Source organism: Pteronotus mesoamericanus, unplaced genomic scaffold, assembly GCF_021234165.1.
Source record: "Pteronotus mesoamericanus isolate MK-2021 breed Mesoamerican mustached bat unplaced genomic scaffold, CSHL_Meso_final scaffold_1186, whole genome shotgun sequence".
NCBI classification, from domain to species: Eukaryota; Metazoa; Chordata; class Mammalia; order Chiroptera; family Mormoopidae; genus Pteronotus; species Pteronotus mesoamericanus.
The window spans coordinates 10,041,684-10,167,281 of NW_026555302.1; the positions used below are offsets into that span (position 1 = coordinate 10,041,684).

The 125,598-nt window shown below is 54.8% G+C and overlaps 1 protein-coding gene across 1 annotated transcript; it reads left to right on the forward strand.

The window, feature by feature from the left end:
• Positions 1 to 9,391: 9,391 nt before the first annotated feature.
• TNR (tenascin R) lies at positions 9,392 to 73,255 on the forward strand. The gene is made up of 21 exons (XM_054587553.1): positions 9,392 to 9,887; positions 12,284 to 12,760; positions 19,144 to 19,407; positions 22,544 to 22,659; positions 24,829 to 24,979; positions 29,919 to 30,188; positions 35,758 to 35,943; positions 46,665 to 46,754; positions 47,605 to 47,868; positions 48,411 to 48,680; positions 49,864 to 49,983; positions 50,672 to 50,818; positions 53,264 to 53,383; positions 56,221 to 56,364; positions 57,065 to 57,195; positions 58,055 to 58,187; positions 65,966 to 66,117; positions 67,389 to 67,485; positions 70,552 to 70,713; positions 72,141 to 72,304; positions 73,136 to 73,255. The coding sequence occupies exons 1-21, from the start codon at positions 9,392 to 9,394 to the stop codon at positions 73,253 to 73,255; spliced, it is 4,074 nt and encodes a 1,357-aa protein (XP_054443528.1).
• The last annotated feature ends 52,343 nt before the right edge of the window (positions 73,256 to 125,598 follow it).

Consider the following 125,598-nt stretch of genomic DNA (forward strand, 5'->3'; position numbering starts at 1 on the left):
ATCTTCAGTCTTTCAGGAAGAGCCCAGAAATCACGTTATTTTGGAGAAAGGCAATTCCTATTCATTGTTGACTGAATACTGTGAACTCCTCTTGAAGATCAAACATTTAAATCATTCTGGACACATTCCTGGGTCTCAACTAATGAAGGTAGAATATCCCAGCACAGTAGAAGAACATGCTGCCCACCTCCTAATGACCTTCCAGCACAGCCTCCAATGGAGAAGGCAGCAGACGTCCTCAGAGGCCGCTGGGGAAGCAGTTCCCGGCCCAGGGCCTCCCAAGAATCCGCCAGGCGGTGTCTCCTCCGCAGAGGGACCCTTTTACAGTGAGTTCCCTGCAGGAACCGCTTGATAACAAACTAGGATCAGAGGAACACGTTTTCCCCTTGTGAACTCCAAAAAAAGGATTCAGTTTTGAGTTGTTGCTAGAGAAACCTGAGAGCCTCAGGCTACCCCCTGCCCTTGACCCCTCAAGGAGGAGAGCTGTTGAGTGAACCCGCAGAGGGAAGCAGGAAGCTTTGCCTGCCCTGGCCAGCGCGGGCTCCTGCGCCCCTCTCTTCCCCGCCCACCCCCCCGCCCCCGTCCAGCCCTGGGCTCCGGTCGAGGGTGGTGAGCCGCCTCTCCCCCACCCCAGGCAGTGCTCAGGAGAGCACCTGTGAAGAGTAGCGAAGGTAAAATTACGGCTGGAACTTCTGGCTTGCTGTTTGCGCAGTGGGCCTCAGCGCACTCCTCCGCGGAGTCCGGCAACAAACCCGCCTTCCATTCCTGACGACACCCGTAGGAAGCTCAGCTGAGATGAAGTGCAGGGAAGCATCCTGAACCTGCAACAAGTCTGCAAATGTCAGGAGCCTGTCACTCTGCCTCGTTGTGGGGCTTCTCTAAAGGGGAAAGGTAGAAAGATCAATGCAGGGGAAAGTGTGGAATGTTTTCGCGGGCAATGAATCTTCTTTTCTGCGACAGCATGAAATCACACTGAACCATGTCCACTGTTAGGTTAGCTGAAGGCTGTTGTTAAAATGAAAATGTCACTGTTATTTATGGCTTGAGGCCTACCTGTTTCCAAATAGGTTTTCAGAAGGTCTTAATTTATTGCCAATACTGTTATCTTGTGTTGCTCTGGCATTTGATGCTCAGGGAATGAGGCACAGGGGACAGGTGAGTTTTAGGCAGAGTAGGGGGCAGGAGGAAGGCCTGGGTAAGTAGCCCCTCCAGGAAGCGAGGTCCCCAGTGCACCAACAGGGATGGCACTGGACACCCCGGTCCATCAGTAAGCACACAGGACCCAGGCCGTCTGAGCTCTTATTGTCCCCGTGCCCCAAAGGAGGTGAGGGGAGTTGGCAGAGAGTCAGCCGTGCAGAGAAGGTCATCTTGAGGGAGCAGGGCCCTTCCACAGAGGGACACGGCCGGCCCTGGGCACCCCCCTGCAGGGGGAAGCCCGGGCTCCATTGTCCTGCAGGCTGGAGCTTCAGCTCTGGATTGCTCAGTGGGAAGCTCCAGGGTAAGAGAGCCCCTGGGGAGAGAGATTGGGAGGAGAAGGGTAGAAAGAGAGCCTGGGGGGCAGAAGGAAGAACTCCAGAGGTTTGTGTGCAGAGAGGGAAGTCGGCAGAGCAGTGCACATGGGGGCTGGGGGAGGAAGGAGGTTGGGGAGGGGCCAGTTCCCATCAGAGAGCAGGGCCCTGCACACAGGTTACTTCACGTATAAGCCCAGCCCACCCAAGGCGTTCTGCAGTCCCCAGTGGGTTGCTTCACACCCTGTATGAACCGCAGCGGGGCTTCGGGGACCCGTGGGGCGTGCTTGGCTTACCAGAGCCTCGGCGACCGGCTCTGCTCGGAGACTGTCTTCTTCGTGTTTCAGAAAGACAGCTGCTTGTAACTAAAGAGTCAATTCTTGTCTTTATTCAGATTGAAAACATTTAAACGTCCAATATTTTACAACACATCTCCTGGATTTCGCAGTTAATAAAACCACATTTGAATTTCACTGGAGCCCCCTCTAAACAATAATGAACAAAGATGATGCTGTATAACTTAATGGAGAGCAAAATGCATTTTGTCAAGACAGAAAGGGAGAGAGTGAATTTAACAAATTATGTATGCTGGTAAAATCACTCTCTAAAGTCATGAGGAAGACTAATCTGGGCCTTAGCGACGACATCACTGCAAAATAAGATTAATGACAAGCAAAACCAACTTTTACATTTCTCGGATGAGAATTCATCTTTGGGGCCGATCGCAGCCACAGATGTCAAAGGGCTTCCTAATCCCAATGCCGTGCGCTGCTTTAAAAACCCTGGTGGTCCAAGCAGCCACAGAACCCAGGGCCCATTTCTAAAGAGGCCAGCAAAGCCTCTCGGACATCTCGGTGCCTGTCACCTGTGAACACGACGTGGACACCCCCAGGCCACCCTTTCCACAGAGCTGCCTCTCGAGAGTCTTCGAGTTGAAATACTTCCTTCCGCACGGCTCCCAGAATTTGCCCACACCCCTGACCCGGGGCTCCTCCCGGCCTGCTGTGTGTTCTCCTTATGGGACGCCTGCCTCCAGATGGTCCTGGGAGCGACCTGGGAGTCCCCGTGCCCGCCCCGATGTCTCCATGAGACCCGGCCCAGGTCCTGGCATGCTGTCAGCGTGCGACTGAATTTAATGAAGCAAGTTGTGCTCTTTGCAGCAGGACTCTCAGAGGGTCCTCACATTTCAGGCAGAAGATAATTATGTTTCTTGCACCTGTGTGGAGTCTTCAGGTCAGGGGGGTGCTATTTCATGCTCTAAAAGACATAATTTATACGATGAAGTAAGTAACTCCTTTAGACCTCTAGAGCTGAACGTTCATAAGCTGTCACCTCCAACATACGAGCCCTCAGAAGAAATGAATGGATATCCAATATGAAAGCAATTATTCTGTTTCTGCTGGAAGGATCAACTCCAATAGAGTTATGTCATGTAATTGAAAACAGCATGAATCTGATATTTGAATCTGTCATTAGGTATTTTTAGAGCAGATGAATTAGCTGGTGTTCTCTGTGTGGGCGAGTATAATTTTTAAAGGTGACTATTCCTGAGATGTGTTTGTTTCCAAAGGGTTTCAATACCCTGGAAATCAAGAAAAACAATTTCTACATTGAAAAGTACAATTAATTAGATGTTCTGAGCCCACGTTTCTAAATTGGCACGGTCCCACGTTGTCCTCCGAGATCCCACTGGTCCAAGGACATCCAGCCCTAGGGGCACTGAAAATACACAGCCACCTCCCTTATGCACAGGCACACACTGGGCACGCAAGTATGACTTTCATAATCTAGTTTTAATTGATTTTGAGCCTTTGCAAAGACTGAAGATGGTTTCTTCAGAGGCAGAACTTGCCTGCATTTGGCCTTGGGGCTCCAATTAACTCTGTTCATGCGGTGCCCTTTGCCCCGCTCCCCACCTGCACCCCACAGCCCTGCCCACCCTTCCGACTCCACCCCTTCATCTGGGCAGAGCCCTGCCTCTCCAGTTTCTGCTCCCACTCTCACTCTGCTTCACAGTCAGGCACTCCTCTTAAACCTAAAATGAATGATCGTCCGTGTAATGATGAAAGTGGACCGCCTTGCTTTCTCCTTGGGTCTTAGGTGTAGGAGTCTGGTTTTCTCAGCCAGAGTATAAGGCCCATGAGGGCGGAGGCCACTTATGTTCTGAACCAATTTCCCCTTCTGTTTTCAAGAGCGTCTCGGGCAGGAGATGGAAACCATTGATTCGAGCCGCAGCCTGGCGGGCGATCTTTCTTAAAGGGGAATGTTTTTTTGCAGTTTTAGTCAATGTACAGAAGAGAAAGATGAAAAGTAATATGATGGCTCTTCAAGAAGAATAACTGAACAGCAAATGGGGACGTGCTGTTCTCAAGAAACAGAGATGAAAAATAGGTATTCATGACAGTGAACGTCAGACTCTGGGAAGAATCCCTGGCCGAAATGCTGGAGACTAATTAGGAATTCATTATTTATATCCCACCTCCTTGCTAAGGACGGAAACCGGGAACCGCTGCGGGAGGGAGGCTGAGGCATCCGCGACAGAACTGAGAGTCCGGGATGCGCGCGACTCGGGGCGCAGCTTGCCTCTCACTCGCTGTGTGTGCCTGGGCGAGTCGTTCCCACACCTTGAGCCTCATCCGTGAAATGGGAGCGATCCCACCGACAGGTCTCAGGATTAAATGGAGTATAGATTTTTAATTATATCTACTCAAACGCTCTACAGAGGATAAGAATTCTCTGGCATCGATAAAAAGTGGGTAAATTCTCTCCTAAATGGGATCTCTGCTGACCAAAAATCAGGGGGGCAACGTAGGAGTAGACTGCCGGCCTCAGCCCCCCACAGGAAATGGTCCCGGCCCCCCAAACAGTAAAAGCCGCCCTGCTTTGCCAGTTGTTTTGTAAAGCGGGAGTTCTAGCCCGGATGACCTCACATCCACGTCCAGTCGCAGGACTTTATCACTCCCTTGGTGTCCCCCCTCGGTCAGCATCCAAGGGGCTGTCCGGGAGGTCAGGCCAGTCAGGGTGCTCCCAGATCCTGCCAGAGAAGCCAGAGCCCGGCCACTGCGGTCTCTCCAGGCCGCACCGGCACAGTGCCGCAGGGGTCCTGGGCGGCCCACCCGGTTCCGCACCAGGGCCCTCTCTGCTGATCCCAACGGGGCGACGGCAGGGAACGCGGTTCCAGAGCGTCGGGCGGCCGCCCCCCACCGGCTGCGGGCCTGCTGACAGCCCCGTCTGCAGGGAGAGCTCTGCCCTCGGGTCCTGTCCGGCGACGTGACAGGCCCCGTGTGGCCAGGCGCTGAAGGAGAGAGCGGCCTGCGTCCTGCCAGCAGCCGGGCCGCCTCCGCTGACACAATGGGGCCGCTGTAATCGCATTACAACCTCGTCTTTCATAATGACTCTCTCTCCGAGTGACAGAGCATCCCAATGGCGGGGAGGAGAACTATTTTTAAACTATTTCTAACTAAAAAAAAAAAGTCATTTTTTTTTTCACAGATATAGCCCTGGTCTATAAATCACCCCTAGGGACAGCGCGGGGACTCGTGTTGGCAGAGGCTAGAAATCCAGAACGCTGCCCCCTGCCTCCCCCCAGAGATGGCCTCTCCCAGCCTGCCCGACAACCTGCACAGACACTTTTTTCTCTTCTTTCTTCCCTGAGGTCCCCCTGCCCATGTTTGTCTCTTCCATCCCCTCCCCGACGCTAGGAGAAAAAATAGACATGGCTTCGACATGAGTGAACGCTGGCTTTCTTCTTCCTCTTCGTCCCCTCCCCGCCCCCCACGCCTGCCTTCTGGAGACCAGCTCTCCTCTCCCTTCTCCTCCAGCCTGTGCAAAGGTGAGGGCCTGCCGGTGTTTTTCTATAACGGTAGCAACATCTTCAATGCAAGGAGGTAAAGCCAGGGGAGCACAGGGGGATGGGGGCAAGGGAAAGGAAGGCCGGGCACAGACGACAGCAGCTGGGGCGGGAGCTTCAGCCGGGCTGGGGAGACTTCCTGGAGAGGGGTGCACCCTCAGTGACAGCGCACCACCCTGGCCCGCAGGACCGCCCTGCCATCCTCCTGCCTCTTACCAACTCCCCGGAGACCCCTCGGCGCAGCCACGATAATCATATCGATAAGGAAGCTGGACTGCAGGAAATGAATCGATGGCACTGTGCGGGTTTCTTGAGTATCAATCTATCGAATTACTGCGACTCCCTTGCACTCTCATTTCTGGTGTCAATAGCGATCTGTCTTGCTCGCCACTGTTAGCGTATCATTGGACCCTGGGTATGTTATCTGCCCCTTGGGTTTATATTTTCTCACTCCACCTAAGGAACTCTCGCCTGTTCCCCTCGCCAGCCGGGCGCTCTGCCGCTTTCCCCTCCATCTTCTCTGACGGGCCCCCCTTTCCCTTCTCTTGTCACCACTTCCTCTCCGCTGGCCCATCGGCTTTTTGTCCTGGAGTCTTACTAGTTGGGAGATGCTTCCAGAGAGGAAGGCAGTGGAGGGAGGGGAGGCGGTTCTGCTGGTCCCCTCCAGCCGCCTAAGTTGCTTTCAGTGACAGATTCTGCATTTAGCATAGAGATGCAGACACCACCCCCCCCCCAACTAAAGCCAGGTGCTTTAATGCAGCACCCCATGGTGGGTATGCCATGGGGTTAGACCAGGCCTTCCTCAGGGGAGGCCGCGAAAGCCTGCCCACAGCATTGCTGGGAAGTGCCGCAGGAAGACGCCCGTGGGACGGCCAGCGTTCTTAGCAACATGGAGGAATAGGAGGGAGAGGTAGAAGACGGAGCCAGAAAGGGAAGCTTTCAGGGACACGAGAAAGAAAAGCCACTTTGAAATAATTACTAAGTGACATGAGCTTAGCAGAACCGAAGGCAAGTTTATTAAGTAGGCATTAATAAACGTTAGTTCTATTTCGCCTTCAGCAGGCTTCGGAAGGAGTGAGAAAAATGAAGCCCCTCACGCTGTTCATCCTACCTTCTCTCTCGCTGTCTGCACAGAAAATCACCTAAACCAAATGTCCAGACACAAGAGAGAAGCAGGAAGGCCTGTGGTGTGATTAACAGTGGCTGGTGACGGGGCCTGGTGGGGACACATCACGGGGAGCTCAGAGAAGTGAGTAAAGCCAGAGGTTGCTGCCGCCAGCCCTGGTTTCCTACAACTGCTGGCTCGGTGGGGAGGGGTGAGTTTCAGACGCGTCTCCGGCCCCCTCCAGGCTCATGGTTTGTCTGGTTTAGAATTGCTCTGGCTTCCCCGACACAGTGGAGGCTGGGCACCGTCAGACCCGCCTTGCCTCCAGGCGGAGAGACTGAAGCAGTTCCCCAGGTGGTAGACAGGATTGGTAGAGAAAACATTCCGCTAAAAGCCATCACTGTCAGGAAGCCCTAGATCTGATCCCGGGAGAGGAACATGTTGATTTGTAAGAGGGTTGATTTATAAGTCTTTTTCATGAGGATGGTGTGTGGCCAGTAATTAAAGGTGGCGGAGAAACCGCAGTCAAGAGTACAGACCGCCCTGACTGGTGTGGCTCAGTGGGTTGGAGTGTCGTCCACAAACGTTAAGGTTGCAGGTTGGATTCCTGGTCAGGGCACAAGCCTGGGTTGTGGATTCAGTCCCTAGTTGGGGCATGTGGAAGTCAACCAGTTGATCTTTATGTCTTACGTCCATGTTTCTCTCCCATTCTTTCTCCCTCCCTTCCCCTCTCTCTAAAATCAATTTTGCAAAAAAAAAAAAAAAAAAAAAAATTTTAAGAGTACAGACCATGGTTAACTACACTGGGCTCAGTCTTGGCTCCTGTGCTCAGCTGTCCAGTGTTGGTTAAATTTCTTGGCCTTTCCAGAAGCTCACTGTCCTCATCTCAAACAAAGGAAATTAGAAGGGAACCTACCATCACAGTGAAATCACCGTGGAGCCCTGCTGGTTGCTTAGGTTGTTTACAGCTGGTCTGATTGGTTGATGCCTCATCTGATTTGTTGTTGCCTAAGCCACACCAGTTACTAAATATCTTGACTCCTAAATATCACTCCTCCCTCTTTTATGTGGATGTTGCCAGGAACAAATGAAATAATTTAAGGAAAACACTTTTCTTGGTGTCTGGTAAATGCCCAGTCAGCTGTTGGTATCTGTGATGGATGGTATCTTGTCCTGCACGGTATAGTCCCAACACGTGTCAGGAAGCCAGGCCAGTCACACCAGACCAGTGGCACTGATGGTCAGCCCAGCCCTCCGAGTCGATGTCCCTGTTGTTCCCGGTGCAGCAGTTTATGTCACTCCAGCCCTCCCGGGACGTTTTGTGTTCTTGTTGGTCATGGTAATGATCACACGGCATTGCCATTATATTAATTTGTGTTGCCAGCTCCCCCATGAGACTGATAGTTTCTCAAGGACAGGGACTAGGCCATGATAAATATTTGGTCTGTGGATGTATCTGTGAGCAGTGGCCATATATCCACAGTGAAATGTTAAGTCCTGACAGTGGTTTCGAGGCTGTATCTGATCTGGACAGGACAAGAACCAGAACAGTTACTCTACTTGTCTGCAAACCGTACTTATTTGTTTTACTGAATGTCAGGTTCGAACTATTACACCGGTACCAACTCAGTAATCGCTACAATTCCATAAGGTATTATCCCCACCTTATAGATGGAGAAACTGAGGCCCAGGGAGGTTAAATGATCTACTCACAGCTAGAAAGCAAAGCAAAGGAGCTTGGTTTGAACCCAGGCAGTCTGACTCCAGAGTCTGGCTCTTAACCTTTGCACTCAAACCTTGATCTCTCTAGGCAGAATTTCCTCTGCTGCCAAAAGACAGGAATGATCATAACGTCCATCGTAGGGTTGTTCTGAGAGTCAGTTAAGGTCACACACGAGGGCACAGTGCAGTCTGTACCCAGTACACATTCAGTACACATTAATTCCATTTATTGTCTTGTTCTTGGACTCATAGTTGCTCTCACTTCATCCTTTCCTAGTCCTTCATCTTCTCAGTAGCTTTTACACCACCTTTAGAACCAAAGTTTGTAAGCCTCTTTTCTCTTTTATGTGGGAAATAAAAAAGAAATATAATTTCTGTACAGTGGATTTGCATTACAGTAAATGCATTGTTCTCTGCAGTTCTCTGTGACGAGGTAACCAGCAGAGGGGCTAATTTATTATTTGAGCAATTTAAACAGGACTTCAGAAGAAAGGACCCCTGTGATCACAAAGCACTGAGACTATACTAATGAGAAGATTAAAAGAAAGTTCAGCTCACACAGTCCCAGATCATCACAAATGTGCCCAAGGGTTATTAACAACCACAATTACCTGGAACTATATTATCTGCCTGGTTGGTTACTCCAAAGTCAATTTGTATTGAAGAGGTGAGCTCGGAGCAGTTAACGAGTTATTCCAAAGTGGCTGGTGGGGCCCCTTCATGACTGTCTGGGGAGCTGTGCGGGTGTGCCCACCGGGGGCTCCGTGTTGGCTGCACCCCAGTTCTCACCGGAAGCGGAAGGGAGCTCTGAGGTTTTTATGGAGAAATGTCCTCCCCACAGAGTCCCGGGGCCCCTGGCCTCTCAGGTTCTCTTTTGCTGGGCCCACTCACCACCAAGAGGCCAGACACATACATCCCAATAAGCCTTTGAGAAATCAGAATGTTCTTCAGCAGGAGCAGTGTGTGTGTCAGGGACCCATCCCTCTTGGGGATAAGGCTCTGGGCCTTTAGGACCTGGTAGCTCCTGTCCTTTCCCCACCTCCCCCTTGAAAGTCTTCCACGGCCTGCTCGGTGGCTTGGCAGGACGCACCCAGCGTGGCAGCAGGCGCAGGTTCAGAGACCATCTCAACCTTTTCTCTTGCAGATCCCGACAGCTCCATGCTGTGTGCTGCGGGCCGGCGTTGACCCCAGGGCTCTGCAGAGAGGATGGGGGCAGACGGGGAAACGGTGGTCCTGAAGAACGTGCTCCTTGGCGTCAACCTGATCCTTCTGGGCTCCATGCTCAAGCCCTCAGAGTGTCAGCTGGAGGTGCCCACAGAAAGGGTGCAGAGACAGGCGGTGGAGGAAGAGGGAGGCATGGCCACCTACAACGCCTCCGACAAAGAGCCGCCCGTGGTCTTCAACCACGTGTACAACATCAACGTGCCCCTGGACAGCCTGTGCGCCTCGGGGCTGGAGGCCTCGGCCGAGAGGGAGGTGAGTGCGGAAGACGAGGCACCAGCCGAGTACCTGGGCCAGACCTCCGACCAGGAGACCCAGGTCACCTTCACCCACAAGATCAAACTCCCCAAAAAGACCTGCCCGTGCGCCGGCTCGGCCCAGGTGCTGCAGGAGCTGCTGAGCCGCATCGAGATGCTGGAGCGGGAGGTGTCGGAGCTCCGGGACCAGTGCGGCAGCTGCTGCCAAGAAGGTGCCGCCACAGGTAGGGCCGGGGACCTGCGGGGGCCTCGGGCGGGAAAGGAGAGGGGAACCAACCGTCCCCTGTTCACACAGAGGGGACAGGCGCCCCGGTCTGTAGCTCTGTTAGACCGCCTCTAACTAAGATGGAACGCAGTCCTTCCTGGAGATTCAGCGCCGCCTGCTTAGCCCGTGTGAAATACATTAACCTGGTGTTGGGGGGATGCGTCAGGCAGCGGTATACCGGGTCCGCACAGCAGCTTCGGTGTGGGCAGGGAATTTGACGTCTGTCTTCATTCACCGTGGGTTTTTACAGGCTGTTGAACTGATCTTTCCCCATGTTAATCTGAGGGACTAGAGGAGGCAGGTGTGTTCACTCAGTCGCAGCTTTTCTCCCATCTGAGTAAATGATAGTCATCCAGGTCTCCAAGGACCCGTCCCCATGGTCCCCAGCAAGATGGAAGTTCTGGCCCCCCTCCCACCAGCACGCACGCGTGCACACACCCGCTCACACATGCACACACTTTCACAGAGCTTATTCCGCCACCCCCCGAATGCCCGGGAGAGGTCCCTCCAGCCTCTCCCACCCCCTCCCACCCCCTCCCACACTCTCCCACCCCCTGACGAGTAATTTTTATAAGCTACTGTCTATGCCTCTTTGATAGGAGTCATTACATCTTCAGAGCCAGGCCTCCCGAGTTCAAATCCTGACTGCTATTTATAGCTTAATACTGGAGCAGGTTCCATGACCCCTGCTTTTCTTTCCTTGCCAACAAATGGTGAGAGACAGGAATGGCCAGGAGTCACTGAACATAAAAGGATCCACTCGGATGAAAGCCCGGCGTCCAGTGAGCCATGCACAAGCACCAGCTATGGTCAGCTGACCTCCGGTGAGCAGGAGTTGTGTCTGTCCCCTTGGCCGCACATCTTCTGTCACCCAGAAGGTGCCGTAGAGTCAGACCATTCATTCCTTAACAGGAAGAGGAATCTTACCATCTCGGGTTCAAGCTTTTCCTTTTAAGGTCCCCAGGCTCTCACAGGGACGAGGACAGGTGGCGGCCGGCACGGCCCGCGTGTCCAGTGGACTATCAGACACGTTTATCCTGAGACACACGCAGACGAGAGGGGGTCTCTGAGTAGTGATGTGCATCGTGGGTTTTCTCACCTCCTGTCGTCTTCCCAACCAAAGCTGGAAACAGCCTGCGGAAGGGAAGGAAGTCCGGTGGTTCAGCCTCCACTCGGTGAGCTGTCGGGTTGGTTTTTCTATGGAGCCCGGAGTTCGGGGAAGTCACAGGTGCCCGTGGATAAGGGCTCCTTGCTGCCCGGGAAGCAGGGCAGTTCTGTGAGTGGCTTTTACCCAGCCTCCCAGCAGGCTCCCCGGCGGACATGGAGAAAGCTCCGGCAGGAGCTGTATTCGGCAGTGTCGGTGTTGTATCCTTTCAGGGCGTGGGGGCTGATTGAAGTGACAGAATTAAACAGGATGTAACTTACTGCACTTCATATCCCCAAGGCCAGTGCAGAGAAGGATGTCAAGCAGGTGCTGGGTTTGTGTTTGTTTAATAAGTTTGTTTGATTCATGTTAGCCGGATAAATTAGCTGCTGTAGTCACAGCGCGGTGAGGGCTAGGGTAGAGATATGCACAGAATCCTAAAAAGATCACAGCAAATAGCGGCTCAGTGAGACTGAGGTTGTGGGGAGCCTGAGGTGTCATGAATGAGCAGTCGGACGGCAGGACAGGCAGGGAGCAGGGCGGGTCTGCAGTGCCCGCGACCTTGCCCTGCATCGCGGGCGCAGTGCTCAGCCTGCATGCCCTCGGGTGCCCTTCCGTCCCCCCAGCACCTGGGCGCCTTTGTCAGGGGCTGTCCTCGGGCTGTGGGACCCTCCTCGGCCTGCCCAGGGAGAGACTGGAAGAGCCAGAGCATTCGCAGCCCCCAGGGACAGCCCTTGGCCCTCGGTGAGGTGTGACCTGCCCGGGACCAGAATGTTCTGCAAGCCTGAACCCAGGTTACCGCCCTGGGACTTTGCCTGACCATGGACCTGGCTCGGGCTCCTTCCCTCCCCCAACTCCCCCTTTCCCCAACCAGTTTTTCCCAGGGGGAACTTTCTAATAAGTCACTTTTCTGAGTCCCTGTCTAAGGCTGCCTCCTCCTCAGGAATACAAGCCGAGACACACTGTAGGTGAGCTCCCCACATACATGCGAGGGCCCTGGGCTCGCTCATCCTCGCCCCCAGCGCTGTGCTCGGCACCGACAGCTCATATTGGGAGAAAATAACGATGAAATCGATTATATAGGTTGAGATTAACTCTCAGCAACCCAAGCCTGATCAGAGCGTGAGAAGAGGTCTCCGCCCACCCCTCCCCACGCACCATTTCCAGGGGGTGCCGCTGCTGCCCGTTGACCTTCTCCTTGACCGTTGCAGGGCAACTGGACTATGTCCCTCAGTGCAGTGGCCACGGCAACTTCAGCTTCGAGTCCTGTGGCTGCATCTGCCACGAAGGCTGGTTCGGCAAGAACTGCTCAGAGCCCCAGTGCCCGCTGGGCTGCTCCAGCCGGGGGGTGTGTGTGGACGGCCAGTGCATCTGCGACAGCGAGTACAGCGGCGACGACTGCTCCGAGCTCCGGTGCCCCACGGACTGCAGCTCCCGGGGGCTCTGCGTGGACGGCGAGTGTGTCTGCGAAGAGCCCTACGCAGGCGAGGACTGCAGCGAGCTGAGGTGCCCCGGGGACTGCTCGGGGAAGGGGGCATGTGCCAACGGGACCTGCTTGTGCCAGGAGGGCTACGCCGGGGAGGACTGCAGCCAGCGGCGGTGCCCGAGCGCCTGCAGCGGGCGAGGACAGTGCCAGGAGGGGCTCTGCCTGTGTGAAGAGGGCTACGAGGGCCCGGACTGCTCAGCAGGTAGGCGGGGACTCCTGGGGCGTTGGCGGGGTGGCCCAGCGAACTCGCTGGGGAGGGGAAGAGACATGGAAGGGACGGTGGGTTCTAGGCAAAACTAATTCCCCCTTGGGTTGCGCTCACTTCCAAGAGAGCTGGCTTCTTCGGGCCAGTCGCCAGTCGCAGCTGACGGGGCAGACCGAGCGGGGGAGAGGGAGGGAATCCGAGAAGGCCAGGTTCACGCGGAGAGCTGGGTCCTTCCCCTGAGACCGAAGAAGGGCAATGGTAATGTGACGCCGGTCCCCTGTCCTTGCGGTGGAGGAGCGTGGAGAGGCAGGCCGTGGGACCACCCGGGCAAGGCCACTCCAACTCCGAGGGCGTCCGCGGGCCCCCTCCCCCTGCTCCGGAGTGCCGTGTTCCGCCTGTAGCATGTGCTCCTGCGTATATCATGCACCCGCATTTTTGGCCCAAACTTTCAGGGGAAAAAAAATCTTTCAATTTTTTAATTCAGTTTATTTATTTATATTAGATACTTGTTTTTTTTGTTTTATAAAGGTATTTTAGCATTTATTTTTTAACATATTATAGCACAAGAAATTTTATGTAACAATTACAAAACACAGGAACAGATACAAGATATTTTAGGTGCTACCATGTATAATACGCAACCTTATTTTCCCCTCAAAAATTAGGGCAAAAACGTGCGTATTATACGTGGCAAAGTACAGTACCTGCCTTGCCTCTTGCTATGTCCCAGGACAAGGCCTTCTGAATGCTGCTGTGTCAGATGGTGGCAAGTCTGCGATAACCAGGCTCACCAGGCGGGCTGGTGGTTTGGGAGCTTACATATTACCAGGTGTTGTGAATTTATGAAACGGCCTAGCATCCCCAGGGGAAAAAAAGTATGTGTGTAGGTGAGGAAGTAAATGCAAACAGGAATAAAGTATTAAGCTCTTCAAGCAACAACTGGCATTCTAACGATTGGTACAGAATATCACAAGGCTGGGACTCACTTTGTTCAGGTGACATGTAGCAGACTGGAACCAACCCCATGTGTGGTCTACCCCATAGGCACCGATACACAGGGGGTACCCTAAAATGAAGATCTAATTCAGAAGATCCATGGCAATAACAACAGCAATGGGGAAAACAAACAAGTAAACAAGTAAAATGCACTGCATAGGAAAAAACATATTTCCATGTTTCTTCATTTTTTCTCATATTCGATGATCTTATTAAGCCTCCTAATTTTGTTTTCTGAATTGAAATATCTTTATAAAAGTATACTTAGGTGTTACACCAACTCTTCTGAAAGAAAATTCAACAAAAGTTAAGCCTCTGTGTTTCTGAATCTGAAACCACTAGGTCATTGCCGGGGACATGGGGGGAGGGGCGCTGATTCCCACCCACGGGCCCAGGCACCTGAGGATGCTCGGGTCCGTTGGGGCCACTGCTGTGTATGGCTGTTCTGTCGCCCACATGCTTCAGGGCAGAGCTGCCCTCGGTTGGCTGTGCCTACCCCTCACGATCTTGACCCTGCTTTTCTACAGGGACGGGTCCCTTTGCAGACAAAATCTTAAATCTGATCGAGGGTCCAAACCGAGCTGGAGGCAAACCCCCTGACCATTCGGGGAGACTCAGCAGCTGTCAGCGTAGCTGGTGCGGAACTGGGTTGAGTCCAAACTGTGAGCACACGTTACCTCCAAGAGGCTCCCTCTGTGCTGTTTGAGGGACCCTTCTGGAGGTCCAGATGAATGACAGGTTCCCAAAGCACGTGAGGAAGGACAGTTACATCATCTCCCTCTGTTTCCATAGCAACCCTGGAGCACCACACACTGTGGAATGCATTGCTCACGCACCAGCCTTTTAAGCCGAATGCCCCGGGTCCCTGCCAGCGAGCATTTGAGTCGCTATCCGGAGGGCCCTTCGGCTTGATCTTTGTGAAGAGGCTGTGGGAGAGGGGCTATGTGTCCTCTGTTGGGCATCCCTGGCCAGGTGCACACACTCCAGTGTCCCTGCTGCCCTCGCCGGCAGGGAGCGAGGAGGGGGAAACCATGGGGAGCCTCAAGATAGACTTCCTCTTGGGCCACTCCTTCCTCTTGGCAAGGGCATGGGAAATAGCCGCCCACTGTGTGGCTTTCATCCTGCGGTCCTGGGGGCTGCAGGGGGCTGCGCGCGACTCGGTGTTGACGAGACTGCCCTATGGGGCTCCTGGCCTTGGCCTTCACTCGTGCTGGGGCCGTGGGACGACATCTTGGCCTTTTTGCCCCTTTTCTCTGGCGGCGTGAAGGAAAATTCGTGGATAGAAGCTCCTAAAACAGGCCTTAGAAAGAAGCGGCCCTGGATGTCACATTTCACAGATTCCAAAAGCAGCCGTCCAGAGAGACAAAGATCCTTCCAGAGCCGGACAGCTAATTAGCCGTAGAGCAGGAAAGAGAACCCTGGTTGCCCACCACCTTCTCGCACTCTTTAATCCCTCCGGGATGCTAGGTAGAGCGGAATTTTAAAAAATTTTTGAAAAGCAAAAAAAAAGTAAAATTTAAAAATTTTGAAAAACCACATACACAAAGAAGTCATCTTTTGATATAAAAGCCACGCTGTGTCAAATGGTGAAGAGTTAGACGTTGGAGGTGGGAAGACAAGCACATTGAACCGATTGTCCACGCCTGCCCTCTGTGAAGCTGGTCCACGCGGGAGCTGGTCCGAGCGCTGGCCAAGACTCCCAGTGAGCCAACAGGATGAAACAACAACAGAGCAGGGTCCCCATCCCCTGGACTTCGGTCAGACCCGCAGGGAGGCGTCAGCGACAGACTCTGCCTCTGCCGGCGCTGCCACCAGCGCAACCTTCAGCACCTGAAGTCCCCGGCTCCTTGGAGCAAGACACTTCACGGAAGTAATTCCGCCCTCTTGCCACCTTGGTGTGAAATTGACGCAAATCCAGAATGGAGCCAGTGTGGCACCTTTGCTCCTCAAGCTACAGTTTACTCCTTTTAAACTGCACGCTCTTCCCCCACGTTTGAGTGGGAACCTCAGACTACTTTGCACACCCCCCTAAGTTGAGAGCATCGAGGCATACGGCTCCTTTACAGTTTGCTTTCTGGTTCAATATCAGTTTGTTCCACATGAGTTACTGGCACCCAGGTACACAGCCCCTGCTGAGTTACAGGGCACCGGGGACGGCCTCTTCCTCCAGCCACTGCTCCCCGCGGTCCTTTGCCGGAACGGCACCAGCGCCGCTTTCTCGTCAGACGTGGAGGCCGGTGCCGCTGGCCTCAGGTCTCACGATAAAGGTCTGCCAGGGGAAGTTGTCAAAGATTTAAAAAAATACATCTGCATCACATTTGTACTTTAAAATCCCAAAATGCTCATCTTAGATCATGCTCTGTTGGCATTATTTTCTGGAAGGAGGAACCAGGAGGGAATACTAACTTGTCCCAGGTGCCCCAAGAGTTGTTGGTGCCTTGAAATTTGGTGTGGCCATTTCTGTCACTGTGGCGGGAGAGGTCTCCCCTAGGAAGCCCGCAATCGATGTGCTGAATCACAGGAGACAAGCGCTAGGGGAGCTTTTTTAAAAGCAGTTTCTTACCTCTGCGCCGCGCCCGTGTCTGGAACTCCCCTCCGGAAGGGCAGCCTGGGTTGCGCTCTCGCCCGGTTTCCTCTGGAAGGCCGCGCGAGTGGGAGGCGACGCCTGGCGCATCGAGGGACTGGAGGGGAACTAACACTGGGTGCGGGCGACCTGGATTTGAGGGTCAGGTCTCCTAGGACCCAGCCCCTGGCTCTGGGCAAGTCCCTGAACCCAGCTCTCAGTTTCCCCATCTGTAAAGTCAGGCTCCAAACAGCTACCTGATCAGCTACACAGAACAGCTATGAAAGGATTTTATTTTTTTTTTAAATTCTAGTTAGAATGCTGCATCAGAACATGTTTCAGAGGCTGTAAAATGTTGTGCAAATGTAAAGGGGGGTGTTTACTGGCTGAGAGGTTCTCCAGGGGTGTCTAAACTTACCGTGTTTTGGGGCGACACTGGAAGAAAAGAAGTGGCCTTTGGGCCACACGCTAAATACATTGCAACACATAATCACAAAACAAATCTTGCAGTGTTTCAAGTGTATCGGCAGGTTTGCGTTGGGCTGCATTCACAGCCATCCCGAGCTGCCTGCGGCCCGCAGCCGCAGGTTGGACACCCCGGGTAGGCCCATCCAGCCCGGTTCAAACGCTCACCTCTGTTTGCAGACAGTTTTGATGCTCATCCATAAAATCAGGGGAGTGATGATACCTATCCCACAGTGTTGGTGATGGGTGAAATGAGATAATCTGCGTGCAAGTGTTTAGCATGCTGCCGGGTGCCTAACACATGTGTCCATAACTGTGAGAACTACTTACAGGTGCTACGGATCAACCGCTTGGCCCCTGGGCCCCAAAGTTACTCTGTGTGAACTAGACAGCGTGTTCTCGGTGCAGTTCCAACTTTAATAATGCCAGAATTAGAAATGAGGGAAGCTTATAAATTATCACTCAAAAGTTCAGTTATTTAAATTTCATTTACACTTATTTAGCTTTATAAATTTAAACAGTAAATTTTTAATGTTTAGTTTTGGTCAGCATTTGCCACCTTCACAAGCTCTGCTTTCTAGACTGTTTTACACCAGGAATAGTTTGGGGCAAAGCATCAAAGCAGATGCTCAGTATTGCAAACATGTGGCCCTGAGTTCCATCCTGAGAGTCTAGGCCCGTCATGGCCGCCGCTGCCAAGGACCTGAGGGTGCACGTGTGGCCGCCACCAGGGGCCGACACCCTCTGAGCGCGGGTCCTGTGACCAGCAACTGGCTGTGTCCTACGCACTTGTAAAAATTAAAAGTGAAAATTCTCAGAGGAGAAATTCAAAACCAGTGGCATCTCTTCAACTAGCTGAAGCCTCCCCTGCATATAAATGTATAAGTTAATTAGGACTATTTAAATATTGGCCCAATCTCTGATTTCATTTATGGGCCAATCCAATTACAGGCACACTGGAGTTACCCTCCTAATTGGCCTGAAAGGTTCAATTATTTAATACCACACTCCTGGTTGAATCTTCACTCCCCCAGAGAACCATACATGAAAGACCATTTCGGTGAGGTTTAATCTTTGGTGATGCTTTGAATAGCATTTGAACAAGAGAGAAAAGCAATGACATCAAGAATCCTTCTTTATCATCATCCCCAAGATCAAGGCTAATCAAAACTGGTTTAATACAAGTTACACTTCTTTCAACACTTGAAGCCTCTGTTTAGCAGGGAAAATCATACAATAAGGCTTTATCTAATGACTTCTCGTAGTCCATGGTATCCAGGACTTCCTGTTTTGGCCTCCCATATTTTGCCAGATAAGCCTTTATTTCCACTTGCAAAATCAAATACTATCTTCCAGGGTCATCTGGTGACAAGTTATTAAACTACCAAAAATTCTGGCCACTGGTTTGCTGCTAAGTATCTAATAACTAGCTCTCTGAAAGCAAAAATGAAACAGCCTTGCTTTGTAGCATTTGCCAGTTTCCATGGTACAGATACTCCCTCTGTGGCCCATGTCAAACCACCCACATGAGGTCCCTGCACGTGGAGTTGGCAGTTGCCCTGTGTGGTCGGACACAATTAGATGGCATTTCCACCAGAGACGTAGCACGTGTAGACGGCTGCAAGGTCATGGGAAATAGTAAAATGTAATGAAATAATATGAAAGTGATGAGTTTTGAATATTTATTTTGTTTTTAATATAATGTAGTTTATATGTACCCATATGTAGCTGTGTATAATGCACACTTTTTGCCCAAATTTTTTAGGCAAAAAATAAGGATACGCATTAAACGTGGGTAGTACTAATTCTGTATCTATATAAATGTTTTTAATTTTTATTTTTGCTTATGCATTAAAACTGAAACTCTAGAAAACAATAAGGATATCCGTATGTTCAAAAATAAATGCTACAATTCCTTTATAATACAAAAAACAAGTATCTAAATATAAATAAATAATTGAATTAAAAAATTAAAACGAAAGATTTTTCCCACCCCTGAAAGTTTGGGCCAAAACCGTGGGGTGTGCATCGTCCGCGGCAAACGACGGCAGTCTGTCACAATGGCTGCGTCGAGCAACTGCCTCGCAAGGTTCCCGGGAATTTGACAGTCAGCCTTCACGAGTCGGTAGGAGCCACAGCCAGCAGACCACTGACTCAGCATCCCATGGACATGGGAGAACCAAGCACAGAAAGACAAGAAGCTGCCCCCAAAGGGCGTTAGGGACCAGCCCCGCCATCGAGCTGAGCAGGACACCCAGATGGGGCACATGGGGCGAGGTGTGAGGCAGAAAGATGAGTCGAGGATGGGGAAGGCAGGCCTCTGAGCTCATGCTATCTGTGTATTGCCTCCCGGTAGCTGCCCCTCCAGAGGACTTGCGAGTGGCTGGTATCAGCGACAGGTCCATTGAGCTGGAATGGGACGGGCCGATGGCAGTGACGGAATATGTGATCTCTTACCAGCCGACGGCCCCGGGGGGCCCCCAGCTCCAGCAGCGGGTGCCTGGAGGTTGGCGTGGGGTCACCATCACCGAGCTGGAGCCAGGTCTCACCTACAACATCAGCGTCTGTGCTGTCATTAGCAACATCCTCAGCCTCCCCATCACTGCCAAGGTGGCCACCCGTACGTACCATTTCCCCTTCCTGCTTCATCTTTCTCTTCTCCTACATGAGACCATGGGCATTCATGAGCGTACGTCGCGTCTTTTCTCAGTTCTTCGGGGATGCCTGCAATGTCACTGCTCGGGAGGGGGCGGGCTTCTGACACGGCCCACTTAGGAAAGGGTTCGTGATTAAAAAGACACTTCTAGTTAAGAGTTTCCAAACTCGGGCAGTTCCCATCAATTATAGAACCAGAGGACTCAAAGTACTTTAATTATTGAGTTCTAACTTGTTCTAAGGCAGGGTCTGAAGAGGAGGAAAGGTGAGAATTATACAGACTGATTCTAGTTAGCCAAAACCAGGAGACCTGACATGTGACATGTAATAAGCATGTTCTATATGGTGGTAAGTGTATAGCATCTGTAAAGAGAAAAAATACCTTATTTAAAACCACAGCTGGCAATACCCACTTCTCTTGGAGAAGCGGCATAATTTCCTGATGGTGTTTCGTTTGGCAAAATAGCTTGGTAGCTCATTTTGATTATAACAGAACATGGTTAAGAATAATTCAATGAGGAGAAGAAAGAGAAAGACAGAAACAGAGAAAGCAAGTAAACCACCCTCTGTAAGAAATGGACATTTTTCTTTTTTATTGATAACAAGGGAAATCTCCTATAATCATCTATATTTTGTAGGTTTATTTGAGCACAAATTTTAAAAGAGTGCATACCAACTATTGACTATTTTAAGTAGACTAGGAAAGAGCTAAGAAGACACTGTTACTTTTTTCTTTACACACCTCTGAACTCTTAAATCAGTTCTTCCAACCCCATTCCAACCTCAGGCACCTGCTGGGCAACCTACAAGTCAGTTCAGCTGACGGAGCATCAGGTCCACGTGGTCAGGCCCCCGGCTCCGAGGACGGCCCCCGCTCCGGGGGCCAGTCGCGTGTCCAGGTTCGCACCAGTACTTCTGACCCGCTGGTCATCAATTCAAGGGGTTCCCATAACCCCTCCATAGGTTTACTAATTCATTAGAACAGCTCATGGAACTCGGAAAAATACTTTACTGACCAGGTTATTATAAAGGGTACAACTTGGGATGAAGCCAGAAGACACGCACAGGGCAAGGCAGACAGGGAGGGTCGTGGAGCTCCCTGCCCCCTCCGGGCTTGCTGCCCTCCCAGCGCCTCCGGGTGTGCGCCAGCCTGGAAGCTCCCTGGCCCCCCCACCCCCGTTCAGGGCTGCTTACGGAGAGTTGGTTATGGAGGCGCGACTGATTTCGGCATGGAGGTTGGGAGGTGGGGCAGGGGATTCCGAGCCTCTAATCATGCCCTGATTTTCTAGGGACCGGCTTTCTAGGAACCCCAGACTAGTTATCTCGTAATCGTACAAAAGATTCCTGTCAGCCCAGAGAGTCCGCAGGTCTTAGGAGCAGCACACCAGGAACCTGCGGCAACGACCAAACGTGGACTTTAATTACATCACAGAGGTGGTGGCAGGAGCGGAGACCTAGAATGAGGAGAGACCAGGAACCAGAAGCCACTGGGTCGGAAAACGAGACTTAGCCCCAAACATGAGATGAGCAGCGGGGGCCCATTTTATGTCAGTCTCAAATGGCAAGGTGGTATTTGGGTGACAAATACCATGAGTTCAGAAAAGAGGGAGGTCCCTGGAGAAAGAGTTGGCCTGGAGCTTTTACGGAGCTCCCAAGGGCTGGAACTGAGCTTTGAAGGATGCAAGAATAGAGGCAGGGAGAGGGGACAGGATTTAAGAAGTCATCTTGTCCCATGCTTTTCAGATGACACATATCCTGGTATCATTGGGCTCTTCCTGTGAATGCTGACTCAGTTAAATATGCCTATAATTATCGCTGTTTATATTTGACCTTTTTTTCTTCGATTCCTCTGGTGCCTGAGAACTAGTTTTAAATACCTGCAATGGCTGCGGAGAGGCAGGTTGCCATCTGCCGCTGTCCCCACCTTGCTCCGGGGTGAGTCACCGCAGCAACGGCCTGGCCCCACTCCCAAGCAACTTGTCCCTGATCCTCGTGCCCACGCAGCGACAAGGTTCCCCGTCTCCTGAGGCATTTCTTATGCCAAGTCTGGGCATCCCCCCAGGCACGCTCCCAGGTGACAAGGACAAAATCATGTCAACTCACCAACGTGCCTTCGGGTGGGCTCAGAAGCAGCCCTGCCTTTCCGCCGGGAGCACGCAAGGGCTCCCACACAGGAAGGATGAGGGTCTGTGCGCTCCCCCTCGGGAACCTCCCCTGAGCGGCGAAGCTGCCGTGGAAGCAGGCACCCCGCAGGACTGAGGAAAGCCACGCCTGCGCGTTTCAGGGCAGCCACGCGTCCCCCTCACTGCCCCTGCCTGTGCGTGTGTGCGTGCGTGTGCGCATTTGCATGTGTGTGTAAGGAAAGAGGGAGAGTAGAAGAGGAAGCAAACAAGGGAGGCAAAGGTGAGTGAGGGAGAGAAGAAATAGTAAAGGGACCATGGGAGACAAGAAGGAGCTAGTCAAATATGAGCAAAGCCCCAGGATCTGCTCCTGTCCTTGGTGTATGGCTTGGCTTTGCTTGTGGACATGAAATTGAAATTTTAGGCCCTCCTACCCGTGGTGGTTTGAACTAACAAAATACTCTCACTGTCCACCAGAGGGTCCAGGTGAGCATCCCAGGCTTCATTCTGAAGTGGGCAGGCCCCACGCCTCTAGCCGAATCCGTGCCTCCCGTTTCCTGGGTGTGAACTGGGAACGCTGACGTTAGCCATTCTGTCACCTCTCAGGGATCCTTAGGGCCTCCAAAGACAGCATTCAGGTTCCCTGAAAAAGGCATTATGTTAAATGCCAAGATTTAGTAAGGAGAGGAAGTCATAGTTTAATACTAATGTATTATAGAATAGAAATCATACACAAGTATTGATTAGATTGGGTTACTTTACTCATGGATTCCACCAAGACTTGGCACCAGGCTGCGAAGGAACAGGCCGAGCCCGGACCACCACCCCCCACCCCCTGCCCCGCCGGGAACCACTGTGCATGTGGAAAGATCGGCAGAGCCCACCACACCCATGGCATGGGGGGAGCACCCCCAGCCCGAGCCCCAGTGACACTCTCCGAAGGCTCGCCGTGACATGGTCACCCCCATTGCTGTGTTCCAGATCTCTCCACTCCTCAAGGCCTACAGTTCAAGACCATCACAGAGACCACCGTGGAGGTGCAGTGGGAGCCCTTCTCCTTCTCCTTCGACGGGTGGGAGATCAGCTTTATTCCGAAGGTAACTCCACCTGTTGGACTGCTAAGCCAGCAGCCTTCTGTGGCACATTCATAGCCTCCATGGGGCTGGGAGCGGTGAGGAAGGTGCTAACCAGTATCTCTCTCTACCACTGAGGACACAACGGGACATTTTGTGGGTGACTGGGCTGTAAGGTGTGGTGAGGGGACAATCAGCAAGAATGACCCTGAGCCTGGGAAGCAGCCACCTGCCCGGCCCTCTGCTCAGGAGGCTCTAAGGTTTTGCAGAGTGGGATCATCAGTGAGCCTGATTAGCAAACCTTCAGAAAGCCGGGGCTTGTCTTCAGGATATGAGGAAAGGCCATCTGAAGCAGCCACGTGGTCAGCCCACAGCTTCGTCCGGGGCACCCAGAGGCAGGCGCCAGAGGTCAGCTAGCACAGCCCCAGCCTCTACAGGCTAGAGGCGAACCACAGGAACGCCTTTTATAACCTATTAGTTGAGAACAATTTTCCTTCAACAAATTCCATGATTAGTCTTTGAGTTAAAAGTATCCCAAGATTTCTTTCTATTCTTTAAAGTAGTGTTTTATTTTCTTAATCCTAAAAATGAACGTTTCCAAGTGGCCAGAGGTCCCTGACTAGTTCTAGTTTTCTAGGACTCGCCAACCCCACTGCTGTCCTTCCTAACTACGTTACTCATGGGGGCATAGCGTCTGCTCATACTTCTCCCCTCTGGCTTTATCTTTCAATATCAAAGAGCATTTCTCCAGTCATTCATCAGATTTAATGACACATGACACATTTTTGGCTAACAAGACTGTGATTTCACCATTCTTACAGGCATGGGCTGTTGGAGCTGCAAAAGACCTTCAAGTTCACAGATTAGACCCTTCATTTTACATCCAATCTGTATAGTTTATAGAGACAAGGCTCTGTGAACTTGAACTTAGACAGCTAGTCGGTGGCAGGCTTGCTCCAGGAACCTGGTGTCCACTTCCTAGTCCAAGGCTGTGTCCCCTATACCAGGATGTACCCCCTTCTCGTGTGCAATCATGCCATTGCAAGTTGAATACATCTAAACACCATTCTATACAAATATTCAAACCAATGTGTTAAAATGGCCAGTGAAGTGTGGCAGGCAAGTGGGTTTATGACAGTGCAGAGGAGACAATGCCAGCGTTGCCTGTTTTACATTCAACATGTGAAAACTGAGAAGGCCTGGCTAAGGCCTGCCAAGTTCAAATACACGGCTGCACGGAATAACTGTGTTCTGCAGGCCAAGGCCGCTGGGCGGCATTTTTCACGCTGATTTCTAAGAGTATGGCTGTGAAGTAGCATGAAAGAGGCCAAAAAATAGGGGAGAAGGGCAGCGTCACTAAAACAGCCCTCTTTACTTTACCATTTTCAGGGACACACCTAGAAAATGTATACTAGTTGACGGGTAGGTAGGTAGATAAAAACCTGGGACCCAACATCATCACAGGCGATCTTTCTTATATTCCCTTCTACCAGTTTGTCTTCTTCCTCTCACCTGTGTATTATTTTTAGTTCCATGCTGCCTTTTCCTCTTCTCTGTACCTGTAGTTGATTGAGTCACTGACTCCTAACTCATCTGGGAGAAGAGGAAACAAGACATTGACAAATTTATAACTAGAGTAACATCATGAGAAACTCCAGACATAAAATAATAGCTTTGGCTCATTTAAAAAAAAACCAAGAAACAAAACAGGAAATGTCTTAGTTTAGCAAGTGCTGTGTGTGTGTGCACAGAGCTGTTTACACACACACACACACACACACACACACACCCCTCCCCCCACCCCTCTATTCTAAATAGTCAAGGACAAGCTCCGCATTATAAATGCCCCCAAATCTGATGGATGTTAACTGTAACCATCAAACATGTCATCTTTGGCAAGACCAGCCTATATCACCTGATGACTGATTTTTATTAGCAAACTCAATAGACTCAGGAAGGGCCAAAGAAACGTTCTTGGAAATTGATTTTCTCCATCTACCAAATCCTCTGAGAGTGGTGGCCTTCTCACTGAGCCTGCTGGGAGCCATCCCTGTCCCCAGCCACTCGCTGTCATCATGGAGGGGAGAGGAGTAGTCCCGATTTTTAAATCACAGTTTGCAAGCATCGGAACACCTGTCTCTCCTAGTGATTTTCTTTTGCTTACTCTGCTTCTCTCTTCCCCCCACCCGCTAGAACAATGAGGGAGGGGTGATTGCCCAGCTCCCCAGCGACGTCACGTCCTTCAATCAGACAGGACTAAAGCCCGGGGAGGAATACATCGTCAACGTGGTGGCTCTGAAAGAACAAGCCCGCAGCGCCCCCACCTCGGCCAGCGTCTCCACTGGTGAGTGCCTCCAGCGCTTCTCCGGCAGCTGCCCACGGGGTCACTCAGGACGGAGGACTGCAGACTCGCCCGAGAGGTAGCAAGACACGGGGGTGCTAGGATTTCTCCCAGAGTTGAGAATAATTTTGGTACCTGGAGATGGAGATGCTCTACCAGATGCTAGGCTGAACATCTTCCTGCTTGCTTGTTCTTGCAAGCACAGAAATCTGGGAGAGTGTTCTGTGGGAGAGTATTCTTTGTTGCAATGTCCTTTGTGTTCCTGCCAGTCTTACTCATCAGGGGGTCTCATCCGTCAGTGCCTAGCATTGTGAGCTTTGGAATGTACTGTGATATTTGGAGAAAGTCATCCAACCCCTCCCAAACCTTAATTCACTTTACAGTGATGAACAATAATACCTCCTTCATGGAGCTGACATGAGGATTAAGTTAGAAAAAGCACAGAAAGTAATTAGCACTGTGTTGATGGGAGTGAGTGCACACATACACTCAGAGGACACAGCATAAGGTATAAATAGCATCTGGTATCATTTTGGGTCCTCATTTTATGGCTGGGAGAACTGAGATTCGAAGCTTAAGCAACTTTCCCTGTTCGTAAATGAGATCGGTGAGTACTGGTGCAGCTTTATTTTTCATAAACAGAAATTGACACTGAAGAAAGCTAGTCATGAGTCCAGGACAAAGGCCAAGTTGGCCAGAAAAGGGACCCACAGTGCTATGTAATGAGACAGGTTGGGTCAGTGACTCATACTTTACTCACTGGATCCAGTCTAAACAGCATCAGGCGCTGAGGCTTATGCTCAGTCTAGAAAACATTGGTTTAAAACTATTGTGGAATTGGATTAGGTTCCATTAGCGCCTGGGGCTCCGAGCAGTGCCTGGAGGCCAGGAGGAAGTGGTGACCAGGCCTCTAACCACCCCCCCCCCCCCCCGCCCCGGGGTGCTCATCCCCGCTTCCAACAAGGCAGCTTCTCTCTCACCTGCCTTACATTTTCTACAGGGCTCAAGAGTTTGCTTTAAGAAGGGTATGATCCCTCCCAAAAAAGAGGCTTTTAAACCCGTGTTCTAATCCAAGTATGTTTGAGAAGAAACCCCATAGCTACAAAAGCTGAACGTGCTTGGGGGGGCGTCTCCCAGGTGCCTGGGGGCCGGAGTTCCCCAGGTCATCTGGAGCCTGAAGAGCCGATCTTTCCTAACGAGCTGGCTTCTCCTCTCTGAGCCCCTGGGCACCCCATGACTGGGAAGTACGAAAGCGTTAGGAGAAAACGGAAGGCGGCAAGGAGTGGGCGGTCCCGCAGGGCGCAGAAGAGCATTACAGTTGCAGAACGTTTTCCTCCCAAACTATCGGCAGCACATACAGAGGATAGCCCGTCCTGGCCTCCGTCTTCTACTCAAACCACAGTTTTACAAAATTTGCAGGATTTGGAGGGTTTGGAAGTTTCTTAAGGTGAAATTGCAAAGTTCCAGATCTAGGAATTTGTGATCAAGCTAGGGAGGATTTTTTTTTTCCAGTTAAGAAAATAGTCCCAGTTGATACTTTGGCATCACGTACAGAGCCATGAAAAAAATGGGGAAAAGACTATTTATTCCAGTGTACTTTGTGAGTGGGACTTGTGTTTGTTTAGAACTTAGGGCCCAAGTTGCGAGCAAGCTGGCACCTCCCGACTGGTATGGGCTCGCTCAACTAAGTGGCCAAGGAAAAATGGAATCCAAGAGCGGCCGCAGAAGACACGGTTGGCACCCCAACCCCGCCTGCTCTGTTTAGAAAACGATTGTTTAATTGTTTCCTCCTGCTGAGGCCTGACCTGCACCAGCTGCCCCCTGCGAAGTGCAGCCTCCCCATCAGGTCCTCAGACTGGCTCCTTCAGGCAGGTCGTTCTGGGAATGCAAATTACAGGACCGCCTGCTGCCGGAGCACTGGCCACACAGTCACGCTCTAACGGGCAATCCGTTAAGACTGGGGTTTGGGGCTGCGAAGAGTTGAAGGGCTAAGCCTTGCAAGGTCGCTCAGTTTCGTGACAGCTCCCTCCCCCCACCCCAGCGTGCTGCCCCTGCCCCCGCCCCCGCCCCCGCCCCCTGGAACTTCCAGGCCAGGCTCCTGGGTACAGGGCGTCACCCAGTCCTTCAGCGCCCGTTTACTGAGTGCCTGCTCTTGTCAGGCATTACGCTTACACAGCAGCTAGGAGACCGGTTTCCCATGTCATGATTAAATTTAATGCAATTTAAAAAGGCCCAAGTTATCTAAAACCACTGAATACAGCATGCTGAAAACATCTGGATGTGTTCTGTTCAAGCACATGATTACCCCAAATAGGAAAAACAAAACTTCATTTTAACGCCAAGCCAGGTGGCACCAAAATGGTCTGGTTATTTTCATTTTGGCTGGTGCTAGACCCCAAATCCTAGGCTGCTTAATAGAGAACAGGCCTGGTCTAGACCCAGAAAGGAGGTGGGGTGACTTGGGAAGGGGCCAGCGGGGCAAAATGGAGAGGCTCAAGGTCGGGCTGAGACGGCTGAGAAAGACACTTCATTCTGGAGACAGAGCAGGAGGTGGTCCAGGGCGGATTGATGACAAAATCAGTCCTAGTCAAAACTCTTCCCTGGTAACAGGGAAGAAAACTTTTTCTTTTCTAGCTGAAGCAAAAGAGGGAATTTACTGGAAGGACAGCATCGCAGGGAACCCCGGGGCCAGAAATGCATCTGGGCTCCCGAAAGACTTGAACCAAAAAATGGAAAGTCAGGAATAGCATTACTCTCTATATCTAAAGGCTCCACAAAAATCACTCATTTCTGCTTCTCTCTCTCTAGTTGCTCCTAAAACTCTGTTCCCAGTTCCAGTGGGGGAGGGGACGGGAAGTCCCGCCCCAAGCGGGCCTCTGCGACAGCAGCTGGGTGCCCACAGTTCCCCTTGATTCGGACGCACCCTCCCAGAGGGAGCGCGGCCCCGCAGGTTGGGGGCTCAGTCCCATAGGACTGTCCTCCACTTCACATGCCAACGGCAAGCCCAGGTTGTCACCTGCGCTCCCGTGTGCACAGGTGGGAGGGTCCCGCCCCCACCTCTTTGGGGTCCATTACTTTGCTAGAGCAGCTCACAGGACTTGGGAAACCTGCTTGCTCACGAGATCACCAGTTTACTACAGAGGATATTATTAAAGAATACAGATCAGCCAGATGAAGAGACACAGAGGAGGAGGTCCCCGTCAAAGGGGCCTCTGTGCTTGTGGAGTCCGGGTGCGGCCGGCACAGGGGCGTGCGGAAGCTCTGTAAACCCGGCCCTTCGGGGCTTTGGTGAAGGCGCCACTCTACAGGCCTCATGCTCGATGGGCCAGAGGTCAAGGCTGGAGCTGAAGTTCAGCCCCCTCATCACATGGCTGGGACCCCTGGCCATCAGCTCCCACCCCCTTCCCTCCCTGTCCTCTTCTTGTCCCCACCCCACGCCACTCTTTCTCCCAACCAGATACTTTCCATTGATGTGTGAATACGGTAAAGAAGGGCCATGGCTACTCTCGTGGTCCAAGGCCAGCTCACCAGGAGCCAGAGTCCCTGGTTCTGACTCAGAAATCCTTGAAGAATATTAACACATTACGTACCGCTCATGGGTTTTCTCGTGTTTCGCGCACCATCTGTTAAGGACCGCTCACGAGTTTTCTCGTTTTTCACGAGCCATCTGTTATGGACTTCAGATGTCAACACACTGTCTTGTCCACATCGAATGAAGCGATCTCATTGGTGGAAACTGTGCAGGTCAAGCTACAAAAAACTATATAATGGCATGAACCCATAAAGCATTGCAGTTACATTGTATTTTGGTCATTCGACCCTCGCGTATGTCTTAGAGATTTCTATGCGGTACGCAATGTATTAATATGAATCAGCTCCAGTCAGGAAGGTAGAGTCACATAATAAATGTAAACATGGAAACTGGGCCCACTCTTTTAGAAGGCAGTGAGTAACTAAGTAATTCAGAGAGGGGCGTGCTGGCCACGCGGCACACCACGAGGGGTAGAGGAGACCATTTTCCATTCTCCTCACCAAGTCCTTTCTCTATTTCTTGTCTCCATTCTCTCACCTTGCCCCACCCCCAGCATCTAATGCTATATGAACAGGATCCCAAGTGGGTGCGAGAAGCACGAACGGTGGGCGCCCTAGGAAACCAGCCAGGTTTCCTGGGGTCACGCCATTCCACCATAATGTCCCCTCAGCTGTTTGGTGCCAGTGGCCGGGGCTCATGAGGGCCATAGGCTGAGTAACTGAGAGGGACTAGGTGTGACTGCAGTGCCCTTCTGGCTCGGGAATCTGCAAAAACAGGTGGGGGAAAATAGAGACTGCTCCAAAACTGAGCTCCTCTTTTTTAGAAGAGCAAGTTCCCCCAGAAGGCACAGTTCATGCCGCAAATGCAAATGTCTGTTGGGTGTTGGTAGTGTCCTGGCAGCTGGGTTGACTGAGTTGTTGGCACGGCTGAGCAGGGATATCTTTTGGACCCTCATGATGCCCTGTGGGGCAACTAAGCTAGAAGTCCCAGCATTCAGATAAGGCTGATAATTCAAAGGTCTTTGCTCAGAGCCAGGCGGTGGGGCTCAGCCCAGAAGCTCAGGTCTCAGTTCTCCATTCCTTTACCCGCGGACAGAAGCAACAGCTGGCCCCACTGAGCCAGTAAGTGACCCCCCCTCTGCCCACACTGGGAGCGCCAGGACTGAAAAACCACAGCCTGGTGACAGCAAGGTTCAGGAGACCTGAGTTCCGGGGCCAGTCACCCTGTGGCCAAACCGTGTCCTCCGAAAAGAGATCTCTTCTTGCTGTGCCTCCATGTCCCCATCTGTGAAATGGGATGCTAACGCCCGTCCACTCCCTGGCTGACCAGGCTACTGGAAGGTGGAGGGAGAGCGCGGTGCCAGATGCCCGTTGCTCCAACTCTGTTTTCTGTTTGGTCCTTCTCATCCAGTCATCGATGGGCCCACACAGATCCTGGTGCGAGACGTCTCCGATACCGTGGCCTTCGTGGAGTGGACCCCGCCTCGAGCCAAAGTTGATTTCATCCTCTTGAAGTACGGCTTGGTGGGCGGGGAAGGCGGGAAGACCACGTTCCGGCTGCAGCCCCCGCTGAGCCAGTACTCGGTCCAGGCCCTGCGGCCCGGCTCCCGCTACCAGGTGTGGGTCAGCGCCGTCCGCGGGACCAATGAGAGCGAGGCCACGACCACCCAGTTCACAACAGGTGAGGCTGTGGCACAGAGAAGGGCTTGAACAGGGAGGCCGGGGACGAGCCAGCTGGCGGCGGTGTCGTCAGGGCCTGGGGGCGCTCGGGCAGTGAGACACCGTGTGCCAGGGTGGCCACGCCGCCACAGATGCTGCAAAAAGCGAGGGGCTCTGGGGCCCCCGGTGACGCTGCCTCGCAGTGGAGGGACACGCCCAACGTCGGAGCCTGTGGTCCTGTCCACCTCTGTTACCAGCCAGGCCTGTGGCCCTATCCAAGTCCCGTCCCATGGTCTCAGAGTTCCCATTTGTAAAATGAAATCTTTGTCTTGAAGACATTTACACATCCACATTACGAGCCCAAATGGCAACTTGGGGAGAGTTCTGGGGAGAGGCGTCTCCATTGCTGTTTGCAGAAATTGTTGCAATAACTCTGTGAATCCATCGTGGCTGCCCTACCGTGATGGCACCGCCTGGGTTTGTGCGCGGCCCCACCTGGACCCCTGGCACTCAGGTTCTGGGACTTGTGTGGCCATTTGTGAGCACAGTCTCGAAGGTGGAGGGGACACCCGGCTCCGGCAGACAGCAGGCTGAATAAAGCCCATGCCAGTGTCACCTGACTGATTACGATGACCACCCCCCAACTCCCCGAGGCTGCCGGGACTCCAAGAGCTTCCCCAACGGCTGGGAAAGACCAGACCTCCTGGGCGCCTGCTCCCCGGTGCTCTGGGAGGCCATGGCCGACCGCCAGCAGGCAAACGGGACGGGCGCCATCCACAGGCGGCTTCCCGGCCCTCTGCTGGGTCCGCAGGGGCCGGCGAGCAGATTGTGTGTCTCTGTCTGACCCAGATTCTCAGTCTTGGCCCTTCTGGGGGCCACATACCAAGGAATGTGCCTGCCAACTCTGTTGTCCCAGGGATCCAAGGAAACTGCTGGCGTCTGTCAGATCTAAGGATCAGCATCTTCTGATGGGACAGCTCAAGGAGAGTCATTCAAGCATCCTGCCTGGGCCTGGGGTCTGCTGCTGAGGTGCTCCAGGAAGGCTCAATAAGCAGCACCCCTCTCCTCTGCCTGTGTTTCATAAGGCAGATGGAGGCCCAGAGACATTTCCCTGGGTGGCGTTTAGCTGAGCGTTAAAGCCCTGTGGGCCTGGGCGAGTCCCCCTTGCAGGGGAAGTCGGGGGCACTCAGGTTCAGACACACGGCACAGTGGGACAAGTGGAGGTCTGACTCCCGGGGGCGGTGGCCCCCACAAGAGTAGGGACCAGAGGGCTGCACCCAGGTCCTGCTGAAAAACCCCCCACGAAGTCCACCCTCTCCGGCGGAAGGAAGGCCGAGGCCTGGAGCCTTGCCACGGGGCTCCCCTGACACGGACGGGAACGTGGGGAGCAGGAATGAGCTTCCGTCTTAGCAGGAGCAAGTGTGGACGTGGACGAAGTGCGAAGGCAGCAGGGCCTGATCTTTTGGCGAGACCCCCTGCGGGTCCTGCTCAGGCCCCTGGCCTGGGCTCCACCCACACCCGGGGGCTGGTCAGATGGTCACTGAACGCGCCCTGGCCTCCCGCTGGCCTTTAAAATACAGAAACAGAATGCTGCGGTTGCCCTCCCTCCCACCCCTCCCCCCGTCCTGCGCGGGGAGGGGGGGGGGCCTGGGTGGGGAGCAACCGCAAGGTGTCCCTTCCCAGGGAATCCAAGGTCGGCCTGTCCTCCCCCTCCACACCCCTCACACCCCCACAGCCCCGCCTGCTCAGGTTGTGGGGTCTCCTGTGGGCCACAGGCCCTGCATTCTTTTAAAAATTTAAAATAGTTTTTGTTTGAAAAGTGGTTTCTTTGTGCTTTGCTCAGATAAGGAGTTCGACCAGGCACAAAAGGGGATGAAAAGCAAAAGCTCGATGTCTAGGTTGACAAGATGGAGGCAGGATTGGCTGGTGGCCCAGAAAAATTCCAATCAAGACAATCACACTCCGCCTCCCGGAAGCTCCCCTGGGTTTTGGTTCCTCCCCACCTGCAGCTGCCCCTCCCCCTGCCCCTCTCTGCTCCAGGTGGAGGGGGGTGTGAGGGCGGGGACACGTGAGCAGCTTCGCCCACCAGCCCTCCAGGGTGGAGTGGATACATTCAGGTTGCAGGATAGAGCGCCCTCCCTTGTGGGAGGGCCCTCCATCGTTTCAGAACTCCGCTTAAATCCCAGTTAGCCGAAGTGCTTTCCCAGGTGGTGCCTTCAGCGCCAGGAGCACACTAATTGCACAGGCAGTTAAAACAGAGACCCGTCTCCTGCAAGGTGAGCGGGGTATTTGCCTGGCTCTTGGAGCTGCTCAGAGAGGCAGAGAGCCCTGATGGAAACTCACCGGAGCCATTGGTGAGCGAGAGCCAAGAGCTGGGCCGCAGCAGCCCACCTGGGACCCGCCCTGCCCACCACAGCTCCGGTTTTAGTTTCCGGGAGTTCCTGGGCCCCTCTGTGTCCATGGGAGGCCTGGTCTCCGAGCACATCCCCTCCAGGGGCTGAATGCAGCCACTGGGGTGTCGGGCCAACCAGAGGCTACTGCCCTGCCCTGCATGTCCCAGACCAGGCCTCCCTCGAGTTGAATTGTGTCCCCTGTAAAGATGTGGAAGTTCTAACCCTCTGCACCTGTGTATGTGACCTTATTTGGATGATGAAATGAAGACGAAGTCATCAGGATGGGCCTTATTCCAGGATGACTGCGTCCTTAGAGAAGGGGGGACTCTGGGCCCAGAGGTGGAAGGCACCCAGGGAGAGCGCAATGTGGAGACAAGGCAGGGGCTGGGGTAATTCTCGACAAGCCAGCGAATGCCAACAGTGCCCACAAACCGCCAGGGAGCGGCTCAGCGCAGATTCGCCCACAGGCCCCACAAGGAAGCGGCCCTTCCAGCCCCCGATCTCGGGCTCCGAGCCCATGGGACCACCCATGCCTACTGTTTCAGCCACCCCGTCTCGGTAGGTTGTCATGGCAGCCCTCGGAAACTGACGCAAACACCCAGGTCGCAACAGCTGGGGCCACACGCCTGTCAGCAGTGAGCGCTCGCTGGGATGCGCTTACAGTTCAAACTCGAGGGCACCTGCCGCCGGGCCAGGACCCGCTGCACCGGTTCCTGGACGCCCCTCCCCCACGCACCCTTCAGAGCGACACCACCAACCTATTTAGCGAGGCTTCTCTAACGGCTTTCAGGGCACAGGCAAGACAGAACTGACAACATGCATTCAGTCACTTTGCATGTACTTATGGAACACCTGCTGGACACCAAGCGCTGTCCTGCATATGCACCGAGGCTCCAGAACAAACACGATAGACAAGACCCCTGTCCTTAGGAGTTACCTTATGGTGGGCGGAACTGGGCAAGGAGAAGGAGGGAGACACGCAGGGCCACACCGATCATGAATGGCATGCTGGGAAGTGAAATGGATGATGCAGAGAGGGGTTCGGAAACACCTCTCTGAGGCGGTGAAGTTTTAATCACAACACCTGTGTGGCCTAAGCCATATGAGGACCCAGGGAGAGCTTTCCAGGCAAAAGCAGCAGCCAGTGCAAAGGCCTTGAGAGAGGAATCAGCTCAGTGTGTTTCAGGGGAAGGAACGAAGGCAGTACAGGTGGAGCTCGGTGACCAACAGGTGGCACTACGACTTGATGCCTGAGGAGCAGGCCCCGAATAAACGTCTGCAGTAGGAAGCAAGGGGGAAGTGTTCAGCAGTAAAACTGCTGAATCTGCTTCATATTTTAGAGAGTTGATGTGGCTGTTACCAGAGTCCAGAGCCCCAAGTTCCTCCTCGGGGCCCCCACTGGACATCTGTCCTTGCCTTGGCCCTGGCTTGCTGACAGGTTACAGGGACCAGCCCAGCTCCCACCCACAGGGGGCCTTTCAGCTGCCCCTCCCAGGGGAACGAACCATTTCACTCCACCCAGTCCAAAGGCTCCCCCCCACCGCCAAGCCCCCAACAAGCCCCATCCCCGGCTTGACCTCTTCTGGCATCACAAACACTGGAAATGTCTGGTCCTGTCAAAGAAAATACTGCCCCCTATTCATAGGGTACAACCCTTACAGCAAAACAAAAACAAACAAAACAACCAGAAAACAAAAACCAGTATTTCTAAGGTCTGGGATTTTTGACGAGCCGGTAGAGGACTCAGCTGGACCCGTAACCCTAACTTACTCCCCCTCCAGTCCTTTTCAGCTGCACACCCCAAGCCCAGGGCAGCCCCTCCTCCCAGCCTGTCCGCGGGAGGGGGACCGAGGGGCACACAGTGTGGAGTGGCCCTCCCAGATGCCTCCCAGTCCGGGCCCCCTCTCCACCCAAATGCCAGAGGAGTAATAACCGTGCACGTCCCCACATGCTAGAGCCTCCCTGAGCAAGGAACCGTTTCTCTGGAAAAGGCTGCAGGCACATAAATCTGCCTAAAGATGCACCCAATTCACATCGCTAAACAGAACGCTCTTCACTCCGAAGCAGCTGCTCGCAGACTGAGTCACGCACCGACATCTTCCCCGAGAGCAGCTGGGGGACACTTGCCTGGCATTTGTGAATCAAAGCAGTCGATGCCAGGTTTCCTCAGAGCAAACGTTGGGCCACCCTGAAGTGAAATCCAAGTCTCAAAGACAAGTCCTGGTTAGAACTTGGTAGGTGGTGCTGTGTTCTTTCTGCCAAAGCCCGAGACGACCGTTCCTGGGAGGGACAGCCAGCTCCCTGGGTTGTGGGAGAGGCCGCAATGGTGGCAGTCTCCTTGTGACATTGGAAATATTGGTCCCCAGACAGCAAGCATGTTGTTGGAACCCAGAAAGCGCTTCGGGGGCAACAGGAAGTCCGCCCAGGGCTTGGGCACCTATTTTTACATCAGGCACCATGCCATGCACTTCCTTTGGATTGTCTAATCTGTACAACAACCTACAATGTCAGTACGATTGGCCCATTTTACGGACATGACCATCAAGGTCTGGTAAGAGGACAAAACTTGCCCACAGTCCCGTCACAGTAAGTGGCAGAGCTGGGGCTCAAACTGAGGCCTGACTCCAGAGCGCACACCCTTTCCACCACATCACGTGAAACAGAGCTTTTTCTTGTATTATTATCACTGCATTATGTATTTTTCCATACAAACAATTGTAAACCTACTTTTGCCAACCCTAGTATATAGCTTTTCTAACCTGCAAACCTTTCAGCAGCATCTGTGCAGGTAAACCAGGAGAAGATAGCCTCAAAACCACGCACACAACAGTCTGGTGCTTGATGGCCAGATTTGATGTTACTCTAGTCCATCTCAGTCACGTGGACGCCGTCTCTGATTGTCTCCTACCCGTGCTCCCCTTGCTTAGTTTGAAGCTTGTGATGCAAACTGGTTCAGTTTAAATTTCTAGACCACCACCGGAAATTCCAAATGGAAATGAGGGAAGAGGAAAATGGGTTGATGTCTAACTCCTGAGTAAAACTCTCCCAACTGCCTGTGGATCTGTCCCGGCCGGGCTGGCTGACGGCCCCCCCGCCCCCCGCCCCGGTCATGCACACGTGAGGCAGAGCGCCAGGAGGTGGGGGCGGTCACCGCAGAGTGTCATCCCACGTAACCTGGTGATGTCTGCCTCTTTTTAGAGATTGACGCCCCCAAGAACCTGCGGGTCGGCTCCCGCACAGCAACCAGCCTTGACCTCGAGTGGGACAACAGCGAAGCGGAGGTCCGGGAGTACAAGGTTGTGTACAGCACCCTGGCAGGCGAGCAGTACCACGAGCTGCTGGTCCCCGAGAGCGTCGGCCCCACCACCAGAGCCACCCTCACCGGTGAGTGAGCCCTGGCTCCCGAGGCCGCACCCCACATCCAACCGCAGCCCATGCCGCTGACCACCTCTCGAGTAACTATCGTGTCACATATGTCTGCTGCCCTCAGCCGTGCGCATGCCATCAGCTGGTCTAAGCTATTGTCGTGTCTTATCTTACATTTCTGATCACTCCATCCCATGTGCCTGCGGTTCAGGGACTTCTTCTGCTCTGGGGATAAGCCCCAGGCCTTAGCAGAGCCCGCACGGCCCTGCCTGGTCTTCCTGGCCTCTCCCTCCCTCCCTCCCGTGTCCCTGGCACTCCCTGGGCTCCAGGCCCGCAGGCGCGCCTCCCTCCTGCCACCGGGCTTCCCTGTGGCCTGCGCGGCCTCTCGGGCTCACCCCCTGCCCTCTCCGTCAGTTATGTCGGCTTCCCTCTGTTCTCAGCTCACTTGTCCCTTTGCAAGGAGGCCGCCTGGTTCCCAGGCGCGGTCGGGTCGCCTGTCCTGCAGCCTCAGCTCCCCGGTTACTGCTCTTCTCCCAGCACCCCTCGCTTTGTCATGGCACCCTTGCGGTGTGATGATCAATTGTCATTGTCCGCGCTCAACCTAAAGCGCTGTGGAAGGCGCATATTTGCTTTTGCTCATCATTGGCTCCCCAGTGTCCAGCACAGCGTCTAGCACTCACCAGGTTGTAGATAAGCAGTGGGCAGGCGGGTGGGTGGATGGATGGAACTGTAACTGTTCGTTGTGACTGGGGCATAGACGACAAGAGGCCAGTGGTAAGGTGATAGCCTTACCTGCAGAGTGGGAGTGGGGCCATTGAGGGGTTTTAAAGAAGGCGATGGAATGCCTAGCTTTGCACAGCTACAGTGTGGAAAGGATGAGGGGTCCAGTCCAGAGGTGGAGATAGGTCACGAGGCTGTGCTGGAGTCAACAGCACAGATGATGGTCCTGTGCAACTAAGAGATGGTCAAGGTCACCATGATGCCTGGCTGGGGGCATTCCCTGTCCCCATGGGGACAGGGGCCCAGCCAGTGCCCCTTGTGGGGCTTCAGACACACCCACCCACGACCTGCCTGGCGGACTTCCCTGAGGGGTAGATGACTGGCAACACGGGGCATGTTGGATGTGGAGACCATGGCTGCCACGCAGAGACTCTGTTTGGCTGTGTCCTGGCTTCCTACAGATGCATTTGCCATCTTAGCAGACAAGGGACACGCAGCAGAGAGTGAGTACAGCAAACAAGGGCAGACTAATCAAAGCCGTTCTCCTCCTGCACGGAGATCCCAGGCCGCCTCGCCAAATGAGGCCAGTTAAAGTAAATATAATAAATGTTTTTCTCCAGGCAGACGCGCTCCTGAAAACACAGCCAGGAGATGGGAAGATATGCTGACCAAGCAGGTTAATGGGGGTGAATTAGATGTAGCGGGAACAGACCAGCTGGCAGAAGGGCCTTTACAGAGAGCTGGAGACATTCACAAAAATTAAGATAAACCCAAAAACAGAAACTACACAGGAGGAAACCGACTCCAAGTGCAGCCCATCCCTGCCTAGAGCCTCAGGCTGATTTGGCAATTAGCGATTTCCAGGGATGATCTAGTTGTCTGGATGGCGGGCACACCACAAAGTCATGAGAGAGAGACAAGAACCCAGGCACATCCCCGTCATCGCTTCACCCTATGGGGGGCGGGGGCAGGGAGCTCTCTGCCTTCATCAGCCATCTACGTTCCTCCAGACACCTCCACAGAGGTCCAGCTCATTTTACCTCCACGACCGCAGGAGGCGAGTTAGCACCTTCATTTCATGCATGCGGAAACTGAGGCTCGGCATTGGGAAACATGCCCAAGTTCACAGACCAGCAAGGGGCACCGCTACAACTCAAAGGCAGTTCTGGATCCTTGTCTAAAGCCTCCCCTTCTATGGTGGCCCCTCCTAAAGAAGTCAAAACGTCAATGCTGCAGACGTGAAAGGAAAAGTGATTATCGAGGCGTGGGCTTGGGTAGGTCGATTTTTGTGATTAGAGTTGGGCTGATGAAATTAACCTACAAATATATATTACTCATAATTATTCCAGGGAGCTCACTGCTGGGGAGATTTATAAAGGCAAATGGCTTTATGTGACTTAAGAAGAGTTTATCGGCACAGAAGGAAATCAAGTATGTCTGTACTTGCTGAGATGCAAATTACAAGGACTGTTGGCTCTCCCGCCGCGGCTTCTGGGGAACAGAGGGGCGGGCCATGACGGAGGCAAGCCAAGTGAGGGAGCAGCTTGATCCCAGTCTAAATAGTTGCGTTTTTGCCCCCGTTCTCTGCCTTGGATGCTGAAAACAAGTTTATCAACCTCCAAGGCTCCTCGCTTTTCTTCTGTTCCAAACACGTTTATTTGCATTTATAAGAACCCGGTCAGGGTGGGAAGGGTGCTGCACACTCACCTGCAGCAATCCCTCTGGTCGCCACCTCCGCCCTCCCTGTCCCTTCGTCAGAAAGAACCGGGGCTCCCAGCAGAGGGTCCCCCTCTCTCGCCCCGGTTGGCACTGAACGCTTTTCTCTGGGGCGCATGTTGAGGGTCAGCACCTTGGACGCTGTGTCTCGGCTCAGCCACGTCCGGTGTGATCTGGGGCCACTAACTTCATCTCTCTAAGCCTGTTTCACCACCTGTAAAATGGGGAAGGTGCCACTTGCTTCCTAGCATCATGATGATGCTCTAATGAGATCGTGTCTTCATTGAGCTTAAGGGAGCACGTCTGACAGAGCAGATCACTCCCTATGAGGCTGGTGATGGTGATGGAGGAGGAGGGGGAGCCTGGGCACTGACGGATGGTTTAGGGTGACCTCCTTCAATCAGCATGGCCGAGTGGGAAACCTTGCTTCCTCCTCAACATGGAGAGTGGGGACCGGTATCTCTGGGAGATGTGAGAGCCCGCTCCTCCCAGCTCTACCCAGTCAGGGCCTGTGTCTACCAGAGCCCCGGGTGGGCTGTGAGCACATTCATGGGTAAGCAGCACCCACGTGGGTTTGAGACCAGCTTCAGAGACGGACTTCCCTGGGCAAATGCCTCAGGTTCCTGGCCTGAAGGCCGCCATGTTGACCTCATAGGGCTGTGGTGAGGACAGAATAAAGCCGTCTGTGTCTGTTTACAAGGACTCAGGACCAAAACTGGTACCTACTGAACATCCAATAGCTGCTTGACCTTCGGTGGCTTTTAGTCCCCACAAAGCTCAGACCCGGATCCGCAGCAACCTGGCCTTTCCCTGGTACAAGCGTATACCCCTTAATTCTCACTGCTGACTCTAAACCCTGAGAGTCCTCTGGCGTCTTCTGGTCTCTCCCCTGCAGAAGCCCCGCCTCTGCAGCCAGCACTCACCCCTCACTGCGGAACCGAAGCCCTTCCCGGCCCTCGGGGCCGCCGAGTCACGCCCAGGGCTCACAGCAGCACCCCCACCCGGCCTCCCCTCGCTGGCCTCGGCCTTTGCCACACACAGGCCAGCTGGGGCGCCACACACCAAACACGCCTTCTCCACGTTTCTCTCGAGCCAATGCCCAGCGAATTCCCTCCGGAGTACGAGTTTGTTTTGAAGAACAGGCTCCACATCGGCGATGATATTTTTTCCTTCACTCTGGTAGCTTGTGTGTCCTCAATAATAAGTCTCTTTTTAGGCTCATCCTCTCAGCCCCCCGTTTTCTGGGTAGCAATGTAAAACGATAAACAATAGAGAAAACATCTACTGGTGGGAGCGAGGAGGAAGGAGGTTCTCATCCTTGAATGGAACTTGGTCAAGAAGCCCTGCTGGGCAGGTGCAAAGGGCTGGCCCTGCTCTGGCCTCGGTCTGCGGTGCAGCTCCGCCCACCCGACGTGAAGAGGCCTGCGGCTGCCTGTTTCACCAAGAAGGGAAGGGGTCTGTCCGGCTGTCGGCATACCGTCGCCTGGGCCTCCTCAGGACCAGGAGCCCGCACATGAGGCGGCGCAGCCAGGAGACAGGCAGGAGGGCTGGCCCGGCGGCCAGTGCGCCCGGGCTCGAACCCGGCACCCAGGGCCCATCGTCACACCCCTCACCCAGCCCGTGGGGCGCCTGCCTGTGCGCCTGCGGACGTCCCTCCCCAGCCAGCTGCCCCTCTCAGCGTGTGATCGCCTCGGCCTCATCAGCAGGACGCTGACCGGAAACCCCGACCTCCCAGTTCAGCACGGGATTGCAGGGGAACCAAGGCCTGGCGCCAGGCCCACGCCACCCGGCTCTGGAGCCCAGCCAGGCCACAGGAGCGCCACCTCCGAACCGTCCCTCCGCTCGCTGGAACGAAGGCCTCTACCAAACCCTTGTTCTCCTGTGGTCTGATGGGCAGAAGGTGGGCTCCCCGAGGGGCAAAGGCAGGAGGCCTGCCTGTCCGCAGGAGGAGAAATCCGAGGCTCCTGGAGGAGTCCAGCTGGCAGACCAGGGCTGAGCAAGGCACTGGCTGTGCCTCCCCGCTGATGTGCCCAGGCAGGGACACCGGCGCCCGGGGACCCCCAGGCCTCAGGCCCTCCCTGCAGGCCCTCCTGAGGACGAGGACGAGGGCCCGGCGGGCGCTGCTCAGCCTCCTGTGGGCAAAGTCACAGTGCCCCCAAGTGGTCACTGCAGTGAGGCGCCCTCCGAACACAGCCCCACCCTCCAGGGGCCGGCAGGTGGGGGGAGGGGGCTTCCACACCCCTCTTCCTCGCAGGGCTGGCACATAAGGTGTCCCCTCGTTCACTGTAAAGGGCGAGGAACCCGGGAAGAGCTGGGTGGGAACCGCCAGAGACAGGGTGTCCCTGAAGAACAGGGTGAAGAGCCGCTGCCTCAAGACCATTCCTTGGGATTAGTAGTTTTCAAATTTAGGTTGGCGGGGCCAGTCCCTTCCGTCAAGTCAGCAGGGGGCTGGCTGCTTCTCTCGGTGCCCGAAGGTCACCGGAGCTTAGAAGGCAGGGAGATGTCCCACAAGGCCTGCCTCGTGCAGGTCGCCCTGGAGAGGTGTCTGCCGTCACCCCCGGAGATAATAAGGCCCTCCTCTGAAGGGAAAAGGGGATTGTTGCCTCTCCGGGGTGATGCCAGGGGATTTCTGTCTCCACATACGTCCCCATCTACGTGCCTCTGGAAATTCCCAAATTCTGCTGCTGGAAGTTTCCCTGTGAGGGGCCCTGGTTGTCACGAATTATTTTATCAGATCTGGCTTCGCGTGTGTTACTCCCTCCAATGAAACGAGCCCCGACACTTCCAGCCCAGGTCTGACACCCTTTCTTGGGAGTCTTCCCTACGCTCCCCTGACCCCAGGCTTCTCTGCACTGTATATGTACATTTTTTCTCTGTGCTACATACTGAACTAAAAAAATATTTTTTTTTAAAAAAAAAGTCAAACCCTTTGATCCGAAGACCAGAGAGAGTCTAGTGAGGAGAACAACGTGAAAACTAACAATGATATAATAACACAATGTCTCTGCAAACTCAAAGAGTGACTGCAAAGTCCTTGAGGGACAGGATTCTTCTTGCCTTTGAAGGCAGGTGACCTCCAAATGCACTGGGACCCACCGGATCCCCAACCTCAGTTTGGCAGGCTGGTAGGTCACAGGGCTCGGGAGAAGAGCCAGGGGTTAGAGATGGAAGGGGTCCACCTTCCTGCGTGTCCACCCGAACCCGTCCAAGCCTGCAGCCCCCAGGTGTCTCCCTCCTGCTTCCGCTGGCAGGGGACAGCACTGTCCGCTCCTCGGGCCTCCTGCTCCCCACCACGCCCCTGCCAGCAGGGGGAGCCAGCGGTCCCGCCTCTATGGCCCCTGGCCCTTGCACCGCAGCTGAGAACCTGGCTAGTCCCTGCCGCTCTCCAGCCCCACCAGTCTCCTCCTGCTCTCCGCGCCCCAGCCCGGCCAGCAGAGCACTCCGTGCCCGCCCTCCCCTTCCTTTCCTCATCTGGCCCCTTCTTTGGAAAGCCTCCTCTGGGCCCTTCCGCCCATGCTGACCACACCCTGACTCCTGAAATGGTTTTCTCAGGGCCCCCTGGCGTAGCGCCAGATCAATCCCCAGGTCCAGCCTGCTTTCTCGGCTCCCCCCTTCTAGCCGGGGAGAATTTTAGGGACGGGGCACCCTGCCGTGACGCGTCAGAAAGAATGAAGGACGTGGGTTCCAAACCCCGTTTTATTGCATATGAGCATCGAGACCGTGGTCAAGGAAGGGACCTCTCTGAGCCTCTGCTTGCCCATCAGCAGTGCCCCCCCCCCAAGGGCATGAAAGGAGACAGTACGTGGGACTCTAAGGAGCTGCAGGTGGTAATAGTGTTCTTGACCATGAGACACTCAAAAACTCTCCAATTCTTACCCTCTTTCCTTCCCTCCCTTCTTCACTATTTTCCCCCTTTTTTTAATCCTCATCCAAGGATATGTCCATTAATTCCAGAAAGAAAAGAAGGCAGGGAGAGGCAGGGAAGAAAGAGAGAGAGAAACATTGATCGGTTTCCTCTCTAATGCACCCCGATGGCACCGAGCGCATAACCCAGGCATGTGCCTGACCCGGAACCAGACCCACAACATTTTGGTTTATGGGACGACGCCCAACCCACTGAGCCACCCCAACCAGGGCTCTTCGTTATTTTTCCAGACTACTTGTGGCCAGTAGCTCAGAGCTTGGCATAGAATAGGTGCTCAAGAAATAATCGATTTTCTCCTTCAGGACAGATTTTTGGAATCTCATTAAGGGCAAAGGTGCTGTCCATTCAGCTCCCCCAGGTCCCCAGTTCTCAGCCTTGTGCCGGGCACAAAGGAGCCTCTCAGGAATGTCTGGTGAGGGAATGCAGCGTGTGCCGTGGGAGTTCAGGGAAGAGTGGGGATGTCCGGCGAGAGAGGAGAACAGGGCCGGTCTCCAGGCTGAGCAAAGGAGGTGGGATAAGAGATGGAAACTGGTGGTTTCCCAGGGGGTGCACTTTCTGAACTACTGTCCTGGAAGAGAGCAGAACCCTTTCCGCGCTCCCACGTGCAGAGCTGGATGGAGAGACGGAGGGAGTGCTGATAGAGAGCAACGAGATGCTGGAGGCGTGAGAGAGCCCTCCGCACACGCCGATACAAAAGTGCACCGGCATTTGCCTCAGATGCACGTTTTCTTCGCCGGTGGAGCTGCATTTCACCTGCTGGCAAAGAGCAACAACCGCTTGTAGTGCGGGAAGAAAGCTGCCGAAAATCAAAGAAAAGCAGCAGGCAGAAACCTAGAAAGTGAGTCCCACTTCCCTGCTCCCCAGACAGAGGGCCTGGGAAGGGATACTTGAAATTCCGTGCCACGGTTTTCTGGAAGAAGATGACTCCGTTGTAAATTATTGAACATTTCATTTAAGCTTCATAAATAAGAAACTCGGATGAAAACAGTACCTGTTAGATCCGCTTGGCAACATATAATTTCTGTCTTACTCCCTCGATCTGTCACCCTTCATCTACATCGGAGAATTTCTACATCATTATAGGCAATTGAAGGTCTCAATCAGTTGCCTGGGAAAAGTAGTTTATGTCCCAAAGGTAATCTAATGTCTCCAGCCAAGGCTGTCCCTGGGACTCGCGACAGAGATAAATGTGTGCTTCGAGCAGATCTGGGGCACTGCGGTCGGCCCATCAATCTCACAACAGGTGTCGGCCCTGCTGGGGGCCAGCTCCTCTCTGACACCGGGCCCCCGGAATCACTGGTCTCGTCAGAACCATCAGGCTAAGCCTCCGGAAGCCAACAACAGGTGTGCTGAGGACCAAGCTGTACCTGCCTGGGGAACACGCAGGAAAAAAGGACTCCAAAGTTTTGGAACGGTTCCTTGAGCAAGGTAGCAAGAATAGAGGCTACTGCCAGGATGAGCCAGGCGCTGAGCTTTACACGCAGCGGCTCATCTCACCCTCACAGCGACCCTCTGAGATGGATACTAACGTCCACCCCCTTCTGCAGACGCCGGCCGATCGAAGTTACACGGGGGGAACGTGGCCGAGCCTGAACACCAGTGGGCGTGAGGCAGGTGTCAAACTCTGCCCGACCTCAAAGTTCACCTCTGCTATTGTTGACTCTTCTGGGAAGGAGCTGAGGGCTAGGAAGTGGGTGGGGCTGGCGTGAGAAATGGAAGAGGCTGGTCCTAACGCTCTCCTGGGGGAAGCCTGGTCAGGAAGGCCCGGGAGCATGGGCGTTGCTGCGGAGTCCACGCTAACCCACACGGGCACGGGGAGGCCCCAGAGCACTCGTTAAACCGGCCAGTTGTGAAAGGAACCATGCCCCGTGCCCTTCCTCTCAAAATCATTCCTGACACCTCCGGGACCCTGAGGGAGTCCCTGCTGCTCCAGGGAGGGGTGGGACACTTCGGTCCCCCTAAAAGCCTGAACCCCGAGACCAGACGCCTGAGGGTCATCTCCAGTGGGTCGCAGAGTTGCTCTTTGCCTTAGCTTTTCTTTTAATAAAAGGGTATACTGGTTTGAATAGGGTCCCCCCCAAATTCAGGTCCCCTGAAACCTGTGAATGTGACCTTATTTGAAAATAAGGTCTTTGTAGATGAAGTCAAGATAAGATAGGGTCATAATGGATTAGGGTGGACTCTAAATCCAGTGTGACCGGTGTCTTCATGAGAAGCGGAGAACAGAGACACACAGGGACCAGCCATGTGTTATGGACTAAATGTTTTTGTCCCCAAAACTCAAGACGTTAGAGCCCTCCTGTGTTTGATGGACGGACCCTTCGGGGAGGATTAGGTCACGAGGGTAGGGTCCTCGTGAGTGGGGTTAGTGCCCAGAGGAAAGAAGCCATACAGAGCTCCCTCGCTCCTGCCATGGGAGGACAGAGCGAGTGGGGAGACTGCCGTCTGTGCCCTAGAAACTGGGGTCTCCCCAGACCAAACCTGCTGGGGCCTTGATCTTGGACTCCTCCGTCGCCAGAACTGTGAGAAGTAGATACGCGTGGTCTAAGCCCTCCAGCCGACGGGAGCGTGTCGCAGCTCAAGCTGACCCCGGGGCAGGGGCTGGGGTGACGCCGCTGTGAGCGGAGGAGTCCCAGGGGTGGCCGGCCACCGCCAGAGCTAGGGAGACGCAGGAAGGGGTCCCCCCTTAGAGCCTTTGGAAGGAGCGTGGCCCTGCAAGCACCTTGAACTTGGCCCTCCAGACTCCAGCACTGAGAGAACGCAGTTCCACTGCTTTAAGCCACCCGGTTTATGGCCGTTTGTCACGGAAGCGCCAGGACACGAGCACAGGTGGGAAAAGGCCTTTCATCCCCCCATTCTCACCAGGTGGTGGTGAGGGCCAAGCCCACGCAGGTGCTCTGAAAGGAGCAGATGGTCTGGTAGTGCAGACGAGTGTGGTCATCAGCCATGGCTCCGGTGGCCCACACGGGGCTCCACAGAGTTCGCCACATGGACTCGGACTGGCCACAGGGGCCCCGTGGCTGCTGACAGGTTCTCGGTGCATTTCTCTGCAATCCCAGTCCTAATCAATGAGGGCGAGTTTGATGCTGGTCCGATGCTAGCGTAATGGTCCCCAAAGATGCCCATGTTTTAATTCCTGGCCCCTGTGACTATGTCATCTTACGTGACAGAAAAGACTGCAGATGTGCCTAGGTTAAGGCTCAGCAGAGGAGGAGAGCACGCTGGACTGTGCAGGTGGGCCCAGTGGCACCACAGGGGTCTTTGAAAGGGGTCCAGAGAGACCGGAGTCAGAGGGGAAGACGTGACAGTGGACAGAGAGGCCAAGAGGAAAGCAGTGGCAGGTGCCCTGCTGCCGGCTTGGGAGATGGCGGCGGGGGCCGGGAGCCAACGGGCGCAGGCAGCCTCTAGAAGCTGGAAACGGCAAAGAAATGGCTTCTCTCGAGCTTCCAGGCGGAATGAAGACCTGCTGAGCCATTTTAGACGTCAGACCCCAAGACCTGTAGAATAACAGACTTCGTGTTCTGAGCCCCCGGTTGTTGTAATTCATTAGAGCAGCAGTGGAAAGTTAATATACCAGCCAAACCAGTTAGTCTGAAAATCAGAGTGGGAGAGAACAGAGGGACTCAGCAGATGGCTCCAGGTGCCCTGGGAGGCTCCCTGCTGATCCTTTGTACTGAGCCCTCAGAGGCTCTCCCTAGAGAGACTGACACCCTTCGGTCGGACAGTTTGTGCATTTTCCTCCATCTTCCCAGGGGCCACCCTAACACTGGACCCATATTCTGGGGCCTGAATGTCAGCCCTGGTAAGTCCACAGCAAAGGGGATTCTGCATCCCCTACATTAAAGACCTGACAGCCCCGTGCTCAGAGAGAAAGAGCACCCAGTGTCCCTCTCTAGGGGAGACCCAGAAGTCCCCCTGCGGCCTCCGTCCCTGTCTACCAAACGTGCAGCTTGGTCCTCATGTACAGCATCCAAGAAATACTTCAGAGGCCTCTGTCCGCACAGTCCCTGTAGATGACACACATGCCCCGATTCACAGTTGAAGCCAGACATCCCTTGACCAGGTGGAGCCAATCTGAGACTAAGCACCACAGAGACACCGTGCACAAGACTCCTGAGGGTCACAGACAAGGGGAGCCTCCCGCCTCCCCCGGGAGACCAACAGCACGAAGGAAGCTCTGCACTGCCCAGCCCGTCCCGGGGATGAGGCATGCCCCTCCTCAGTGCAGAACCGGGGTTCCCTGGTCAGTACAGTCGGCGGGGCTCAGGAAGGACTAAACACAAGGTCTGAACAGGAGCCTAAGGTCATTCGCTTCCCCCTCTCTGCCTTCCCATCTCAACACACACACGGTGACGCTCATCTCCGCCCCTACCGACAGGTCTGGTGCCGGGCACTGAGTACGGAGTTGGAATATCTGCGCTCATGAACTCGCAGCAAAGCATACCGGCCACCATGAACGCCAGGACCGGTGAGTAGGAGAACTGGGGCGGGAGACCCTGTGATCCCGAGGAGCCATGGAGGCCTGTCCCGGCCAGCGGTCAGAAGGCAGTGTTCCCCAGGGAGCAGGCCCGGGGCCACGGCGCTCAGCCTGGGAACGGCACCCGCCTGCAGCCCTTTGACTCCCTGTGCCTAACCCCCGCCATCGGACATCCGGGATGGAGTCCCACCCTCCTCCCCGTAGAGCTGTGCATGGCCATCCGTGATTTAGGGGGTGGTCCAGAGGTGGAAAGTCCCAAATACGTGGGCACTAGCGCGGGCTATCTTCCTCCTAGACCACCCTACAGCAGGCGGCGTGGGCTGTGCCTCACTGTATACCGTGGGGCCCTCCGACAGGCCAGGGGGGTGAAGGTCTAGGCATGGAAACAACCCATGAAACCTAAGGGCAATGGAAACGCCCACTTGCGACCTTTACTACTGTGGATCTGGCAGTTGAAGTTCTAAGTCCCAGGTAAATTTCAGAGTCTCGCGAGTGCCTTAGGTACAAGCCCTGGGTTACCCCTCAGGAACAGAGGTGGCTGCTGTTGCCAGGAATGGCACAGCCCTCCCTGTGGCTCCTGTCGCCTGACTGGCTTCCTGCAGAAGGCTGGGAGGCAATGAATTTGGGGCGCTGGGAAATCGGCAGCCAGCTATTCGCGCCTTTCTGCAGATCGGGCATCTGCCGGCCCAGCTCCAGACTGCCTTTCAAAGGGAAGGTGCTTAAAGGAGTGTGAGCAAAGTGTCGGCCGTGACGAGCTGGTCCCCACGGTCAGCAGGCCGGCCGAGAGCCGAAAACTCCACAGTGGGGTGTAAAGGGGGCTCCTCCGTGTGTTTATCTGCAGAGCTGGACAGCCCTCGAGACCTCATGGTGACAGCCTCCTCGGAGAACTCCATCTCCCTCGTCTGGACCAAGGCCAGCGGCCCCATTGACCACTACCGAATCACCTTTACCCCGTCCTCGGGGATCGCCTCAGAAGTCACCGTGCCCAAGGACAGGAGCGCGTACACTCTGACCGATCTCGAGCCCGGGGCGGAGTACATGATTTCGATCACCGCGGAGAGGGGCCGGCAGCAGAGCTTGGAGTCCACTGTGGACGCCTTCACAGGTACCTGGGCGGCAGCATCCCAGCCAGATTCAGGGGCCCACAGATCTCAGTGTGAGCAGGTCACCCAGGCAACCTGCTCTCCCAGTGCCCCGTGTTGCTTAGAGAAAGGAGGGGTGTAGGGAGAGGAAGAACAGATACAGGAGAAGCTAATAAATCATCCAGAGGAACCGGCTGGGAGTCAAGGGGAGGCATGAACACAGCTCCCCACAGGCCTGACAATGCGCGTCTGGTTTCGTATCGCCCAGACAGAGCGGCCGGTTCTGTCCATCTCTCCCCACCTGCGCTGAATCAGCGGGTGCCCCAAGACGCATGGGACCGCGTTAAACCCCTCCCAGGACAGGGGCTTTAAGTCCTGGGTGGGCACGGCGAGTAACTCACAGCGGAGGGTTCTCATTTCTCAGCGTGGGGCTTGGAGAAAGCAGCTGGACGGACTGGGGCGCGAGGAGGCGGACCCCCGGCGCAGCGGGGGAGGGTGCGGCCCTCCCTCAGCCAGGGGCCCCACCCCCACACCGGCCTCAGGACCTGTCTCCTCTGCCTCGCAGGCTTCCGGCCCATCTCCCATTTGCACTTTTCTCACGTGACCTCCTCCAGCGTGAACATCACCTGGAGTGACCCGTCCCCCCCGGCAGACAGGCTCATCCTGAACTACAGCCCCCGGGATGAAGAGGACGAGATGACAGAGGTCTCTCTGGATGCCACCAAGAGGCACGCTGTCCTGATGGGCCTGCAGCCGGCCACCGAGTACATCGTGAACCTGGTGGCGGTCCACGGCACCGTGACCTCGGAGCCCATCGTGGGCTCCATCACCACAGGTGAGGCTGGGGGGCTGGACGGAAGGTGGCGGACGGGCCCCCAGGTGGCCTTTGACGAGTCGACGGAAGGCGCACGGCGAAACGCCCGAGGAGTAGGAGCCTGCCTCGCTCGGCTGAAGGGCCTGTGAGCTGCCGTGGGGCAGCCGCTCCCCCCAGACTTGCGTGAGAGGCCCGGGATAGGAAGCTGCCCTTCAGGAGGTGGATGCGCCCAGTGCCTTGACTTGAGGGGCCAGGGCTCCGGCGGGTTGGTCCAGAGGTCCGCCGCCACCAGCGCGGGAGAAAGCCCCGGAGAGAGCTCCTCTCCGAGGTGAACCCCCCACAGGAGGGAGAGCTCCGCTGCTAGTCTGGAGAGCCGGCCCGTGACGGCTCGGCGAGGTCGCTGGCGCTGAGGATGCTGCCTCAGACTCGGACGGCCGTGCTCAACCTCTTGGGCCAGGTGCTCTGGAATGGGGTGGGCCAGCGTGGCGCCTGGAAGACCCAGGCCCCGTGAGACGGACTGAGCCGTTCTCGCCTCGCCGTTCCCAAATGCAGTCCCAAACACGAGTGGCGGGTGGGCGAGGACGCGCGTGTGGGGTAGTTTGCCACAGCCTGACCAGCGCTCACGGCTGGACGAGGGGGTTGAGCCCCACCCTGGTTTCCATCCTGCGCTGCTCCAGCCCCCAAAGTAAGTGAATAAATAAAGTGCGCAGCCCAAGGGAAATGCAGTTTAGGAAAGTGGGTTTTTTTCGGGACTTGTGCTCTGAAATCTCTCTCCAGTCAATAGTCAGTTCTTCCAAGTGGAACCAAAAGGGGCTGCTAAAAAATAAGAGAGAAACAGGGCTGGGTTTGCCCAAGAGAGAATGGCCACGTTACTCCTCGTTCAGAGCAAAACGCACAGACTTAGGGGCACCTGCCCGGCTGGCCGTCAGTGGGTAATAAACAGTTGCCGCACAGACAGGGACCCTGCCGGCGGGCTTGACGTTGCTGAACTGTCCTCCGTGGCTGTGGCTGGGGCTGGACCTCCGGGGGGGCAGACGAGACTGCAGCCTGACTGTGGGGTCAAGGGTGCCCGCGCACACGCAAGGTCTTCTTCTCTGCCCCTGTGACGCCGTGAGCCCTTGGTCTGCATAAAGCCAGGGACAGGGATCCCTTTTTCACACGGTGCTTTCTGTCTTTTTCCCCACAACCACGGGGTCCCTTGTAGGAATTGATCCCCCCAAAGACATCACAATTAGCAATGTGACCAAGGACTCCGTGGTGGTCTCCTGGAGCCCCCCTGTCGCATCTTTTGATTACTACCGAGTATCCTACCGGCCAACGCAAGGTAATGAGGGCATTCGATTTCTCAAAGACAAATGGGATATGGAGCGGGGTGGAGGCTGTTACGGGGAAGGAGCCCATTCCAGGGAACCTCCCCCCGCCGCCCCCGCCTTGCATTTTTCTCCTCCCCGTGGCATGTCCCATCAGGATGAGAGCGGCTGGGTGTGGAGCAGCCAAGGAACCCTGCACCCACCAGCGACTCTCATAAAAGGCTTCCCCACGTTCACCCAGAAAGCAGGTCCCTCACCATCAGCGGTAACTGGTCACAATCACCTAGGCAGTGTCGTGAGGCGCAAAGAGCCCTAAAAGAATCTGCCAAGAGCCAGAGTCCTGTGCATGTTCCTGAAAGAGTGAAGTCTAAGACTGGAGCCCTGGGGTGAGGGGGAGGGAGGTACCTGAGGACCCGGCTGAACCAGGGGTCGGCTTGGAGGGAGCCGCAGTGACGGTGGCCGTTTCTGCCGCTCCAGCCAAGATGTGAGTCAGAGGAAATGGGCCAGACCTGGCCTGCGTCCTGCCAGTCCTTACTGTTGTGCACGGGGCCTTGGTGGAGGGCAGAGCCCCACTGAGCGCTGAGCATTGCACCCGTCCGTGCGTCGTGGCCCAGCGCTCCCAGGAGCCCCTGTGTAGCCTGTGGCGTGAGCTGCGCTGACGTGATTCCACTGAGTGTTAACTGTGGCTTCTGCCCTTCCTAGTGGGGCGGCTGGACAGCTCTGTGGTGCCTGACACCGTGACAGAATTCACCGTCACCAAGCTGCACCCAGCCACCGAATACGAGATCAGCCTTAACAGCGTGCGGGGCAGGGAGGAGAGTGAGCGAATCTGCACTCTCGTGCACACAGGTAGGTGCATCAGCGCTCCCACGCACACAGGAAGGCGCGCCTCCCTGGCCTGGCCAACTCAGAACCCGAAGGACCTGCGGCAAACGGAAGAGGCCGAGTGAGGGTGTTCTGGCTGCCCCGAGGGCGCTGGGGTGCGGCTCGGAGGCTCCGTCCCTGGGCACCCAGCTAACTCATGCGTCACGCACAGCAATTTGCAACTTCTCTCCCCCCGACCCTCTAGGAGTCGTGCTGGTCTAGGGCAGGGATTTTCATGGAACTTTCGATCTGAAATGTGACCTTTCAAAGACCCACGACGGAAGTGAATTTTAGAACAGACGCCTGAATCGTCCCCTCTCGTTTTTTAAATGATTCAGAGAAGGAAATTCCACCTCAGCCAAGGAAGGGGCTGTTCTCCCAGTAACAAGCCTTGCGGTCGTGAAACCTCTCATCGAACACAGTCACGGCCGCCACGGAGCTGCGGTTCTTGCTTTGTGCTCCGGGGCTGGAGCAGGGAAGCGCCGGCCCCTCTAGAGGCTGAGCCCCTGGGGGCCTGAGGGCAGGGCTCTCCGGGCCCTCCTCCGGCCCCTGCGCCAGCCCCTCGGGCAGAAGGAGCACAGTTGCTGCGGAAGTCACCGGAGGGGACAGCTGAAGCTTGATAACCTAGCCTCCCGGTTAGGCTTTCGTCCGCCCAGCACATGGGAACACGTGCAGCGTGGCTCCCCAGGGGAGCACCTGGGCTTCCCGGGGTTACGTGCTTTCCTCGGAGAACAGGGTTTCCCGAGTGAGGAACATGTCGCTTGGACTTGCTCTTTGCTTTTGTAGAGACTCTGACAAGTACAGAGACAGCATCTGAGGCCATGGCCAAGGAAACATCCCTTCAGGAACTCAAAATTATTCCTCTAAAGACACCCACAGACTATTTGAATCTTTCCTAGTCTGCTTCCAGGCCCGTGACTGCAGAAAACCCAGCCATGTTTTTGGGTCGGTCTTACCCCTTCCACCAAATTACCTGTCACTGTTAAAGTATCAAGAAATATTGACCCAAAGGGATGCCCAGTGAGTCGACAGAAGTCCCCTTTACACCTTCCTGAAAGTCTTAGAAATTCGTGATAAAGAAATTAGGCATTTCTCCCTGAGAAGAATAAAATGGATTTTAAGAGTCTCCTACCCCCAAGGTAAGAGAGAACAGGAACTTGGGTCCAAAAACTCCTTTCGTGGGATCGTGGTCAAAACCAGTAAGCATCTTTCAACAGTGCATCAACCCAAACCACCCTCCTTCAAGGTCAGGTGGCGCTATTTTGGCAAACCTCCAATAACCAGATTGTTCAAGAAACGTCTTCTGTTGTTGCCATTTGTTGTTGTTGTTTCAGCATGCGGTCCATGATTTTACAGTTTTTGGAAATGAGTACTCCTTCGAGGTCTCATGCTTAAGCTCAAAGAGATCAAGCTGATCCAGTTCCGTAAGACTTTTCTTCTTTAATTCTCATAAAAGAATATGAGAATTTGAAAAATTCACTGAAGGCAGAGACGATAGATACAATTCAGATGTAAAAATTATAAAAATATCTTCTTGCTGTTGCTTGGAAATTAGGGACGTAGGCAAGCAATGAAAACCTTCAGTTACAGAACAGGACCAGGTCTACAGCGCAGCTTGGTCCGCACAAGCCAGTTACATGGCATTACATCAGAGCTGATACCTAAACCATAGCGATGGCATCCATTTCTGAAATGAGTCCCAAGTTCATGGGAGGGAGGCACAGTTAGAATAGGAACGTGGTCCTCCGACGGGCAGACGGCCCTCCCGACAGCAGCCCTGGCCTCGACCCCGGAAGAGTCCCTTTGCCTCTGTGTGTCCCCGAAAGATCCCAGGACTCAGTACAGACTGAGCCCTGTGAGTAGGAAAGCAGGGGTGCGGTAGCCAGGGAGGACCTCAGAGGCGACCTGAGTCCCACTCAGTCACTGCACAAGGGTTCGTTGAGAACCTTGTGAGTTTTGGGGGCTGCGTGGAGCTGCCGCCACAATCCCACGGATCACAAGACGAGCCCCTTGCCTCTGCGAAAGTGCAAACAGCCCAAGCAGCATATTCTCCCATTCACTAAGGAATTAGAACAGTTTCTATATGTTCTTAGCTTTTCCATCTAGCTTGAAATGCCTAGGACACATGGCCATGCCCTGGAACCCCTCATAGCACCTGACAGCACGTGAATTCATTAAAAGAAAGGTCTGGGGAGAACTGCGCACTTGAGAGGAAGGAAGATCAGGAGGAGAGGAAGGGGCTGCTGGAAGCAGGAGGTGGGAAAAGAAAGCGGTCTCCACTCACTCCCTTGTTTTGTATGGCACAGCGGCAGACGTGTGTCGTGGGGGAGACTGGGAGACGCCACGGGCGGAGCTGCAGGGGACCGGCCACTGCGCGGCCAGCCCGCAGTCGTTCCTACCTCTGCCTGATGTTCTCCTGTCCTGTCGCAGCCATGGACAACCCCACGGATCTGACTGCGACCCGCGTCACTCCGACGGAAGCCCTGCTGCAGTGGAAGGCCCCGGCGGGCGAAGTGGAGAGCTACGTGCTCGTTCTCACGCGCCTCGCAGGTGGGTGTCCGCGGCCCTGTCCCTCCGGCAGGTGCGCGCGGTGGGGACTGGGACTGAATATGGTGTGAGAGCAAAAAGACCCAAAACATCGGTCAACCTGATGGACAAATTAGGATTTCCTTGCCCTCCAGACGTCCCAAAACTCTATCAACTATGGGAACTGAGAAAGTCGGATCTGAAAGGTTTAAGAAGGGCACGTAACCACGGGCAAATACAAAATCAGAGAAAGCGCACTAGAGAGACAAACTCAGAATTGAGCTAAGACTGGCCCCAAAGTGCTATGAGCAAGAAAGCAGACTTTTCGCCCCGGCTGGTGTGGCTCGGTTGGCTGGAGTGTCATCCCGCACACCAGAAGGCTGGGGGTTGGCTCTCCAGGCGGGACACATACCTAGGTTGTGGGTTTGATTCCTGGCCTGGGCACATACAGAAGGCGACCAATCAATATCTCCCCCCGCCAGCCCAAATCAATAAAAAGGTATCCAGTGAGGATTTTAGAAAAAAGAAAGAAAGCAGGCTTTTCTAGATATTTACAGAGCAAGAAAAGCATTAAAGTTATAGGACCATGTTTGGAACAGATAACACACAACAGGTGACAAAGGACCAAGAACTAATAAACCCCTGTGTTGCTCTAGGCTCCCCCACCCACATGTGGCCCAAAAGCTAAGCCCGCATGAACTCTGAGATGCAAAGCCGCCGTCGTCGTGCGCATTCACCACGTGCTGTTTGAAGTTGAATAGTGAGGCCCAAAGGAAAGCAGTGTCGGGGAGTCCAAGCCCCTCGGCTGACAAAAGTTAGTTCCCTGCCTAAGTTACGTGCGTGACCGCAGAGTCGTCGTGGGTTATCTTCAGGAATCTGAGGACAAAGTTACCAGAAGACAGATGGCAGGCGGATTTTCATAATTAAGAGGAAATCCGCCCCCCCCCCCGAAAAAAAACCCCAGACACAGACAACAGTGTGATGACTGCGAGAGGGAAGGGGGGAGGGCGCAGAGGACGGAAAAGGGAGAACACACGGTGGGGGACGGAGACTTGACTGAGGGCGGTGAACACACGGTGCAGTACCCAGGCAGCGTGTTACAGAGCTGTACACTGGAACCCTATATAATTTTATAAACCAGTGTCACCCCAGTAAATTCAATAAAAATAAATAAAATAAATTTTTTAAAAATTAAGGGGAAGTCAGTTCTGTGAGCTTCAAAGAAATACACTGATTGTCAAAACTTGGGAAAGTGAAAACCAAAATTGATTATTAAAGGGGAAAAAGAATTAACGATTACTCCATACCAGCACAGGTTGCCTCAGAATAAGTTTTCCCAAAACTACTTCATGACCTCGTTTTTTATTGGCACATCTTTTAGCGTGTTCAGCAAGGCGTTAGAAAAACCCACTTACCACGTAGATGCAGAGCTACACGATGGGTCATATTCGGAGCTACGGAGAACTGTAGCTGATTGAAAGACCCTCCTCGGAGAACGCGTGACATTCCTGGGGCTACGCCCTGACCCCTCTGTACACACGCACAGCCCACGCCAACCCCTGGTGACGATGCAGACAAGGGTTATCACGCAACGTGTGCAGCGTCCTGGTACAGACCAGCATAAAACATCGTGGGCCACATCCATGGGCCACTGAGGTCAGGACCACAGTGTTTGGGCGAGGATGGGAGCAGATCTTAAATAGAGAATAAGAGAAAAAAAGAGGATTCCAAGAAGCAGGGCAGCCTGTGTGCATTTGCAGAAATGTGAGAGGCGAGGAGGAGTTGCGGCTGCCATAGTTGGTGTGGTTGTCGCATTGACTGATGGCAGGATGTTGAGTCATGTGCGCTCGTCCAAAGGGTTAGTTTAGATTTTAACTTATTTGCATGCCTTTCTCTGCCTGTAGAACACGAGACACTTGACACTTCAGGTCTTACCTAGTTTGAAGAAAATACCTGGTGGACTTTGTTAAATGCTGAATGACTCATGAGCAGAAGAATTCTAAATGCACAAGACAGGGCTTGGCCTTGATCTAATGAACAGTTTTTATCAACAGCTTGAATGGATACAGAGAAGACATGCTTACCAAATTTGCGTATAAAACAAAACCATGATCAGTAGAACCCAAACTCAAATGTGGTTTAATGAACTGAAACAGTTCACTGAGTGTTCCAGATCTCATACAGCAAGGCCAAAACCAATGGAAGTAAATGCACAAAACCCACTACACAAGGTTGGGCTGGAGGTAGTTATAAATAAGGTCTCAGATTAGTAATAATCTTTGCTCATGATAACATCACATGACTGCCTCAAAACCTAACGGGTTAACGTAACTGGCATGAATAAAAGCAGATTATGATCCCATTTGTTTCATTGGTCAGTGCCTCTCCATTACTGTTCTCAATTCTCTTCTGAGTTTTGCATCTCAGCGGCGGCACTGATAAACTTACCTATCTGGAGAAAGGAAGTCAGGATTGTGACTGTTTTATAACAGTCTCATATGTGTCATGAGGGCTGGGGGCTGAATTTTCTCAGTCCAGAGAAAAGGGGACTTGGTTAGGGAGGGGTGGAGGGAAGGCCTCACATGGACAAAGGATTTGGTTTATTCTTTGTAACTCCAGATGCCTGAGTGGAAGTTACAAAAAAGACAAATCGGCTTCCAAATAAGGAATATTTTTCTCAATGAAGATGCAAAACACCACAAGAGGGGATCCTTGTATGGAATAAATTGCGAAACTAAATAACCTCTGAACAATCACCCCCCTGCCCCCACGAACTCTCCCATGTTGACTCCTTGAGAAGTGCCTTGGGACGCGGGAAGCCTGTCCCCATTCAAGCCACATTCACGTCCCTCTGATTTCAGCCGCTGGGGAGACCATCCTGGTTGACGGAGGCAGTGAGGAATTTCAGCTCATCGACCTGCTCCCCAGCACCCACTACACCGTCACCATGCACGCCACCACCGGGCCTCTCGCCAGCGGCACCATCAGCACCAACTTCTCTACGCGTGAGTGCGCATGCGCTCAGCCGCATTCCCCACATCCCTGGAGGCTTTTGTGGATCCTGAAATCGTTCAGCCTCCATGCAGTGGGCTAGATTATAGTCTCCGGGTTTGGACAGGGTGGCTATGAGCTGTTCTTATTTTAGCCAACTGCAGCCCAAACACCGGTGAAAATCAGCGGAGGCCCCCGGCCCGCAGGCCCACGTTCTGTTTTCTGTTCCTGCCCTGGGTCTGGTGACAGCAGTAGGCCCAGGCGGAGAGAGGCCAGTCCTGGAAATGCATTAGGCCCAGAGGGTCTGAGGGACATTAAAGGGCTTAACCCTGGGAGGAGAGTCACTGGATATGGCTGTGGCCAGGAGAAGAGCAGGCAAAGGTAGAGACGTGAGGCTGTTAAAAGTTCAAGAGTGAACGCACAGGCATGTAGGTGTAGCAAGGTCATGAGTCCAGACCGAGGGTCAGACTGGAAGCTGCCAGTTCTGGGGCCGGCGGCCAAGGGGAGGGGAGTGGGGGACCGCTGTCAGGACGCTCCTGACCCCGGGGGGTTATCTCGTGGCTGGGAGTGCCCTCTGCGCCTGTCCGAGCGAGGACCGGGGTCAGCACGTGAGCAGGCCGAGGCCGCGCAGGTGGGCCAGCAGGTGTACGTGGCTGGACTCAAACAGGGAGGACCTGGAGGGCTGGCGCTCCCGGCATTTTCCCCTCTTCGCAGTCCTGGACCCTCCTGCAAACCTGACAGCCAGCGAAGTCACCAGACAGAGCGCCCTGATCTCCTGGCAGCCTCCCCGAGCAGAGATTGAGAACTACGTCCTGACCTACAAATCCGCCGATGGAAGCCGCAAGGTGAGTTTTCCGTGGAGGGGAGAGACATCTCCATCAAGCGGCCCACAAGGAGAAAACTAGGTTTTCTGCTGCGAATACACAGCACGCTGTCGAGGAAACGGCCCTGTCTGCAAGCCAGAGACTCGGGGTGCTGGCCCTGGCTCTACACAAAGGCCAATGCTAAACCTCTCCGAGCCTTTGCTCCCTCTGTAGACAACGAGGGTATCTACCCCTGCACCCTTACTCAGCGGCGGGTGCTTCCACATGATGGTGCAGAGCACACTGGAAGCTTCCAAGCCTCTGTAAGTAGATGGTACTGGAAGGATTTTTTTACTCGCGGGGCCAAGCAAGTATGAGCAGAATGCCAAATTCAGCAGCCTTTTATGCGTCTTGATAAGCATTAGAAAGGCTACATGTATATAGCCTACTGCAAAGAGATGACAAATCTCTGTTTTATATCATCAGTTAAAACAGCCTGTCTAGAACAGGGGATGTCAGGCTTTGGTTAGCAGTGCAACACTGTTCTAAAGTGAAATTGTACTGAGGAGCTGAACATGCAGAACAGATTCAGATAGAAGCCAAGTGGGTCTCCTGCGTGTGTGGCGGCGGGGCCTAGGGTCCTGGGGACACCCAGTGCCATCTGACAAGCACTGCGCCCGGGGATCCGGGTGCCCGCCCAGGTCCCAGCGCGCCCCTGGCCTCTGGGGACGGTAGTCTCTGCTTATTGGCTCAGTCGCCGCCTCTCTGTGGGCAGAGAGGATGACAGCGGCCGCTGCCGTGCTGACCGCGCTGGCCGTGGGGTGGGACCTTCCCGCCCCACGCCCCCGTCGCGAGCCGGTCCCGCCCTCCCAGCGACCTCCCCCCCCCCGCCCCCCCGCAGGAGCTGATTGTGGACGCAGAGGACACGTGGATCCGGCTAGAGGGCCTGTCTGAGAGCACGGACTACACGGTCCTCCTGCAGGCGGCCCGGGACACCCAGAGGAGCGGCGTCACCTCCGCCACCTTCACCACAGGTGAGGGGCTGACCGCCGCGTTGACGCCTCCTTCCCCCCACGTGACATCCGTCTCCTTGGCAGCCTCTGCTGAGGCTCGACCAGCGAGACGGCCACCAGAGGACCTCGGCTGGCCGCCTCTGTCCGCAAAGGAAAGTAACTAGAGGCCCAGTCCTGCCTTGGCCTCCTCTGATCCCCGTTTACGACCCACCAACCAGAGGGGCCCACAGCACAAACCGCAGGTCCCCCGGCCCAGCTAATGCGCCAAGTGAAGACGTCGGGTCCCTGTTCAAATTTCTGGCAGGCGTTTTCCCAGCAGACGTTATCCGTCCCCTCCCCCTGCTGCCTGTAATCAGAGAGTCGCCTCGTAAAGAAGCGGCAGGGAACCCTCACTATAAACACTGTGGCACTTTGCATTCCCATGGTCTCAACGCAGCCCTGGCAACGACTGGTGAGGACAGACTGTCAGCCCCATTTCACAGGGGAGGGAACAGGTGCGTGGAAGTCAAGGGACTCCCGTGGCTAAAGCAGCCGGGTCCGAGCTTGAACAAAGATCTCCTCCCTCCCCCTCCTGAGTCCGGCTGGCCCCCCTGCCGCCCTCAGTCACGCATCCGTAAGGGGGAAAAGTGTCCTGATGTGTGTAACAGGACATGAACGAAGGTCTACTCGTCACGGGCTTTGTGGCAGGCACTGCTCCGCTTGCATTACGTGTGTGATCTAATGTCATCCTTGTGGCAGCCTGTGAGGTATGTCCCATTATCCCGACGGACAGATGAGGAAATTGGGCCGCAGAGGGCTGAGGAGGGTCCCCCAAAAGCACACAGCTCTTAAGTAGGAGAACTGGGTGCCGACGCAGCTGTTCTGGCTCTGGGGTCTGTGCTGTTAGCTTTCCTTTCTGCCACTTCCCAGGGGCCTCTCTCTACTGTCTGTAACATGGGACCGCCCCGTCCAGACTTTGCGTTCTCTCCCTGCCCCGCACTCTGGGTGTGGCTGTGCACCGGCGCGGGGCAGCGGCGAGCCTGGCCCTTATCCCCAGACGCATGGCTGCCTGCCCCCTCAGAGCACCCGGGCAGCCTCGGTGACGGCAAACCAGGGCTGGTGGAGTCAGAGGCCAGTTCCGGCCCAGTAACCAGCACCCACCCCGACTGCACGGCCGGTGCCGCGGCTCCCCCCTTAGCATCACCCTGTTCGGAGGACGGGCCGGTCTCCGGCCAGCATTCTAAGCACTTTCTATGCCTTGTCTTATGAGGGGGGGGGAAAAGCTTCAACTTGGGTCCCTAAATGGCCTTCATCCATTGACAAGCCCTCACCTTGTCCTGTGTGGGCCAAGAAAAGAGACCCATGTCAAACAGATGCTTACCTAATGGGCTGGAAAAGAGTTGAGGTGGGGAAAAAAAAAAGAAGGAAAGAAAAGAAAAAAAATTTTTAAAAATAGCTTCCATAAAACCTCCTTTGATCAAGATGTGTTCCCCGGTTGCATTTCTGCCTTATAACATAAGCCCATTTCATTCTAACAATCACCGTTAATAGCTTCCTGTCCTCTGGTCTCTGGTGTTTGCCCAAGACTCTGAGGAGAATTTAATAGAAGTAGTATGGAGGAGAAAAAATATGGATACATTATTTATAATTTACTGTCGCCTGAAATTTCATCCAAGGTCTACTTGTCTTTTGGAGACATGAATATAAATGAGAAAACAAACAGTCCCCTCAGAGCACAGCAACTTGGCGACGTCGTCCTCCGAGAGGCAGATCTCATTGTCTCTCTTAATACTCCAAGAAGCAAACAAGGCGCTCGCAGAAGCTTGTCCTCAGAGACAGCGAACACTATAAAACAGGTTGTCTTGACCTTGAGGTTAAGCGAAGACAATCATTTGCGGAGGTTCCCGGTGATGGGTAATGAGAAGTTTTCTTTATTGCCTTTGCTCCAGTCCCTGCGCTCCCACATCCAGGCAGAGCCGCTCTCTGGGGCTCTTCGGGGAAACTCCGGGAGTCGATTCGAACGCAAGCTTCAGTTCTTGAGGTTGTGAAAATTAATGAAGATCGATCAACCCCGGGTTCTGGGACAATAGACAGCAGATCACGCAACTCCGCACAGTTACCAGTTAATAGTTGTGCTATTCGGGTTATCCGTTTCGTCTTGGGTGACTTTTTGTAGGTGACAATTTTCAAAGAATTGGGCCATTTCGCTGAATTTATTTAGACAGAGCTGTTCGTACTACTCAGCAGGACAGAGATGTGTGGTCCCTCCATAGGGAGAGCAGTGAATTTTGCCACATAGCAGTGCCGCCTGCCGCGTCCATCACTACCTACAGAATTTGATCTGGCCCATTTTCAGTTGTGTTGTCCCAGATGTTCCCAGAAAACCGAGTGTGGGTTTCCCTTTTCACAGTCACAGGAGGCCTCGCGGTATTCGCATGGTACCGTACACTCAGCACACATTTCTTGAGCCGCTACCATGGGTTACCTGCTACGCGAAGGGCTGAGGCCGGAGTGAAGGCCAAGGTAGGCCAGGTGACATTTACATTCTAAAAAGATCACTCTGGTTAAAATACGGAGAATGGATGCAAGCAGGGCCAGAACGGCAGGAAGAGACCAGGTAGGTGGCATTCCCATGACGCAGCCCCCTGCTGGCCACAGAGAGACGCCAGGCTGGCCGCTGCCGGTCTGTGGTCAACCAGCAGGCCACGGAGTTGGATCCCCTGGCCCAAGGGAGTCCAAGGACCAGTACAGCAAATTATGTCAGACTGCGTCTGTACGGTTAGGGCACCTCCCATTGATCTTCGGAGGGCAGAGTTGGAAGCCGGGTGGGCAGAACGCAGGTGGCCTGCGAAGCTTGAGGACCTACCTCAGCAGCCCTGCGTAAGGTGCAGACACCGAACTGATTTCTCAGTTGATTCTTGGTTCCCATCACCTCCTCAAACCTGTTACCACCGCTCCTCTTGCATTCCCACCACCACCACCTCCTAAACAAGTCTTACGCCTAGTCCGCCCCCATCCAACGCATTCTCCACACAACAATGAGGCCAGTCTTCCTGAAAACGGCAGCTTGAAGCCCGCCCTTGAATGCTTCAGCCTGGTGCCTCCAGGAGAATGTTCGGTGTTGCGAGTGGCATGAGCTGGCCCCCGCCTACCTCCCCAAGGCCCCTCATCCCTCCAACCCATCTCCTGGCCTCCTGGCCGACCCTGTAGTTCCCCGGGACACGCTGTGCTTTTCCATTGGCCTGAAACGCACTTCCCCATACTTCCCCTTTCACTTCTGTATCAGTTCCTAAAAGAAGCAGGACTTTCTGGTGAGCGCCTGCCGATCCCTGTCCCGTCCCGGGCCTCCCTGCCCCCTGCCCAGCTGACCCGCAGCGGCCCCAGGCTCTTGGCATGCTCATGGCCATGTTTTGCTAGCTCCCTGTGTCATCTCTCTTCCAGAACACATAGAATTTAGGATTATGTTTATCTGTGCTTCCCACCAATGTAAGTAACCTAAAAGATAAGGTTATGTATTTTTTTTTATATTCCCAGCTCTTTCTTAGCCCAGTATTTAGAACCCAACAGACACTTCCTATATGTTTGTTGAATGAACACATAAAAGAATAAATAGGTAAATGAATTAGGAGATGCTGTCTGGGTGGCTAAGGCGATAGCTCTGACAGCCCGCGTGGGCTGAACAGGTAACGCTGCCCTCCCCATGGACCGGCCAACCACCACCCACTGCGGGGCGAACAGGCCCGAGTTCCGGTGGGCCATGGCGGTCACCGGCGCACCTGCAGAGCAGCACTTTGCTGTGCTGCGTCTGTCCTCAGGGCGACGCGCTGGCATCTCGGCGCTGGCCCTGATGCCCCGGCCGTGAGGGCGGGCCGTGGACGGACGCTCTCCAGAGCTCTGACTCGGGCCGTTTGTAAAGGCTGGATCCAAGAACACCATGCAAGGAAAGGCCCGTCCCTCCCCTCCCAGGGCTGGGAGCTGCCCGACTGCGGCGAGCGTCACGTCGCTCCCCTCGCTCCCCTCAGCTTTCAGCCTTCAGGTCCCCAACGCAAACCGATTTCTGAGCAATTCTTCCAGAAAGCGCCCCGGTCCTATTGATCTCACAATTACATCTAGGAACACTTTAACCAGGAGACATTCAGTGTTCTGATCACTTGGCATTGCTTTCCTCTTAACTTGGTAATCAGCACAGCCTGTGCTAAAAAGGAGGGAAAAGAAAAAGCCTCTTTGTGGGCCAGCACACAGCTGTTGCACCAAAGGGAAGAGAAGCCTCCAGTTTTGCTCTGGGCCCTAAAATTTCTGTCTTGGGAAAAATTCCGGGGATGACCTATGTTAGGGTCAAAGGTGAGTTTCGGATGACATTGGATGGTAGGACATCCGGAAAGCTCTGGATGCTTCCAGCCCGCCTTGCCAGTTCCCTGAAATCCCTGGTCCCACAGTGTGCACGCAGCGAGCACAGCGGAACGGGCAGCGAGGTCGTCCTCACGATGAGCCAGGCCAACGTCCAGCAGCCCGCAAGTCAGACCTAACAGGAACACTGGCTCCCCAGGCTTCACCTCAAAGCTAGAGGCTCTTGTTCCCTCTGTCCCCGGCCCCCAATCTAAATCTCAGCACCTGCCCACTCAAGACATACCTATGAGAAAGTGAGAGGGAAGGGGGGCAGAGAGGCTCGGTGCAGTTATCGGCACAGCCACGGCATTGGATCTAAGCAGAGGGGGCTGGCCACCAGGCCCCTCAGGCGCACTGATTCCACTCCGTGGCCCCTCTGGGAATGGGGAACAGTACCAGAGAAAGAGGGGCATTCAAATCCAGCCAGGCTGCAGGCGCACCTGAGGAGCTTTGGTAAAACCCTGAGTCCTGGAGGCCTGGCCCCCGACGTTCCCATTCAGTAGCTCGGCCACAGAACCAGGAACCTAAATTTGAAAAAAGGCCCCCATTTGGGAATAATTCATGAGCCTCCTATTCCTCTCATCCGCTGAAAAGGAATAGTAATTTGATGAAGGACTGGCGAGTAAGGAGATGCCTTTGGCAGCCCTCGGGGCCAGAGGGGTTGGAACGCAGGGGTTTTGTGACATATATATTCCCTCCCCACCCCCAGGAGGTGGACGTCCCAGCCCGCTGCTCCTGCTGGTCTGCACAAACCCAGTGCTCGCTGACTGGCCTCCCATCAGGGCTGCTGACTACGCTATAGTAGGGGCATCTCTAAGCGACCAGGTGGCCTCGCAGGTTGTCACAGACAAGAGAAGTGCACCCAGCTGCCGGGCACCAGCTCCTCCCATATTTGCCAAGTGCTTCCCCCAACCCGCCCAACATGGTGCCCGTCCCCTCACATAGAGCCACCTGGGACCCCCCACCCACCCAACCTCCCACACGGCTTAGACCACGCTTCACTCCTAAGTCGATTGTATCCTCATTTTCCAACTTTAAAACTAAAAACAGGAATAATTCTTCTATACAACCGTCCTCCCAATATTTAAGAACTTTCCTCCAGGGCAGGTCATCTCAGGTGGTTATATTTGTTTTGGGTAGTCTCCCTTTAAAGCAGCTAATACACGTGAACCTTTCAAAAGTATCAGCAACATGACTACTAAATAATCTATGTGACTGATGGGAAGTCGCCTGTGTAAGATCATTGACCAACTGACTCTCAGGTCTGGTTTAGTTTCCTGTGTGTATTTGTGTGAGGCTGCTGTTTTAAGGTTTGAGAGAAGACGGCCGGGGATGCGCGCATTGAGCACTGGGAGGAAATCTGGGGTTCTGGCTCCTTGGAAAAGCTGATTGAGGAGAAGGGGCTGTTAGTGCATAAGGTGGGAGTGAGCTGAAGACCAAGAGCATTCGGGGCTGCCTTGTGCAAATGAGAAATCCAGGCTGAGAGAGAAGGCTGCTTGCTCCAGAGATAAGGCAGACAATGGCCTACAAGCTGGGAAATAATCACAGTGTCCCCAAGCTCCCTGGCAGCTGTCCCCGAAATATAATTGTGACCTCTAGGCACAGGTGGGACAGCGAACACTAATGAGCTCCAGGACAGGCTGCCGATGACAATTAAGGGCATTTCTGTAGCTATTCAGAAAATCGGTTTTCCGTTTGGAGGTAAAGATGCTTAATTTGAATGTAGGAATTTTTTTAGGTCACTTTGGCCTTTGGAGCTCTACAGCTAGACATAGGCATTAATTCACGCTTTGCCACACGGACAGAGGTGGATCCAGTCACGTGTACCGTGTCCTGTTCCCCGTTTAGCAGAAGGCACAGAGGACTTGACTTGCAGCTGGAAACTCAAGTTCAAGTGACTAGAGGATTCATGTGATCTTCCTGAGCACAGTCTTTTTCACTGTGAAATAAGCTTTTGATTCATAACAGTCTGCGTTCCTGTCGAGTTTCTTGCAAGGATTCAATGAAAATAAAGACGCACTTGTCAAGCACGAGTTCTGCAGACAGACGCTGTCCCTCCCCGGCAGGGCCGTGCCCGAAGCCGGCGGCACCTTGTTCCAAACTGCCTGCCGCGAGAGCCGCCCCGAACCGGGGCGGGCGGGGCTGAAGAACGGCCCTGTGCTGAGGAGATAACTCATCTCCAAAGGCCCCTGCGTGAAGTCTGCGGAACCCCAAACTCTTCCCAAAGCGGGCTGCTTCGCTGGTGATCTGTGACAGGTGTTTAGGCGACCTGGCCCTTCAGTGATGTTATGTCTCCTTCCTTGTGTGGCGTCATGCTGTCATTTGCCCTGACCGGCCAGCAGGCCAGGACCAGCTGTCACACCCTGCAGGCACTGCCACTAGGGGACACTGTGGTGACCGGCCTGTGAGGTCCAGACGCAGCTGCCTCCCGCCTCTGCCCTGCAGGCCACGGCTGCAGGTGCACCCCGTGCACCCCGGCCACCCCGGCCTGTTTCCGCGGCCCCCGGTCACAGTTCTCACTGGCGGGCCCCGCCTCCCCCGCGCTCCGGCAGCTCCATCAGGCCGGAGCCCCACCTCCGGGACCCCCGCTCCTCAGCCCGCCAGCGAAGCATTAAAATGTGCCCTGAAACCAAACTGTTCAAGACACATGATTTAAGCTTTGCTTTCAGCTAATTAGATATTGTTCTACAAATTGGGCTGTTCTCGCTGAAAGATGAGCAGCAATTTATTCCCCCTGCCCTCTCTTTAAACTTACCCTGAACTGTAAAGCATGGCCATTTGATTGTTTAGCCCAATCAGGAGATTGTTTTGCACGAGGACTAGATGCCCGTCTTCCTGTGAACGCCAAGCTGATTTGGGCCCCCTCCGTGGCCGCTGCGATGGGGGCGCAGTGCTCTGCTCAGGCGCCCGGTGTCCGTTGGAGAGGTGGGTCCTGCCGCCACTGCCCGAGCAACAGCCCCGAGCTGCACTGGCACCTTCACCTTTGGGGGGAGGGGTATTTGTATTATCCCCACTGTACTGGCGAGAAAACGGTTGCCCCGGGAAGTCAGGCCACCGACCTACGCCCGACAGGCATGGGGAGGAGCCAGACCTTGAAGCAGCTCTTTGGTCCTCAGACCGCGGGAGGCTGTATATTGGTCTGATGAATCCAACGTCCGCTGGGCGGGGGCGCCTGCAGGATGAGGCAGGGCCCCCGCACGCTGAGGGAGCCCCGGAGTGGATGTCTCTCGGCTCCTTACTTAAAACATTGTGAGGTTTTTTGTGTGTGCGTGGTTATGCGTTACAGTGTATTTAATGGGTGGCCCAAGACGACATTTCGTCCTCCGGTGTGGCCCAGGGGTGCCAGGGCCGGACACCCCCGCCCTGCTCCGGTTCAGGGCGCTCGTGGCCGGGGGGAGAAGGCCCCTGTCTGGAAGCCGCCTGTTCCTCTGCAGGGGGCCGGGTGTTCCCGCATCCCCAAGACTGTGCCCAGCACCTGGTGAACGGCGACACGCTGAGTGGGGTCTACACCATCTTCCTCCACGGCGACCCCGGCCGGAAGCTGCAGGTGTACTGCGACATGGCCACGGACGGCGGCGGCTGGATCGTGAGTCCCGCGCCGCTCTCCGCGCACGCCAACGTCCTGGCGCCCTGCCCCGCGGGGCTCGGCGCCTGGGGGCCCCAGCTGCACCTCCCCTGCCCGCCCCCTCGGTTGCCCCCGCCTGTCCCTCCTAAGGGCTCTTCATTTTCCTCAGGGCTCCTCCTCGGCAGCCCAGTCAGAGGTGTGGCCAGGCAGGGGGGAGTGGCAAACCACGGCCGCCGTGGCCTGGCCCCGGGAGGGGGTTCCTTCTGCCATGACCGTTCCGGCAGGGACAGGGACCAGTGGCTCAGACAGGCCGGGGGTCTTGCCTGCTGGGGACTGTGGCTACGATGAGGAAACGGAGGAGCTGAGCCTCTGGGGGGAGGTCATCAGGGTCTCTCTACTGGATGCCTGCCTGTGAGGGGACGGAACATGGAGAGGCACCTCCTGTTACAAAGGCCACCTTTGTCCCCATCCTTCCTGGGCCTCCCTGGTCCTTCCCCGGATTGCCCCAGCCTTTAGGGAGCACCAACTATTAGGAAAGGAGAGACACCGTTTCCTGCCAGTACCCTCTCTTCCACGTCTGACCGCTCAGGGCAGAGAAAGAGAAGGGTGGCCTCCCAGCTGTCCCCACCCATCAGTGCAGCCCGTGAGGGGGGCAGGAGGGCGCCCGCAGCCGGGCCCCAGCGCAGCCAGGCGTTCGGGGCGAGGGTGCCGATAGATGCGGGGTTCTGAATGGAGGGAAAGGGTGACCGTGCTCATAATAGCTACTCTTGGGAGAGATTTCCTTTTTTGTTTCTGACATATCTGCGCCTCCTTCGTGAAGCATAATTGGAAAATTGAAGCCGAGGCTGATGTAGTGGAGGTTAGATGAAGCTGGCACTTAAACAGCTCGGAAAATGAATGATATGCAGTTGCTTGGCCTGTGCTGGCAAGATGACAGTGGCTGGCTGATCGGAGGTTGGTCCTGTTCTTGGGCTGAGAAATGCTTTCTGCTGCACCGCCTGGTGCAAAACAATCTGAGAGCCAAGCCGATGTCCCCTGTTTGGGGGCTCAGTGTGTCCCCGAATCTGTTCTGCGTCGCAGGGGTGCAGCTGTGTGCCAACATCGCACCCAGGCCTGTCCGTCGAGAGGCGCTGGGAGCCGCCTGCGCACACGGCGGTTCAAATGCCCAGCTCTGTACTGTGACCCTCCTTGTCCCCATGTCTGTGCCGTGGCAGATACAAAACTCGGTGACAGGGAGTTCCTTGCAAGAGTTCTTTCCCTCGGTGGCCCACGCTCTCCCTGTCTCTTCACAGGTGTTCCAGAGGCGGCAGAACGGCCAGACCGACTTCTTCCGGAAATGGGCGGACTACCGAGCCGGCTTCGGGAACCTGGAGGACGAGTTTTGGCTGGGTAACGCCTCCACGTTGCTTTCCCTGCAGAGCTGCCCAGCGCTCCGGCGCCTCTCCCTTCTGCGGGCCCATCTGGGGTTATCAGCGGCCCCGCGTCTGTTGAGAGGCTGACAGCTCGTGGATTGCTTTCAGTTCCACCGTCTCTGTTTGGCTGCACTATCGATCTGTGTGTATCTGACGGTGGCGCTTTCCTCTCTGCTCCGTCTCTTCCTGTTCTCATTAATAGTCTCTTATGCTGATGGGTCTCGATGTGAGACAACTACAAAGGCACAGGCCGGCCGGTGGGCGAGGGGGCGTGAGGAGCGCCAGGGCGGAGGGTCGCCCTCACCGGCCAGGCACCAGCCTGCAGGGCGGGGGAGAAGGAAGCCTTTGCTCACTCCAGCCCTTGGGGAGCATTATTTCCCTGACTTGGCAGGGGAAGGAGGAAAGTGAGAACGGCATTAGTGGAAACCGGCAATTTCCTAGGGATCTCACAGGAGCAGGCGGTGTAGACTGAGGGCTGAGCAGGTGAGAGAAGCGCACGTCAGACCCAGGCAGATGGCGGTGCCACTCCCGGGAAGCGGTACACGCTTCCCGACCTGCGTCTCTCCCGCTTAGGCTTTCGGCGATCTGCCCAGGGCGGCGGGGCAGGAGAGCGAGGGCGCCCCCGCCCCACCTCCCTGTGCCTACCTCTCCAGGCCCGTTACCTCGCTGCCCCTAACGGGCCTCCACGCCTCCAGGACCACACGTTGCCCACGTGGCCCCAGGGATGGTCTAACTCACCCCACCCTCTGAGCAGTGACGAACCCCATTTGTAGAACTGCTCCGGGACGCCCCATCACCCCCGGTGAAAGCCAGGCCCCTCAGCTCAGGCATCAGGCCTCCCGCTCTCCTCTGGAGCCTGCTTCCCACCCCGAAGACCTCTGCCCTTCCCCGATGGCCCCAGCCCCACAGCAGGCTCCAGACATGCCCAATCACTGCTGTTTGTTTCCTCTGCAAGGAACTCTGTCCCGGCCACCTGTCCCCTCCCCTGTGCACCTTGCTGTCCATCTACACACATTCCCTGACCCAAGAACCTGCCCTACCCACTGGCCTCCCCTTTGCCTGTGGGAGGATTGGACACCCCCTCATTTGTGCCCTTTCCCTGTCTCTCGACTATTCTACGGAAACTTCCTTGAGGGCTGCGGCCACACCGCAGTCCTCTCTCAACCCTATCGCCTGTCACAGTGCCTCGGGCCAAGGAGGCACCTCCACAGTAGCCATGGCTCGCTCGCTCACTCACCAGGAAGAATTCAGTGAGCACCCGTTCAGGACCCAGACCTGCATTTGCTGATGTAGCTAATAAAGACATAAGGGGAAAAGCCTGGAGAAGGAAGTCAAGGAATAGGAAAGTATCCTCACCCTCCAAGGGTCCGCAGGCGGAGCCCGTGAATCGGCGCGCCCGCTACAGCAGCACCCGCACCCCAGGCCTGCGCACTTAACGTTTTCTGTGCATCCCTCACTTTAGTCCGTTAAACCCATGGTCTGGGGGAGGGAGTGGCAAAGCACTGCCAGAGATGCAAAGCCGGTTACGTGCGGTGGTAAAAGGGGGCCTCGGAAGTAAACGCGATGGAAACCGTGTTAATACTAGTAAATGGCAGTTACATGCGGGGGTCGCCAGCCTGTTGTTGTCGCTGATGGTGGTGGCGGTGACAGTGGAGATCAGGAAGCGCTGGGTGTCGACCCACAAAAGTGCTGGAACCGAACTGACACCGAGAGTTGGGGCTAGAATCGGGGTTAAGGCTTCCCCTCGCACTATCGAGAGGATTTGGAAATCCCTCTCCCTGCATGTTCAAGGTTATTGAGTCCTTAGGCCCCAGACACTTGTCACATTGTCAGAGACATCTCCCCACCCTGGGAGACACCACACGAACCTACAAGCTGCTGACGGGGAGGCCGCGGCCACGCAGAGGAGGACGAGTCGGGCTCCGTGGAGAGGCACCGAGGGAGGAGTGGGAGCAGGAGGGACGGGACCAGGGAAGAGGCAGGACAGGGCTCCTTTTGACGTGCAAGTGGGGGAGGGGCGAGACCAGCCAGCCGAGGGCAGCTGGGCCGAAGGAAGGCACGCACAGCGCGCAGGTCGGGAGGAGACGTCAGGGCAGCAGGGCCGGAGGCTCCTGAGCAGGGGCCCAGCCTGCCGGCCCGTCGTTAGCAGCAGCACTCCGGTCGGGGTGACACTGCGAGCCCTGGTTTCTGTCACAAGTGGGGTGCCCTGGCGGCAGAGCCTGGGACAGGGATTCCTGTTCAAGGGACACATCTGGGGGCGCTCTCAGGAGAAGGGGCACAGGGGACAATGCGGGGCGAAAACGCAGAAATGCAGCCTTGGTGGGTGACGAGCCTCAGGCAGGCCCCCAGGGAAGCTCTGACCAGGAGCTGCTCCTCAGGGCTGGGGGCAAGGGGCCAGGCTTCGGTTCCCTGCCCCCGCCCCCCACCCTCAGGCACCGATGGAGCGCCGCCCCTCAGGGTGGGGGCGGGAGAGTGTAGCTCCCAGGGCAAAGGCACTCCCGCCCCGTCGGGGACGATGGTCCGAGGAGGAGGCAGCAAGCGTCGCGTGGAGGCTGCGGGAGGCGGGGGTGTGAGCAAGGTGGACGGACCCCTTCCTCCGCAGGCTTCTCGGGGAGTGGGGGTCCAGGTACTCTGCGCCCCAGGGGCCCCCCGAACGCCTCCGACCACTATTGGTGCCTCTTACTTCCTGTCACTCGGACCAGAGGGTTCGCACCCATGGGACGTCTCTCGTCACTTCCTCCTAACGCCACGTTTGGAGCGCGAGGCAGCGGGGACAGGGCCGGCACAGCTGCGGCTCGGGGCCTGGCCGTCCCTGGGTCCAGACGGGACATCCGGCCCCCTGAGCTGGCCTGCGCTGGCCTTCGGCAGGACATTCAGAGCCTGGGAGGGTCTGCTTGACCACTGCCTGGGAAGGGCTGAGGCGCAGAGGCATCCGGAAGCCCCCCTCTTCCTCAGCGCATTTGTCTTGAGGCCACCGTCCCCGTTTGCTCCCATTCCCAAAGCCGCTGGGCCAGGCGCGCGCCTCCTCTGCTCACCCCCGCAGGGCTGGACGACATCCACCGGATCACGTCCCAGGGCCGCTACGAGCTGCGCGTGGACATGCGGGACGCCCAGGAGGCCGCCTTCGCCTCCTACGACAAGTTCTCTGTCGAGGACAGCAGGAGCCTCTACAAACTGCGCCTCGGGAGCTACAACGGCACCGCAGGTACCCCGGCCGCCGGGCGGGACCAGGCCCCCGCGCCCCGGGCCTTCCCTGCGGGCCAGCGAGCAGGGCTCAGGTTGTCCCTAACCACTCGGGGGACCTGAAATCAATTTCCCAGGACTTGAGTTTCCTCGTCTGGCAAATGGTAATAATGACCCCTGCCCTGCCTCACAGAGTACTCAGGGGGGGGAAAAGATGCAATTAAGTGCGGTGAAAATGCTTTTAAGGCTTAAAAAACAAAGGTGAGTGGGGGGCCACGGATTATTTTTCTCGTCGAGATTAATCAGTACAGTTTCTCACCCGAGAGCAGAGTCGTCTCCTGTCTGGGCAGGCACCTCCCCTGTGGCGACATCGAGGAAAACCATCTCTGGACTAATGAACATAAACTGGATCCCCCCCCCCGATTTTGAGGTGCCCCCCCATGAGAAGTCACCATCACCCCCCTACCCCCACGGAGCAAACGACAGCGCGTGAACGTTCCCCACGGCCACATTTCTTTTCCTTCCACAAGAACCACCTACATTGTCCCATTTTCTGTATAGATTTTTATGACAGTTCTACTAAGTAGAACAACCGTGTCTGGAAGCTCCATTGCATTAATAGTTTTATCAGAACGTAACACCGAGTCTGCTTCTTGGCTTAGCCAAGCTGTTTCCTGGGTTCTATTATAGCACATGTCATAAAACCTGTTTTGCCAAATGTTCTGTTGTTTGGTACATGGAGTTATCGGTCCTCTCATTAACTCCAATTTTGGGGCTAAGTGCTCATGTATAATTTTAGCAACATCTTTATGCCTCTTGGCACTAAGACCGTCGAGATGTTGCCCTTCCGTGTCTGCCTCTGTCCAGTTATTTCTCTGTGTGGCCAGGTACATTTTTCCAAAGAGGAGACAGGCTTTCCTTTGTTATTCTTCCTGTCTCAGGCCACCCCCAATGGCCAAGAGCCCTGCCCAAAGCGCCCCACCAAAGGCCCAGTTTACCACGCTTGGGGCATGCAGTAGCCACTGAAAAGGAGTGTGTTAAAGTAACAGGCTGAATCATTTCAAAAATAGCCAGGCTGCAGGGCGGTGACCCAGGTGGACCCACGTTACCACGGCTCGTCACTGTCCCCTCTGGAGTCAGGAAAGCCTGTGTTTCAGTGCCGGCCTGGAGGAGACAGACGGGAGAGGCGGAGCCGAGGGGACGGAGTTCTGAGGAGTCGGGGGACAGGGGATGAGTTGGAGGGAGCAGCGTGGAGGCGGCGGCCCCCCGCCCCGGGGAAGGCGGAGGCGGCTCGTGCGGCCGGGCTGAGCAGCAGGGGGCGAGGGAGGGCTGGCTACGTGGGAGGCCCCTGCAGTGGCACCAGGCTGGTCGGGAGTGGCTCACACGCCCAGAAAATGCTGGCCGAAGAGGGACAAGCTGAACAGCCTCACGAGGTTTTCTTTTTCCCAGGGGACTCGCTCAGCTATCATCAGGGACGCCCGTTCTCCACCGTGGACAGAGACAATGACATCGCAGTTACCAACTGCGCCCTGTCATACAAGGGGGCGTGGTGGTATAAGAACTGCCACCGGACCAACCTCAACGGGAAATACGGGGAGTCCAGGCACAGTCAGGTGCGTGAGGCTCTGCCGCCGTCCGGCAGGGCCCAAAGCTATGGAGCCCCGGTCCCTTGGCTTTACGTTTTAATTGCACGTGTGGTCTCAGCCCCCCCCCTACCCGCACCCCACCTTTTAAAATGAAATACTCAGAGGCTCAAGAAAGGAAGGTCGTGGAGAGAACAGGAGCGCAGACCCTGCGGTCTGCGCAGGACTGAGTCGAGGCCGAGGAAGAAGAGGGGCAGCCGGACTTAGGAGCTAGGACTCCTAGTCAAGTCCCATTTCACTTCCTCATCTAGAAGATTCCATGAAGATCTGATCAATGCCAAGGCAGTTTCCCAGGCTTAGCTTTAGCCTCGGATGTGTCCCAGGAAGGGAGAGATCAGTGTAAACCGGACTGCCTGTCCCCACTGGAGACCGCACGTCCAGGGGGTGGGCGGGGTGGGCGGGGTGAGGGGGCGGCCGGCTGCACCACCTGGGGCTTTCCCGGGTAGCACTGGAAGGCCGGCAGCCAGGGAAACCCCGCTGTCCTGGGCAAAGCCAGAGGGTCGGTCACCATCGGTGGGAACCGCCTGACTCCCCCACAGAGGGCGGTCACAGGGTGACTCTCTTCGAGGTGCTTCTGTCCTGGTGGGGTTTTGAAATCCAACTCTCAGTGACTGGGGCACGCGAGTCCTGAAGGCCCAAACCCGCAGCTGACAGTAAGGAGTCGGCTGCGATACGTTCCAGGTAGAGGCCCAGGCCACAGGCCCGTTGACCAGGAGAAGCTGGAAAGGGGCCGCGCCCTGACCGCCCTGGGGGCGCGGCCACGGCCGGGCGGCCTGACGCGCTGCCCTCTCTCCTTCCCAGGGCATCAACTGGTACCACTGGAAAGGCCACGAGTTCTCCATCCCCTTCGTGGAGATGAAGACGCGCCCCTACAGCCCCCGCCCCGCGGCGGGGCGGAAACGGCGCTCCCTGCACGTCTGAGCCGTGGGCGGCCGCCAGCCGACTGACCTTTTCTGTCATTTGTTTGTATTTTATAATAGGACGCAAGGGGTGGGGGGTCATAGTACTGTGCTTTGCAACATAGTATGCGTGTCAGGAGGACGCAGGGTGTCGCGGGAAGCAGCTGAGAAGCGGCTGCTCGTGGTGTCTGCTGCCCGCGGGCCTGACCCTCAGGCGGTTCTCCCTCCTGCCCAGCCAACCCTAATCTCCTCCCTCTTGTCCCGCCCGGGAGGGAAGGGAGATGTTTTCTTCAAAGACCAATTCAAAGGCAGGTCCTGGAGTCCGGCGGCTGTGGGGACAGGCACGTGCCTTCTCTCCTTGCCCTGCTTCCGAGGCGCCCTTCACGCCCAGTGTTTGTCTCTGGTCACTGCCTTCGCTGGCCAGGTGCTCGCACCCGCGCACGGAGGAAGCCTCAGTGAGAGCTTTGCGAACGAGCCCCCTGAAGAGGAAGCGGTTTGACGCCTCCCCCCCCCCCCCCCGCCGCCCCAAGTTCTCTTTCACGGGCCAAAGATCTTCATCTTCTGACCCTTCCTGCCAAGCACCCTCTGTGACCTCTCCAGAGTAGTGGCCCCCCCCGGCCCCAGGCGGCCCCGCGCCCACCTCTCCTCCCCTGAGACCCCCTCCACCCGCAGCCCAGCCCCTGCGGCCCGCAGTGCCCGCTGCCCGCGCCTGGCGCGGGGCCGCACGCCCCGCCCTCTCTGGGGGTGCCAGGGGGCGGCTGTGGTTTTCGGCACTTTGGGGCCTAGCCTTGCTTGGGAAAGGGCCGAAGGAGGAGAATCCAGGGCGCCCGCCAACGGGATTCGAGGTCCCGAGGGGACCCCAGGGCTTCCCTGGCTCTGGTTTCTGTCTTTCACGTCCTCCGCACCGTGGGGGTTTTTCTTTTCTTTTCTTTTTTTTTTTTTTTGAGTGGCAAACTGACTTGTCTTCAGCCAGGCTCTCCTTCGTGGAGGGGGCTTAATAAGAGTCAGACAAAGGCGTTCTATGACCGGCCAGCCACTGTCCTGACTGATAATCCCTGGGAAGAGGTGGAATTTGGGGGGTTTGTTCTTGTTTTCTTCTCTTTTTCGGTCCCCAGGAAACAGACGTGGCGTCCTTAGTGAGGGGAGGTCACGAGGGGCCTTTCTCCCCCTCCCTTTATTCTTCTGCCTTTGAGGGGAAAATGAAAAGCACCAGAGGGAATTACGCCCAGAAACCCACGGGTGAACGGGGCAGGGCCGCAGGCCCACGTTCCACGTTATGAGATGTGCCCTCTTCACTAGTGTGGTTTGATTTCTAAGCCCAGCAGAGCCGAACGCTGTAGAAGCCAGGCCCCTTCACCTGCTCCGAATCCGGCGTCTGCCGAGTCCCTGTCTGGTGCCACCCGCGGCCCTGGCGCTGTCCTCCGGGCCTGGTTCCATTCTCTGTAAGGGGCTGTTGAGCCCAACGGGGGCGTCCTGGTACCTGCCCCAGCCGGTTACAATGAGCCTGAATTTTCCAATGGAACCCTCCACAGTCTCACCAAGCTCTGGTAGCAAGGAAAGGATGGCCCCCCGGGCTGACCCGCACACCTGTGACGTCATGGGAAGTGCTGCCCCTTGCTGTGAGCACTGTCCCTTGGTCAGGTCCCCAAGGCCTTTGCACGGCTGCAGGGTGGATGGGACGGACATACTCGGCACTAAACAATGGCGGTGATGTTTTCATTTCTCAGTTCACTGTGGGCTTTGAAAAAACTAGGAGAAGCCTGGGAAAAACTTAACAATCCTTTCTAGAAACCTGTAAATGAAATAAGACTTAGCTACACTGGGCCACCAAAGCACAGCGGGGGGCAGGCTGCACAGGGGACCCGGGGCTGAGCTGCAGGCCCCCGCCAGCTTCGTGACACCAGGGAGGCCAGCACGCCTCTCTGGGCCTCAGTTCCCTCACCTGTCACATGAAAGAGTACGGCCTCTAACCTCCCTTTCTGCTTTGACAGTAAGGCTCATCTCTGACCTGAAAATCGGAGTAGAAATTGGCGTTGGTGAGACAGCACAATCAAGTACTGAAAATTCTCCAGAAGCCCTGCTTTATTTAGGAGGGAGGGAGGGAGGGAGGGAGGGAAGGAGGGCGGGCGGAAGACAGATTCTGAAGTCATAAATAAAACACGCACACACACACGCACACACTGCAGAAAGGATTATGAGAAGTAGGAGGCCACACACCTTTGGTCCACGAAAGCAGAGCCCCGGGACCTGGGGGTACCCACGCAGCCCGCCTCAGCAAGGGAACTGAGACAGAAAAAGATCTTGAGTCCTCATGCCGCCATTCAGGTTAAAGCCAACAACCTCCATGGAAACCCAAATCTGCCTTTTATTGGAACCATCCTACCCTGTGGAACGCTTCTATAAATAGTCTCCGCGGCACTGCCTAGATTCCTTCTAAAGAATTTTAAAGCAAGAAAGGGACTTCAAAGATTAGCTCAGCCAACCTTCTACAGAAGGATTTTCGAACTCCTTTTATGAAGTAGACTAATTTCCTCACGAGCGGTTACCATTTATAAGAGACTCCATGCCTGTTCTCTTCCCAAGGCCCCCGGTCAGCTTGACGGCGAGCTGTTTACTTCCACCCACTGAGCTCTGCTAACCCCGCTGCCCTGAGCGGCTCGCTGTCCCCAGGGCTGGAGCCAGGGCGCCGCGCGCTAAGCGCTCGCCTGAGCCCCCAAGTTTCCCTCCAGGGACACGGAAGGAGTAGCCACGGCCCCTGCCCGGGAGTCACAGCAGGGATGCGTACTCACGAACACGAAGACCCACCGGTGACTGCCACAGACTCACTGCCTCGACCCAAGAGCCAGACAGCCTGTCCTTTTGGCATTTCCCCATGGGAAAAGGTGGTTTCCGCACAGCAAACTCATCTTCTCTGGGGCTATTTCTAAAAGGTGAAGGAGCTGGAGCTAAAGGAGGGAGGAGGAATGGGGAAGACAGGTCTGGGGAAACTGCAGGCCCTTAGAGACCAGACTTAACGGGAGGAGGGAGGCTTGCCGGTGGTGGCGGTGGCGCCCCAGGCCCCTCCTGTAACCCCATGTGACCCCTCGGGGGTGGGGCCAGGACAAGTGCCTCCTGGTTTCCAGAAGAACCCAGACCAAACTAAGAGTCAGGAACTAACTGGCCAAGGGATTTGCCCAGGAGACTGATTTGTTTAAACAAAGAAAATACAACAAAAATAGGAAGGAAATGCAAACTTCACAAATAGTTCAAACCCACCCTGCCCCTCACAGATGCATCCTCACACAGAGGTGAGAGGCCTCCCACCAGCCGGTGTCCGCCTGGGAGCCCGCCGGCTCCTGCGGCCGAGCGCGCATCTGCACAGACAGGCCTGGAGGAGCCGGGTCGCCAGTGTGCTCCATGCCACGCTGAACCGCCCGACCGCCGGCCGACTTTCAGATCCAGCCCCAGAGCAGAGCTGCAGGCTGAGGGACGAAAGGGCGTTGTGGAACCTTCTCAAAGAGCCCTTTGAAAGGCATCGTTGAGAAAGGGCTCGTGAGTTCCACTTTGTCCTGTCCCCTGGAGGAAAAAAATAGATCTGTGGCACGAGTGGGTGCCCCAAGCTGAGGGGTGAAACCGCCCCGCCGGGGACCCGAATGCGTAGGCACTGCTGGGGCTTCAACAGTTTCCTTTTTTCTTTTTTTTTTTTTTTTTGTAAACTTCCACCCAGGATTTTGGGAAGGGATCTGCGCTCTTCTGTGGCTCCTTTCTTATCAGCAGACTCTTACTCAGCCTAATTCCTTACATCCATGTCTTTCCCTCCAAAGGGGGCTCTTGCCTGGCATCTCGCTGTCTGCTCTTAAAACTCTGAAAAGGAATTTCTGGAAGATTCCAACTTGAGTTCCATGCCACAATCCCACAGAAGGTAGAACGATTTGTTTTCATTGGCCTCAGACGTGCCAAGGCTGGGGAGGAGCGCTGGACCTCGGAGGTCCGGGGCGAATCGCTCCTCGGTTTGGGAGCCTGCTCTTGTCTGCAGCCCCCGATTCCAAGGGCTGCTGGCTGGGCGCTGCCTGGCCTCGCTGGGTGGTCTGCTTCCCGCCAGGTGACAGCCACAGGCTCTCTGCCCTCAGGAAGGGTGAGTCACAGGGCTGGCCTCTGGGCTGCGCGGCAGCCTCCCTTGACCACATTCCTGAAGATCTCTGCCCAGCTGCTTCCTCACACCTGTTTCTTCCTGAGCCCACCCCCACACAGGTGTGGTAAGTTTTCCTCAACAGCATGGGCGCCACCTGGCCAGATCAGCGCTCACGGGCCACGTGGAAACCTCTAAAAGCAAGCACGTGAAGCGGGCGTGTTGGTGGAGATCCAGGTCCGACTGAAAAAACGGCTCTCGGTCATCCTAACTGGTCCCTACTGGATGTGTTTAGGCCCACTCTGTGTTCCCCAAGCTGGAGAAGCAGCTGGGAAGAAGGGAAAGTAAATTATAAAATACCAAATAACATAAAAAACAAGCCAGTGGGTTGTTAGACTAAAAGCCAGGCTTGGCCAGGCAGGCCCGCGGGAGAACTGCAGCGGCCGGGCGTGGGGCCTGCGCGGGGCCGGCCTGCGTTCCTTGCTCGCTGGCCCCCAGCCTCTCAGCGGAGCCCGGCAGTTCGCCCGCTTCGCTCGACAAGGTGCAAAGGCCTGGCGCCGCACAGAAGCGGAGAGGCAGGAGGACTTGCCTGGCGCGCTCAGCTGTGCTGCCCGGACCCCGCTTTCTCTTCCCAAGCATTTCTGATTCATTTCTCAAGGCTGCCCCGCGCCTGGGGCATGACCTCACTGCGCCTGCCGCACGGCATTGTCCCAGTGTCCTTGGCCAGCCTCTCAGCCTTCGGACAGTGTTGCCTTTTCTCCAAACCGGAAATGCTCCCTCCTTCCCCTCAATTGGGCCACTGCAGAACATCCAAATAACACAGTCCTTGTTCCCCAGAAAGACACCGCCCCCTCTGCTAACTGAAACAGCTCCTCATTGCCAGCTGTGAGGCCGGAATAACACTAAATTCCCAATTCCAAAACATTTAACCCTTTCGGTCTCGCTGATGGGCTCTTCCCGGTGCTGGCATTGGTTCGTTGGCCCCGCGGGTTCATTGAAGGTTCATTGAAGGCCGTGCGAACATTCCAGAAGGCCTGGAGCCCCTAAGCCTCAGAGAGGGTCAGGAGGCAAGTGCTGGATGAGAACTATTGTTTTCTTCCTCAAGGTGTAGCAGCTCCCAGGGGGACCACTAATGTGCTCAACACTGCCTCCAAAAGGCAGATGCTGGGAACATACCTTCAGCGCTGGAAGGGGCTCGAGGTCTAACCCAACTCTCACATTCCAGGCTCCAGGCCCAGAGAGGTTAGGCAACATGCTCAAGTTCATGCAGCTGGTCAGTAACCCAGCTGAGACCGGATCTGACACGGGCCTCTGCATTGAACCCTCCCCCACGAAGGCGCAGAGAACTGGCGTGACTGCACAGCCACTGTTTTCCAGATACTGGGGGAGGAGCTGGACAGGAGTAACACAGTTAGGCCCCCCCAGAACCCTGACTCAAGTTTAACCGTTCTACAGATGAGAGGACGGAGGCACAGACAGGCTCAGTGACGCGCCCCAAACCACACAGCTGCCGAGTCAGGCCGAAGGCAGACGCTCTGATTCTAGAGCCCTTGCTCTGCCACCGCGAGAGCAGCCGCCCCTGTATTTATTAGCCAAGTGGCCACCGTCTTGGGTTTGCTGATGTTCTTACCAAGGGTCTTCTAACGCCACTTTCGTCTTTTAAGAAAGGGAGTGTTGAACTATTTTTGCCACATACGCTGGGGGTCTTTATCTTCCCTATCGGAAGTAAGGAACATCGTGACAGCAGCAGATCTTCCCTTTTTCTTTCATTCTTTTTTTTTTTTTTTTACATGGGCGTTGAGGGGGAGGGTCACCCAGGGTGGGAGGGGAAGGTGAAGACCAGAACACAGACTCTCGTTCCCCCACCCCCACCCCACTGCCTTGGGAACCTGCAGCCTCTTTCTCATCCAACATTAGAGAAATGGGAAATTCCAGGGGCATCCCCCCCAAACCGGGGCAGATGGCGCAACCAGGATGGGGAGCAGGAAGCCACAGAGCAAATGTGGCAGGTGACCCTGGGGTGTCCACTTAGCTCCTGAATTGGGGAGGGAAAAGTTCACATTATGAATGTATTCAAACTGATGCAGGTGGAATTAAATGCAGAAATCCCATGAATTTTTAGGCAAAAACAGGCATGTTCCAGACTGATTTGGGGCTCCCTGCTCCCAGACTCGGGGTGCAAGGGCGGCGCTCTGCACGGCCCCCGCAGGAGCACAGCAGGGATGTTTGCGCAAGGAGGCCCGAAGAAGGCAGGCACACACTCGTTCATTCCCCGGTTCCTCTCGCCTCTCCCTCCCCGTCCCCACCGCCAGGAGCCGGAGGACAGTTGGCTGCCCTTGCCCGTTGGGGGAACTGGGAAGGAGATCAGTGCTTGGTACCTCGTGTTTGCAGCTGCCAGGCCGAAACCCCAGGAGTGAACCCCTTTCTCGTAAATGAATGACATTTCCATGCACAGGAATAGATAGCTCTCCCCGAGAGAGAATTCTGCATGTCACGGCCCTCTTCCACGCAGGGCTGCTTGAGCAGCAGCGACACCACGGTTAATGCAATCATGTCAGGCAAGAAAGTGCTCCCTGACCACCCCCTCCCTGACTCACGTCCTCTGAGGCCTGGACTCACGTCCCAGCCCCACAGGCTCAAGGCTCTGTCCCATTATCCACACCCCCCCGCCCCCGCCATGTATTCCAACCTCAAACACGCTCCGGGCCCAGAGGAGTGCCAGGCACCCCTACGGGAGTCACTGTGACTTTGAGGGGGGCGTCACTCGGGGCTGGACCAGCTGAAACCCACCCCAGATGGTTGTTCTGGGAACTCACCGACACCAAATCCTCCAGTCCTTCTGAATTTGCGTTTGCCATTTTAACCTTTAACAGCCTTTTCAGGTAAAAATAACAAAGACCAATTGACTGACTTTGTAGCTACGACGCGCTTGGAAAAGCATTTACTTAAAGACAGGAAGGAAGAAGGGGAACAAGAAGGAAATGGAGTCCACGCTCCTCAGGCGGGGTACACGTTAATGGACCGAAACAAAAGGAAAACAGGCCGGAAGGGAGCGGACAGGCCGGCTTCCCCCAACATTTCATGGCGCTGTAGCTCAAAGACGGGAATCTCTGCTTGTTAACCATTGTTAACTAGTATTTTTAGTCCTGGTTGCTTTTAGCCTCTGTATAGTTCCTTTTTTAAACACATTTTCTATACGTTAATAAAAGATCCTGAGGACTGATGTCACCTTGTGAGTCCTGTGGGAGGCGCTGGGAGGAAGGCTGTTCTCAGCGGCGGGCCGGCGGCCGCCTCTGCCCAAACCGGCGCTACTGTTCGCCCAGACCCCTGCCGGACGGACGTCTCCTCCGCGTCACCCGTTCTGGGGGGCTGTTCTGTCGCTAACATCCTGCTGTGTTTGGCTCTTCCATCTGCGTCCCTTGCCTTCCCTGTTGCTCTCCTGTCATTATACCCTCTCAGACTCTTCCTCCTCCTCCTCCTCCTTCCTCTCTCCCTCCTCCACCTCCCCTTCCTCCTCTCTTCCTCTCTTCCTTCCCTACCTCCCACCCACTTTGAATGCTTCATCTCATCCTTCACTTTCACCATCAGAAAAGGTCACTGCCCTGGCCGGGCCGCCCAGCTGGTCGGAGCGTTGTCCCGTATGCCAGAGGCGCTGGGTTCCATTCTCAGTCACAGCACGTACGTAGCTGCAGGTTCGGTGCCTGGTCCCGGCAGATAACATTCCCTTCTCTCACATGCATGTCTCCGCTCCCTCCCCACCCTTCCCCCCTCTCTCAAATCAACCAGCAGGTCACAGGTGAGGATTCAAACAAGAAAGAAAAGGTCCCCGAGGGTGGCAGCCTCTGCTGGGTGGGCCAGCATCGCCCGCACTGGCCTCGTCTTCGGTTTTGAGCCCTGGAGCCGCCACAGAGACGGTCTCACTGTCCAGCTCCCGCCAGCCTGGTGTGGCCCGTGGTAGCCAGATCTCCGAGGCTCTGGTGCCATCTATGGGCCCTGGCGGAGAACATTCAGGAGGCCCGGCTGGCTGAGCCTGCCTCCCGCAGAGACTCAGTCCTTCTCCGGTTCCCGGGCCCCCCTGCCTCTCAGGCTCCGTCCCCTGGGAAAACGTCTTCCCTTTTTCTCCCGTGAAAGCAGGCCCAGCACACGCTGTGAGGCCCCCTGTAACCTCCGGGAACATTAGGTGAGACCCAGCCAGGTCACGGCAGGGACACCGTCCTGCAGGCCGGCTCCACACGCCGGCAGACACCAGTACAGAGGGCACTGTAGGGGCCAGCTTCCGACAGGGAGAAAAACCCAACCGGGACAGGGGCGGGGGAACGGCCTGAGGGGGCGTCAGGGGGCACAGCCTGCACAGCCGCAGGGGCGGGGCCAGGAGAGGTGGCAGATTCGTGTGCGCACGGCTCCTGGGGCCCGTGGGGGACTTGAACCGTGGAGCTCCCCCTGAGCGGCCAGGGACACGCTGAACATTGTGAATCCCGAAGACCAAGTGAGGGACACCTCCCTCCGTGTCTCTTTGTCAAAACGGAGGCAGAGAGAGTAGTTTCTAAAGGCACAGAGTCACAGACTTGGAAATAATTCTCTTTTCCAAAAAGAGTCTTCGTCCCAGCCGTTTCCGGCACCGGCAGGCCTCGTCCCACCCCTGGGGACAGGCACAGAGCCCCAGCTTCCCGCCACAGTGGGGCTCGCCCCAGGGCGGGGCGGGGGCCGGCGCGAACCGGGGGTTCCGTAGCCGTGTCCCTGGGGCTCAGTCCCCAAAACCAGCTCTCTGGACTATCAGGCAAGAGAGGCCGTTTCAAAAGAGCCCCATGTCCTCGTCCTGTTTTAAATGAGCCACTCGGGACTATGTGACTGAAGGGAATGACGGTCGTCCTGTGCACAAAAGCCCGTCACCCCGACTCTCGTCCTGCGTGTCACCTGGGAAAAGGAAACCAAAGGGAGAAAGAGGAACTTAAAGGAATTTCAGTCATTAGTGTTTATTCCTGAGGTGGCTCAATGCTAACAGTACAGTCTCACTTAAATGAGTGTAATTCACCCATTGCTGAGCCCCTCTGGGCGCGTCGACAACCGTCGGAGCACAGATTTAATTATTGCTGTGTTGTGGGAGCCAAGAACTGCCACGGGTAAAATTAAAAGTGGATTATTAAGCAAGAGACATGTTCGCAGCATTAGTAGTCAGAGCAATTACCCAGAACCAAACCTAAACACAGGGGCGTTTTCTCTCCTGTAATGTCCCCGGCGTCCCTGGGGACATGTGCCGAAACCGTGATCTCTTTGCCAGTCAGCAGCAAGACATCCCCGCGGAACCAGGGCCCACAGAGCCCGTGTCTCTTCTCTCGTCTGATAGGAGCAACATACTCCGTCACCGAGGCTTTCAGGGAATTATAAAAAGAGCACACATTGGACGCCAAGTGCACACACAAGCGCGCCTCTGGCTCCTGTTCCCGCATCGCGCCAGGCGTTTGGCGAGCACCTACTATGACCAGAGCTGATGGTGCCTCTGCTGTGCAGAAATGACAAAAGGCCCGGTCCCCCGTGAACAGATTTTTGCCTCTTTCCATTCTCACCCACTCGCACTGAACCCCCAGGCTTGATATTCAGCACACGTGCACGTGAGGGCCCCCCGCCCCCCAGTCAGAGGTTTTCCAATGAAATAGAGTGAAGTTTCCCAGTTTACATCTATGTGTTCACGAGGAACTGGAAAGAGATACACAGGAGAAGAATTCAGTTAATTAAGATGAAGGTTGTCATTTCAATATTGACAATTTTTTTTTTAACTCAGACACATTTCAAACACTTCAAATGCTAAGAAAAGTGGCAATTAAGGAGCTTCTTGAATCTAAAAAGCTAATAGAAACTTCTCAAGGGATTAAGTGCTGGAGAATCTTCCTTGGGGGAGGGGAAGGGGGAAGAGTTTCTCAGAAAATAGATCTCTTTTTCAGCCCCAGGGCATGGCAGCGGGCCACACACCTCCTGGTACTTTCAGGTCCTGTTGCCCTTTAAGGCCTTAAATAGAATCGCTATGGCTGAGCTTACGCTAAGCACCCGTTCACTGCTCCTGCGAACACTCAGGGTCTGGTCTTGGCGACAAACAATGAGCCCTTTAGAGGCTTCTGAGAACCGAGCATAAATTATGAGAAATGCAGTAGCAATTATGAAGATTCAATACGCTAGCTGTGCAGGAAATTTAAAGATCCCAGAAAAACAGAGGGGACTAGGAAGGAATGTGTAAATTATGCCTGTGTGCAGGCGCTACCTGGCATGATTTGTGGGCCGCACTCACTTTTTATGACTTTTCTTCCATAAATAAAGCTTGCAGCGTAATAACCAAAGCTTGTATTTACAGCCAAAGCTACACTGAAATAACTGTCAGCAATGACAACTTGGACCTCTGTCAAATGCGCCTCAGCGGACTTAGTGTCACGGAAGGGTCGCCGACAAGGGAGAAGTCAACCTGCAGCATGGAGCTGCCTGCTTCTGGCCCTCCCCGACCCCGCCATGGACAATTCAAATACTTTGAGAGACATTCATGTAAACCTAGCTTTCAACACCCCTCCTTTTATTCCCCCCCCCCCCAAAATAACCTTACTGTTAACTCCGTTTCAAATGTCCATGCTTGCTGTAGGGGGGAAGGTTTTGATACACCAGCACCACGAACGTTTCAGTCAGATCATTCTTTGTTGCAGGAAACTGTCCTGTGCGCTGCAGAATACGTAGCAGCACCGGTAAGACCCCCCGCCCCGCCCCAGGTTGTTAACAACCAAGAAATTCCAGACGCTGACAAATGCAATCTGCCGTCGGGGAGCAAAATCACCCTCCGTTAAGAGTCACTGTTGTTAAGATTTATCATCCGAAGACGACGACTTCAGTCGAGACTTCGTTAAAGCAACATTTTAAGGAGCATCATCCAGTCCATTTAGGTCCGAGAGACAAAAGGGTCCCCCAAATAGAACATTGCTATAGCTTTTCTATTGGATTTCTTTTTATGTAGTTTATAAATGTTTGAAGAGCTCTCTGTGTTTTCAGTTTCATTTCGTTGGAATCACTGCGGGCATGAGATTAGACTCGGAGGCAGGGACTGGAATGGGTAAGACGGTGCCTCCAGAAAGTGAGAGTTTGCCTTGCCATGGTCCGATTCCCCGTGGCTCTCCAGAAATCAATTAAGTTTCAAATCAAGGGTCACTTGTAGGTTAGGCTGTTCGCTCTGTTGCTTCCCCTGCTGGACAATACTAAATGGTATTAATTGTTCAAGATCCCCAAATACCTCACCGTCTCATCTGTCCTGGGGGTTTCTTAAGAAAAAAAGAAACGAGGGTAAGTCAGGCACCAAAGCCAGGAGGAAGGCAGGCTTTGTCCCGACATTCCGCCTGGGATCTGGCCGGATTCTGGTCAGCTGAACAGGGACGCCAGCGTGACTGTTCACGCTCCCAGGAGAATGTGGACAGCAAAGTCACGTGCCGGGTTGCTCCATGATGTTTGGGAGCAGATCCCAGCCAAGGAAAACTTGAATTGCGTCACAAGAATGGAGATGAAGCAGAAGGGAAGGCAGAAAAAGTTGTCCATGAAAGAAATCCCCTGCAGCCCCAGGGCATGGCAGAGGGCCACACACCTCCTGCACGCCCGCTGCGCGCCCACCCGCCGAGCCCTAACCTGCTCACCCTCCCAAACAGGCCCTTCCTTCCGGGTCACAGGAAAGGGGACGCGGGGAGGGACACCATGTTTGCTTCCAGCTTTTTCAGAGAAGCCACAGCACTGGTTTTTCTTTCCTACCATCCCAGCTGTGCCTGCTGGGCCATGTGGCCTATTTCTGTGCTTAGGAAGTGCTGTCGCCATAGTGCCGTGGAATGTGAAGCTAGCTGTGACAGTCCCCTGGGATCAGGAGAGGACCGACACGCCAGCGTGATGGGCAGCAACGGCCCTGACGCTTGCGTCTCCCGGCGGGTTGGGGCAGGTCTGGTTCAGCCTCTCAAGCAAACGGATGCAGCCAGAGCTCACAGCGAGGGAGGGAACTGGGCGCTCATCTCTTGGTGCCAAAGTCGTGCTGCTTCCACCGCGATCTCTCCCACCAGCATCGTAGACCACAAGCCACTGAGGCAGCTCGACAAGTGTCTCTACCACGAGAGTCTGCCTGCAACTCATCGCCAAATTTCCAGGACCATCCATTTCGCTTCCAAGATCAGGCCACCCAAAGAGCTGAGCTAGTGCCGTCCTCTGTCGGATTCCGGTGGTGCGCGCCCGCGCGCGCACACACACATACTCCCACAGTTATGACAACCAAAATGTCCCCTGGGGCAGAAATTATCCACCCCCACACACACACAAAATCAGTGCCCTGAGGGACTGGGCACAGCGGGTCAGACCCGAGCCAACCAGCTCAGCTCCATCCGGCCCACCGTTCAAATTAGCACATTCCAGTGCTGTCCCAAAAATTAGAGCCAACAATTTATCTATTTATTTATTTTTTGGTGGCTCAAGGAATGAACTCTCACTGCTTCTGAATTCTGCAGTGTATGGACAAAGCTCCTGGCACATGCCTCCATTTTTCTCTCCGTGGAAAAGGCCAGGCCCAGAGTGAGGCAGACACCACGCGGGCCAGACCGAGACCCTGAAAGGAACGGGCTCCGGCCTGTCACACTGCTGAAGCCCCTCTGACCTGGATTTATGAAAGCGTCTCTTTTTTGTTTAAGGCAGTTGGGTTTTTTGTTATTTGATACTGAAAGAAACATGCCCTATACAATATGGTAAGTAGGTTCATAACATTTAGAACCCAGAAAGTTTTTTGCCCTGTCTAAGAAATAACCTATTAGCTTCCATTTCTGAAAAAAAATTAAGAAAAGTTGAAATCACCTCTTTTCCTCTTTGACCTAACCACATCCATCCCCAAATTCATGTCTTGTGTGTACTCAGGTGGATGTCAAAAGAGCTTTATCCTATGTCCCCATAAAAATGTCCTTGATTACCAGCTCAGACAGGGGGCTCTGAGAGAACCTATGATGAAACAGAAAGATAACTGAACACCTGCCTTCTAGATATTTCTATGACGGCCTCGCTGTTGACACTGCAGAAATCCCCCATCTAGGACACAGGTTGTCACACTGTAGTCCACAGATCCTCAGGGGTCCGTGAGACCTTTCCGGGGGAACCACAAAATCCAAATGATTTTATAAGACTACAAAAGTAATATTTAGCTTAATCATCATGCAGACATTTGCACAGATGATGGTAAAACTGCCAGTGCTTAGCACAGATCAAGTCAATTGGCAACAAAAGCCAACTTCATTGACGAGAAAGCAAAAGTTATTAATTTTATAATATCTTGACCATGAGTGCTTGCACGTCTTTTTAATCCGGCGTGACTGGGAAGGGCGCTTCGAGCACGTTCACTGCGCACTCAAGTACAAGGATGGCGGGAGGAAAAGGGGGCCGGGCAGCGGCTCCAGCTGAACGCCCTGCTTTTGCCACGAACGGTCGCCACTTTTACTTGAAAGACCAAGAGACAGACAGACGATGGTTATTTTAGACCTGGGTATCTAGCAACTTTTTCTCGAAAGTAAGCCAAGCGAGCCTATCATTTCAACAAAAACAATCAACAGTGTTCATAGCTGGTGATAAAATCTGGGCTCTCAAAAGAAAATGAGAAGTTTGAAAACCTTGCGTCCACCATGCTAAGCTTGACAGCTTCCCTGGTGCTCAAGGACTTTTCTGATGCGATCAGTGGTGATGTTCAAAGAATGTAATTTTTAAATTTTATATAATAAACTATGTCAAATTTGGGAAAATCTGTGTAACTCCTTGAAGGGTTCTCTACTAGTTTGCCTGTCACTTTCCTATTGATTTTGGGAGTTATTTTTATATATCCTAGATAGGAAGCATTTATCAGCTTTGGGCATTTAAAATACTTGGTTGCACGCTGCTGCTTGTCCCCACGCTCCTTAGGGTGTCTTTGACAAAGAGAGTTTCTCGTTTCGATGTAATCAAATTTACCAATCTTTCCTTCATGGGTAGCGTTTGCTGGTCTTGTTTTCTGACCCTCAGACTTGAAAATGTTCCCCTGTATCTGTGGTTTTATTTTTTTTACATTTAGGTTTTTAATCTACCTGGGATTTTTTACGAGGTAGAATTAGATGTAACTGCCTACACTTGACTGTCGCTGACCTACGCAATGGCAGTTTTATATGGCTCAACACGATCCGTGACGTGAGACAGGGACACATTTATGTTTTTTCCACATGAATTTCGAACTCTCCCAGCACCTCTTGTTTAAAGCCCACCCTCACTCACCGACCTGCAATGCCGCCCTGCTGACGTGGCCCTCCCGTCATCCCCAGCCCAGCACCGCATGATCTCTCTCTCGCGAGAGTTTGGCTCTTCTTGACTCTGCACTTCCAAATAAATTTTTCAATCAGCTAGTCAAGTTCTACCCTCCCCAAATGGGAATTTTTATTGACATGGCATTGACTAACAATTCGGAAGAATGGGCCTCTTCACAGCCTGAGCCCTTTAGTCAGTGAACCCAAAATGTCTCTCAACGTCTTACATGTTCTATAATGTCTCTCAGTAAAGGATTCTAACTGTCTTTGGAGAGGTTTTACACGTCTTTTATCATATTTACTGCCAGGTGCTCTTTGCGTCTGAGATTGGACTTTACCCTACTTACAACCTCATAAGTCAGCCTGTTGTTGTTGCGTGACTGCCGGCAGGAGACGGGAGGCTTGAGGTTTTTTGGACCATCCAGGTCACATGAACTGGACTTTCACATGTCCCCGCTGAGGTCAGCGGAAGAGTTGAATGATAAGGAAGAGTTGTTCTGGGTTTTTTGGTTCGGGTGTGGGGTTTGGGTGTGGGGTTTTGGTGTTTTTATTAACAGATTTGTCTGGTACTTAGGCAACTTGCCTTGAAAGGTCCTGTGTGTGGAAGGGGGCAGTGGGGTTTAGTTCAGGATCATGTTTACACATGATCTGTGACCCACTGTGGTTCCAGCATTTGGAACAGGCACTGGGCTCTCTCTCTCTCTCTCTCTCTCTCATGCGCGCGCGCGCGCGCACACACACACACACACACACACACACACACACACACACACCTTGTCCTAAAAAAACTATAAAAATTGAAACTCAAGTTCATCAGATTTAGCAACAGCCCTCAGGGTAAAAACTGTGCTTACTTCTCTTGATTCCTGCTTTCCCTTAGATGTTGCCCTGATAAATCCTTGCTGCTGTATTTTACCCATTTTTCAATGCTTTTAAGAAGATTTTATAAAATATACATTAACTTGCATCTTTCCTGTCATTAGCGGAAAGTCTGTTTCGGGTCCCCAGACAGTGTATCACCAGAAACGGAGCCGTGCATTTTCTGGACACGCATGTTTGCAGCAAGGAGATAATTCAGACTGAATCCCTGCTACACAGGACAATGAAGCGACCTGTGGCTGAACAATTTTTCAAAGGAAAACTTAGAGGAATCTGACGGTTGCTGTCTTCCTGCACCACCATACACCAAAAGGGAAGTTCCACGTTGCTGGGGATGCGAGGTTCAACCTCTGTCAGTGAGGCCAAGCAAAACCCTTCTCCAAGGAGACAGGTTTTATTAACTCTACAAATATTTATAGTGCAACTTGCTCTACATTCTGGGGATACAGCAGTGAAACAACCTGTCCCCACTGAATATAAATTCAAATGGAGATTCATGGCGGTGCCTTTCTCAGCACGATGTTCTAACCATCCGAGTTACGTGCGCCGCTGGGATGCAGCTATAAGCAAGTGTCATATTTCCTGGGGCCAACTCAGCAGGTGAAAACATAATAAAGTGAAAAGGTTTGTTTTGAGTTTTTTTCCCTTTACCACCCATGCCCCATGGATGAGCCAATATTGTTCTTTCCTCTGAGATAAGCCTCCTTCGATCTCTGTTCTTCCCACGCTGGGCACATTGGGAACGCAAGCACGTTCCGTCCATTTGCATGGCAAACCTGTCTGCTGTTCTTGAGTTTCTTTCTTTGAGGAAAATCGGGTTTTCTTTCTTGCTTTGCAGTCTGTGTCAAATCACCGCGCACGGTCTTGCCCTTCAGCCTGGGGAGTAGGTGGGACGTTAGATATGCTCTTTAGTGAGTTGGAAATGCCCAAATAAATAAAATTTATATCAGGACTGGGAGGTCTTGGCCCTAATTTCGTGATGACAAGCTGCTTCTACCAGAATCCACGTGAGCAGAAACTAAGTGTCCGGATGTGATGTATTTGTCCCTTTCTGTGTCTTCTCAAAGCGAACTAACATACTAAAGATCGTGCAAAGTGTTGAAAGAAGGAAAACGACGTAATAACATAGAACATTGTTCGAATTTCCAAAACCATTCGATGACAGAGGCTTTGTCTGTCCGCACGACACCTGTCGTCCTGGACGTGCCCTGGGGCAGAGTTGGGGAATCCTAAGATCGCGGGCGTCTGCTCTCCCCTTTTCAAATCCTTTGTAATCGAAGTGGTTTGATGATGTTGCTTGTTTCTTGGCTTTGGCGTCAAGCTTCTTAGTTGCAAGCTGGTTGACCGAGGCAGAAAGGGGTTCCGAAAGGGCATCGGTTGTCCAGGAAGGTCCAGAGAGTCAGAATCCAGTTTAAATGCCACCCAGCCAAGAAGAACACCCCGAACTCTCTCCTAGAACCGATGCTATGAAGGTATGACTGTTGCTTCTACTGGACACAGTTGCAACTGCCCATCCCACGGACACTGGCCCCTGCCGCTGGACCACGACCCCCGTGGGCTCTGGAACCCAGATGAAGCGACCACGGACACCATCAGCCTCACCAAGACGGTGTCTGCAGAGCCCAGCTCTTTTGGATTCTTAGCTTCCAAGTCCAAGTCCACTCTGGATGAACCTGATTGTGAATCATTGGTCATATGACTGTGGTCTAGATGTCAGGAAACCTGAATGGTGTCTAGCCTCTAGGGAGGGGGGGACTCTGCTTTCTGCCCAGATGGAGAATGTCTCAGAGATAAAGGGGGGAGGGGAGTTGGCCAGGCAGACAAAAACAATGGCACACAGCCTCTTCCCCCAGGTGTTTTTATCTGTCCCCAGCTCTCTTCACATTCAGCTATCTTTGCCCTCCCATCCCCCCACCCCCAACACATGGCACCTCCTCTATCCAGCCCCAATTCCAAGTTCCAGAAGCTAATCCCCCAATAGCTGAGACTCCCCGCAAGCTCTAACAGTGGTACCTCATGAGCCAAGTTCACTGCAACCTTCAGAGCCGCCACTGCCAGCAATGACTCAGGTCTGAGAGTTCCGACCCCACCTTCCTGTGTTTTTTTGTACATCCATTTCACCACCTCCTGCCCCAAGTAGCCCTTCAAGGCTCCACTATGCAATTCTTCACCTTTAGAAACACTCTATTGTTTTCCGCAACACTGGAATCTCTCCTCCCCCATCCCGACTCGGAAACAGCTGGCTGGGTCAGCGTTGTGAAGTCGGACAGCACCTTCCCCAGGACGTTCGTGGGACCCCCTGGGCACATTCAGGGAACTTCTGACCTGCCAGGAAACATGCAAGGACTCTAAAATAGCAGCCCAACAGCAAAACTAAATCAGGATGAACATGCTGGTAGAATGAGCCAGGGATACGGAGAAGCAAAGGGTCCAGGGTAGTGAGATGTGAAGGCTGACGTCGCCTGACCAGAGCCCTCCCGGACACGGTCCCCTCTGGGACAGTGGGCTACGGGGCAAGGACGGGCCGAATCACGGGGACCCAACAGCTCTCTGTACCTAACACCCCTGGGAGCGCTGGTCACAGGAGAAAGGCGCTCCCCCGCTGACCCAGCAAGAGCAGAGTCCCGGAGGCCATTGGGACCCGCGTCGAGCACCCCGGTTGGCCGGCGCCCGTGGCCAGCCAAGGACGCGACGCCAGGGCTGCGAGCAAGCCTGTGACGGCAGCTGTGAGCAGCCCGGCCCCGCACGCACGCACGCTCCCCAGGGCAGCTCCGGGACCGCGGGCGCACTCGGGACGCACGGGCCGCCTGTGAGGCACGGCCCAGACATGTCGGGGGACGGAAGCTCCTGGGAGCAGAGCGGCCCCGTGCCTGTCAGGGAAGGATGGGCGCGGAGAGTGATACGTGGGGCATCCCTGTCAGTTTGATTTGATTTCAAAGCCACAGACCTGGCTGTGTCGCACAAAAGACCCGGACCTTCCAATTACAAGGGCTGAGATTCCTTGTTTACATATTATTTGTTAACTTATTAATTTGAGAGAGAGGAAGGGAGAGAGACAGAGAGAAAGAGAGAGAGACAGATATTGATGTGAGAGAGAAACATCGATCGGTTGCCTCCCATATGCACCCTGACTGGGGATCAAACCCATAACAGAGATACCTGCCCTGACCGGGAATCGAATGTGCACCCCGTTGGTGTACGGGACGATGCTGTAACCACCTGAGCCACCATTTCAATGTGAATGCACCCCTTTGAGCACTTAACAGGCCAGAAGTATTATTTTACTCATACACCCAAATTCATAACCCCTTCAGAGGGACGGGGTTATCGTAATAAACTGCACGTGCAAGCTTCAGACGGCTCCTCCTCTTCACCCGCCGACGCATAGGCGGCCCCGCGGGTTGACACTTCACAACCCACACGGCCCTGGAGAGACTGAGGTCGCACTCAGGCCATGTAAGGGGCAATGTCAAGGCAGAACAATCAACACACTTCCTCCAGGACCGCTCCTCCTTCTAGGGCCCCCGCGCAGGGCGGATTCAGAGAGAAGACCCTTCAGGGAATCCGCTTCCTTGGCCCTCCCACCTTGTGCTGGTGCCACGTGGGCAGAGAAACCATCCCTGCACCTCCCCTCTAAGCTTCTTGAGAGCACAGGCCGTACCTGCTCCTTGTTTTTTTCTCTGTAACTCTTACGGCAGTTGTGAATGAATGAATGAATGAATGAATGAATGATAGGCATTTGGAGCAGGAATGCTGAACCACCAGAGGTCCCAGGGATGGGTGGACACCACATAGTCATTGCACAGCGGGGCTTTGGCTTTTCTGGGTGGAAAGGTCTCCGCTCATGCTAAGGAATGATTTGCAGGACAAGGTAATTCAACACCCACTTTCCTGGCCGGTCTCAGCACTTCACCCCACTGACGGTTTCACATTAAGAAGACAGAAAAATAACCAAAAAGCGCAGTAACAGGATGGGTCGGGGCCCATGAGTCCCTAGCAATGCTCTCGCGAAGCCGGTGCAAAACCAGCGCTGTGGGTCTGAGGGGCCTCCTGGGTGGGAACACAGCGCCCTCCCAGGAGACGCGACTGGGAGGTGGACGGAGTGTCGCCTTGAGTTCGAGGGGAGGGCGTCGGGCAATCACGTGGTTCAGCGGACAGTGTCCTGGGCCCCCAGGATGCTGCGGCCTGGCTTCTGAATACCACTGGCGCCGGCTCCATCCGGCACCAAAACGGCTCCGGCTAAAGTCACCGACAACTTCCTCCTGATGGGTGAAAGCAACCGCCCTTACTGTGCTTACCTCGTACACACTGTCTGCTGCTTCCAAAAGCATGAGCTTGCTCCCCCTCAACAGAGAGACCCCCTAGACTTCTGCCAGAGTGGAGGCGGGGACTCTCTTCCTACACAGGCGGGGAAATGGCGTGGGGCTCCAACGCCTTCTTTAAAATAACATGAACCAGTTCTCCTGGCTTTAGATCCCCCTTTGCCTCAGATTTGGGGGGCAGCCTGCAGTTCCGATACCTGCCTGTTTCCTCTGCCTGCTGCTTGCAGATTAAAATTCCATTTTCTCCAGCACGCTCAACCCTCCACATAGTGCCTATTTTCGAAAATTTTGTTACTGCTGTGTTTCTCCTGTTCTGTTTGTCCTTATGACTTCCATATTTATAAAAATCACATTATCATCCTTTAATAGAGTTTTGGCAGGGAGAGGCCTAATGCAGGTGTTCCATTTATCTTCTTTAAACAAAAGCCCCCTGGTCTCTTAATTATATCCCTTGATACCCTTCCAAGCACGCTCTACTTGGGGGTCTTCAAATGGATATTCTCTCTCTCCCTCTCGCTCTCTCTGACTTATATTCACAGCCCACCCCTGTTACTCTCTCCCCGCAGCCTGGCTCTCCTACTCCCGCTGGCCCCACGCCCACCGGGGGAAGTCCTGCTGGTCCTTCAGCAGCAGTTCCCACTCCCTGCTGGGGTCTCAGACCCCGCCGCCCGTGACCCTGCAGCTCCCCGGCGCGCTCCCGACCAGGGCACTTGCGTTCCTCGGCAGTCACTGCTGACCCGTCTTCTGTGTAACCCCCTGGGCGGAGACCACAGGCAGATCTCTCCCCAGGCCTCCTTCCTCCAGGGCAGCCTCTGGCCAAAGGAGAGTTTGTTGCTGTTGTTGTTGCTGTTGTTGTTAATGGGGTGTCAAACCAGAGACTGCATGAGACGTTCCCCCAAGGCAGTGTTCAGACCAAGAGAAGGCCTTGGTCTGAACCACTAAAAAAAAACAAAACCCCAAAACTATTATTATTATAATTGTCTCTCTCCTAGATTAGTCCTCAAAGTTAGACCAGAAATTAAGAGCCTTAGAAATTACATGCAGTGCTTTGTAGTCAAAGCACTTCAGCACTCATCAATTAATAATGATAATTTACCGTCATTAGCTAGCAAATTAAATTGGAAACTGAACCTTCAGAGGAGAAAGACCAATTTGAGCACATCGCCCCAAGCAGATGTCCTCCGTGCCCGCTCCTCCGTTCTGGCCGCCCGTACAAGCGGGGGCTCAGGGCTGGAAGAGGGCCAAGCGGCCGTCCCAGGGTCCCCTCCTGGGAGCGTCGGCCCAGGGGACCTACTCGCAAATCACAACACCCTTAGTATCAGTCAGAAACAAGAGGCCGCCTGTGACAGGAGAGCACGCCACGTGCCGCGCCCCACCGGCCCCTGCGCTCCCAACGGAAAGGGCCTTAAAACGGCTGGAGTGTCAACGCCGCCAGGCCTGCAGCGCGGCGGGCCGGCGCGAAGGGCCGTCTCGTCGGAGGGCGGGGGGGGGGGGGTGCCCGGAAGGGAAGAAGGCCCTTCGCAGGCGGCCCTCCGCAGCCAGTGTTCTCACGGCAGGTGCAGGCGGACTCCCGGGCGCCTCTCTCTTCCGTGCGTCAGAGCCACGTCCCACACGATCGTGTGTGCGGGCGCCAGGTACAGACGCGGTAGAGGAAACGCCGCTGACGGGGGGAAGAGACCTGCGTTCCAACCGAGCACCAGCTGGCCGGGCGGTCTTCGCCTGCCCGACCTCGACTTTCACCTGTCACACTGGGGGGCAGCCCCTGCCTCTGTCTACCTCCCAGGGTCAAAACTGAAGTCATTTTCCAATGAATAAACGCAACGGGGAGATTCCCGGTTTGGAAGGCACGCCCTGTGCTCATCTTGCAGGCCCACCCCCAGCTGCCTTTCTTCTCCCCAGTTCTCAGACAAGCCTAGGCTGTGTGTTGTGAACCCCCCACGCCTGGTCCCTGACCCTAAACCAAGGACTAGGGCGCCTGCGGGTATCGGAGCTGCTTTTTAGAATTCCCCGTCATGGGCACCTACGAAGCCACTGTCTGTCTTTGCATTTTAGAGGCTATGTGACGGGGGAGAGGGTATCAGGGATCGAAGTGATGGTATGTCCTCCGAATGAAGCCAGGGAGACTGGACTAGAGCTCAGTCCCCTGATGACTAAAACTGTCCCATGCCATGTCTTAAATACCATTGATTCATTTTAATACTTAGCTAGCATATCCAGCTTTCAATTTCCATATAGGAGAGCAGGTGCCGACATAAAGGTAGGCCAGTATGTGGCTTTCAAATTCCCTTCTCTCACCCACTACAATCTACGACTTCGGTAACCCAGCTGCCTAGCTTTCTGCAGCCTTCAAATCTTTCGTATCTTGATTGAACCAATTCCCCAGGGCCTGCTCTGGTCCAATTAATGACAAGAGGACGGCTTACTCCTTAACGTCTTCCTACTTACCTCTTCCTTCCCCACTTCCCTTTTACAACTCCATCAACTGGACCGTCAGCTAGGCTCACTGTCTACCCATGGTTTATTTAGAGTTCTTGTTCCTGTATCTAACATGAAAATGATGTGGAGTTCCCTTTTTATTTCAGTTCTTAGTTAAGATCTCAGGATTAAAATTCTGATTGTTTCGTAATACGAATTGGGGAGTTTGAGAATTAATTTTAAAACTTACGGATCTCCTCCAGGAAGGATTGAGTAGGTTACACTTTATGGCTCATCTATATTTTGAACACTTTTACAAGAGTGTCCTAGTCGAAGGAACATAACTACCTAAACTCAAAAGCAGAAGAATGTTTTTTGCTTTTTGAGCAGAAAGTATACCGCCATGTTGGCACCTCTTGAGATTTCTGGTACCTCTTGGCAAGGAAGGAAGGAAGGAAGGAAGGAAGGTTGGAGAAGGGGAGAGTGTCCCTCGGACCTCACACTCCGTTCCCCGGTGTCCCCCTCCTGAAATATATACTCTCACATATGCTCAACACCGTCTATCTACCCATTGTCTCTGCCCAGGTCGCTTCCTGCGTAGCAATTTCCAGCTCTTACCTTGAACCAAGCAGCTAAGGAAACTGGGCCTGGGAGTCCTAGCCTCCACTGCAGCACCTTTCCGGGATTTTTTCCGATTCAGTGCCCTAAAGGGAGGGCAAGAGCACGTGGACAGCTCCCAGTCACACTCAAAACATCTAACAAGTCACGTCTCAACATGCCGGCGAGCAGGGGTGCTGACCCGGAGGCCCGCCCTGATCTGGAAAGAGGTGGTCACGGTTCATGTTTCCGCAGCGGGTGACGAGAGGGAGAACAGAGCCTGCCACTTGCTGGCGAGTGTGCCTGCTGCCCTTGTCCTCACGCAGTGTCCTGCCCTGTCTCTTCCCCTCAGGAGGAGCCTGCATGGAGGAGTCCCCGTGCAACAAAGAAAAATCTATAATTTTATCACTACCGCGCCCACCCACTCGGTTTGCTTTGAGAAATTATGATTGGAAGATGCTGAGAAATAATATAAAGGAAGGCTGAGGAATCTTAAAACTTACAGGTCAAAGACAAATGTTTCCCTATCTTGATTAACAGGCCAAGTAGGCAATTGCTTCTGAAATGTGGCCTAAAGACATTAATCAACAAGAGGTCTGCCCGCCTCCCTCCGAAATTCTGGCTGATTTGCTGATGGAAGGGCCCTCCCCCGCTTTCTGCGACAGGGCTGGAGGGGACAGGAGACCTGTGCTCCACAGTCTGCCCAGGACTCACCTCACTCTGAAAGCTTCCCATAGGTTCAGGAGGGGAGAGGGGAGTCCCGGGTGGGTGCCGGGGGTGACGGGGAAGGGGACGGCAGGGGGAGAGCCGGAGTCAGACCAACACATTTCTAAGCTGGAAAAGACTCTCAGCCCAGTGCTATGCTCTGTGAAACCCAGGAAGTAGCAAAGTTTATAGTGTCTCCAGCTAAAAAATTTCCTTCTCTTGAGGAGGGATCAAGTCTCATCTAGCAGCTGAGGGGGAGAAGAGGAGGCACAGAAAAGACATAATATCAGCAAGCAACATCCGCTCTGGTTGCCCGAAAAAAAACCATAACGGTTTCTTTATGTGCATGTTAATTTCATGCAAGTAATCCCAGAATCACAAGCTGCTTTTACTATTTCCTGCACGTGGATCCGTGGAGAAATTCTCTTGTTATTCTAACACCGGAGGGGTGACAAAACAGCTGGAGAATCACAATAGGATGGGGATATGGGAGCAGTGACAAGCGGCCTCAGAGGGGTCAGGCGCAGCTCGTCATTAGTTCGCCCTCCGAAGCTGGAGGCGAAGCTGCAGGGGCCCCGTCCACCCAGACAGAGGCAGGACGCGGAACCCCCGGGGGATGTGCTTATTCACCCATCCATTCGTTCATTAAACAGCTACGGAGAATCTGTACCACGGGCCAGGGATCCCTGCTATGGGCTGGGCAGGGCAGCCCAAATCTTAATAAAACTGAGCCAAACAGCCAGAAAACTGAAAATTACAAAGCAGCATGGTCAACTGTAGAGGTTTAAAAGGGCAGTCTTATGGGAGAATTAAGGAACGGCATCCAAATTAGGGAATTAGCCAGGCAACGTGTGTGTGTGTGTGTGTGTGTGTGTGTGTGTGTGTGTGTGTACACGTGGTGTGCGTTGGGAACAAAAGCAATTTTTTTGTTGCTGGTAAAGAAAATGTGAGGCGAACACCAAAAGATAAACCAGCCAGCAGGGGTCGCTCATGAAGAGCTTTGTTTGTCACGTTAAGGAATCACACACTGCACCCTCTAAATACAAACTGGGGAGCCATGTACAGAATTCAATCAAGGGCACATCATAGTCAAACTTAATTATGAAGATGTGGTTCTCCAGGAGGACGATCTGAAGGAGGTAAAAGAGGAAAGTAGGGAAAGCAATTAGGAGGTCGTTGTGGTTAGGAGAGAGGTGATAGAGGCTAAACCAGGGGCGGGATAATATTGAGAGCGAGGTGGGAGGCAAAACCAACTATATCCGGTGGCAGATTGAACAAGAGGAGGGAAGAAAGGAATGCATTCAGGATGGCCCTTAAGTGTCCTATTTAAGTGACGAGTAAATGGTGAAGCCACCAATCTCACTAGGGAATTCAGGAGGGAAGATGATGGATCCAATGTAAACACATTAGGTTTGAGAGGCTGAGCGGCATCTTGGTGCAGGTTTCTAGGAAGCCATTCAACAGAAGGACCTGAAGGTCAGGCAAGAGGTCTGATGAAGGAAAGAAATGAAGTAGTCAAGCGTGCGCTAGACTAATCGTGATTCACCCCTTGGGGCAAGGCCAGAGCTCGGCCTCCCTGAAGAACATGGCCACCAAATACCTCAACCAAAGCTGGGGCCAGTTATCAAGAAAGAACAGGCGGGCACGGCTAGGCAACCGAAGTGTCTGCCACAGTGGGGGCAGGTGGAAAAATTTGCATCCTGGGGTAGAAATGATGCTTCATTCTTTGATTTTCTTGATTGTCTGCTGAGAGTGAAGGAACAGGGATGAGATAGGAGGTGAAGAAAAAGATACAATTTGAAAGTCATTAAAGGAAATGAGAGAAAGAGTTGACTCAAGACGAAAGACTGAGAGGCAGTAGGAAGGGACAAGCTGAGCTGGGAGACCATGAACATGCCAACCTCTATGTGACTATTTTTCCAGGATATTCCCCTTTCTGGTGCAAGAGCAAAGGAGGCAGAAAGCCACAGTAGCATTGGTCCAGGTTGGGATTTCACGGGTAATATGATAGACAGATAAAGGATGAAAGGATCAAAGATGCCGGTGAAAGACTGGTTCAGATTTCTGTATAACCCATGGGATCAAGTTTGTATAGAGAAAAAGCAGGAAACTGTGAGAAAATGATGTGATCAAGGGACAGGAAGTGCATATGAGGTCACATGTAATGGGAGAGACATTGCGCGGACAAAGATACTGTGATCAGAGAGTAGGACGCTGGAGTGTTGCCCACGCAAGGCTGGTCGGAGAGGAGAGAAAAACAAAGGGCGCTGGAGTTAACGACGTCCGGGAGGCTGGAGACTGGATCGCTGCACGGGTTATCTACCAAATGTCAAAATATCCCAGGATTGTGTCTAACATCATGACCGACAGCCATCAGGACATCGTCAACGAAGACGGGAAACTCAGCAGGAAATAGGCAGATGCCAGCGTCATCGAGGAGGGAAAGAGCATGAGATAAGCGGGCGGTATGAAGGCTGACGATCTGAGGCGGAGTGAGAGTCGCGAGAATGGCGACCTTTGTCCTGGCGGCGCTGCCTGGCTGGAGGGGCAGCTTCTACAGAGGGGACCGCAGAGGAGTCCAGACTTGGAGGAGACCCAGGTCCCACTGAAACATCTGTGAGCATGTAGGGGGGCGTATGTTAACCATGGAAGGGAGCCATTGTTACCAACATCCCCAAAGAATTCTCAGGGCCTCGGCGGGGGCAGGGGACAGTCCAGCTCCGACTCAGCATATGTTCCCATGAGCTGAAGAGCCTTCCACCTACCGAGAGAGGGTTTCAATGTGACCATGACTTCTAAGCCCGATAAAACATTAAGTTTCATTACTAATGCAAGAAAACCTTCTGATGCCAGAGAAAATAAAAAATAAAGGTGTGAGTTTAGATACGAGCGATGTGTCTCGGAGCAGGAATTTATAGGTTTCTGCTAAGCCGCTTCCTGCTCACCCACACTCTTTGTTTTTCTTCATTTGCATTTCTGGTTTCTTTTCTCATTACAGTCGCTATTTACTTGACAGATGATAGAAGGCCAGAGGAGGGTGGGGTACGATTAGCATATAAACAAGATTTTAAAATAGCTGGAACAAGGACTTGAGAGTCTGCTAATCCTTGCAGACTTGACCTCAAAAATAATCAAGAGAAAGTGCCACCGGTGATCCTCGGCCAGCCCTGAGAATGCCCCTGTCTTCGTAGGGTGACCTGGGGTGAGTCACTATTTACCTTGGCAGCAAGCTCCCACTTGGTTTTTCATTTAGCTCCAACATTCTAAAAAAGACTGAACAGCAAATCCATAGTACTTGAAGGAAACACGGAATAATGTAAACAAGTGAAGACTTTAGACTCACAGGAAACCTGGTTCCGAATGCCACTGGCCATGCCAACCTTTCTTTCCCTTCACCAGTTCCTTGAGCTCTGAGCAAGAGAAGTGGCCATTCCAGGGAAGGCAGCGATAGGTCAAGTTCTTTCTGGACGTCATGCAAATGCCTCCACCTCCACCAGCTTCCTGGGGGCAGCCGCTCCCAGTGAAACGGTCCAAGCTCCTACCTAACACACTGACTTGGATTCCTCCGGGATTTCCAAGGCGGACGCCAGTGCTCTCCGGACTGCTGGGGTAGCCGCTTTCTCGTCGCCCGTCCCCTCCTCCCTCCTCCCTCCTGGCCTGCTGTCCCTCTCCTCTTCCAGTGAAGGTGGCTGCGGCCCCTCCAGCCCCCACCCCCGCCCCCTCCCCCAGCCTCTGCACAGCACCAGCACTGAGCTTTCCTTGGGGGGTTGGTGAAAATGGAGGCAATTTCGAAAAGGAAACAGACTGAAGTGAAATTTCACACCAGGCCAGCTCGTTCCTGCTGAGCCTGGGACCCCAGCCTCCCACTGTGGGCTTTCTCCCTCCTCTTTCCTCTGAGTCCCGGGGCCCGGAAACAGACGCTTGCTGTTCCTTCACTCTGTGGTCACTTCCAGGTGCCCTGCATCTCCCTGGTCCCTCTGTGCCTGGCCTTCCGTCACCACAAAGGGCCCTTTAATGTGAGATGTGAGTTTCTACTCTGGGCTCCACCCCAGACGGCACAAAGATCTCCAGAAGCTTAGAACGGCCACGTTTCTCACACGTGGCCCAGATCACCGTCTGGTGAGAGGTCGCTCTCCTGTAAGGGGCTCTTGTAAGTGGAAATGATGGAACCAGAAACATTATTCTCCCAACCCCACCCCCACCCCGTCCTTGCAAGCTCCCAGGTCCTGAGGTGCTGGGATTCTCTTCTCCTGGTAGACACGTATCAGTTTAAATCCTAAGACACGTCTGATTAGCCCCATTTCGCAGGTGAGGACGAATGAGTTTGGAGAATGGAAACCATCTGCCCGGTGTCACTGAGTTCAAAAGTAATGGAGTCAAGGTTAGACCCCGTGCTGGGCCTGCTGTGGCCGCGTCCACCCAGCCTGAGGCTGTGAGGAAGCCCGTGGGGCAGCGGGGCGAGGGAGCGAAGCCGCGCGGAGGAGCGTGGAAACACAGCGTGAGCCAGGGATGGAGCGGGGCGGGGAGTGGGGCGCGTGGGGATCTGGCAGGGGGCACTGTCCGCGTCCAAAGGCCTCTCTGAAAAGGGGACTTTTGAGCACAGACTTCAGTGAATCCAGGGAGAAAGCTAAGCGGAGAAATGGAGGAAGAAACTTCCAGGAAGACGGATGGGCATGTGCAGGGCCCCTGAGGAAGAAACAGCCTCGAGCTACCCGAAACAACAGAGCGGAGGGGACAACGTGGAAGCGCAGGAGCCGGCGGGGAAGCCACCGCAGTCGTCCGGAAAAGCACCGGCCGAGGCCTGAACCTGGGTGGTGGAACGTGATAAGACACGGAATGCGTTTTGAAGGTTGCACACACGCCCCTGTTACTCAGATCGAGGCCCTCGGCTCAGAGTGGAAGCCTTTCCACTCTTTAAACTGAGGATGGGAAGAGCTAGCCCCGCACGCCGCCCGTGCCCCGGCGGGGGGCGATGTTTCGCTTCGCCAGGTCCCCAGGGCAGCGGCAGGGAGGAGACAGTGCGTGTATCTGACGCCCAACGAAAGGTCCATGTAGCGACGGATCAGAGCTGCCTCTTGACACTCTGCCTCCACCCACCGAGTCTGTCCTAGTGGCGATCTTGGAGATCACAGTTTTGTGACATGTGCCTTGGAGAACAACGTGATTAAATGTTTTGCAGCCTAGTATTCCTTGATATGGAGGACTGGTTTCTGGGAAAGCGCGATTCACACAAGGGACCCAGCATCCTCTGGGAAGGAAGGAAACTACACTCCTACACTTTTCCCCCAAGAGGTACAATCAGGGAGGCAGAAGTAGCCCTGACCATGTTTCCTTGGCAGGAGAGACTCCTAAGGGCCCAAAGACAGGAAGGGCAAAGGGACACCCCGCTGGGGACCCCAGATCATCCCTAGGGCCTGGGGCTTGTGCGGTGGGGCCTGTTCCGGGAGAGCGTGTGCCGGAGGCAGTGAGGGCCTCCCAGCGCAGCCTCCGGGGCTGGGCCAGGCCTTGGGGGACAAGGCTTTCGAGGGCACGGGGAACTCAGGCAGCTGCGACTCTGCAGCCCACGCATGGGGTTCTCAGTGGTAGGGACGAGAGTCTAGGCCTGTGAAGATGTCACATTTTAGCATGGTTTTCAACCGTGGCACCATGCGGCAGCAAGGAAAACAGGTGGCATGGGACCAACTAGACCGGGCCTTGTCACCTCCTGGTGACCGAGAGCAGCCCTGGCTCCCTTTGGACCCAACGGGACAATGACGGAGGGAGGAGCCTTGGGATGAGACTCTGGACGTCTTTCAAAGAAGGAGAGACGAGGCCCCAAAGAGTCACTGAGGAAAGAGACGGCGCCATACACCGGGGTGGGCAAAGGGAGGTTTCCAGGTGGATGGCTTACTAATTCTTGTATTCTTGACTTGCATGACATGGCCCACTCTTGCCCACGCATGTATTTGGTAACAAACGCACATATGGTACACACAACTCACACATGTGGTGAGGACATCCTGCCCTAAATCACGCAGATTCGGCTCTCTTTTCTGGAAGGACAATGCGTGCTTTTATGTATATCTTTATTTGTGTTTATTTTCCACATTTCTACTATGAGCACGCATCATTCTTTTCACAAAAGGGGGGCAGGGAGTAAATCGTACATAAAGGAGAAAATATTTAGTCCGTATCCCTCACCCTGTGCGTGACCCCCAGAAACCTGTAACCAGTGACGGCCTCCCGGTGCGCCTGTGGCTCCTGTGACGGCCGCAGGGGGAGACCCCTGGGCCGGCGAGCAGCCAGAACCTGCCCCCTGCTCAGCGGGAGCCCTGGCCAGCCCGCCTGCTGAGCCCCCGACAGTTCAGGGGGCCCCATGAGGTGCCCGCTCATGGGTGGCAGGCAGGCAGGGACTTCCCACGCCGGCTCCCTGGCCCCACACGCGGACTCTGCAGAGTTTCACTTCAGGTGCCAGGAATCGCACCTGCACAGCAACAAACAGACCCTCCCTCCTGTGATTTGCATGCTGCCGCCTGGCCCCCCGGGGGTCACTTGGTTGTGACACACATTTATATATAGTACTGCCTCCCCATGACCCGAGCTCTGAGCTGAAGGCTGAGGGGCACGCAAAGAGGAGGGCCCCAACTCTCTGCCTTCGGTGAGCCCCAGCTCAGGGTGGCCAGGAGCCATGGTTACCGTGGAGCCGGTCAGGTAAACTCAGGCGTGACTGCCCCCCACAGCAGCCAGGCCACCGCGGCAGGGGTCGCGCCGGCCTGCAGCACGTCTCTCAGGCGAGCGGCCCCGCCCTCTGCAGCTCGCAGCCAGGCCTGCACGCTGGCCTCGGACCCCCGGCGACTGTTCTTCACGCCCTGCCAGAGCCGGCTTTCACAAACCCGCGCGGCCCTCTGCGCTCCTCAGAAAGTCTCCGGCCCCATTACCTCCTGGAGGCAGCCTTTCTACTAAGCGCCGAGGCTCGGTGCTCTGTGCCTTTCCCAAGGCGACCTGTCTTCCCAGAGCAAGCTCGCCCTCTCCTTTCCCTTCCTGCCCCCCGGCCCCCAGCGAACCTCGACAGCCATGCCGGTCCTGCCTGCGCCCGCGCCCGCACACCCACCCAGAATGCGCCCGCCAGACGGGCTTATCGGCGTTGCTCAAGTACAAAACAGCCTGGAAGATCCTTTCCCTTAATCTCTGCTTGTCAAAATTCTATTCACCCTTCAAGGTGCCATTTAAATGTCTTTTCTGTAGAGCTTTCTTCAGACCTCAAGTCAGAATCAATCCTCGCTTGGACCACAATAGCACTTTGCCTCTGTCGTCCTGACTGCACGCATCGCATTATGCTTTGACTTCCTCAACTTAACCTTGAGCTCCCGGAACACAAGTATCACATGGCCCCCACACGCAGGAGCTGGCACACAGCAGACGCTTTGCTTGATTTCTACTAACTGGATCAAGAAGCAAAACATCCTTAGCTCTTTTCAATTTAAAAAAAGAAATTTAAGAAGCCTCATGGCTCAGGCAATGGTCCACAGATCTTCAGTGGTCCTGATACAAATCTTTATAATTTTATTTTGTTGAGTGAATCTACTTACATTGATGTCTTTTTCCCTCCCTTCCCCACTTCTCTCTCCCTCTCTCTCTCTCTCTCTCTGACACACACAGATACACAGAAAAAAAGATAAACAGACATAGAGAGAGAGATACCGATCAATTCTGCTGTTTCCCTGGAGAACCCTAATAAAACAATCAACCTTCAACAGTCCTGAAAACTGAGCAGCTCCTGCTAGTATACAGGGCCCGGCCCAGTGGATATTTCTGGTCAATGGAGTACAGCTATTCGAACAGGAAACCTTTTCCCTGACCCCTGATAGTTCTTCCACGTGGAGGGGCATCCATTAGCGTGACGCCCCTGACCGTCTGCACCCCTCCCTCATCTGGTAGCTGAGTTAAATGGAGAAACCACACAGTTTCCTAGCTGCTTCCTCTTCTTGTTCCCTCTGCCTTTCTGTGCAGTAAGTCTCACCTGGGACCATGTCCAGCTGGGCCTGTGACCAGGCAGACAAGGCCACCCAGCTCTGAGCTCAGTTAGCAGGGCCCTAATCGCTCACTCTAAGCTTCATCTTCCCACTGAGCCTCTGTCAGGCATAAAAGAAATCCTTTTTTCTCCCTTTCTCTTCTGTTGTTCCCTGTATAGAACCCTGGGCAGAGAAGAGGCCCCCCAGCCTACGCACACAGATTTGCTCCGCAGCCCTAGAAGCACCTCTGCCTAAGGGACAGCCCTTGGACGCCTCCTGGGGACCCTGAGTGACAGAGCTGAAGTGGCCTTGCGCTTGCTAGCCCAGCCCCCCGGGAGGCTATGGGGACCAGATGAGAACATGAACGCGAAATTTTCCGTGAAGCCCGCCCCGCACGTCAAGGCGAGGTGGGCTTAGCAGCGCCCGGCCGTGGCAACGCTGTTGAGGTGGAATCCCAGCCGCCCCCCCCCCCCCCCCCCCCCGGCGAAGCCCCACCAACACCTGGGCCTGCGGGGGTCGTCTTACGGGCGCCCCGCCAACGCTGGCGTCGGCTCCCAAGGTGGGGGCTCCCCCGGGCCGGCACGCACACCCACGTACGGATGGGGAGGCACGGAAGGGACGCGTCCGCGCCCACGTGGTGTTACAAAGCTCTCCGGGCTCCTGGAGCAGCAATGTCCTCCCCCCGCGTCTTGGGCAATTTACAGGAATTCCTTCCGTTTCCTCTCACGGCCCCCTCCTGCTCTCCGTGGGGTGAGGGGCCAGGGCTGAGCCGGATTTCCACGACAGATCTGAACCCATTCGTCCCTCGGAAGCCGACAGTCCTGTTGCCAGGCCGAGAATGCGGGGCTCGGTTCCTGCTTCCATTGGACAAGCAACCTTCCAGGAGGCCCCCTGCGCCCCGGTCTGGGTCACGGGACCCATCTGCCAGAGATGCCTAGACGCGCCTCAATTTCATTGGCGAACACAGCATACCCTGTATTATAACTGGTAGCCAGGCCTCAAAATCCCCCAAGGCAGCTACACAGGCACCCTTGTCAAAGAGGGCCCTCCGGTCTCATTCCCACATCCAAACCTGACCTCTGGGTGCCCGCTTCTCTCCCCCGACCCCTTACTATCCAGGAACAAGAGGTAGGGAGAGAGAGGTGAGATGTGGGAAAAGGCACAAGCAAGAATCCCCAGAGGCACATTTTTCCTCCATTGCTCAAGAAGACAATGTGTTTTCTACTTTGCCTGAGAGAGGGGGAAACTTCTTGTTTGCACCCCCTGCGGCGTGCGGCCCCCTGGGGAAGGAGGACACTTCCCGGCACAGGACTGTCCCAGCCCGGTTAGCCCTGCAGCCCTAACACCCTGGAGCCGCACTGTGGGCGGGGCCGGAGGGCGGGGAGCCCCTGCCCTTTACGCCCAGCTGGGCCAGAGAGAACCTCCGCGGTCTCAACGGGGCGGCCAGCCCACCTCCGGCTGCGGGCTCCATGGGACATTCTCTGCACAGAAGTCTCCCCCGTCTGCCAGCGTGAGCAGCTGGTTTCCTTCTCTGTGGGTCATTCTCTAGGGAGGGGGGAGGAGAAGAGTGTTCAAAACATGAAAAGGGTCAGGAAGGGGTTTGCTCTCTTCCAACAGAGCAGAACACTGAGCCGGCCGAGCCTGGGAATCTCCCCTCACAGGCCGGCGGTGTTGAGGACAGAGCCGGGGACGTTATAAACTGGCACCGACTGTCCCTCGTTGGGACCCAGGGGGCTCTGCTGCCGTGGCCTTGCCTGGGCCCTGCTGCCGGAACAGGCAGGCAAACGCTGTGACTGCACATTCCTAGGGAGCAAGGCTTGGGAGACGCGGGCCCTCGCTCTGGGCGGGGCGCACTGAACCCAAGGCCTCCAGAGCACGGGTCAAATCCCCAGGGCCTTGGACGAGCCGATTTTGAGGGAGATAAATCCAGGCTATGTTCTCGTTTGGGGGACTAAACCACAGGAAACTCTAGAGAAGTGGTCACGACAAGTCCAGGGTGCTCTGCGGCACAAGCCGAAGTCCCGTGGAGCCGGGGGAAACGACGGTGGCTCGCGGGACAGCTGGTCAAGTCCCTCATTGGTGATTTTCCAGAAACGTGGGGAAGGGGCAGCTGGGGGCTCAGACCATGACAGGGGGGTGAAGAGCAGCACCCCCCAGACGGCTGGAGGGAGAAGTAGAAGCAGACAGGTGGGCGGAAGGTAGATGGTGTTCAGAAGACTAGAATTGGATCTCTAACACAAAATACAGCCTTCCTCCAAGGACTTCCTTTAGTTATCGCGAAGGCATGGTAATTAAGCTCCATAAAACACTGACCAGAACAGGGGTGCGTCCGGTCTCCCACGTGGCTACTTGGCGCTTCCCCCAGGGACCATGAGAAGGAGGGTCCTCGGGCCGAGCTCGGGGAGAGGGCCTGACAAAGCCTCCCCTCCCCCGATACAGTGCCAAGGGCGAGTGAGGAGACGGAGGGGGCGCTCAGGTCAAGCACAGGCCTGACAGGGCCTGGCATAGAAATGGGGGCAGCCAGGGACCTTTCACTCCGCCCCCCAGTCTATTCGTTCCTTCAACAGGCCCCTTGGCCGGTGCCTGGGCGCACCGGCGGCTCCTACCCGCACGGGGCTTGCCTCCCGGCCGGTGAAGACAGACAGTGAGTGCTGATGACCCTGGCATGGCAAGCAAGTCGGTTCTCCAGGGCGGCACGGCAGCGAGGTCGGGCGGAGCGCGGGGCCGGGGCCCGGGCGGAGGCCCATCGCACTCTAAATGCGCTGCTCAGAACGAGGCGGCGCCTGAGCAAAACCTGAAGCGGCGGGGCAGCCGGGCTCTTCTCCGGGCGGACGCAGGGGCGGTGCGAGGCCCCACAGAGCAGGGCTGCCCGGCGCGTCCCGGGGACGGCAGAGGCCGCTGGGGCTGGGCTGCCGGAGGGAGCCCGGGGTGCGGGAGCCCGGGACGAGGAGAACGGGTGGAGGGGGCACCGGACGTCGGGCGGGCCCCGGAGGCCACGGTCAGCACGTGGAGCCCCCCAGCGGGGGCAGCGGGACTCGTCTCTTCCGCCCCGGCACCTGCAGGGCGCCTGCGCGGACGCATTGGCGTGGGGACCCCTCTCCAGGGTGGCCCCGGGCCTGGGTCGGTGCGGACGCGCGCCCGCGGCCCCCCTTCCCCGCGCCCGCCCTGCCACGGCCCTGCCGGTGGGTCTGACAGGACGGCCACCCTCCAGAGACGAGCGTCCTCACCGCCCTCAAGGGAGACGTCACATGAGCCCGGAGACCACACCTTATAAAACCCAAGGAGAAAAGGGCTGAAAATGCGAGTCAGGGAGGCCCACAAAGCAGGTCAGCTGGTCAGCCTCCGCGGGCCGGCCCGACGGCCCCCCGTCAGCGCGGCCTGCCCCCGGCCCCCATCCCTGTGCGGAGTCAGGACATGTAAAGGGCACACTCATAAGCAAGAAAGGCGGGCGTCCTGGCTTTATTTTCATTTCGACCCAGCACGGGCCAGCACACGCCACTTCTCCAGAGCTAAGCCCTGTCCCCCAGCAGCGGGGAGAAGAACGGACCGGTCCCGGCCCCGCCCCCTGCCCCCCACCCCCGACCCCCAATTCTGGAGACAGACCAGGCGGGGCCAGCTCAGGGTGCCTGTTCCTATGAGACCTCTCACTCAGAAGAGAGGACATGTCACCCCCGGCCCCCGGACTGTCCCCACTGGCGATAAGATCGGACCGAACTACAGACCCTGCAATGAAGCTTGGCCAAGGCTTTTCAAATGCTCAGGCCCCACTCAGATTTTTCAGTTACGGTCTCCCCCCGTCTCAGTCCCCTCTCCTCCGGCAGTCCCAGGTCTCTTAAGACTCGGGCAGCCCCGCAAATACCCCAGGCCCGTGACCCCGAGTCAGGAGAGAACAATGAGAATGAATATAAAGGACATAGAGAAATGGAAGCATTTCAAGACAAGCGTTAGTCAGAGGCTAGCGGGGACCACCGTGCTCCCGAAAATGCACATCTGTGTGGCTCAGACACCCATTTTATGCCCCAGGGAAAAATCGAATGCTTGCTTTGAGATTTTGGCAAATTACAAGGGAACTGATAGTCTCCCCTCACCCCGGCTCCAATTGGCTGCCCTCCCTGAATCCTATTCTCTGCTCTCCGTAATTCTGCACCGTCTTCGCCCAGCCCTGTCCTCGCCTAAAAGCAGTCATTTTTACAAGCATCGCATGTTAGCGGAATTTTTATGGATGGTTTGTAGGTCAGGAGGGATGGGTTACATTTTCTCACCGCACAGCAAACAACCTAACATCTGATACTAGATGTCCCATTTCTTGAACATTCTCTAGGGGGTTCTTGCTGGCCATGCCTTAATAGGAAGCGCGAGGGCTGCCCGCCCCCTCTGTCCCCCGGGAATTCCTACCCTGGCTCCCTCGCAGCCCGGCAGCTCCCCCCGCCAGTCCCCCTACTTGCAGAGCCGCAGCCCGTGGAGGTGTGCAATGGAGCCCAACCCTTTGACCCCTTTAGAAGGGCCACTTTTCACAGACGCTTGCTTTAAATGGTGATCTTTCTCCTTTGTCTCTGGAATAAAACGATGACTTTCATTCTAATTCATTAGAGAGCAAAGCGAATGCCTTCCGTTTCACTTTATGAGCTCACCCCTTAATTCACAGCAGTCTCTGCCCACTGTCCTTTCGGCTCTTAGCCTCCAGCTGCCTTCACACCTAAAGAAGTGGTGCTCCCTGCCTGGGACCCCCCCTACCCCCCATCCCTCACACGCCCAGCCGACAGCAATACCCGCTTGCTGGCTCCTGTACATAATGTAAATAGTGTCTTGAGAGGACTGCATCATAGCTGCTGCCGATGCCTCTGCCACGGAGTGATCCAGGCCGAGGGGCGTCCCCTGGGGTCCTGGGAACCTTAGCACCAGGGCACAATGGCAGAGCACCCCTGAGCCCCCTAAAACTGTCTGCAGCTCTGCATTTTTCAGAAGGGAGGGTTTCTGACTTTAATAATAAGATATTCCACCCCAAAGTTTTAACGACTGTCAGGTAGCTGGTGACCAGGGCCAGCCCTGGGTCACCCACGCCACCCGAGGGGTTCAAGCCACCTTCAGCCAGGCCACTATTCAGCTGGCAGTGTGGGATGGAGAAGGAATCATTATAAAAACAGCTTTTTTCAAAACCAGCTGCTAAGGGAGCTGTAAGAAATCAGCAGGAGTTCAAGCAGGAAAAACAAAAATACAAATTCTTGTTTTTTCCTAGAGAATTGTTAACAATGGGATTCAATAAGCTAAGGCCTGTCGCCAGACATCAACGAAGTAATTCTGAAACGGAGACAGGACACCTATATTTCACGTCCTGAAGAGTCTGGTGTTATAATCCGAAAATATTAACCATAAAAACAAAGATGGATCAGACGCGAAGATTTACCGACTTCATTAAAGAACAACTTAGCTCAGACACAACAATGGTGACAAATGAGCCCGTGTTAAGGGCGGCGGGCTCTGCCGCCAATTAAAACTGAGCGCTGAGAGATCCAGGCCCGGACTTGAAGGTGAGGGCTCGCTGTTATCCCGCTGTCTGGCCGCACACACCACCGCTGCCGTTCGGGATGACTTGATGTATTTTTAATGATCACATCAAGCGTTTGACGCTAGAAAAAATGAAATTGACCATAAAAAACTTTCTCTCTTTCCCCATAATTCAGAGAAATATCCCTCTCTGCCCACACAGTGTTTCCACACAACGCGATGGCGCAGAGCCATTAAAACCTTATCATAAATTACGGAGCTAGAACGTTCACCATCTCTTGATCTGTGTTTACCTCATATTAATTCTCAGCTGAATGCGGAAATGCGTAGTGTGCCTCATTTACATTGTTAATAGCCTTGCACTAGATTATGAGAAAACGGATACGAAAGCAGGCCCTTAGAATGTGGCCAAATAGCTTCCAAGTCTGACCTGAACTTGCCAGGGGAGGACAGCGAAACTAACCTTCAGCCCCAGGCCAGAGAGTCACAGGCCTGGACCTCTGAGCCAGACGGGGCCCCACACCTCACAGCCCCCTGCCCCACACACACGCTGAAGATCACGTGAGCACCTCTTGGACTCTGGTGCTCAGTGATGGTGGTGGCTCAGAGCAACCACAACCCCCCTCCACCATCCACTCCTGTTTCCAGCGCCCTCCAGGCCCCGGGAAGTAGTTCACGTCTCCTGCCCAGATCCTCAACACAGGAGGCAGCTGCTCCTGGAGGCCTGGAAGGTCTGTGGGCTTTGCCCTGCGGACACGGAAACTGGGGGAGGCCAGGGCACCGGAGCACTTTGCTGTGATAGAAGAGACAAATTGACTTGTCAGATCCGCACCCCCCGCCGCCCCGTAGAAATGCACCATATCTTGCATATGGAATGATGGAGTGACTGGTCCCCAGGAAGCACCAGGTGTCTGCTCCCCTCCGTCTCTTTGTATTCTAATTGAAGGTTCCAGGCGTGTTCACAAACGATCACAGTATTTGCAACAGATGCGTGTAGCAGCTGAGAAGCAGTTTGCAATATTAAACAAGTCACATTACCCTTAAATCTGCGTATATGGATGAAGCATGATACCAATATTTTATGGTAACTAGAAGAATATTGAACGCTGAAACTATAAATGGTTTTGTTTTTGTAAACATACTTAAATTACAAAAACATCAAATTAAAATTCAGCTTTATTTAAAATATTTCCATTTGATACCTCTTCAGGGAAGATAGAGTACATATACTTAGATACACCTATTGCTTCCATTAAGTACAACCAAAAAAAACCCTGGGCAAAAGCCATAACTGTATCAATTTTCACATCCTGGCTGTGAAATTGCACAACGGTGTTATAAAAGCGGCTGGGTGAGGGGCAGCGGGCACCTGTATTCTTCCTTACAACTGCATGTAAATCCACAATTATCTCAAAGTAAAATATGTCATTGAAAATTATAACTTGTATTTTTCTTTTAATGTTAATATATAATTATAAATGCTTTAGAAAAGAATTTCAGTAACTACATAAAAGATAACATTAAATTTTCCCTTTTCAGCACTTCCAGTTGGCACGTGAACAATGAGGGGGTTGGGGACCAACACCCCTGCCGTGCAAAATCCGAATATAGCATTTGACTCCCCAGAGCAGCTGGCTGGAGTCACCTGTTGCATCCACAGGGAATTCGTTCCGGGACCGCCCCCAGGCCCGACACCAAACTCCATGGATGCTCAAGTCCCTTATATACAGTGGTGCAGAACAATGCATACAGCCCTTCCATCAGTAACTGATGAAAACCAACTCCAGTGTCATCCTGATGGTACCATTCCCTGGTGTAAACATCTTTCTGTGGTTTTCCAAGGCCTGCAGGATACAAACTCTTAGCTCAGCGTTCAAGGCACTTCTGTTCCAGACCCTTGCCCATCGCCCTTCCCTGCTGCCCGCCTGCACGTGTTCCTCCCTGCGGCTCCCGACCACCTGACGTTCCGGGATGTGCCTTGTTGTCCCGCGCCTCCCCGTGTGCTCGCCCTGCCCCCTGAGCCCCTTCATAGCTGTCAAAACCTCAAAGCATCGTAACATCTTTCAAGATTCAGCTACACCCACCCCTGGTAGGAGTTCTTGCCTGTTTCTGCAAGGGTTCCGAGGGGCTCACAGGGAGAGCTCACCATCCCTCTGTGGCGCTGCATCACGTGCACATCCCCATGGTACCCAACACTTGCTCGCTCACATGGCTTCTCCCTTCTTCTAGCCTGCGAGTGCCTTGAGGATGGAGACTGGGTCCCGCCCGCGTCTGCACTTCCAGGGCCTCAGACAGGGCGCAGCGCACCGCGGCCGGCCGAGGGAACGCCAGCGGGACGGCAGGCTCGCCAGCTCACACGGGCCCCACCACCCAGTCGGCTTCCTTGTTCTCCGCTTTCCTCCTCCTCCTCCTCCTCCTCCTCCCACGTTACTCATTTCTTACTCTCCCAAAGTCCCTTAGACTGTGTTTGCAGGATAAAATGGAACAAGTATGTTGTCTTGTCATCAGCTGCCTGAGGGTTCCTCAAGGACGGGCGGCATGTGTTTCTGAGACATGCTTCAGGCACATCAAAGAGCTCAACATGGGTAAACAGACTGTCTGGCTGATTGAATGGGCAAAGGAATGAGTGGCCTTGGAATGCCTTCAGACGGCCCAAGTTCGGGCCCTGCCTCGGCCCTTTGCTACTTACAGAGGCCTGGCATCTCTGGACCCATTTCCTGAGCCGTAAAACTCGGCTGGAGACCACCGCCCCATGGCACAGGCGTGAGACGCAGAGGACTATGTAAACTGGAGAACACAAGGCCTGGCCAATACATTAGGACTGTCCCCGTCAAAGCCACCAATCTCTGGATTACGAACTTCAAAACGCCTTCGAGTGAAATATTTTTCTCATTTAAACTGTATTAGAAGCCAAAGTTATTACAGCAGGAGAATCCTTAAACACGTGCGTGTTGAAAATGTGAGACACCCTGCAGGGCTCTCAGTCAATACTTCCTGGCAGACAAATGCATCGTCAGAGCGGAAGGATCACGGAGATAGGAAGAGATACCAGCATAAAAACAGCATTAAAAAGCTGTGGGATCAGCCCAGGATGATGACTGGACTTCAGTAAGTACTTCATTTTTTAAAAGCAATAGTAAAGGCAACGAGAAATCATTTGGAAGGAAAAAAATCAGGCTTCTATGGACACTTAGAGGCACAGTATACCCACAATGCTGGCCTCTCACTGGTAAAAGTGCTCCAGTGGAAGCACGCGTGTTTCATGTATTCATGACATGGCTGTCACTTCTTGCCACACGGCCCACGGGGCAGGAGATGTAGCTCCCGGGACTGAGGCACCTGCCAGCACTCGCCTTAGGGCACTGCTGGCCCCAGGTCACGTTCACCTAACAAGGGCTTAGGGAGCCCCGCTGGGCTCGGGGAGGCCAAGGTGGGCAGCTCCTGGCTCCTGTGCTCGGGAGGAGAGGTCGGCCTGTGAACCCATCCTCGCGAGCAGGCAGCGACCGGCTGACCTAGAGGTCTGTACAGGACATACAGTAGCACAAAGGAAGACGCGGTCTATTTAACCGGAGGATGAAGAGAGCAACTCTCAGAGGCAGTAACAGCTGAGCCGAACCTCAAAAGACAAGACACTCGCCACACCAGCGGAGGGTGAGGGCGGCCCAGGAAGCAGAACCCCTGGGACCAAGGCCCCACGTCCGGATAAAGAGGTGAAGTCCGGGAACTGTGGGCAGTTCCTGAGCACTGGGACATTTATCAGTCACACATAATGTGTATCTATTGGGTATACATACCTAGGTATAATTTAATGTATAACGTACACACATCTTACCATCCTTGTGAAATCGACAGCAAATAATTATTTCTGTTTTGTGACGCCTGTCCCATGAACGTACCCTCCCTGCTCCGTGAACTCATCAGGCTCACCTGCCATTTTTAAGTGAGACACCTGGCGTTGTCACCGGCGATGGGTCAGGACACGGCCCACGGTCGTCTGCGCCTTGCTCCTCATGGGCTCCTAAAGGTCCAAGACAGGCCACCCGCAGTTAGAAAGGGCTTGAGGTGGGGTGGAGAGGCAGGGCGCTGAGGGACAGAGGCGCCACGTCCCCGCATGGGCTTTGCAGTGACCTGAAAAATGCCCAACCTCCTGGAGAAATAAATATTTCTGAATTGTCAGAAATACGGTTCTATAGTCCACAATATAAAGCGAGAATTTTCTGACCAGGGAAAACATAAAAACAAAGACAAGACACGCCAATCTACAGCACGGCCACACACGCCGGGGGATCGGGCCACAACAGACTCCCTTATTCACGTCACGAAACTGTCCGTGTGCCCCCCACGGGCCCCCGGCAGGCGGCACGGGGGGCCTCAGCGTGCCTGCCCCCGGGCCCGAGACAAGGGGAGGCGGTGACGCCAGGCAACACAGCGGAAGTGCCCGCCGGGCCGTGAGAGGGTCCCGCTTGGCCACCACCAAAACGGCCCTACGTGTGCCTTAAAATCCCCATCGCAAAACGTCACACCCCCAAATCCACATCCCACGCCTGCCCCCAAATGCTTCGGCAACCTTCCCCATGTCACACCCTGTCTCTGGGCTTCTCATCCCTCTCCGGGAAAACAAAGGCCTGGACCAGATCACCCCCAAAGCCAGTTCCCGTTCTGACAGTCTGCAGTCCGGACTCCCCTCTCTACCCCACGTCTGGAGACCCTGAGCCGCTACACTAACGCCGCCGCCCCGGGGCAGCCAAAATCCAAACCCTAGTCCCCGAAGGCACACAGGTGGCTCCCTCGTCCAAACAGCACAGCGCAGTGGAAATGCCCCCGGGGCCCCTCTGGCCAGCGCCTCGGGCCCCCCCCCTCCCCCACCCCCACAAACGTGTGCTGAACGAACAGCGACGAGACCGGGACTGCTGCTCTCAGGGTGGTAACTTGAAAATCAAGGTTGACCTTGACCTCTGTGGTTTCATTTCCTGCCCGGAAACTGAGCAGGGCGCAGCAGAGGGGCCCGAGGCGACGCGCTCCTCTGAGGCGGCCCGTTCAGCACGGTTTCCTCTGCTCTGCGGTGCCAGGCAACACTCCAGAGCCTCTTCTGTGCACGGGGTCGGGCAGAGGGCACTTCACCTTGGACCTTCTGCTTCTGGATGAAACGAGCGTGAAGTGTAGCCTGGAGGTTCGGTGTTAGGTGGAGGCCCCGCCCCCGGCGGTGGTTTCCAGCATCAGGGGACCCACTGGGTAGGAAAAGAACAGCCCCCCCAGCCCAAGAACCACCGTGGTGCCCGTGGAGAGCCCACCCCCAGCTCAGCAACGCGGGGGCGCAGCCTTCCGCGGGGGCAGTGAGTGCTGTCTGCGTGTTGTGAGGGCACATAAGGCCTGTGAGCGCAGGAGCCATAAAGCCAGAGACCGGGGTTCAAGCTCCATCTTGTAGGCCCCAATCACCTCAGGCGCCTCAGCCCTAAAATGATGCTCATCATAGACCCTAATGACAAGGGTCACTGTGAGAAGGTAACGTAAAGCAATAAGGTGCAGTGGCCGGCAGAGAGAGCGGCACTGAGCCACCCCGGAACCTGAGACAAAAGGAAAGATCAGGGGTGCCAGGCTTGTCTTTCTGTAAAATCTTGGCATTTTGTTCATCATGAATTGTTTGCATGTCTCTTCATTTTAAAAAAATATGGCCCTAAAGAATGACTCATCTTGATGACAAGGGGTATTGCTGGCACCCCTGAAGTCTGGCACAGCCACCTAAGAACGCGGTCAGCGTTGGGGGCCCTCGTTTTACCATCCTCACGCAATGACCGCACACCACCGTGCACTGCCTCATTATCCGATGCCCTGCCTTCGTCATTGCTCCAGGTGCTCCTGTCCCGTCTCCCACCTAATGTGTCCACTGGTTCGCAGCTGCATTATGACATGTGTCTTCCATCCCTGAAACGGCGCAGGGCATAAAAGACGCAGGTACGCACAGGTCCGGTGACGGCCTGGAGCCCGGGCACACGGCTGACCGCCCTACTGCTCTTCGGCTGTTTCATGTGTTTGAAGGTTTGGTTTCATGACCCTTGGGGGCAGGGATGACACCTGGCACTTATCCCAGGCCACGTCTGGCACAAAGTTAGGGGAACAAGATCAAAGAACGGGCAGGGACTTTTGAGTTCATCTAATCCCACCTGTTCACTTTACAAATGAATTATCTGATGCCCAAAGAGGCTGTATAATGCAGCCAAACCAATCGGCGATGGCGCTGGGGCAAGAATTCAGGCCTCCTGGGCTCTTCTCCCTCCGGGACTTTCTCAGTTTCTTGTATCTCTCCATTCGCTGCAGCGTCAAGCACAGAGTTCTGCACAGCGAAAAAGTGCAGAATGACGTAGGTTTTTGGTGTCCGAGACACGGGAAAGCTTCTGTGTATTAACAGACTCTCTGCCGCTCCTGGCTCCGTGCGTGCGGTGGCCGCGCGAACACTGCCTTTCGAGTTGGGCAGCGCTGACCCCCGGCCTGGCCTCGCTGCGTCCTGGCCACGGGGCCTTGGGTGAAATTAAGCTCCTTAATTTAATTTTCCTCAGCTGAAATGCGGACATAACATGGGTACTTACGCATAGGATTGTGAAAAATTACACAAAACAAAGACATTTCAAGAGTATGGCAGATTTCCTCGCACGCAGTCAATACTCCGCAAGTATCAGCAATTACCGCCACTCTAAAAGTCAGCCCTGAGATGCAGGCAGGCTCCCAGGCAGGGCGGATCGGTCAGCGGTGGTCCCGTCACACCTGCATTGTTCTATCCTGGCAGATAAAGACCGGCAAGGGGGCGCTAACTTACCAACCAGGCACTTGCTATTTTGCTGCAGCTATTCCATGAAGCCTCATAGATAACTCTAATATCCAATATATTCTGAGGGATCTCAGTTCCACATGACCACGATGGGACTAGACACCCCCCCAACACCCCCCCACCCCCAGCCGCCTGGCTCCTGAAACTGTACACATTTCTAAAGAGCCCAGTAGCCCAAGTCAGTAGACTGTGAAAAGGAACCTGTTCAGAGTCAAGAATGCCTAACGATAATTCTATTTCGGTTCCATTTCAAGAGAAAACAAACTATATCAGCAAGGATGCCCAATTGATAAGCAGAGGCCAAGACAAATATAATAGGACACTCCGTGGCTTGGAACAGCGCCAGCACGAGCCGGGCACTGGCACACGGATGGAGTCCCCCCGGGCTGCCAGGCGCCCAGTTGCGCGTGCGCCACACGCCCGCTGCTGTGATTCTCGCCGGCCCTCCGCGCAGAGGCAGGCTCGGCCTGAACTCAGGCGGCTCCACGGGAAGACGGGAGATGGCCATCTGTGTGAGCGCCCTGCTTTTCAGCACTTACAACACGCAGGGAAGAAACAGACTGGACATCCCACATTCCAGTCCAAGACGGAGCGCTTTCGCAGCCTCTTTATTCCAACATCCTCAAACCACTTCAGCTTGTCTGTCACCATCATCCCATAGAAGCAACTAAGAGTTCGTTGAGGCCACAAAACTTTCAAGAGCCCTTATAAGTCCAAGCACCGCGGTAAGAAAAATGAGGGAAAATACAAATAAAACCATTTTTCACCCTGGGAAACCCTCCACTGGCAACCTGAAAGTTCTGTTTCATGTCAGTGTTTCCCCAAAGCACTGTGGTGTCTAAATTAGATCCCAACACAGGGGGGAAAAAAGGCTCTTAGTGGACAAACCAGTAAAGCCCACAGAGTCCACAGTTCAGTTAACGGTAGGACACCGCTGATTTCGTAGCTTTGACGAATGCCCCACGGTCACATTAGATGTGAACATGTGGGGAAAATGAATGGAGAACAGGCTGGCTCGCTGTATTTGCTTTTGTAACTTCTCTATAAACCTAAAATTATTCCAGGGCTTATTTTAAAAATATTTTTAAAGTAGTAAAAAAAATAAGAAGTCAAGATTAATTTTCTGAAGCACCCTTGTTTGGTGGGTGGGAAGGGTGGGGGTTATTCCTTTCTCTCCCCAGTGAAAAGTACCCGAAAAGGACAAACTCCCCAGCCTTTCGCCAGACAGCACTGCTTGTCTCCCTGAGGTGACCCGTGGGGAGGTGACAAGGGAACCGGGGGCGGCAGGCTCGGGCTCTCCAGATGTAAAATGGAGACGATGACACCCTTCACCAGCCTCCCCGTGGGGAATCAAGGGCCCAGTGCACAGACAGCACGAGACGCTTGCCGGGCATTCCCCTCCCCCGCCCCTCAGAGCACCCTGGCCGCAGCTCCTGCAGCGCCCGGGAGCGCAGACGGGGGGTCGCAGGGGCAGCTGCTCTGACTCGGCCGGCTGGGCTCCCGGGCGTCCAGGCGCCTGCTGGGCCGCTTAGCACCTGGGCAGCAGCTGGGGCCTCTCAGCCCCACTTCCAAAGCGATGCTGGCAGTCCGCTGGGCACCGGCCAAGCCCTCTCGTGGCAGCTAAGTCCTCGCGTCCCTTGTTAAAGACCAGCCCAGCCATGCCTCCGAGGGACAGGCAGACAGAAAAACCTGTCATTCACCTACGGACTTACTTCTCAGTAAAAGTGAGAGGACGAGACGGACGCGCGAGCTGGGGCTGGAGGCCTACGCAAGCCCCACCGTGGCCCTGGGCCGCCCCCCACGGTGACTCGCTTCTAGAGCAAACTGGTTCCCCTCGGCTTGGCCCTGCTTTAGTACGTCCACACTCACTGGTTGTCTTCTGCTTCAAGAAAACTCTTCAGTTAACCTGGCCTTGTCATTGTGTGACTGCGCAGAGCCCACCCGTGCTTCCTGGCCTTGTCTGTCCTGCGAACAGAGGATATTTGGTGAAAGTCCCAAGTTTTCACGACCTCTCCCCATAGGTTGTGAATTTTCTTAAATAACCTCTATTCCAAATAGTCTGCCTTGTCGGTCGAAGAAACTGTCCACATGTCTCCGAAACGGAAAATGTGGAGTCTGTGTTCCCTCCCAGCCTCGTCTCCGTGGGGGTGGCCACGTGTTCTCACCAGCTCATGGGCTCCTTCGGACGTGGGAAGGAAGCCCACAGGGACCGTGGGCATGGACAAGGATATTTCCCATGCCTCTTAGCCACCTAGGATCTGAACCCCTTTCCAGTGTTTGGGGAGCCCCTCTCCCTGTGAGGCCGAGCTGGTCTCCCTCTGGGGACCACTAGAAACGACAGATTTGCTTACTAGCTGCCCTTGCAGCTGGACGGCTGGCCACGAACTAGGCTGTCCTGATCAAAGGCATGCAGGCCAGACCTGAAATTAGAAACCAGTCGCACACAAAAGCAGGACTCACACAGAATCCATTCTGGCAATGGGGCGGCTCCGTCCAGCTCACTGACCAACAGTGGCGACAGACTCGGGGCAGTGCCCCGGCATTTGCCACCGGTATCTGCGCTCAGCAGGGAGGGCACTAGGCTGTCACCAGCCCAGGCCTCCGGCGCAGCTGGAAGGAGGCCAAAGCCAGGTCCTTCGACCTTTCTGGAAGTTCGGGGAGCCAGGGGCCGCTGCACCCGTGGCCACGTGGGTCTCCGGCTCAGCGTGGTCCTGCGCTCGGCTTAGCGCACAGCAGCCCGCCTCCCAGTCCTTCACGTTTTTGACCAAGAGGCCTCCCGTTTTCCGTTTGCACAGGGCCCTGCACACTATTTTTTAAGTGTATGATAACAAAATGTGTGTTTTATTAGTGCACTAAATAAATCCACTGGCAAGTCTAAAAATTGCTGCTACCCTAGAGTAGTCAGCACAAACAATACTTGGGAATGTCCGCGACAATTGAAATGTAACTTGAAAGCACCTATGAGTTCTAAGGGTAAAAAAGTCACAGGTTCCTGCTTTGTTGCCTATGTTAGTAACTTACAGAAATGTTAAATTCAGACTTTAAAAAAAAATGTGATCCATCCACATCCCAGAGCCCCTAAATTTTAATTAAAATTTCATTTTAATTTAATCTTAAAGCTTAATTAAAATTTAGTTTAAATACATTCCTTTTCTGTCTCAATCAGCCAAAGCTGCTGTTTTGGTGATGACAGCAGAGGCGCCTATGGGGTCCAGGGACCCCATGGCCCAGGCCCTAGGGCAGCCAGGGCTATGCCAGAGTCCCCCACGGCAAACGGGCAAACGCCATAGTCACAGTGACGGTGGCCCCAATGAGTCAAATGCATCCAACACAGCTCCGCCCTCGGCTGTTAGCGTCTCAGAGGAGGAAGTGTCAACAGGAACGCTCCAGGACGCTGTCTGGAAAACATGCAAGAAACCCTGTGCGTGTGGTTTAAACCGAGTGATCTAGATCGGACCTGTACTGGCTGCCGCCTGCAGGTTGGGGACCCCTGATCTGGGTGGCCGGGCAAGCTGAGACCCCTTCCAGCTGCGGTGAGGCACGCTGTTGACGGTTCTGCCCAACGAGAGGGAGACAAGACACGGCAGCCCACGCGGCAGGCTGAGGGAGGATCGGAGAGACGCCCTTTCCCGGTTTCCCAAGCCCTGATCCAGACTCTGTGCTCCAGCCCAATCACCTCTCAGGTTCAACAACAGCCATTTGTTTCCTGCGGACCTTGAAGGAAACAGGATCAAAACACATCCTCCCCCTTCCACACCTCCTTCGGGAGAGGGGACTCAGAAGGCCTTCAGGGCAAAGGCATATCTATCTTCAGGGCACATCTGAGAAGCCTGGGTTTGTTTAGCCAAAGCAGAAAACAACATTTCTGCAGCCATCTTGAACTTTTCAAAGTTGACACACATCCACGACTACACTTGAGCTCTGAGTGTACATAGCATTAACCTATTGCATCAATGAGGAAGCGGAGGGAGGCCTGAGAGATTGTGACTTTGCTCGAGGTCACAAAGCAAGAAAAAACCCCAGACTTCTCACCTCCTACCCCAGCTCCTCACCCCGGCCCCCCCCCCGCCCCGCCCCGTCCACTGAGCAGGCCGGAACAAAGGGAAAGGCCGTCTCTGAGGGGGAAGTGCATTCACGCAGATCATCTGAAAACCAAGGCAACTGCACCCAGATTCAGGAGAGCAGTTGTCAGCTAAGAGAGGAGAGGCTCAGGAAAGACACAGGTCACCAGATTCTCGGGCCCCTAAAGAGGCTCCCATTTGAGTCCTCAGTGCAGGAGCGAAAGCACTTGGCGGCGGACCAGCACAGAGCTCTCCCGGTCCCGCTCCAAACAGCAGCAGCAGCAGCAGGAAAAGGGCTTCGTGAACATAAAAATAAACAAACTTGCTATTTTTAGCAGGGCTGCAGCTGGGAGAGCCTCGTTATTTGCCTTTTAGCTGCAGCCTTCTGAGGAGGCGGGATCAGGCTGGAGAGGCGGGGATGGGGACAGGGACAACGAGGGGCAGTCGCACCAAAAGCCAGATTTTCCATGGCTGGGGCTAATTGCATGCAGGCCCCAGAAACAAGGTCCAGCCTGGAAGCCTCTGGAGTCTGCAGGTCTGGAAGAATTGGACAGCGTCCACCAGGAAGCCGGCCCGTGATTGGGCCCTTTTCTGGCCATATATAGAAATAAAGACTCCTTCACCCACAGGGCTTCAGAGCCACTGACAACAGTGTGTGACTGCCTCGGAGGAGGGAAGCCAAGCTTGTTGGCGGGACGTTTTTCCTCCGAACTTGGGCTCTGGTTGGAACATGCGCGAATTGCTCAGAACTCAGAAGCGGCAACTCCCGGGCTGCAACCGCGTCGAGAATTCCCGCGGGCCGGCCGCGGTTTCTCCCACGCAGCCCTCCTGACAGCCCGCGACGTCGGGACCTTGAGAAAGGACAGGCTGAACGCTGGAGGTGGGGGGTCCGCGGGGCTGTGGCTCCTCCTTCTGTTTGCCTGGAACAGGACTGGATGCCGCAAGAGGCAGGCGGTTCCAGAAAGGCCGCAGCAGCTGCGGGAAAAGCGCGCACCTGGACCGATTTCAGAAGGGCCTCCTTCCCGCGCTCCTGCCATGGACCCTGGCCTGGCGTCACCTTTGATTACGCTCTTTTCCCGCTTGTGTCCCTTTGCATGCATAGTCCCAAACCCCGGTTCAGTCCTCTGTGAGGAGGCGGAGTTGCTGACCCTAAAGCCGTGAGAGGAAGGAGGTTTACCAGCGCCCGGCGCTCCCGGCGGTAAATGCCGCAGGAAGGTCCCCTGTCCGCGCTCTGACACGGCCCCGTCCGCGCCAGCCAAGCCACTCGCCACCATCCTGCTCACGCGGGGCTCGCAGCCCAACCTGCACAGAGCATAAACAGGCGAATTCGTTACCGGGGGCAGGCGCTGCGACACATGGGCACAGAGCCCCGGAAGAATCCGAAGGGCCAGGTTCCACCTCGGGCCTGGGGAGGCCGGGAGGCGCTGCCAGAGGAGACGGCGGCTGAGTGGAGACCCAGGCAGGCAGAGGCTGGAGAGGGGCAAGGGTGCCTCCTCCAACGCTCCCCAGGTAAGGCTCGCTCTCAAATACTGACATGGCGAGAGAACACAGCAGGGCTGAAATTGGTAAGAACTGAACCCCAGCGCCTCGAAGGTGGTTACTTCTACCTCCCGATACCATTTGCCGTGTTATCTGGTAAAAGGTACTGAACAAACCCATTGCTGTGGAATCGGAAGGAAAAGGGCAGTATGGGAATCGGCTGGAATGTGGATGTTCGCATCTAACAGCAGCTCAGCGGGGGCAGCAATCCCCCGGAGTGCCCCGCTCAGGCGTTCTGGAACCTACGCTTTTAAACTGGGGTGCCCACATCCCTGGAGGTACACGGGAAAGTGTGTCAAGTGTACAGGAAGCCACCAATACTAAATAATGTCTTCCTAAAGCAACAATTTCCTGCCCTTCGGGGATACTTTGGTGGAAAAGTTTGAGAAGCACTTTTGTAGCCCACACTTTTCTAAGTGTAGGAATGCCCTCCAAGGCTGGTACCCAGACTCTGCTCGAGTTCGTCACTTTGGGCTCTGCTTCTGGACACTCTCAGATAGATGCCCAGGAGGTCTACACCCCACCAAGAGATGTTCCTGGAATGTATCACGCATCCTACAACGCGGAGGCCGCCGGCCTGGGAGCCAGAATACCTGAGCCCGGAATACGCAACAACTGTGGACAACGGGCCTGCTCCAGCCCAGCCTCTCGCTGACCCTGCTCTCTTAATAAAGGTTGGGTCCCATGAAATAACACAGGTGAAATGTCTTTGTAAACTGAAAATTACGTGTAAGTTCCAGGTATTGTGCCTGTTGTCCTTACTGTCCCAGAATCCGTTCGTTCGACCTGGCCCCTTGGACGTGGCGGCTGCCTTCCAAGCCGACCTGGGTGCGGGAGGCGAGGCTCGGAATCCAGAAAGTTCTGGGTTGAAACCAGACTCTCCTGTAAGCTCCACCAGACTAGAATCTTATCTCAGGTTTCCTGTGGGGCTGGGAATGTATGTGGATAAATAAATTTGCTTCTAACTAAGTATGGAATCCCTGCCTTCCGTGTACTAGAGCTGTGACCCACTCAAAAATGTCCCAGACCTCAGTCTCATCTGCTCAGCTGGCATAGCAGTGCCTTGCAGTGTTGTGAGAGACTTGGAGGCCGGCGCTCAGCGCAGTGCGGCCTCGTGGGGAGCGGTCCGTCGATGGCAGTTACGGATGGGGCAGAGCTCCGTGACCGAAGGCTGTTCCAGCTCCCTGTCTTCACCTTGGCCCTTCCTCTCACCCGCTGTGAGCGCGCCAGCCCGGGGGAAGGGGCCTGTTCGCAGCGTTCTGAGTCGCTGAACGCGTTAAGGAAGCACATTTCAAAAGCAGAGTTACTCTGCGGGCCTTCCAAGAGAGAGGAACAAAGTCTGGCTTCATCAGAGGACTTGGGGGCTTCCTCCTGGCAGGGCAAGGGGACCCAGGGGCTGCTGCTTACACTCCAGCAAAGCCACAGTGCAGTGTCCCTGCCGCAGCCGAACAGTAGGGCCGTCTGCTGGCGGGGGGGGGGGGGCGGGCTGCGAAAATAGCCTCGGGACACAACTGGGGTGGGGGGCGGGAACAGAATGAAACTGAGCCCTTTCAGGCCCCAGGGTCTAAATAATGGCTGTACCAAGCCAGCACCCCCCACTTACGCACCAGCCCCACGGACCCCCACCGACCGACCGGAAGCGGCGCTCCTTTCCGAGAACCTGCAGGGCCTTTGCGGCGCACAAAGCACGTGGCACAGAGGCACATGGCTGTGGGGGGAGCGTGGTTATTAGAGGAGATGCCCCAGAGATTCCAAAACTGCCCCCAAGGCCAAGATTTGGAGCTACAGCCATGAAAGTAACATTTTTCCTGCCATCCTGTATGCAGCACGGAAAGCGTTTGAATTTAGCCTTAAACAGCGCTCCCAGGGTAGGTTCACTGTCTTGGCTCTTCCTAGAGGAGCACTCATAATTAGAGTAATTTATGTCAGAATTTGACAGTTCAGGAGGGAAGGGCTGAACAGAAATCCAATGGCAAGAGATAAAAACAATAGCTGGTATGAAAACAAGCTCTCAAAATCCATTTAGATGTCCAAAGCCAGAATGAGAAAGCGACGCCTGTTTAAAGGGCTGTAAGGAGTATCCCCGGTGAGGGGCAATCACAGAGGAAATGTTTTCTTAGAACAGCTATAATTAAGCTGGAAAACGTGCTGGTTTTTGAGTAACCTGCTACAACTGAATACGCGTGAGGCTGAAACAAAAGCATTTGCAGAAAAGTACTTGGCGCGGGCAAAAAGAACAAGGCTTTGCCGCCTTCGCGAGCAAAGGCCACGGAGACAGCAGCACGAGGGAGGCTGTGTTGGTGTTGCCAGCTGGCTCGAGTCCAAGCGCCGTGGCAGCCGGGGCTCTGGGCCCCGAAGCCCCCACAGACGCCCAGCGTGAGGGCTGTCGGGCCACCCTGAACTCCTGCCCACGCGGGGCAGGCCTCAGCTTCCTGCGGCTTCCCCACGGTTCCGCCACGAACACGTCTGTCCGAACCCTTCTGGAATCCACTTGCGGTGCCAGCCGGAGCCGCCCCCGCAAGATGGTCCACTCCACAGATTCACCACCGGCCGTGCGGCGTAGGGTTTCTGCCGACATGCCCCGAACTTGCCGCCTTTGTGGCGGCAGGACGCCCTCCCAGTCAGGATGCGGGGAGCAAGTCTGGGCCCATCTCATCCAGGCCACCGACGGCTGAGCATTTCCTAACAGCCCGAGCCTTGGCCACGGCCCTCCCCACGTCCAGGCCCCCCCTCGCACCCCGGCCGCCCCCAGCACCAGCGACTCTGGGTGGCCCACTTGTGCTCCAAGGCTGTCGCCCTGATGTCGCAGGCCAGAACACAGCCTAGTTTTTAGGGGAGAGTAAAAGAATGTTCTCAGTTTAATATTTCCCATACCTGGAGAACACGGCCATTTGGGGGCAGCGCTGTCCTGGCTGCACGGATGGTAACTTCTACACGCCTTGTACACCCAGGGTGGGGGTGGGGGTGGGGGGCTGCAGGCTGAGGGGAAGAATCTGCAGGCAACACACGGTGGACAGACGGGGACCGGGGGACCGACGCGCCATGCAAGGCACCTGTCTGAGACAGGGCTCGGCCGGGAGAAGAGCAAGCGGAGCCCCTGGCCTCCACGGCAG

Bases quoted from the DNA above. Each gene is read 5' to 3' on its own strand.
- TNR (XM_054587553.1), top strand. From the start codon at position 9,392: ATGGGGGCAGACGGGGAAACGGTGGTCCTGAAGAACGTGCTCCTTGGC. The intron at 12,761-19,143 runs GTAGGCGGGGAC...GCCTCCCGGTAG, and splicing joins GGGCCCGGACTGCTCAGCAG to CTGCCCCTCCAGAGGACTTG. The intron at 48,681-49,863 runs GTGAGGCTGGGG...GGTCCCTTGTAG, and splicing joins CGTGGGCTCCATCACCACAG to GAATTGATCCCCCCAAAGAC.